This window comes from Symsagittifera roscoffensis, chromosome 3, assembly GCF_963678635.1.
Source record: "Symsagittifera roscoffensis chromosome 3, txSymRosc1.1, whole genome shotgun sequence".
Taxonomy (NCBI): Eukaryota; Metazoa; Xenacoelomorpha; order Acoela; family Convolutidae; genus Symsagittifera; species Symsagittifera roscoffensis.
Window position 1 is genome coordinate 4,711,542 of NC_087064.1, and position 144,179 is coordinate 4,855,720.

Genomic DNA, 144,179 nt, shown 5'->3' on the forward strand with positions numbered 1-144,179 from the left:
GGGAAGCCATTCAGGCGTTGTTTGCAGCGATGAATGAAGTGCAGGAGAATATTGTCTCGAGATTTGGATCCAAGACGAAGGTGGTGTTCACCACATCCCCTGGATACGCGAATATGCCACCTGCCCTACAATTCGTGTACGCGGTCTTGATCCTAATAGCAGAGGGGAACGAATGGCGTATTCTAATGGCAGCCCCCAATCGGGAGTTGGAGCCATCGAACCTGAGGCTTCGCAAGTCAGAATTGGCGGCGGCATGGGCGGACATATCTCATGCACTGAGGGGCTTTTATGGACAAGCCGACATCCTGATGGTATTAGACGAGGTGCTCTTGCTAGAGATATCGAACTTTGCCAGGCAACTTAAGTTCAGCCCAGTCATCGGGGATGATCACCCGGCGATAAGCCAATTGACGGCCAGCTTGTGGTTTCGGAGCATGGATGTGAAGATCACAAATTCCACCAGCAAGTCTAGAGGTCCTAGTAACGAGAGAAGAAATGTGGCTGAGACGGAAAAGCAATTAGAATCGATGAAATATCGCTTGACGCAAGAGAATGGCTGGTGGCCATTTTTGACACCAAGGCTGGAGAACGCCACGAATAAGACGAGGGAAGAAGCACCACCCCTCGTGAAACAAGTCTGGAGTTTTCTGGAGAAACAACTGGAGCTGGCCGAAGTAAGAGACATGACGGTGGCTAGATTTGTCTCGGCCGCCAATGAAGTGACGATTGGAGGGTTCTGGAGAGAGCACGCCAAGGGTGAGCTGAGGACTAGGAGGGATCATGAGATTCTCAAGTTCTTGAGTCCTTGCTGGGAAAAGGAATTCATGGCAGGAATGTTCGGCACCACGGCGACTATCTTTGGAGCCTTCGTGCAGGAGATACTGGGCATGCCCATCAGCCTGCTCTTGGCTTTGTACCTGGTCTACCCCAGATACTTGTTCAACATGGGCCCAGCATACATGTTTAGTCGAGGAGTAGAGACACTTCGAGTTGATGGGTATCTGGCTCTATTACTCTTGACTCATGGGGAATTGGTGTCGTTTCATCGATTGATGGAATATGGAGAACCTCTGTCTTTGGGGAGAGTCCATTCGAGCATTGAAACCTACTCCTACAAGTGTGCCGCAGGGTTGAAGACGTTGTTAGTGCAATACCTCATGATGCAGAATCGGCACATGACAGGTGAAGATGAGAATCCAACCTCGAAATAAGAATGGAAGAAGATGAATAGGGGGATGCCTCTGTTGACGGACCTATGCCTGGCAATGAGGTCGGACCCTATGGGGATAATCCGGGGTCTAGAGGAGGTGGTGACCTGCATTTATGGTCCAGCAGTGACGTACGCATTCCCAGATCCCCTGGTGACAACGTATCGTCACTCTGTGACGCACTTGAGTCTTATCAGCATACTGGATGGGACGGAGCTCAATTGGTGTCAGCAGGAGGTGCTCAGAGCGCGAATGAGCAACACGGTACTCTTTGGAAAAGTGAAAGATGCCGAGCTGATAGTGTACAACTTCAGGGGGCAAATGCAATGTAGAATGGGAGGCAAGCGAGAGGGCCCCATCGAAACGTATCCCAAGTTTTGGAACTTGAACCCATTGACGGCAGACGGACGAGAGATCTTGAGGATTCCTGCTTGGAAGGAATGCTTTGCGCTGGTCAAGAGGGAGCTGGAGGCCATAATGGAGAAAGAGATCCTCCCAGCCACCATGCCTGAGTTCCCGATAGTCAGGAGGATGACCTTGGGAATGAACAGCCCCTTGGTAGTTCCCTCCATAATGGCGAGGATGACGACGGAGGAAATGCAGAAGTATTTCATAGATGGCTGGGACCCCCTGTTCATCGGCTACACGGCGGCGGTCTACTTCCATACTAGCGAGGCGAAGGTAAATTCGTGGACGACGCAAGCGAAAAAGATGAGAGGTTCGCAGCCCCCCGGATATGAGGTGCGAAAGGTCTTGAGAGCTCTTGAGCAGGAGGGACTTGAGAACATGCTACCCATATGGGATGATGGCAGGATGATCATGATGGAGGGGCACGTCGCATTGGTGGACGACATGAAATTTGCAACGAGAAAATACAGGGCACCCTATGGCTTAGAACAGGTGGAAGTGAGACAGGAGGGAAAAGAACTAGATGCAGCAGGTCAACTGCACGTAGCCCTGACGGAATACAAGAAATTGGACCCTACGACACCATCACCACTGTCAGTGGACACGCCTGGAGACAAGAGGAGTGGACCCGTTGAGGACCGGTTTAAAAGAATTCTCGAGAGAGGGAGACATGAGTCAGAAGAAGAGAGTATGGATGAAACTCTCTGTGAAGCCGGTGAAGACATGGAAGGGGGGAACACGCCTGAACCAGGGCCATCAGGGGAGGAGCTCACCACTCAAGAGCTGTTGAAAGACTTGAGCGAGGAGAATTGGGCAGATACTGCCACCCCACCTCTGAATCCGTCCCCCCGGAAGAATCTGGAATTGCCATTGGCAAATGAGACCTTCAATATGGGGATGATACTCTTGAGCTCGGAGGAAAGGGAAAGGAACACTTTCGAAGGGAACAGGGACAGATTCCTGGGGTCCCTGAAGGACGATGCTTGGCAGGAGTTCTTGGAAGAATTCAATCAAGAAACGGGCAGCGAGACGACGCTGGACAAATTCAAGGAGGAACTGTGGGACACAGTCGTAAGATTTGGAGAACCGCTTCTGATAGGAACGGGCCTGGATGAGAAGGCGAGAAAAGAGCTGCTGAGCAAGCTGGTAGAGCTGATGAATTCACGATCGAAGACTAGAGAAGAAAAATGTGAGGACAGCTCTACTCTGAAACAAAAAACTGTAGATAAAATAGTTGATGATATAAAAAGGGATAAGGTTGGGACTAGTAATATGATTAAAAGTACTAATATCCTTAAGGCTCGAGCAGGGGGGAGGCAAGAGTTGGAAGGATTGGGGGTAGACAGAGAGGTCGAATCAGTGATGATAGCCACAACACCCTCAAGCAGAGATGTGAAGACCCGCAAGAGGAAGAGAGAAGTGGAGGGATTGGGTAGTCCTTCAGTGGATGCTGTTTCGGAAGGAAACTTGAGAGAGACGGCGCCCATGGTTTTGGCTCGATGCAAGACGGCGGCATACAAGAGCAGCTCGGAGCTCAGAAGACCACTTGAAGTAGAGAGGGAAAGAGAGGTTTCCACCAGTTCGACATCGGAGGAAGACTTCAAGCCTCAGAAGATAAACGTAAAGAGAGGTTCAACGAACGGACAGACATGGGAAGTGGATGTCGGCAAAGAATGGATCTCGAAGGCACACCAGGCCACGGGCAAGCAAGTGACGAGTGATCCATTGAAGAGGAACAAGACGAGGAACACCTCCCGGACGTGGTGGGTGGCCCTCGAGACATTGAAGGAAATGGAGGACTGCTTGAAGAAATTGGACAGTGGAGTAGCTCGCAAGCGACGCAATTGGGCCACCCAGCAAAAGGCCGAAGTTAATAAAATAGAAATGGCGAATCAGCTGAAGAGGTCCTGGCAGAACTTGTTGAAGGATCATTTTGAAGAAGCAATGAGGACATCCTCATCAGCACCACCATTAATGGCGAATCCCTTCGTAAGGACTGCAGGACAATTAATGTTCACCTGGAGTCTGGTGAGAATAGAGTTGGAGACATTGACCTCGTATGATAGGCTGAAGTTGGGAAGCAAAAAGCTAGATGTGTATCAAGCATTGATGCAACACGTGGCCAGGGACAATTCAGGCTTGAGCCTGGCTAGGAGGAAGGATGCCACATGTTTCTTGAGATGGATAATGTCAATGATGTCTGATAGTACCATCTTGGCATGCCACCAGAGAGCGAGCGGAAGTAAAACCGTGGAAAAAAGAGTCTCAACGATCATCTTAAACGTGTATCAGAGTACTGGTATAGAAAAAGAAGATGGTTCCAGACTATCCCTAGAGAACCACAGAAAGCTGGACGAGGTACGGAGATTTTATAATAAGAAGTTCGAAGAAGAGCATGATGTTCACCGTAACCTGGCCTCGTCAGAGCAGTACTCGAGACCCAGCGAGAAGGGGGAATACCAATACGTGTCAGGAGTGATGGGAATAGCCTACAACCCCTTCTTAGACTCAGAAACTGGAGGCGCTCACAGGAACCACGAGGTGGCGGAGCTACTGAAGTTTTGGACAGAAAGAACAATGGAAATAGAAACGGTAGAGAAAGAAGGGCCGAGCCTGGGCCTGATTCTTGAGAAAACACCAGAGGTGGTAAGCATACCGCGTTCGAACAAGAGAGTTGAAGTGAACATGGGCGATGGAAATGGCTTGTTAATCACGAACTTGGGAGTGGTATGGAAGCTATTAAGACCCTCCTGGTGTCCACATCCCCACGCGAGTCTGATCGAGGAAACCACCGAGCGAGTGAGGTTAGCACCAACGGAAGATGAAGATCTGGCAAAGTTGAGTGTGTTGCACAAGCTAATCTCACCTCAGACGCAGGAATCAGGCGAAAAGACGAGCAAGCTCGGGTCAGCAAAGAAGATGGAGCCGGGTAGCTGTCTGGATTCGACGTGTGGGAACGGAGAGCACACCTGCGATGGACGGTCATGTGTCAGGATACTGTCCATTCAAAAAGAAGACCTGGTCACTTGGTTTGAAGACATCACGGAAAGGGTGAAAAGTGAAGTGCAAATAGTAGCGGAGTGTTACGCGAGAACTACGGTGAACATAGCAACAGCTCTCGGATTCTTCTCGAGAATGTGTAGTCTGCAGTCACTGGAAAGACTAGAGTCTGAACACCATTTAGTGACGGCGTTGAGCGTAGAATCATGGCCTGGGGTGTTGCAGGTGACTCAAAAACACATCCGGAGCTGGAAGGTTGGTCTCGAGGCGGAAATGGGGTTTCCCATGAGCGAAGCTTATGGCCTGCCATTGAACGCAAAATCCTTGATAGGGTCAATGATGGCCAACTTGTGCGGAAGCCACTACCCACTGCACATAGCGATGGTGGAAGCATCCAGCCAGAGAGTACTGGTGGACAAGGCCTTCTCAGTACCCAAATGCGTGAGGCTGGCTCGGATATCGCATCACTCGCACAAGTTGTTGAGAAAGATCAGAGGGACAGTACCAAAAGAATTGAGAGATGACTTGAGTGAAATCTGGGGAGAAGAACTTTTGAAGTTGGAGAGTGAGAACACAAGCGATCACGAGAGACAAAACGTGATCGGAAAACCTGTGGGAGGTACTCCAAACATGGAAGATAATGACACGATGCATGAGAAACTGATAGAGCTTGAGCCTCTCTTGGAAGCCTCGGGGGAGCGTAACCTCAGGAGCATTAAGATCACCCATGGAGAATGCCCATGCCACTGTTTGGCACAAAGGGTGTGGTATCCAGATCACAAGAACCTTTGCCTGGTGTGGGATATGGAAGAAATTCGGTCGATCGGACTACCGGATCACCGGCAGAAGGTGATGCTCTTAGTAGTGAGTACGATGTTGGCTCTGAGATGGATAGAAGAGAATATAACGAAGTATCGGGAAGCAACGACGCCAACGGCTGAGTCAATATATGCGATAGACTACAGCAGGAGACTCGAGTTGTTTGAGACTGCGTGCAAAGTATTCGCCATACCGACGGAAGTCAGACACATATGGAGCCGTTTGAGGTACTTTCCATGGTTTCGGGCGACACTGACGTCTTGGTTGTACATGACAACGAAAGATCACATGAGAAAGCATCAAAAGGAGTATCGACAGTTCCAGGCCGAGATTGGGCCAGAAGCTTTCAAGAGACCCCTGTTGACCCACCGAAATGCGATCACGACAAGATGGAAGAGAGTGGGTAAAATGTCTAGAGACAATACCAAAGCGAGGGAATCGATACTAGAGGAGGACCTGGCGAAGAACGTGAGCTTGAGCCTGCACAACTCCTTTTGTTTGAACCGGGAATCTAGGGTGAAGGCACTACCCAACCAGGCAAAGAGGTTGCAGGAGCAAAGAGAATGGATGCGATCCTATGAACAGCTGAAGGCTTGGGAGGAAATCGTGATTAGCTCCGATGATGAAGAAGAACTGTTGAGACAGTTTGCCGTATCAAGTACTTCAGGGTGTGGCACCTCCAAGGCGAAGAGTGCGATATGAGTGGATGGTTCGAATGGATCTTGAGTCTTGAGAGGGAAGGGGGGCTTGAGTGTGGATCCGGGTGAAACTTGGATTCACGAAAAAGAAATTTTAACGAATCAAATATTGTTATTATTATACTATATTTACTATATAAATCAAAATGCTGCATGACAATTTCCTGATTGAATGGGACAAAAGAAATTTTAAATGATTGGCTTAAAAAGCAAGAATTCAAGGGTGCAGGTGTGTGCAGATTTTGATTGCTGTTTAGCGATAGTGTGAAAATTTTACATGGCCGTGAATTTTGGGGTGTAGATAAGCTTAAGTCTGCTGCGAACTTCTGTAAATGACCACTGGCATTGTACCTTGAGCAACACTTGATTTTCTGGGACTCACTGGCAGACGACAGCACGCGATGAGGACATCGATCTCGAGTCCGGGGAGTATGTGCCAGTCGGTCATATTTGGAAGTTTGACCTTGAGAGAAGCAAAAAACACTTAATTTTGGGGTAAAATTTATTTTTTCAAAAATTCGAATGGAGCCTGTCATGCACGATTTTCTCGCGATAACTGAAAGTCAAAAAAGAGAAGTCAGAACAATCGAGTGACAATCGCGGGAAAGTTGCAGGAGAAATCAGTAGGAAATTGCTATTCGCAATTTCCGTCACAGTAATAATCTAGAGTAGAGCTGTCCCATTCGAAACAGAGAGAAGCGTATTCCCACGAACTGGATTATTGTGACTTGACTGGAGTATTATTCTAAACTGGACTAGAGTGAACCTTCGGTGGAAAAGTGGACAGCTTCAGTGTCCCAATGGTTCACGAGAAACTACAGTCTAGAGTACAAACTTGTTCTTGTTGTTAAAACTGACAAATATTAAACTCATTTTAGTTATATTATTTAATTCTCGAGTTAATTACCGACTGAAGTACTTCCCTTTCTTGAGCGTGCTACAATGTGAGTACTAATTTAAATTTCTAGAGTGTGTTTTATAATTGTTATGTTGAGGTAAGGCGAGTTTTAGGTTGATCCATCTGAAATGGATCAAAGTTCCACTGTCTAATAAAAAAAAACTAAACGGATTGTTCCGACCCGGTTTTTAACGGCGTTCATGTGTTTTGGGTATCTAGAGACCTAAATATGGGGACGTTCTTAATTCTAGAGTGGGGGGATATTTTAGTAGTAGCCTTTAAGCTGTAACGGGTCGTAGTCTCATGTCACAAACGAACCGAATTGGCTCCGACTGATTTGAGGTAGAAAAACACAAGAGATAGTGTCCCTGACTCTTGAGCCAATAGTTATAGGGCCTATTTTTCTTAAGCCTCATGTGTGACTGCAGTAGACGAATGTTACAAACGTTTTTGTCGACCCGATGTTGGAAAGACCACCGAAAAGTACTGGCTTGGTAGAGACGGTGAAAAGCATGCAAAGCTCTGTTTAGACGTTAGCCAGTCGTCTTAAGACTTAGTTTTGTCTTCCGTCGATATGTATCTTCCGGGCGAATGTTACATAGATGTTTTTATGGCGCTCCTGGGTGTTATTCTTTTTAACATCTTGACCGGCAGAACCGTTAACGAGCACTCCGCGCCGAGCGGATGCTCACATTAACGCCCTTATTAGGCCTGAACCGCCGGGGCGGAGGGGTGGTTCGGACCGCGGAAGCCCTCCGGATTACCGTGAATAGCTTTTTAACTTAGTTAAGACCGAAAATTCACGAACCAGGAAGGGTGAGGGGATCGGCCACTCCCTCGTTCCCTGAGAGGTTTGTGACCAAAAACACTTAAAGATATAGATAAAACCAAACAAGAAGTAGTATAGTACCCAAGAAAACCAAAAAACATTAAAAAAAATAAACGAAAAAACCAAAAACAGTAAAAAAAAATTAAAAAATCAGTAGAAATCATCCCCCCAGACAAGATGTGATCCGACCCCCCGTTTGTTGTTGATAGATATATTGTTGTTACAGGCATTTATATCAGTCAGGATCGTTACGATCAGTTTTGTAGCCCGTTTGTGAGGCTTGCACTGTAGGGTTATTTGAGCATTTAAGCACGTTAATGATAAATTGCGCTCAATCCGGAAGGGTCAGCTGATTTGCGCTCAATTCGGAAGGGTCTTGGGAGAAGACTGATCCGGCAAGCAGTACAGGGAGCAACAAGAAGGCGCTCAACGACAACAACAATCCACTGTTGGGTATCGTTAACAAGTTTTGTATCCCTTTTGGTACAAAAAGTAAGATAGTAATCTGTGGGGGGCTCGACAGTGCTGCACTGTAGTGACCCTTCACCGAATTGCGAATATCCGAGTTAAGCACCTTAATTCGGATATTAAACAAACCCGGAGGTTAAGCGATTTTTTGATCCCCCCACAAGTCGCGATTTTTGAGATATCGATAATTTTTGAAATGGAAAAAAGCGCTAAAGTAGTGTGTTACATCGTAATTGCACTACCATAATAGATAGAACCGGTTAAGTTTAGTTCGGAAGTGGTTGGAACTATTTTGGAACCAAAAAACCAAATTTTTGATTTAGAACAGTAAAAATAGTTGTTCGGACAACGTCCACTAGTGAATCTACAAGTTTTAAAACCCGCTACCCGAAAGCCTTCCCGGTTGCAGAGAAATTGAACTTAACGTGTTTGATTTGGTGGATTCATCAACCCGGAGGGGTACAGGTAGCATAGTTTTTTAGAAAATTTTTTCAACTAAAGCGTTTTAGATCGGGTCTTTTGCATTGAACTAGAAGAGTATAGGCCTTCTGAGCTCGGATCAACAATTTTTAGGTCGAAAGGGCCAGATTTGCGGAAAACGTTAGGCGGAACCTATAAGAGAGAAATTTCTTGACTTTAGAAAAAAGACGTTTTGGTTAATAACTTTGGAATTACTGGGCATATCGAGTTGATCTTGGTACCAATAGATCAGGAATTAGCTGAGCTTACTGATAGGGACAAAAGTTTTGCAAAAAAGTAAGCGTGAAAATTGTTTGAGATTGTTTTTAGCAAATTCCTCAATTTGGAAGGGTACACCCTTCAACTAAAGCGTTTTAGATCGGGTCTTTTGCATTGAACTAGAAGAGTATAGGCCTTCTGAGCTCGGATCAACAATTTTTAGGTCGAAAGGGCCAGATTTGCGGAAAACGTTAGGCGGAACCTATAAGAGAGAAATTTCTTGACTTTAGAAAAAAGACGTTTTGGTTAATAACTTTGGAACTACTGGGCATATCGAGTTGATCTTGGTACCAATAGATCAGGAATTAGCTGAGCTTACTGATAGGGACAAAAGTTTTGCAAAAAAGTAAGCGTGAAAATTTTTTGAGATTGTTTTTAGCAAATTCCTCAATTTGGAAGGGTACACCCTTCACGTTTTACAAAAATTTTTTAGAAAAGCCCTTATACCCCTACCAAAAGGTAATAGCGGTTGAATAAAGTAACTTTAGGCTGTTCTAGACGAAAAGGGAAGGCTAAAGGCACAGCAAAAGCTTAAGCGAGCCGAAGTTAGGCGAGCGATAAGACCCTTCACCGTTAGTGTGAATTGTCAAATAAGAGGCTTAATTTCAGTCCGGAAGGGTCTAGGAAAGTAGTGCATACCCTTCCTAGTTAATTGAAAGAGCAAAATTGCATCGGAGAACGTATCCGGAGGGGTATAGGTTGAAAGAAGGAAATCTCCGAAAAGCTACTTTTCCCAATCCGGAGGGGTCAAATTTTTTTAAAGTTAGGAGGGGTCCGAATCCGGAGGGGTCTTATAGTTGCTAATTCGGAGGGGTCCGAAACCGGAGGGGTCTTATAGTTGCTAACTCGGAGGGGTCCAAATCCGGAGGGGTCTTATATTAACTAACTCAGAGGGGTCCCAATCCGGAGGGGTCCAGATTCTGCCAGTCCGGAAGGGTCCTATTTGTGCCAACCCGGAGGGGTATTATTTTATTAAAGGACTTAGGTAGGCGAAAGAAAGACTAAAGTGAGAGGTATTAGGTCATTAGCACATGGGCTAGGGATCAGTGACTGCACTTGTAACTTGCCTTTCAATAAGAACCAGACCAAAACAAAACAGGTCCGAACTCGGATATTCGCGACACTAAATCTAAATTAAAAAGAGCGTGATTCATTGGTGTGGATTGTAACATAATACGTTGTTGGGAAAAGTGACTGCCCGGAGGATTTTAGTAGGTCTAGCTCGGGCAGTCCGGAGGCAGATAGGTAACACAGTACTCGGTGGGTGCAATAGACGCCCACTTGAGAAGATTACTGCCTTCAAAGTTTTGTCTGCTTGGTGCAGCACCGAGCAGGGAAAGCTTTTTCTTTAAAAGACAGGTTCGACTATTGTACTGCGACCGACTAAGAATACATTACACATACGTTTTTTTTTTCATAGAAGTATTCATAGTTTGACATTAAATATATATATTTTGTTTTTTGATTTTAAATCAACATAAACTGTGCTTGATTGGGTAGTGAGTACACTATCTTTTAAATTGACTGATATTGTGCTAGTTTTCAAATCTTACCACCGATAATCGGTTAGTGTGAATAAATTGTATACAAACTGTACTCTGATAACATACAGGGATTCGTGGTCACTATTTAATAGAATCTTGTGAAAATTATTGTGTTGTGTCATTATTGTTGTTAATAAAACTATAAGGTCTCTAGCAATCGGGTTAAGTATAGGCATTAAAAAGTGACAAATAGAGAATGAGTCTAGACAAGTCAAGGATACCAAAACGAGGTAATAGCTCTAGGAAATTCATACCTGAGAAGCAAAGAAAAACGATGACCGATCCTTTTGTGGATTGGATCAAGCGATCCCGGTCCGATAAAGGGGAGACGATTTCAGGCAGAATGGTTGAAACGAGAAGTCAGAAGACCCCGGAAGAGCGGAAAAAACTGTTAGAAGCGGAGGTCAATACGGACCATACCATGAACGACAACCAGGAAGTAAATGGACTGGAAGGGAGAGGCAGAAGGCTGGCGAGTGAATCTACTCCGGTAGAACAAGGCCATGATTTTGCCACTTCCACCGGGACATTGGATCGAGAGGAGATGTCGGAACTGTCCGACATCTCAACTGAAGTAGCGGCAACTAGAAGATCTCCGACAGACAACACTATGATGGCAGGAGGAACTGGGAAACAAACAACGTCATCATCATTCTCAGAAAGAATGAAGAACACCTTCGGAAACATCTTTCCATTCAGCATGGGAGGAGGAGCAGGAAACGACGGTGAATCCCAGGAGGAAGAGGATGAAGAGGAGCAAGGGGACTTTGGATCTCAAGTCAGCCTCAATAGTTCGATCCAGGAAAATGAGGCACACGTCGGAAGAGAGACTGGAACCATGGACAAATTTGGTGTAGTGACAACGATAAGCAAAGAGGCAAACACACCGGGCCAGTCAAAAGACTTCGCGATTAGGGCAAGTTCAGAGCCACAAACTGGAGAGAATAGAACCAGAGGGCTAGGCAACGCGTTAGCGGATCCTGAAATAGATAATGAAAAGACGTCGAGGCAGAGAGTTAAGGCCCGGATCTCGACCAGCACGAAGCTACCTGGGACCGACAGGGTTACACCACCACTAGTGACGCCACTCGTGGATAACGGGGTACCACTAGAGGAAGCCTTAAACAACATAGTGGACAGTTTAGGAGAACAAAACGAGCAGATGTCAATAAGGATGAGTGAACTAGAAAGGGCAGTCCACATTGAAAGAGAGAGTCTGCGGGAAGAAATAAACCGCAACAGACAAGAAGTTGACAGGAGCGAAAAACGCTTGAAAGAAAGAACGGACGAACATATGGCGAGGAACTTGTCGCGAATGACAAGAGAGGCGGAACAGCGAGAGTTACGCTGAAGAGACGTAACTCTCGCTGGATTTCAACAAGGAGAAGTTAAGAATTCAACAAGAGCAGTCTCTTGGGACTCTTGACACAAAGATAGACGCGATGATGGAGAGGCGAACTCAGGCTATCATGGATAGGTTGGACGGGCTACTAAGCAGCAAGAGTGGACCAAAAGAAGGAGAACCGAACTCGGGAGGTCCCAGCAAGGAACCGAGGGTGAACTTCAATGAACATCAAAAGAGGAAGACGTATGGATCCACTAGAGGCAGGGGCAGTTCATCAGGCTATGCCACAAGGGGTAATGGAACATGGGGCCCGAACAGTAGAGCAAATTCAACGGGGAACAGACAAACCTCTAACGAACGACCAACGCAAGGCACACATGCGACTGGGAGAAGTGATTCCGGCAACAGGGGGCATGCAAGCCCGAAGAGGAGTCATGTGGGCCAAGCGGGAAGCACTCACGGTGATTCGGACTGCAGGGATGCACCGCACACAGAGCCTTCGACGAGGTGTGAGGACACTCAAGCAGGACACTCAAGGGATGCTACGGCAATGGCCACAGCATTTGAACCCCTAAACAGGTCTTTGGAGACATTCCTGACAAGGTTATCAAGAACCAATTAACGCAGTGAGAAGTCCAGAAGAGTCTGTAAGAAACCAAGATGCTACAAAGACGAATATGATGGCTGTATTGATACCTGGATAGAGGTAATGAAGCTGCATTTTGAGGAAGAGGACTTGTCGGAGAGACAGGAATGCAGTGCGCTCACCAGCAATTTAGAAGGGACAGCCCTGAACTGTGTCATGGCCAAGAAGCAATATCAACGTGACACTGCTGAGAAAATCTTCGAAATCTTGTTAAACCGTTTTGGATCAGGGGTGCAGGGGCACCAGGCGATGATGCGCTTCGAGAAACGGAGGCAACGAGAAGATGAAACGATAGACAAGTTTCTCGATGATTTGGAAATGCTGAGGAGACGCAGCCAACCGGACGAGTCAAACCGAAGGATGAACTTGGCCGTAGCCTCGAAATTTATCGATGGTGTGAAGAATGATGAACTTCGTACGATGCTAGCAACGCATTACACACCACTATCAACCAATGCGCCAACACTGGAAGAGTTGAGGCTCAAATCAAAAGAGTATCTTTTGTTGAAACCTCCTTCGAGATCTGGATATTACAAGAACAATTATGACAATTTTAACAACGGACCAGCAAACCAAGGGAATAATTGGTACAATCCGAGGGATGATATGGACAAGAGACGCTCTTGTGCTAATTGCAGTTCAACGGACCATCATGTGTCAGCATGCCCAGCTTACAAACAAGGCATGAAAGCAATAGGCTTTAGCCTCGAGGACGAAGATGCGTCAGAGTTGGACCATGAGGATTTCATGAGAGGAGTAATTGCGAAATTCGGCCCGAGGTGTTTCTTTTGCAACTTGGAAGGTCATTTTAAATCAGATTGTCCGCAATTCTGGGATGCAGTGGCAGACATTAAGCATCCAAGACATGAAGAAGCTTTGTCAGGAGTGAAAGCCAGCAAGGCTCGACTTTTGAGTGAAGCAGAGGCACGCAGAAAGGATAAACCTCAAGAGCTGGCGGTAAAGAAAATGCAAGCGGTAACAGAGGAGGTACGTGAGCCGGAACCAGCAACTGCGGCTCACGACTTCAAGATCGATTATAAGGCAGCCGCGAGGGATGCTCTAAATAGAGTGCAGCAGGAGCTAGTAACGAAAGAGATCGAACAAAAAGTGAAACTTGAACTGGAGAATGAAAAACTTCAGGAGCAACTGAATACCTTGGAAGCAACGGAGTTCGAGGAAACTAAAGCACCAAGCAGTTTGAGCATGAAGCTTAATGTGATCTCCGGTCAGAGGTTCGGCATGGTGCCGCAAGGAAGCAAGATACAGTCGATAATCTCAGTGGCTGGACATCAGGTGATCAGAAATCTGAGTGAACCATCCGAGTTCACTTTGATGCATTTGGACACATATGCAGATTATCTGAGGCAGGTGGAGCCACGCACCGAGTCGAGAGCTGTGCGAGCACTACTAACGACGGGTGGCCCTCGCATGAAGAAACTTCATGGACGCTACCTAGAGGTCTATGGGCCGTATCAAGTAATGCTGAACGTGGATGGAATCAGTATCTACACCAGGACTTATGTAACAACGGATGATGACCAAATGGGGCAGATCTATTTGGGAGAAGAGGAACTCAAGGTCCGCAGGATAGGCCATGACGCCATGATGGAACAAGACGCAGTACACATTGGGTATGAAGCAGATGTGACCGCACATCTGCTCGACACCAACGGAACAAAACTCGGAGTCACAGGGCTTCTGGACACAGGAGCGGTAGTGAGTGTGATGCCGATAAAAACTTAGGAAAGAATGGGCTTCACGCGGGAAGCTCTAATTCCAACGAATCTCCGACTGGCCGCCACCAATCGAGGAGCTATCTACGTGGCCGGAAGAACACCAATAACGGTCCTCCACATGGGAGGACGGGATCTTTGGATGAGCTTCCTGGTGGTAGAGAATCTGGACGACGCCGACCAATTCATCTTGGGCAGAGATTTTGTCAGGAATTTTGACGTGATGATTGACTTGAACAACGGTCTGATACGGATTAGAAACCCGGACCGAAAGTATGTTAAGAGACCAATTAATAGGATAATAACAGACGAAAACAAGGTACCAATTTTCTTGGATAGAAAAGTAAAATTACAACCAGGACAAGCTGTGGTAGCAATTTTTAGAATGAGAAATTTGAATTCGTTAAGTGATAGTAAACAGGTTTGCTTAGTACCGAATCCAAATAGTCAGAGTTCGGTGATTTTAGGCCGGAGCTTCTCAGTAACGCGAAACGGACTGTGTGTCAGTGTGTTGTTGAACACACTGGACACCACGGTTTCAATCCAGCGTGGAAAGAAGCTTGGCTACGCTTTGCCGATGAGGACCGACTACGAGGAGACACAAAACTTGAAGAAATATAGTGTGAAAGACTGTCCTTATCATGCCAATAAAGATAAAATTTTAAAGAGGATTAATGAATTAAAATCTATTCATAAATTGTTTTCAATGAAATTCGAAACGGACGACGGCTTATCAAAATGCTCGAATTTTCCGGAACGCCCCTCGTAATATGAACTAGAATCTGACAAACCGGTTTTGCCAGAGATAGAACATTTAAAAGGGAAAATAGGTGAGGGAGATTTCGAAAAATTGCGGGACCTCCTAAATCGGAACGCAGATGTATTTTCAAAACATAAGGCGGATATCGGTTGCTGTAATTTCGTCGAACACGAAATCGAACTAGAAGAGGGCGCCGTTCCCCATAGGGAAGGCGCAAGGCGAATGACGCCACACAAATCGGAAGCGTGCCGAGCGGAAATAGAAATGTTGCTTGAATACGACATGATAGAACCTTCGAAATCGCCATGGGCTTGCGGAGTAGTAATGGCGAAAAAGAAAGGGGGCAGGTTAGATTTTGTTGCGACTTTCGTAACTTGAACGCGGTAACGATAAAAGATGCGTACCCGATACCGCGAATAGACGAGAGCCTATCTAAGCTTGGTGATGCCAAGTTCTTCACCACATTGGACTTAGGTTCTACCTTCTGGCAGGTCCCTCTGCGAAAGAAGGACAGAGAGAAGACCGGATTCGCGTGCGAGTTGGGATTGTACCAGTGGAAGAGGATGCCCTTCGGCTTGTGCACTGCAACGGCCACTTTTCAAAGACTGATGGCTCAGGCTTTGACGAGAGTGACCAAGAAGTACGGGAATCTCGTGATGTGTTATGTGGATGACGTAGTCATAGCGACACCGACCCTGGAAGACCACATTGATAGGCTCGATGAGGTCTTTGGATGCATGAAAAGAGCAGGATTAAAGTGCAAACCATCGAAATGTGAAATCCTTAGGGACTCGATTAAGTACCTAGGAAGACTGGTGGATAGGCATGGTGTGAGGCCGGACCCGGAAGCAGTGGAAGCAGTGTTGACATGGAAAGCTCGCAGAACGGACACACAGCTCCTGAGCTTCCTAGGGTTTGCCAATTACTACCGAGAATTCATAAAAGGATATGCGGACAAGGTGTACCCGATGCAGAAGCTGATGCGCAACAAAGGGAAAAAGTTCGAATGGAACGATGAGGCACAGGTTGCTTTCGAGAACATAAAGCGGGAACTGTGCGAAGCGCCAGTGCTGGGCATGCCTACAGAAAGGGGCATGTATGTTCTCGACACAGACGCATCGGTGGTGGCCATCTCAGGAATCTTGCATCAAGAGCAAGAATGGAACGGAAGAACAGTTCTCCGTCCCATTGCATACGGCAGCAAAGTCTTGAGTGACACAGAGATGAAATATGGCGCACCAAAAGCAGAAATGTTTGCAGTAGTCACCTTCGTGGAGAAGTACCGTGCATACTTGGGGAGCGCTCCCTTCAAGTTACGCGTGGACAACAGAGCGTTATCCTGGTTGAAGACCTACTCGATGGATCGGAGTTATATTGGTAGATTGATAGTAAGACTGGATGGCTACCATATGATAATCGATCATAGGATGCGTGATAAACACCAGAATGCTGACAGCCTCAGCAAGAAAACTGAGTTCTATGAAAGAGGTTTACCAGGATCCTGACAGTGATCGCTACCTAATACCAAGCGAAAGAGTCTTTGACACCGCAGCGGATGACTTAGAAACGATAGCGGTATCGAAACGTTCGATAAGCCTGTTGCCGCAGAAAGAGGTAGTCAAGACTGATCTTCAGCCGTTTGAACAAGAAACACAACCGTTGGCGAAGATTTGGTGCGTTAAGATGGAAGAAGACACACATCAGCCCAACGAGCTGAATAGTCAGATGAGGGTCATGAAGACATACTTGAAGGCGAGATACAGACTCTCGGACCTTCTAAGAGCGCAGAGAAATGATCGCATGACAAGCAACCTGAAAAGGTGGATCGAGAATTGTTCTCCGGATAAAGGGGACCTCGAGGAGGATAATTGTCGCATCCTGAGACAATACTTCATGCAGAAGGAAGGGAGGTTATATTTGAACAAGGGCGGGATCGTGGCTTGCAAAAGAAGGAAGACAGAGTCCTATACAAGTATAACGCGATAGTGTTACCGCAACTCTATCAGACAGAACTATTATTCAGGTCACATGATCAGATGGGCCATCAGGGGATCGACAAAGTATATCAGAGGATCCTGAAGCGCTTTGAGTGGCCTGGGATGAAAAAGGCATGCGAGAAATGGGTAACAGCATGTCTGTCATGCCAACAGGTCAAGGATCCAAGGAAGTTGCGATTTCCTTTACAATCGATCGAGTCGTCTGAATTCAACGAGGTGGTGCAAATAGATCACCAAAAGATATGCATGACAGACAATGGTTATAATCAGGTGCTGGTCATGATAGATCATTTCACGAAGTATGCAGAGGCCGTGCCCTGCATAACTGCCTCGTCGGAAGAGACATGCGACCACCTGATCAATACGTGGATAGCAACACATGGTTGTCCGATGATGTTTCAATCGGATAATGGAACAGCTTTCGTAGGAGAGCTTACGAAAGAGCTTATGAGACGCTCACAGGTCGCTCAGGCTCACTCCACGACATACCACCCTCAGACGAATGGCTTAGTGGAAAGACAGAACAGGACGTTAGTGTCGATGCTGAGAGTATATTGTTCCAGGTACATGACCGATTGGGACAGATACCTTCCACAGGTGATGGGAGCATATAACAGCACGCAACACTCCACCACTGGAGTCAGTCCACACATGATGCTAACTGGACACGACAAGTCTTTACCCTTAACCTTCTTCTACCCAGAATATGAGGGAAAAAAAACGTCCCCACAGGTTTACGTGAGGGATGTGATCAGACGCCAACATGAGTTGAACGATTTGTGTAGACGAAATACTCAGCAGGCACAAGCAAGGCAGAGGAAAAAATTCGACCAAGAAAGCAGCTGGTGCAAAGGCTTACTCGGTGGGAGACTACGTATGGCTATTTCAGAACGTTATACCACCGAAAGGGACAAAGAAGCTCCTAAAAAAATGGAGGGGACCCTTCATGATTACAGAGGTGCACCAGGAGGGACGCTTTTATAGACTGAGTACTGGCCGAGCCGCCCACTACGAGAACATCAAGCCACACAATCCATCGACAGAAGACTGGTGTATACCTGCAGACATGGAAGAAGGGGATTATCTAATGATGGATCCTGCTTGTGAGGTCAATGAAAAAGGCACCAGGGAGAAGAACGATGGAAACGAAGTCGTAGAGGAAGGTAGGGATACACCGCTGGACCTGGATCCAAACGAACAGATCGAAGCGGACGATGAAACCTTACCCTACGCAGAGGAAGATTGGCAGGATCCCGAACAGATAGAGGTTCCCAAGAACTTGGAACCGGATCTTCCGTTCACCATACAGACTCGTCAGAAGGACGGGATGAGACCAAGAAAGAAATACAATCCTTACGGTGACGACTTTGTAGTGGATAGGATAGATCTAAAGAAGATAGTGGAGGAAGTAGTGGGTCTAGAGGAAATAACTGTGTCACAAGACATTGACATAGTCGATGATCACGACGATGAGTGGGTTGACGACTGGTCGACACCCGAGGTAGAATTCGACGACGAACAACAGCAGTCATATTAACAAGACTTGACGAACCTGCGTGTCTTAGAGTGGCTGAATGAAACGACCTCGAATCCAGAAGAGACCAGCGTCACGATTCAAGACATAGATCGTGAAAGGATGAAATACATCAAGAACGAACGAGATGATCCTTCCTGGGCTGCCCAGGAAGGACGACTACTCATCCCAGCTTCTAACCTTGACTTGATACCCGGTATGCGATCGACGGGGACGTCGATGGATGTTTTTGTCCGGGGAGTGGGGGTAGGACTTACCCACACTGAAAACTTGGCAATAAAAAAATTAAGAATAGCAAGAGAAACAGGAGACTTAGAAACAGAATCAGGCGAAGAGCATAAGAAACCTGACATAGGCAGGGTAGTTGAGTCATATTTTAACTTACCAAATGAATATTCGAGTAACATAATACTAACAGACAGTGATTTCATACTCACAAACAGAACATGTGCGATAGCAATCACCGCAGACATGAGTTTTAGGACAGCATTAGCGGCAGACTTTAAGAGAGAATACAAAAACGTGGAATTCCTTTGGAAGCAAAGACCAGGGATAGGGGGCGTAGCAGCCTTACCTCCGGCGGCGTCGCAGATACCGGGAAAATACTTGTGCTTCTTGGTAACGAGGGCGACGGAGAAGCAGCACGTGGACCCAGAGAACCTAGTCTTGTCTTTGACGAGGCTGAGGGACTTCCTTGTCGAAATGGACGTGAAGGAGCTCTCGCTTCCAGTGTACGATCCAAACAGAGGAAGACTGCATCCTCGGGAATTGTACGCGCTTGTACACGTGATATTCTCTGATACGAACATACAAGTATATCTACATAAGAAATATTACTTAAGTATAGGCTGAGTGATGTGCGAGAGAGTGTTAGGCCAAAGACTAAGTTGTATGTAATATGTGATATGTGTGTTATGTTATGTTATGTTATGTGTTAGGTTATTAAGATCATGGGTAAGTAGGGGTTAGTGACCATGAACAACTAAATGACGATCTTGGGAATAGATCCAAAGTTTGGACTGTCCAATCTTAGGTCGAATTCCAAAATTTTAGAAACCAATTGATTTTAATAAATTTAAGGATAAATATCTTTTTATCTAAACTGTTTTTAAGCAAATTTTAACAATATATGTTAAGGTGAAACAGACAAGTGTGATATTTGTGACTTCTTTTCTAGATCCTGATTGATCATTTAATAACTCACTTGAGTCAAATATCGAATCGAATCAAATCAAACTTGAAAGAATAGAATGGACAACTTCAACTTGGATGAATTGATGGACCTGGCAGAGGCATATGTAGGACCGATGATAGATGCGATCTATCGTCAGCTGATCGATCGAGACTTCGCTCTGGAGGACCCAGAGGTAGTCATGTTGCTGACCGCCCTGATCAACATCTTGGGGCACGACAACCGTGGGGACCGCCCCACGGAAGTCCTGTTGATGGCAGCATATGGAGAAAGAGGAGTACTAGACCGCCCGAACATGAGAGTGATGAGGTGGAGAAACGGGGCTCTCTCAGGGAGTGACTTGGCGAATGAGCCTGGATTGGGAAGTTCTAGGACTTACCAACCAGGTGAGATGCCAATGCCCTCCAAGCCCAAACCTGGGCTGACGAGAATGCATCGGGAGATGAACAGCGAGGCGACCTCGTCTGGTTCACCACTGAGAGCAGCTGTGCCACCAAAAAGGGCGAAAGTAGCACAGAAGGTTCAGACGAACCAAACCATGCAAGATCTGGATGAGATGAACGATGAGCTGAAAAGTACAAAGAAGGAGCTGGACGAGATGACCAGAAGCATGCTCCAGATGGAGGAAGATCGGGACATGTGGAGAAAGTTGTTTGAAGACTGCAACAAAAAGCAGGGTCAAGAGATTGAGCGCTTGAGGCAGGAATACAAAGAGCGATCGGAGCAGGTGGCGTTGACAACGGCCGTGGAGAAAGTGATACCTGCAAAGGATATTCCTCGTGGGCTGTCCCCGATGGAGCTCTTGACGCCTCGAGAAATGAGTCAAACAACGGAGACACGGCTCCCAGCAGAGACAAATCGAGTAACGATCCCGGATCCTAGCGACACCTTGGGTGATCCCGTCGTAGAACAGACGGTGAGGAAACTAATAGAGACAGCTTGACTGCACCCTATGGAACGATTGACGATACGGGCAGAGTACAACTCTCCCAGACCGTGATCAGAAAAGGGATAAGTAACGTGACACCACTCATGGGGAGCTCGAGAATCCCAGAGAGGAAAGTACGAAAGAGGCCAGCGAAGAAAGTGTCTCGCATAATAGACGTGCAGAAGAATAATCAATTGAAATATAATTTCACGCGAGTTCCGGAGACAGATCCGAGGGCCTGCTTCAATCGAGCTACCTGGAGCCCAGCTGTGAACCTGCAGCAACCACCACTCGGGACATCTCATCTGATACTGGGAGACAGCTTGGTCAGAGTGCTGTCAAATTTGAGGACCTCCTGGGTCACCACGGTGATGGCCTTTGGAGGCGCGACGATAGCCCAATTATATCGGATGGTGGAACTGATGAATCCAGGGAGGATTCCCAATGTGATGATCTTAGTTGGGACGAATGACATCTCCAGAGGTTCAGATGAGCAGGAAGCACTATGGGAGTCAATGATGGTGTGTTTGTTTACGACCCTCTGGCAGAAATTCAGTTGCGCGGTACTGACCATTTGCACTGTTCCAATGAATACGAGAAGCCTGACAGCATCAGGAAGAAGGCACAACGAGGGAGTCGTCAGGTGGAACAACATCTTGAGGAACCTAGAAAGTCGAAACGCCGGAAGAATGATCCTCATGGACATCGAACATGAGTTGAGAGCCATGGATCAGGCCAGACTGACCACGGACGGCATCCACTTCGACAGTATCGAAGGACAAGCTTGGTTGAATCGAGTCTTCCAAGAGCCGTTGGACGAGCTGGAAGCAGAACTCTTTGACACAGGAGTGCTGAAGGAAGAAGGAACAGTGAGTGACGCGGTGATTACCACCTTTGTGCCTCCCAGCTTGGAAACACGCTTGGGTACGGTCCCGGCCGTCACGAACTACAGGCAACAAAGCTCCAGCGAACCAGGTCGAAGAACAGACGTACAGGATCGATTGAGAGAAGCACCGATGAGGAGGACTATTCATCCTAGGAGAAGAATAGGACCTGTCAACCCAATCGAAGAGACAGCAGGCACATCTAGATCGGACACTAGATCGGAGACGACGAGTACCAGTCGAGAGGAGAGACCGAGCAGAGGCTCATTGATGTGGTCGAGACTCATACCGTCTCCCTGGCATATATACAAAGACGAACTAATGAAGCTGGATCTGCAGAGAGTAAGCTTCATCGAAGATGCAAGGAGGATGCTGAATGGAGCGATGCTATCCGTCAGCAGATTGTACTCGATAACCGGCGTAGACTGGTTGATAGCCGCTAGCATAAATTTCAGCTCCACGACGGCCTTAAGATTTGCTGACTTGGAGGGACTGCCCTCTAACAACACGATGGGACCAGTGAATGCGAGACCGTTGCAAGATGTGAGGTTGAACCATGATGAGGGGAATCGTGAAGAGAGACCAGGAAGATTCCTGACGACGAGAGCGCCGATTGGACAACACGTGAAGATATTCAGGCAGCTGACGACACCCCCTGGTCATGTGAAGGAAAGAGTGTACCCAAAACTAGTGAACCAAGATGGTGATGCCCAGAGATATGGCGTATTGACAGCGATAAAGAAAGATGAAACCATCTTCGCCGCCTATGACAAAGCAGAGATGAGGAAGGCCAAGATTATGGTAGTAGCGAATTCAGAGTTCGTGTACACTTCCAAGTCTTTGTTTTGGCCGGACGTCATAATGTTGGCAGCGGTCGACCTGGACCTACTGCAATCAGTATCTTTGGCTATAGGGGTACAAAGGCAGACGGACATGAATCCAATTACGATTGTGTTTGCTGGCATCAATGACCATCTACACAGTAGAGGTTTTCTGAGCAGACTCAGAGATCCTACAACAGCAGAGAACGCTGTATGGCCAGCGATAAAAGACATCCTTGAGTCGATGGGTGAAGTGGTCGATGCGACGAAGGAGGGGTCATTCAATAAAGTGGCATTGAGAGTAGTATTCGCGTTGTCTCCGGGATATGCACATCTCCAGGATGGACTGAAATTCGTGTATGCAATTATGGCCTTACTCTCGGAAGGAAAATATGATGTGATCATATCAGCCCCGAATCGCCTGATAGAAATGGAGAATCTGAGGCCACTTAAGTCTGAACTGCCTGCAGCATGGTCAGATATCTCAAACGCGATGAGAGGATTCAAGGACCACGCGCTACACATGTTAGTGTTGGACGAAGTGCTGGGGTTGGAACTGTCCAATTTCAGTCGACAACTCAAACTGAAACCAGGAATAGACGACGACCATCGAGTGATCACGGCAATGTCCAACGACTTATGGTTCCGAGCAATGGAAGTGGCAGGTGAAGACACAAGAAGGAAGAATTCACTGGAGACGAGAGCTCATCTGGAGGCGATGGTTCTGAGAACCAAGCCGGAAGCCAACCAGTGGCTACACCTGAACCCTAGAGTAGCGGCATTGGGTGCAGATGCTTTTGAGCAAGGCCCCGTGATGATCACGAAGATGCATGCCTACTTGTTGAAGGAGGTGAACCTGGCGGAAAATGCCGGAGAAAAGACTGCTGAGTTTGTAAACAGAATGTGTCAGATTACTCTGGAAACCTTCTGGACCCAGGAAATGAAAGGACAGGAGGGCTTTGAAAGGACAGACAGCATGCTAGAAGGGTTGGGAGCCGGATGGACCGCGTCCTTCTTGGCAAAAGTTTACCCGAAAGTCTCGCACTATTTGATAAAGGAGTTCCTCCAAGCAGTAGTGAGAGTATCGATAGTGGAATTAATAGCCTTATTCGTGACATTCGGAGCGGGGAGTTTCGTGAAAGGACCGGCGATGCTGCTCACCGATGGAATTCAGAACCTGCGGCTAGACGGACTTCTGACATTGATTGCAATTACCCATGGAAACTTGGGAGGACTAATGGAACTGGCACGTTGTCCAGAGCAGATGAAAGAGAGAGTGAGGAACTTGGATATGAAGAAATCCACGGACTCGTGGAACAAGATAAGAGACCTGAGACACACTCTTATCCAGTATCTCTTACAACAAAATCGCTTTGGAACGGGAGAAGACGAGACGATTGAAAGAGAGGAAGATGTTAGACGACATGTTGGAGGCATGCCACTGTTAACTGATCTGAGCTTGGCTATGAGAACCGATCCCTTGGCGCTGATCAGAGGAGTCACGGAATTCGTAACAGTGATCTATGGACCAGCAGTCACGTTTGCGTTCCCTGACGTTAAAGTGGAAGCATATAGGAGGTCGGTGCTGCACCTGAACCTCATATCGGCAGTGGACGGTAGTACACTGGACTGGTGTGAGCAGCACACATTACGGGAGCTCATGAGTGAAGATCTGTTATTTGCGAAAATATCGGAGCCAGAGATGACAGTCATCAATGTTGACGACCACTTCCGTGATCGCATGGGAGAAGTAGAAAGAGGACACATCGAGGTGTTTCCAAGGCTTTGGAATCTGAGACCCTATGATAAAACGAATGGCGAAATAACCAGAGTGCCTCGTCTCACTGCAGCATATCACAAAGTGAGAGAAGAGACGAAGGACTGGGCGATTACAAGAAGCTGCCGGAGGCAATCCCTGAATTCCCTCTGATAAGAAGGATGTTGCTCGGAGCAGTCTCCGTGGTACAGACTCCTAGATTGGGAGCATTCGAAGCCAATGAAAGGAGAGTAGGGAATTTCGTGGGAACGATGGATCCATACTTTGTAGGGAGAAATGCCGCCGTGTTACAGTACACACGATTTGCATACACGGATCAAGCGACGAGAAGGCGAATAAGCAACGCCGCGACTCCCAAGCCTGGAAGATTTGATGAGGAATGGAAGGAATTAGGCTTAGCTCCGATGAGGATGAGAGGCAAGACCGAATTGCCTGAAGCCTCATTAATCCTGACCAGTGTGAAAAAGGAGATGAAAGTGGGAGGAATATTGCAGACGAGAACTTTCCTAGCACCCTTCGGCTGCGAAGAAATCAAAGTGGTCCATGTAGAAGAGGAAGATAAATCGGCCGGTACATTGCTCATACCGAGATTCCAGGAAGAAGCCGACAATGACGAACAAGGACCATCGAGCTCGAACAAGGATAAGTCTGAAGGAAATGACGGACAGGGTGGAAGCCGTCAAACCGAAGAACCCATGCAACAAGATCAAGCTGGTGGGGAAGACGACAGGGCATCGACAGGAGGAACATCCAGCCTGGATTTCAATATCTTCAGTGATCTTGAGAACAATGCAGATACGTTGGAAATGACTGAGCCAGCGGATGAAGGCATCTCGACACTGGAGCCTCCGTCAGCCTTTATGGAAATGAAACGGAATACGCCGGAGAGCAGCTCTCCTGGCAATTCAAGAAATAACGACCAGAGAATCCTCATGGAATCAATTCGGAGGAGAAGAATAGAGGCCTCAGCCAGAGTACCTTTCTTGGGAACGCTGCCCGAAGAAGAATGGGAAGTACATCACCGAGACCACGAGAGTAGGACGGGATGCAAGCTGGACAGAGTGGCGTTTGTGGAAGAAGTCTGGACCGTGGTTCAAAGCTATGGGACCCAGTCTTTTCTAAAAACGGGTCTCAACCAACCCTTGATGAGAGAAGTGCTTGACAAGCTTGATGAGTGTGAAGGGAGACTGAGTGAGTTGTTGATCGACTCAGCCACTGATGAGAGTGAAGCGAATTCTCCCATCAAGATGACACCGCAGGACGATGAAGGAGAGGTGGTGTATCTGTCAAGAACCAGGAGAGGGACGATGCGATCAAAAATGGTGATTGATAAAATCAATGCGATGAAAATGAAGTTAGGCAGCAGAGTGATGCCGAGGAGAGTTGGAAAGACGAAGGTGGATTCAGAAGTATCGATGAAAGCTGGTAACTCAGCGAAAAGGAAACGAGTTGAGGAGGTCATGGATTTGGGGCAAGGTGATTATCAATTGTCTGGCACAGATAGAATATTAACTGATATAGCGATGGTGCCACCCATTCTCATGGCGGGGATAAAGTCAACCGGTTATAAACCCAAAAGGAGTGACCGCACTCTGACTGGAGCAACCTTAGAAATGGAAATACTCAGCCAATGTGGAGAGAGCAAAATGAAAGACTTCAAGCCATCTCCCATGAATCATGGAAAGGGAAGTGTCGCAGGACAACTAACACCAGTGGAATACAACCGACTGACAGTGTCGGAGACTGTGTCGATAGATGAACCCACCGGTGGATACATGGAGATGTTGGAATACCGAAACTCGGCTAGAGGGTATGTAATGGCTGGAAGACGAAAAGGCCATGGAGGGTTATCTGGAAACGATGTTGCAAGGCACCACCCTCAAGCAGAAGGCGTACGGGACTTTGGCGTCGTCTGACATACAGGCGGAAACGATCGAGCAGTTAGTGAGCCTTCCATGGAAAGCAGTAGTGTTGAGGTATTTCGAAGAAGAAATGAGGACTACGCCAAGAATACATGCTCTCGTGGCAGTACCTTACCTAAGAACAGAGTTACAACTCAGGTTCGCCTGGTGCATGATGGGACTGACTCGCGAAGAATATGATTCAGAAGAAAGGAAGAGATCAAAAGAGGAAAAGGTTTTCCTTATGACGAACCTGAGGGATCTGATAGTCCAGGAGTGAGCAGCATTAGCGTGTGCGAAGCGGAGAGACGCTCTCTGTTTCATTCGATTCCTGATAGAGCAGATTTCAGTACCTGCATTAAACACTTGTGTTAAAATGTTGAGGGAAGGCGATGAGCGAACGAAAGCCTTATTCTTGCTAGCACTGCTGGATATGCAGCAAGGTAAACCGATGAGGGTGAACATGAAAGAACCTGAGGAGTTGGAACCCGTGAAAAAGATAGACGAAATCAGGAGATTCTCAAACAAGGAGCTGAGACTCACTAAAGAATCTATGGGAGCATTGCCGAAATCCAGTGAATACTGTGGACCGATCAAGAAGAAATTGTATGGCTACGTATCCGGGATCATAGGGATCGCGTACAATCCTTTCCTGAGTGAAGACATACGCGATTGCTTCTTCGATTATGAGCAGGCGGTGTTGCTAAGATTCTGGACGTCCAGAATTGTAACGATTAGGAGCGTTAACAATCCACAGGCCAAATTGGGACTGATCTTGGAAGAAGAGGTGACTGCACCTTCAGTACCAAAATCCGACAAAAGAGTGGAGTTTGGGTTGGGATTCTCAGATGAATTACTGAGAACGAGCTTGATGACAGTGTGGGAATTGATGAGGCCATCATGGTGTCCTAGTCCCAACGCTGACTCAATAATACGGGCGACACAAGACGTACAGAGGGAACTGAATGCAGACTGTAACCTGCGTGACCTCAACATCATATATAATGTGATGATAACAGCCTCTAAGAGCAACGGAGAAGATAAAGTGGAGTTGCCTGGCTGGGGACCAGAAGACTGGGTCAAACCTGGTAGCTGTCTGGCGGAAGTCTGTGGACTGGAGGGTCACGTTTGTGGAGGTTTGGACTGTGTGAAGACTCTGGAGAAACAACACAAGCAATTGACGGTATTGTTTGGAAATGTAGTGATGAAAGCTAGAACAGAAACGGAACTGATAGCAGATTGCCATGGAGGAACCGATGTGAATCTAGTGACTGCACTAGGATTCTACAGCATGTTTGGTTCTTTAGAGTCACTATTGAATCTGGAACAGAAACATGAGGTGGTCACAGCCATCAGTGTAGAAGTATTCCCAGGAGTTCTGCAGACTGAACAGAAATACATAGGGAAATGGAGGGAAGCAATCGAGACAGAAATGAACATCAGACACAGCGAGACTTATTGTAGACCATCAGGAGCACGATATTTGGTAGGTTCAACATTGGCTCCAATGTGCAGGAGCAGATATCCTGTACATTTCGTGGCTGTGGACGTGAAGAGTACAAGAACGATCGTGGATCAAGCCTTCTCAGTGCCGAAGTGTGTGAGATTGGCGAGAATGTTTGAAAAGTCTTACGAGTTACTATGTAAGATGTTCTCAGCAGTTCCGGAGAGAACCAAAGAAGAATTGGAGTCAATACTAGGAAAGAAGTTCATGGGATATGTGAGTGGGAACTTCAGTGACTTTGAGAGACAGAAACAGAGAGGATCAACTGTCACAGATTACAATGCAGTAGATGAGAATGATGAAGTCCACCGAGTGATGATGGAAGTGGAACCATTGCTGGAAGCTTCGGGAAAACGTAATTGGAGGAGCATCATGTTGACGCATGACGAGTTTCCTTGCCACTGCTTGCTGCAGACCTGGTGGTATCCCAAGCGTAGTAATCTGATGTTGATCTGGGACTCTGGAGAGCTGCTCTCCATGGGTTTACCAGATTCATCACAGCCCGTAACGATAGTGATAGTGGGAGTTATGATGGCGATACGATGGCTGGAAGCTCATGTGAGAGAAAATAACAGACAGGAGGCACCGACGAGAGAACAGTTGCGGAAATTAGATTGTCTAAAAGATTTAGATCTTTTTCAGACAATGTGCAAAGTTCTAAACATTCCGATGGAAGTGAAGAAGATATGGGCAAGAAAACGATTGATGCCATGGTTCAGAGCTAACATGACTGCATGGTTGTACGAGTATGCGAAAAAGCATTTGTCGAAGCATGGCAGGGTGTACAGTGAATATCAGCTGGACATTGGAGCAGGAGCTTTGAAGCGAGCTCTCGTGACTCATCGGAATGCAGTGACCACCGCTGTGAAAAGAATTTCCAGGACGAGTGAACGTAGTGGAAAGGAGAAGGCAGAGATGCTGAAAGAAGATTTGGAGAGAAACGTGACGTTGTGTCTCCACAACAGCTTCTGCAGGAACAGAGAATCTGGATCCCCTACCTTGGATCCCCTACCTTGTTGTAAACAGAGGGTGGAAGAGCAGAAGTGTTGGAGGACGGCTTCCAGCAATGTCAGGATAGCTAACGACGCGTTACAAGATACGGAAACTGAGAGTGCAGAGTCAGTATCACAGGAGGAAGAAATGGAACATTGACGGATGACCGAAAGACAAGATGAAAAAAGAGATGAAATTAGAAGAATTTAGAAGTTTTAGAACTTCTAAACGACGAAAAAAGAAAAAAACAAAGGAGTGATGAAGAAAAGTTAAAACTCAGAATTGTTTATGTGTGTGAAAAACTCAAGTGAGAAACCAAGCAACCAAGTTGTAATTGAAAACTGAAACATTAAGTTGAGTTTTGAAATTGTTGCATTTATAAATTTGCATTTTGATTTTAGTTGAAGTGGCTTTAGAGACACTCACTTACTATTTATTTAGGAAGGCTTAAGTGAAGGAGTATATTTAAATATTCCAGCCTGCATGGTTGTTTTTAATCATCTAGGAGAACTGATCACTTTGTGGTGACATGGAAGGCTTGCGTAATCTCTCGCAGAGGGAGATTGTTGCATTGTTCTTTCTAACCACAGAGTTTCTTAGTTTTAATATTCAGGACAAAAACAAGCAAGATTTCCGAAGGGAAGAAGCGTAGTAGGATAATTTTAGCTTGTTGGTTGGCAGGAATGTCCTGCAAGCCAACACCTTTTAAATCTAAGAGAAAAAGTTTTAATCGGGACATTGACATTCGAAGTCAGAAAATATGTTTTATCTTAAGTCATATCCTCAATGTGCAGAATAATGAGAGAATTTGAAGGCTATAGTGATGTAGTATGATGCCATTTATATTCTGCAGTGAGTCGATGTGACGTGGATAAAAGTAATTTCGTGCATTTTGTAAATTCTGTTCGATGACACTGTAACCATTTTACGAACATTGCGTGATTCAATGAGGACATTGACCGGACTGTCCGGGGAGTATGTGACATTCGACCAGAATGTGAAAAATGCAATCTCTGCAGAATTCGAATTTTTAGCAGCGAGCCTTCCGGATTGGTGATTATTAAGAACGATATTGGAACGATTGGCCAAACGGTGAGGGCTGGAATATTCTGGTATTTTAAAATTTCAAAAATTCGAATTATGACGTCATATTTCTGAGAAACGTCAGAAAAGGCCATTTTGGCTAAAACAAGAAAGAAAGACAGAACAACATTAGCTGCGTTAACAACAACTACGAAATCGAGATTGGAAAACGACAACGAAATGCAGGAATAGCAGTGAACACTCCGAGTTGCAACTATTGTGCCGCTACAATAGTTGCAAGGCCGTTGCGAACAACGGTGAAGGGTGAAAGACGGCCTTCCGGATTAAGAAGAAATCAGGATTAACAAGCTTGATCCAGCAGATTTATCAATCCGGAGGGGTAAAGGAACTAAAACTTTTATCCTGTTACATAAACTTTTAGCTTCCTGTCATGTCCTGACTTGAATTTAATTAACATCTAGATTCATTTTGATAAGGATGAGAAGCTAGGAGTTGGGGGAAAGGGTTGATCCATCTTCGATGGAGATGATGATTTTTATCTACTGAACAGAAACAATAGTAATATAATAAATAGTAGTAGCCCTGTTTTTAGGAGTGACCTCGTGGTCTGGGGATACTGAGACCCAGCCATGAGCTCACTATTTCTGCATGTAATCTAGTTAATTTGAGTGTTTTGACCGAAAGCAGTAACGTTTTTGTCGACCCGATGTTGGAAAGACCACCGAAAAGTACTGGCTTGGTAGAGACGGTGAAAAGCATGCAAAGCTCTGTTTAGACGTTAGCCAGTCGTCTTAAGACTTAGTTTTGTCTTCCGTCGATATGTATCTTCCGGGCGAATGTTACAGTCCTTAGTTATCTTGCGGTGTTCAAGTCTAACCTGGCTGGGATGTATCTTATCGAGAAAACCTTGAACCACTATTTGATCCCGTATGTCCTGGGTTTTGTCCGGGTACAACTTTTGCGCCAATTGCTGTGATTCCCTAGGGAAATCTTTCAGATATTCACCTGTCTGCTGCGCGCGAAGCTTTAGCGGTCCGCTGAAAACCGTCGGTTTTTCACTGTAATGTCTTCGAAAAGCTTTAACGGTCTCATCATAGCTACTTCTAGTAGCCTCTGGGAGGGTACGGTAAAGTTCGATTGCAGATTTATGCAATCTTAACGCAAAATAATACGGCCGTTTATTAGTTTCGGATCCACTTATCCCTCTACAGTACGTTTCAATTTTTCATTTCGGCTTATAGCTCAAAGTTTGTTTAGTAGCTTTCAAAGACGTTAGAATCGTTGAATGCCTCCGGCAATAACATCTTGGATACCGAGATTGCCGTTGCCATACTCAACTCCCACCCTTCTTAATTATTTATCACTTTATCCCTGTAAGTGGAATTTTCTGGGACTTACTCGCTGGTTTCAGCTTGAAATAGAGTTTTATGTCCCTCCAACAACTGTTTATTTGCTTTTATTTCAGAAATTTTGTTTTTCAGTTCAATTTTCGTCAATTTATTGTTGAGTTTAGTCCAATTATTTTTGCATCAGAAGATTCAATGACAATTTACAAACCAAATCAGCAGAAAAAATTCATGATCGATCAATTTTTGTCCAGGGTTTCTGTTTTTTGAAACTTTTTTTAAAACTCACTTGTCCTTCCTGACTCGTTTTATTTTCTTTGTCGCCACTGTAAAATCAGCCCTACACGTGCTTTCTCGGTTGAGTTAAATTGAAAATTCGATTTATCTATAAATGCTTTAATATTTATACACAAAATTGAATATTCAATTATTATGATGTTCCCGGGTTGCCCCGTTTCTATCCATACTCTGGATAATTGTTGATTTTACCCAGATTACGGACTTTCGCACTATCTGACACTCTATGAAGTGAAGTTTTCTCCCGCCTGTCAAGGCCTTTGCATGATTGTCAAAATTATTTAATGCGTTTGTAGTTCTCAGACATCATAAGTTAGCAATGACCTTTGTCAATTTAGTTAGGGTATGATCTTTACAATTTACTAACAAGGAAACTTTCTTTCCCCTTCAGACTGAAAGCTCATTATCAAGAATAACTGCCAAGTCTTTTTCTTTCTCGGTGTTTTTCAGTTCTTCTCCTTAAAATTGCTGTAAGGTTGTCATTTGTTTTTCACTTGCAGTCCTCCATTGTAGAAAATTATCTTCATTGAAAAAAAAACTGTTTCTTGACCGATATTCTAACACTTCTTGATCATACCTTGCATTTTATAGCTCGCGGTATAAGTTCACAACGTCAGCAAAAAGTTATAATTTTGATACATTGAACCTGTCATTGAGTTGATGTGCATTAGAAATAACAGTGATCCGAGAACAGTACCTCGGGGAATTCCACTTTGGACATTCTTCCCTTTGTTGCATTCTACAAATGATCTCTTCTATCCAAATCAATGTTTTTCCGCTATTTCAACACATGTTGAACACCTAAGATTTTGTATGGCACCAAATCAAATGTTTTTTGATCTTTTTGCTTCAGAATTTTTTCGGTTTCAATGAATTGGCAGCGCCTTTTATATCAGCTTGATGGCCCTCTTGTTCTTACATTCCGAGCAAATTATGTTTTTTGAGGGTTAGGTGAACCCATATATTCTGGTGGATTTTGTCTGGTTCCGGTGGTTTTGAAGTATTGAACGTCTAACTGCTCTTTCATTGTTTGTTCAAAACCGACAAAAAAAAGTTTGATAGGAGCTCAACCTTCTCTGTCTCATTTGTTGTTAACGTTTTAACTGCTTTAAATTATGCTGGCATTGAATTTTACAGCAGTTTTTTGTCTCACGTAGCTTCAGAATTTTTTCTGTTTCAATGAATTGGTTTCGGCGTCTTATATCAGCTTGGTGGCCTCATGTTGTTTCACTCGACGATCAAATCAACTTTTTAAGGGTTAGGTGGGACTTAATAACTTGTTATAAGTCCTAACGACTTTGTTACCGTTGGGCAATTTATCCTGCGATGCTAATTTCACATTCTATTCTCTTGACTTGTTTTTATTTCGAAAAGAAATAGCCTTATCATTTTGATAGATCTATGAATTATTTCAGAAGGATTTTTCTTAGCTGGTGTTGAATAGCGTTCTTTCCTTCTCCGGTATAGCTCCGCAGTTCCATTTTTTGGCATCGTCATTTATTGGTTTTGGCTCATGGTTTGTGCAGTTGTTTTATCGGCTTCATTACTGTTGTTGAATTTTCCATTTCAAAAATATGCCTGGCTAATTTATAGCATGTATTTCTGGTTCTCTAGCCAACGTTTAAAATATAAGTTCCCGAACACTTTCTTTGTTCATCTTCAATTTTTTTGGTTCAAGGTTACAGCTTAAAATTTTGGCTGTGTTTACGAATATTTTCGATCTATTCCTTAATTTTATCTGATTATCTGCACTAAATTTTTGTTTGGTGTTTTTTATTTCTACCACTTGAAAAATCAGGTACCACAAAAACGCAAAATCAGGTCAATGTATCATGTACCACGAATAATCTACTATTCGGTCAAGCAATTTATCATATTAAAGCCCCTTAAGTCGTGATTCGTGTTGAGATAAAATTCTCACATAGTTGAGATAAATCAGTTTGAGTTTTTTGATTTTTGGTCTAAATTTGAGCGAATACAGGCGAGCGAACAGCTTTAAAATAGCTCATTTATGCTAATTTTTAGCCGCAAAACTTTGTTCGTCGAGAAAAAATTTTTTTTTTTTGGTTCAGCGAAAATTTGGGAATCAAAAAAATTCTGCAAAAAAACTTTTTTTTTGAATTTATTTTTAAAACTCTTATAACGATTGATTTTTCTAGTCATATTTCTAAAAATGTTGTCCAATGACTGTCGACTATGCCTAATTTTTTTTATAGTTTTTCGTTCAGATTCTTTTATCTCACCACCCAGAAAAAAAAATAATAATTTGAAAAACCTTTTTTTGTAGTTTTTAAGACTGGTCGAAAAATTCTGTGCTATATGCACCGTAACTGGCTGTCCTTGTTTCTTTTTGTGATGTTTCAAATTTTTCGAAATAAGTTTTAATCGTTTTGTGAAAACTGTTTCTCGGTTTTCGCGTTTTTGGCAGTTGGGTATTGCAATTAGTGGGAGGCGCATCGTTGCCTCTGAGTACCACTAACGCCATTTGTTTTTTGACTTAACGAGCTAAGAGCCTTTGCAAACGAAGAGTCCAAATAGTGACTGAGTTGCTGTGAATTTTTTCATGGACGACCATTGGGCAATTTGCTTAATGAACTGATTGCTTAAAGCTAACATGAAAATTAGTAAAATCTATTTGCTCTTGCTGGTTTCGTTATTTAATAGAGATAGTCCCTTTGTAAGCTAACGCAGTTACTAGCGTCAGTGAGTTCAGTATCAGGAAAAAGGGTTTCTTGGGTTAAATTTTGTCCGATTCGAAGCGAGTTTTGAATGTTTTCGAACCTTAGTGAGAAGAATTGAGAAAGTTCGATGACATTGATATGTCAAGCTTGTGTTCGTTCAAACTGTAGTTTAACGATCTTATTCGTTCAGCTTTGTTGATACAGTTATCTTGCCCGCTGGTGAATTTACTCATATACTTGATTTGAAATTCAATTTGATTGCCGAAAAATCAGTTCTTCTGATTTTATCTTAATTTTATTGCTCATTACTGTCCCTCTTTTCAGAAGAAAAATCGGTTCGTGAGTAATGTGCTTTCATAAAGTTAAATACGGTTTTTGTTTTCTTCATGTACGGAAAATTTGTGTGAGCGAAGCAGTACATTTAACAATTCAACGTGAAAGATAAAAAATCGTTTTTTCTTGCTCCAGCGATGTGCAGTTTTTTTTGAGTTTAGTAAACTGCTGAGATCTCGCCCATAGTTAAAAACCTGAGAGTACTTCAGTGTTCAAAGACATTTCATTCTTTTTTCTTAGTGGCATTTAAGGAAATAGAGATTCTCAAAGTCACTTGTAGATAAATGGTTTGTTTTGAAGACTCTTCAAACCTGCTTGTCACGTTCTGTTTTGGTTTTATTTGTGTCAACTATTGAGTCAGTTAATTTATTCGCTTTGATTGAGCGTGATTAAACGCTCTTGGTTATATATACATATAATATATATTTGTTTTTCAGAGCAGCTGCATTCAAAATGGCTATGCAAATCAACAAAATCAAGCGGAAGCTTGCGAAAAATAAGCATGGCGAGTCGGAACTTTTCGACGTTCATGATATTATGGAGTATGGATTCCCCTCGTCGCCTAGTGCAATAGCATATGATGAACATTTGGGACTCCTAGCTCTCGTTACTTCTAGTGGAGAGCTGAGAGTCTACGGCAGAACTGGAGTTTTAGTATCGACGACGCATAAAGACATCTCGGCCGTTTCTCAGCTTGTGTGGGTTCCAAACGAAGGCAGACTTATTAGTCTGGGTGAAAAGAAAGGACAGTCAACTTTGACTTTGTTCGAGTTGAATAAAAAATCTGGAGTAAAATCTGTCATTCTGGAGGCGGTGAAAGAGTTGGTCTTGGACACGAAAAAGGCGACAAAATGCAGTCTAGTGCCAGCAGAAGGCAAACTATTGATCGGAACTGAAGTCGGAGACACTTTAGTTATGGATGTTTCCTCGTTCGAACTCAAAGAAGAAACCATTCATGTAGACGTTGCAATGCAAAGTGTACCTGAAGATCTGAAGCTCACACCTGGATCCGTGCAGGTTGTAGAACCCCATCCATCCAACAAGGAACTTGTGCTGATTGGGTATCACAGTGGTCTCATGGTTGTCTGGAACCTGGAAGACAAACTGGCTCAAGGTACTTTCTTCATCTCGTGCAGTGCTTTGGAAAGTGCCTCGTGGATGGGAGAAGGTGATGGATTCGTGAGTGCTCATGCTGATGGCTCGTATTACAGGTGGACTCTAAATGCAGAGTGTCAGCCTGTACAATCATTCCCTTTTGCTGACCCCCTGGAACCTGCGCAGAGAATTACAAAACTGCAACTTTACCATTGCGAGAGAGGAGATTTCATGGTTTTCAGCGGAGGTCTTCCCAAAAACATGTATACGTCTACACATTCATTCACAGTACACCATGGCGAAGCCCAGATCAATTACGAAACGGCATCAAAAATTGTTGATTTCGAAGTCATTTACTCTTTGGAAACTCTTGCCACTGAACCAACTGAACAAACCACTGAGGGAGAAACAGAAGAAGCCGAAAAACCCGAGCCAACAGTCGTGAGGAAGGTATCGGCACTGGCTGTGTTGACTGAAGACGAGCTGATCATGATCGATTTGACAAGCACTGAAGGCGAAGATGAAAAAGAGCCTCAGTGGCCTGTGTTCCGAAAGCCCTATCTCAACTCCGCTTCCCCTAACGATATTACATGCTTGTACATCCATGAAGATTGTGGAGGTTTGCTTGAGAAGTTAGTCCAAATGGGAGATTCAATGTTCGCTGGAAAATCAAAGAGCGATTGGCCAATTTTTGGAGGATCAGTGGAATCGAAGGCTTCGGAGAAGCTAAACATTGCAGTTACCGGTCATTATGATGGAAGTGTACGATTCTATGATGTGAACGGGGGAAAGTTTGAGTTGCTGTATGTGCTGAATATGAACAATTATTTCCAACCGGAAGATATAGATGAGGAATCTGCAGCGAATGAAAGCTTAGGAGACGTAATTTTGAGAAAAGTTGGCGAAGAATTTGGATTGTGTGGAGATGATAACCGATTTGCAGTATGTAAATTGTACATCTGCCCTAAGACTGAGAAGCTGTTCATTGGAAGCCACAGCGGTCAAGTTGTCGTTTTTGAGCTGGGAGAAACAACACCTGCCAATATTGAAATCAATGAGGTCAAAATTGTGCCGGATGATGCCGGATTCCGATGGAAGGGAGCCCATCCGGCCAAGCTGAAGGATCTTTCTGCCGAGTCATTGCCGTCTGGTTATGTATTGAAGACTGTCGTTCAATGCGAACCCCCTGCTCCGATCACCAGCATGGCTGTTAATGAGAAGTATGGCCTCATTGCAGCTGGTACAAGTCACGGATTCGGAGTGTTTGATATGGTTCTTTCAAAAACTGCTTTGACCAGAAGCACCCTGGTTGAAAACGACGAAGTAGCGTCGGGCGCTAAATTGTCCAAATCGAAGTCGCTTCGAGAGGGTATTAGAAACTCGTTCCGAAAGCTGAAGCCGAAAAAGACAGAAGCGACTGCTGAACCGACGGCCTCTACGCCGAAAAGTGAAGCGTCGACTAGTAAGCCCACCGAAGTGAAGTCGGAGGATCCGAAACCGACTGAAGAAGAAAAACCAGCTGCAGATGCTGAAAAGAAAGAAGGTGAAGATAAATCAAAAGAAGGCGAAGTTGAAGAGAAGAAAGAGGAACCCGAAGCAAGTGCAGAGCCTTCTCCGGCCGAAGAAACGAAACCAGAGGAACCAGAAAAAACTGCAGAAGAGCCGAAAACTGTTGAGGAAGTTAAAGAACAAGAGAAAGCTCCAGTAGAGCCAGTGGTTGCTCCTGAACCAGCTCCAGCAGCTCCTTCTGTTACTATCATGGAAACTGAGGAGCAAAAGGAAGGTCAGATGGCTGCTAGAGTTGTGGAGGCGCGGGGAGAACGCCAGGATAAGACGATGATGTCGACTGTTCGGTACCTGTTCTTTGCCGATACCTTCCTCCGAAACAGCAAAGACAACTCTCCTAGTTTGTGGGTTGGAACCCACGCGGGAAGTGTGTACTCGTATCTCATCACCCTGCCAGAAGAACGAGAGAGTGAAGAGGCTAAATTGAGATTGGCTAAGGAGATCAAACTGCTCCATCGAGCACCTGTGGTTTACATGAACATTTTGGACCACAGTGGGTTCCCTCTTCCAGATGCGTCTGCTGTTGCAGCTCAAAAGGTGAGCTAGAATAACTAGATTGTTTTAAACAGCCTTGCCAACTGGTTCGAATAATATGAACTGGTTCTAATGGTTCATAATATGTTCATTTTTGAGACTGGGTTCATATTTTTGTCTCAGGGATTCGACCCCCTCACCAACCAAAGGGTCCCCCTTTGATATTATCAGGGGCGGATTTAGGGGAGGGATGGCGGACGTTCCCTTTCCTCGGGAATTCGACCCCCTGCCGACCCAAAGGGTCCCCCTTTGTACTATTTTGATATATCCATTTTTGGTGACGGACCCTAAAATTTTTTTAAAGGCGCCAATATATAATATTTTTAAGGGGGGAGCGCGCGCCGAAAACACGCGATTTTATTGTCAAAATTCCCCTGTTTTACCCAAAGTTTGCCTGCGGTGCAATTTTTTTTGTCAAAAATCAGCCTTGCCAACTGGTTCAAATAATATAAATTCATATAAGTTCATATGAGATTCATGAAACTTTTAAATGTAGCCAGGAATGGGTCTACTGTTTTTACAGGAAAGCCATTTCCAAGTTTCAATCCCATTTGATTTTGAAAGTTCAAAGCCATTGAAAACAAAGAACAAATAGAATTTGCTCGCTCTTTAAATCGCGCAACTTTCGGAAGGTTTTGACCATTTCTCTTTCAAATACGTGCTTTCGTGACGCACTCGCTTGTCACTAGAGCTTTTTTCATGTATAGCCCGCCAACTTTGCAACAACAAAAAAAAATTTAACAAAAAAGGGGGTGAGCGTGCTATAAGGCGCTGTGTGGTTATTTCGGCAGGTAAAGAGCCCTCAATAGCCCCTCCCTCTCTCGAATACTGTCTTATTGGAATACACACCGGATTCTAAAAGCAAGCGCGGGATCGATTTTGGAGAAGCAAGCGAGGGATTTGAACCTACGCCTTGGGGTTTGTAACCGAATTTTTACCCGCTAAACTAATTATGACAGCTGTTATCAACATAGAGAACTTAAGACGCTTTCTGTGTGTCTGCACCTCTGTTTTTATTAGGAACCACAGCGTTTTTGAGGGACCAAACAAGTACACTAGTACCAATTGTTCGAAAGTGGCAGATGAATATTGTCTTTTAAGCTCTCAACCCCCCCTCCCCCCTCCCCCACCTCGCAGGAGCATTAATTTTATCGTGTTTTTACAAGTGGTTTTTTAAGGTGAAGTATGAGGACCAAATATGTTTGACATGGCCTAGCTAGTCTCCATGTCAATTTTTAATAACAAGCGTAAAAATTTTTAAGGGGGGGGGGAGGAAGGAGGAAAAAGAGCCGCTTTTTTATTAATTTTGTATATTTTAACTTTTAGCAGTTTAGTCCCGGCAGCTTTGGTTAAAGAATTGACGTTTTTTTTACATTTTGGTTTACGCCACCGTAAGCAAAAATGGGAGGAGTAGTGTAATTGACAAGGCCTCGTAAATTGAAGGACCTTTTTAAAAGAGCGTTTTTAAACAAATATTATGTGCACTTCACTTCAAACTGTTCATGACAATAGATTGTGTATAAATCATGAAAAAAATGTTAGAGTGAGACAAAATGTTTTTACAAAAGCGAGTTGCAAGAGCAAGTATTTAAACATTCTAGGCACCGCGAAAAAAATAATGAATCGCATGCTTGCAAAGGTCAAACAAATGTGAATGCAATTCAGTTTTAAAATCTAATTTAATAATCCGGCTTTTTGCGCGCTTGTATTGCATCATGCGTGTTTTCGGGACATCTTTTTATCGAGATCGAAAATTGATGTTTTTGTCCTTAAACTTTAAGTTAGATTAAGTTAGTGTTGTTTTAACGCTTCAAAATACTCAATGTTCGTTGATATAAAAATGTTGTTGAGCTTTGCCTCGTGTTTGCTTTATAAGTTGTAATCGCTTAGAGTGTCACGGTCATCTAAATTTGGCCAGAAGACGCTGTAGATAAGCTAGTCGCCTTGAATTCAATTTCTTGTATCATACATTTACCTAATTTTCATTCATTATTGTAAGGTTTGAAGTGTCTTTAAGTTGCTTTGAATACGCCTTGGATAAGAGTGTTGAGTTGGCTTAAATTTATGTTATGTTAATGATGTTTATGTTAATGATGATGATGATAAGTTGACGAGTGATGTTTATAGGTGTCAGCTGCGGATATGAGTGGCCATCACCACCTGCTTGTTTGCTCAGAGGAACAAATGAAGTTGTTCACTCTGCCGGCTCTAAAGTCCAAATACAAGGAGAAGTTGACAGCTGTACATGGACTCAAAGTACGCAAGGTCGCACCTATTAAGCACAGATCAGAAGGAGCCTCCTCGAACTTTTTGGCTTGCATGCTGAATGATGGAAGCGTGTGTACCTTCTCGTTGCCAGCTTTGTATCGCCAGTACAATTACAATCTGGTCAATTCTGAGAACAAAATAGCATGCATGTTTACGGAGTTCGACAACGAAGGGTTTGCGTATGTGCTTCAACAGACCAACTTGGTCAGGCAATATGCCATGTTTAAAGATACAGAAAGTCCGATGGTCGTAACGGTAGCGCTTCCAGAAGGTTGCAGACCTCTTCCACCGGTTGAAGTGGAGCCAGAACCGACACCGGCTGCCGAAACTGAAAAGGAAGAGGAAAAGGCTGAAGCAGAAAATGCCGAAAACGTAGAATCTGCCGCCCCTGGTGGTGAGACTGAGGAAAAGGCCGAAGACGGGGAGCCGAAGGACCTCCCAACAGTCGAGGAGGAGGCGAAGAAAATGATCGATGATGCCGAAGATCTCAAGGACGCCGAGTTCCAAAAGCGTATCCAAGAAGAACTGACTCCAGACAACCCAGAACTGACTACAACCACTGTGACAACTTACAGAGCGATTGAAAGCCGAACGATTATATCTTCGGACGATGGAACTCAGTGTGCAAAGATCATCACCACTACTCGAGACACGACCTTGTCACTCGACGGTGATGTTATTACGCAGAAAACTCAGCAGAAGGAAGAGTTTGAAGTCTCGCCATCTGATGAGCAGCCTCCTTCTGAGGGAGCGCCGGTTGCTGATTCCGAAGGCCAGGACAAGCAGGCTGAGGAAGTGAACGTGGAGGGAGTCGAGGACGACGATAAAGATCGAGAGGAGGTCACAACAGTTGTTCAAACAGTCACTGTAGTTGGCGCTGACGGAGAAGAAAGGGAAATCGAACATCAAACGGTGGTCGAAAAGGATGCGGCAGATGAGCCTAAAGAGGAGGAGCCGCAGCAGAAATCAGGAAGTGCGACATCAGACGAGGAGTTGAACCAGGAATTGCATGCTGAGGTTGAATCACTGCCTGTCAGAACGGCAACTCTTACTGAGAACGAGACGGTCGAGCCTGCGCCTACCGAAGAAGAGTCCGCAGCTCCTGAAGACGTAGATCATGTGACTCATCACATTGGAGGTCACGAGGGCGAGGAACAAACTGAAGGCGCAGTAGATCCTAAAGCTGACGTTGCAGTTGAATCAGCGCCTGCGGAATCGGAGGCTCCAGAGGAGTCAAATGAAGCAGCAGCGGCAGAAGAAGTTAAAGAACCGGAAGCCGGGAAGGAACCCGAAGAGAAGCCAGCAGAAGAAAAGGAACCAGCTGACGGCGTAGACGGAGAGTGTTACGGCGGGTCACAAGGTCATCTGTACTCGCCGTTGGCGGCTGAGAACAGCGAGGAGCCTAGTGAATCGCCAGTTGCCGACGACGAGCCAGAAGATGGTGTCACTGGAGCATGTTACGGAGGCTCGAACGGTGCATTGTACTCGCCTATGGGCCGAGAGGGAACCGAAAATGAGCAGAATGGAGACATAATTTACAACGGTGAAACTGGAAATGAACAAACCGGAGAAAGCCAAGAAAATGGAGACATGAATGGCCACGAAGGAATAAACGGACACGAAAATGGTCACGTTGAAAATGGAAACGGAATCGAGGAAGCGCCTGAAAATGTCGCAGAAACAGGAGACGTTGCCGAGAATGGAGAGTCTGAAAATGCGGGAGCTGACGGCGAAGTTCTGAAGAAAGCTTCAATTGCTTCAGCTTCAGAACAGAACACTGCTTCAGAAGAATTGAACGTTGAAGCCGCGGAATCAAATGAGTAATGCGAACATTTCGCTGTGATTGGACAATCGAAACAACGATTTAAATTGCTTCATACATCTTGGACGCTCAATTTAATTTGATCTCATTAGTAGAAAAACTATTTATTGCAAGCATTCAGTTTTGAACTAGCCAGCGTGTACCAGAATTATTCAGTTGCTTAAGCAGAATTGATGCACAATTATTGAGTTTTGAATTAATTTATGTAATGTATGTTCAATGTGGGGATGCAAGTTGCTCTTCTGTTCTTTCTGCAATTTTTAAAAGGTACCTAGGCGTATTTAATAATTTATAGATTACCATTTTGCTATGCTGTGTAGTTCATATGTTGCAGTATCAGTTTCACCGGTATGTCCTACTGCAGTTATAATTGACACCTACGAAGTCAAATCCATTTTGTACTTCTAAACAATCAATATTTTCAGCCATAATATTTTCAGTCGTAATTTTTGTTTAAAATATGTCCCACTGAAATCTCAACTTCGTTTAATTTTCATACCAAATCTTTCGCTACATTTAACAAAAATTGAGATCTTTTCTCGACTTTTTTTCCCGTTTTTAAGTAATTTCACAAACATGTTTTTATCGTTCTTAATTCAAATGCTGATCGGTTTCCTTGAAAAGATCTCCGACTTCGTTGCTTCCCTGTTGCCTTCACAATGTCGCTTTCTTTCGCATTTCGTGCTTTCGTCTAGTTTTACCCACATTGCATTTAAAACACTGCAAATATTGGTCTGTTATGTAACACCACCCTGTATTGTGCTGCGCAGTTTGTGAAAGTAGCCTAGAAACAGAATTTAAGGTAGCTCTAATATTGATCGCCTGATAACAACTTGATAATGTGGTTTCACAAGTTATACTAGTTGTAGTACAACCTTGTATCGATTTGCAAAGTCAAGATTCAGCCTAAATTAGAATCGACAAAGCTTACCATTTTAGTTTGATCACATGGGCTGTATATTATATTTCACGATTCGAATAGATTGTTCATGCATAGTTTTTCATGTAAAATTCCATCCACCAAACACGTGTTATGTACTGTACAGTAGAGCACTATCAGATAATAGGCAACCACTTTACCCAATGTTTCGCCGGTAACTTAGATATGCACATTAGCTATTAAAACTGAAGAAATGTTTGGCTCATTCATGGTCTATGTATGGATAATTTATGTATGGATAATTCATGGTCTATGTATAGACCGAGTTTAAAAATCTTTGAGACGTTATTCAAACTTGGCAATGTTGCGTAACTTAAACTGATGTGATTTAAAGGACATCCAAAGTTCAAGGGGTCCAAAAGGCAAGAATGAGTCAAACTTCGGACGTTAAATAGTCGCAAGTAAACAAATTGTTTACTTATGATCTAGTCGATCATCTCTTCACGTTAGTTTTGCAAATACTACTTCTATCTACAGGAAAATCAGTTAAAAGTTCTATCTTGGATGAAATTTGAGCTGACTTGATGAACTTAAAAGATGGAGGAAGTTTTGAAACTGAACATTGAACCCTATTTTAAATGAAAGGAAAAAACGCAGAATGAATTTGACAATAATGGTGTTTGTTGAATTCTGAGAAGAGATGTTCGGCATGATCAAATTCTGCGTGACGTCATCGTCTCTCGTCTACATAATGCATAAATCATCATTGGTGCCTGGATTATCATTGGTGCCGAATCAGTTTCTTTATTTTTCAACGTACAGTTCCTTACTCTTATTTAATGATAAAAACCATCCATTTGAAATGTGAGAAGCACTATCGGAAGCAGTTTTGTTCGTGTCCGTACCAGGTGAACATGAACTACTTCTTTGTGTTAAGATTTTATATTGAGGTACCATAAATTGATTGAATTGTCTGCGAGCCCAAACCGATTGTTTTCAAACCCTAAGCTGTCCTAAAATTTAATTTAGTGCAGTTGACCGTAAACTCACTTTATAAGATTGTATTGAACAAATAAAATAAATTTCGATTTGGGGGTAGACATGTATATGTTGTCGTAGTGCAGTAAAGGCGTTCTTTTCATGATCAATTCTTTTATTATATCTCCGAGGCGTAAAACAGCAGCTAAATGGTTGTATTCAAATGCCGATTCTACTTGTTGGATAAAAATAACTCTCCATAAACCCAACTTAAGCCCCGAAGTCAGCCCAGTTTAAAGATCGTAAATGTGTGTTAGAATTTCCTTCCGCTTCATTAATTGCTGGCATTATAGCGCATAAATTCTATTCTCTGCAGCCAGCATGTTTTCAATACAATTCTTCATTCTGACAGATTATTCCACCACGTGAAGAACCCTTTTGATTACCTACGTCTAGAGAATTTTCATGACATGCCATAGCTGTAGCGCCGCGCTTGCGTCATTTTCATTCATTCTGTCTAGCATAACAAACAGTCTACTTTTGTGAAGGATGTCAGCTCAAAAAAGTTGCAAGACGTGAACTGAAAAATATATCATGCAAAAATATGGCACCAATTCTTTTTTGTCTTTCAACTATAGTATGCGAATTATTTTCAGACTTATGTAAAATATTTTCTCTATGTAATTTGGATGTGTTGCCTTTTATATGATTTGATTTGATTTAGTTTGTAATGTGGTAAATATGGAACGAAGTCGTCGCAACATGATATGGGAATATTGTAGTTTTATATATTTTTCCACGTCAAATATCAAAAAACGTTTGCAAAATGCTCCAATGTTTTCATGTTGAACGAGTTCACAGGAGCATAATTATTATCAAGTAACATTTAGTTTTCAGGGGATAAACACAAAATAAGTTTTATAGGTGCAACGAAGCGTCTTTTTTACTTGGTGCCAAAAGAACGGTTACGTAGCTTAGTCGCAGTTTTCAATTGCAGTAGTAGTTTCCAATTCTAGAAGCATTCTAGCAGCGGTAGCTCCGCATCCAAAGCGTATGAGCAAAAGGTTTTTCCTCTGTTTTGAGTAGGTAAATTCAAAGTTTAACAAGGATAGCCGTTTGCTGTGCAAGTAGCGCAGAAAGTTCCGACCACATTCGTAAAACACTACAAAAAAAACTTTTTTATCTTCAAATTAGCGTTGTATCTTCTATAGAACGAAGATAATAGAACTATTCAAAGGCGTAGATGGTTAGTGAATCAAGCTTAAAATTTTAAATTGGTATGAAAATTTTAAAGGGCCAAGAAAGCGCTGAATGAAGCTTCAAAACTGTTTTTTTTAAGTCTAAAACTCAAAAAATTTTAACCGGTTTTTCTCAACACTTGAATGTTCGTTCGACTCACTACTGAAAGGGCTTTTATATGAAATATCACTCGACCCCTTCGGATGATTATTTGTGGTACGTGATTCTGCGTGAAAAACAAAAAAGCACACCCGAATGCGAAATTCCTCAAATGGTCGGAACAATAAAACTTTATAAGATTTTCAATTGACTAAAGTTGCCTTGGAAAAATAAATAACAAAAATGAGCACAAATGAAGCGGTAAACTAAGCTTTAAAAACTAGTTTTTTGCAGCTTAAAAGTAAATGTTTTGAAATGTAAAAAACTGAATTGTAGTTTAATAAAGATTTTTTTTTTCATTTTGTCGCGTTTCTCGCTCGCCTTAATCACTCCAAATTAGACTGAAAACCAAGTTCTAAACCTATTTTTTGGCGCTGAGAAACCTATGTAATGTCAATTGATATAATACTTAAGGGTAGAATTGATATATCACTCGACTTCTTGTGATGATTAATTTTGGTGCCTCATTTTGAGTGGAAAAAGTAAACAGAAAAGAAAAGGAAGATAGCTAGTTGCTGTGTCACTACCACTGAATGTTCCGACTACATTCGTTAAAAAAATTGTTGAAGTTTTTTTTCTTCAAAATAGTGTCGTTTTTTTTCTGCGTGATGTAAGAAGAAAACTGCACGAGCGCGTAGAGCTTTAGTGATTTTGGCATGATCGACATCAATTGTCTTGGAAAATCATTGACACACAAAAAAAAACGAAAAAAAATTATTTACGAAAAAAGTTTCTGACAAATTTGTTTTTTGAAAATTTTATTGCCGAGAAGAAGCTTCCAAATATAAAATGCAGCTTCCAAAACTAAGTTTCTTGTAAACATCTAAGTATCTCATTAACTGAAAGTTTTTTGTTGTTAAATCATGCTCAAAAATAGACTAAATTTCAGAAAAAGCCATCCGATTTTTCTCGATGCTGAAATCTCTACTAAAAGGGTTTTTATGTGGTATATCACTCAACTATTCCAATGGTTTTTCGTGGTGCCTGATTTTGGGTGAAAAAATATTAAATCACCACCCGAAGACAAAAAGTGCTTCCCCACTTTCAGTGGTCGGAAGAAAAACTAAAACGCCCAAAGACGAAGGTCTTTTCCACGTTCAGTCGAAGGGAAAAAACTAAATATACCCAACGACAAAGTTGCTATCCATTTGCAGTGGTCGGAACAATGATAGCAGAAGACTTGCTTAGCCGACTGGAACTATTTTAGCTGTAGATTATTAGTATTTCCTTCCATCTAAGCTCGTTTGTTTTAGTCATTTCCTAATCGGACCTGGTTTTGCATAACCAGTCATTTTTTCCACAACCAAGCTGACCAAGTCGCACTTGTCGTATTTAAGGAGCATGAGCTGTAGCAATATCCGCTTAATTAAAGCACATTCACTGCTGCCTTACCAGTGAAGCTTCGTAAATGGAGTAGTGGTCGAATCTGACCAAGATCACTTTTTTCAAACGGTAAATAATCCGGTTCAAAAAAATTCGGCCTATTATTTGTCTGCTTATGATTTGTCGGCTTAGTTGCCTTATCTAACAATCGCTTATTTTAGCTGTAAACCATTTTACCTGTAGTTGTTTTATGCATTTTAAAAATCCGGCCGACTCAAAATTTGCTTTTCACATTGGTTGTAATTTAACCAGCTCGATTTGTTAAAATTTCATTTCGTCAATTTTATTGGCCTAATAAACGCTGGCCTAATTAAAATCGATTTAGTGGCCTCATATTGCGTCGATACGTCTGAACTTTGTTTGTTTTTTTTGTGCGTGTGTGTGTGCTCTGAGGGGAAATTTTTTTTTATTGACATGAAGGGTTTCTGCTCAGGTTTTTTCGGCTTTGTTACCGCTTGGTAATTTTAAATTGAAATCCAATCAAGCATCCGGTACATCTGTCGTAGAGAATAAACAACTGCTTGAGACGGCAAAGATGTGCGGTTTGAATCCGGTCGGGCCCTTTTTTGTAAACCAGAGTTTTTGTGCTTTTTCGGACTGTCGTCCGTCTGTTAATATTTGTCAGCTTAGTTTCCGTAGCTCAATGGTCTAGCTTTATTCCAAGTTGCTGTAATCCCCATGCTTGAGACGACAAAGCTCGGGAATTTGATTCCAGTTGAGACCTGTTTTTCTTGCAAATAGAGATTTTTGGCTAATTTAGATTGTCTGTCTGCTTAGTTCCGCAAAAAATACTTTTCTTGAAAACTTGGATTCTTTATAGCATTCCCAAAGCTCTTTGTAGAGTTTCTAATGGTGCAGGCAATTTTTTTCCGGATATTTTGGACTTTTCTTACAGTTTTTATTGACAAAAACGATTTTTTGAATTTTCTCATTTGATTTTCATAGTCATTCATATTTGTATCGCAAGTCGCGCGAAGCTCAGTTTCGCCTCTGTATTAGATTTTACGATGAAACAAAAAAGTTGTTTTTGATCCAGTTTTCTCAAACGGAAATGTCAACAATATATGATGATTGAAATTAAAAGAGTTTTTTGAAAAAATTACTCTCAGTTGTCGAATAACTCAGTAAGGAGCCAATTAATGTTATTGGTTATGTTGGGCACATTTTAAATAGATGTTTTCTGCAGCTAATTTAGTAATTAATTATGTCATATATACGGATAAAACTGCTTTTGTATGGCTTACAAGGTTTAGTTTTTGTACAGTTTCAGAAGTTTGTAAATGTTGCAACAAGGATAGCCGGTTGCTGTGCAAGTAGCACAGAATATTCAAACCATATTGGTAAAAAACTACTAACAAAATTTTTTCAAATTGATTCTTTTTTTTTGCGCGATGACAGAATCTAAATGAAAGCCTAGAAGTTGGATGCTAAAAGTAAATTAGGCAACATTTGTAACAATTTTCCATATTTAATAATTTTAAAATTGGGAAAACTCAAAAGTTTTTTTTCGTTCTTAAAATTTTGTAATATTTTTCGATTACTTATTTAAATTGAGTAAAATTAAGTAATATTGATTTGATAAAACGTTGACGAAAAGCTTTTCTTCGCTCGAATTTTGACGGAATAATAGTCGGAACAATAATTGAGTTCTCTACAGGTTGATTTTTCAGATTGTACCGATCCTGTGCTTGTTTTGAATTGGGATTCCAAAAAAGCTTAGAATTTCTCGATTTTGATTCAAACTGGCTCACAATTTAAAAGGTTTACAGTTTACACTATGGCGTTGGTGATATAAATGGATTTAAAGCAATAAATAGCATTGTGTTGATATTTCTTCATGTCTAGAATCATCAGAAAGATTTTTGCCAATAGTTTTTTTTGTTTTCAGGTGAGACCATGTTTTTCTTCGGCCATTGACCTTACTTGTTTAATGTTGACCTTTTCGTTCTCATCATTAGTCGGCTTAGAAATCAATTGATTTGTTCGATCTTGAATAGCTGTTTGGACAGTTGCGATGCCGATTCTAGAGGAGGAAGAGACAGTCAATGAGACTAGTGGTGTTGTCTTGGCAGCAGGAGGCGCGGAGGGGGTGGCGCTTCAGCAGCAGGGATGGGACTTCAACATGGGTGCGAATAACCCGTCTGTCCCCAAGAAGAAAAACGGACTAAAACACGATCACAGCACGCTTCCAAGAAATGCGGTAAGCGATTTTTTTGCAGACTCCCTAAGTACTTATTACGTGATAATCTGAACAACAGATTAGGGCGTAAATCAGTGGCTTGAAAGCAAAATTGTGTGTCTTTACATTCGTTAAACTTGAAATTTTTTGTTATTTTGGAGAAAAATTAATAAACTCTTCATAGACTGCTCAGAAAACCAATCACGTTTTTGTAGAGCTGATATCATTACATATGCAGAAACTGGAATCTACATTTTCATCCAGCTGACAAATTTTACGAATGTGTAAGAACGTATTTTGATGTAAATTGTTGATTCGGCCTTACGATTGAGCGGGAGGTCGGAGGATCAAATTTGTTTTTTTTTCTGGCAGGTTTTTCATCTATCGGGTTTCCCGTTTGATTTGGAATGATATATGTTGTTGCGTTTTCTCGTCTTTTTTTCTTCAAAATGATCTATGACGTCAACAGGGTCACCACAAATAAGTTTTATTACTTTTTAATTTTCCGAAGAACGTTTTCGGGCTTGTGATCTTTTTTGCAGATTTTTGTGGATCCTTCGTCGAAACGGCGTATGTGAGTTGATAAAATTTTCCTTATTTTGTATAGAAAAACTAATTATTTACTGGGTGTAAATAAGCAAATTATATTTTTTGGTGTTTGATTTTTCAGAGCATTTCCCCGTGGAATCACTATTCTTAGATTGCCTCTTGTAAGTATTTACACTTGCGGTTAGCAAGCGTTACAAATTGGAACATAGACTTTTCCACATAAATAACTTGTTTAACAGAATCATTGAGTGATTTCGTTGACTGGAAGATCTACAAGAGACTAATCGCAGACATATTTTGAGCATGTCTACTTTTTACGCTTGCGATAAGCAAGCGTTATCAAGTCGGAATACAGACTTTCTTCTTGTTAACAACTAGTTTAACGAAATCAGTTAAATCAATTGTTAAGATGCTCAATTTCATGAAAATTTCAATTTAGTTACCGGGTACCACTTATTTTTTGGTATGTTTTATTAAGTAGTTCTGCTGATGATTTTTCGGTTCCATGGTTGTTGACTTAAGCGCTGTCGGTTTAGTTTCCAAATTATCTAGTTCCTATTTGATAAAAACTGGTATTATGAAAATGTATGGTTCCGTGTTTTTTTTGGAGAGTTCTTCCCTTCCCCAGTATGCCCATATAATCCCCCAGTCTCTTTTTACCTTTACCCCACTGTGCGCGTCACTCTCCACACTTCGTAATAAAATCTGTTTTCAAACACTTGAATTAACGAGTATTTTATCGGAAAAATAACTCTGGAAATTTCGTAATATAATGATATTTTTAACAAACTTTTTTATTGTTAACATCGGTAACATCGGCCACACAAAACTGCATAACTCAAAGCAAGCTGCAAAAATGGCCAGTATTTGTCCTTGAGACAAATTGCTCTTTTTAAAGGTCAGCCTTAATTAAGGCTGAACCAAATTAGAGCGAAAAGACGGTTAAAATAGGTTTTGGGGGGGATCGAACCTGGTTACGGAGCATCCCATCAAGTTCGGTGCATATTTGAGTTCTAGAAAGGAAATGACTTAGTCGGGAATCGAACCGGCGCCGAACCCGCCGGGACGCACCATGTATACGCTTGGCTACTGTCCCTATATGCATTTATATTTTGGTTCAGTTTTATATGCATTTATACTCTTGCTTACATTTACATTTGCGCTGCAACATCCTCCACCCCTAAACAAGGAAGAACGGGAGCGAGCTTTACGGTCGGGCGGGTCAGTTCGCTCGTAACAGTCTTTATGTCGGCGGATCTCGCGCATCCGTCCTTGCCATAGTGCAATTTTAGGATACGTGCGAGTGGAAAATGTCCACGCGGAGTGTCAGGCTCTATGACCCAAACCAAGTCGCCGGCTTTCAACTTAACGTCTGACTGGTTGTGCCACTTTGCCCTCCTATTGAGGGAAGGAACGTGTTCCCGCATCCATCGTGTCCATATTGCGTTAGCGTATGATTGCGCTCTGGCGAACCGCTTCTTATGGTCGAAGTTTTCTTCGAAACTTAGCGACGGAAAACTCGCTGCGTGTTGACCAAGGATAAAATGATTCGGGGTCAACGCCTCTAGATCTAGCGGATCGAAACTAACGGCTGTTATCGTTCTAGCGTTAAGTGATTGCTCAACAAGGCACAGCGTGGTTCCTAGAACCTCCTCAGTTACTCTCCTGTTGCCTAGGATATCATACAAGACGCGCTTAACACTCCGAACTAATCGCTCCGAGGAGCCACCATGGTGCGGTGCGCTGGGTCGATTGAATTTCCACTTGATCCCTTTCTGAACAAAAACAGCGGGTGCTAGCTTGTTCCAACTCTCAATGCAAGCTAAGAGCTCTTTCTGAGCGCCAACAAAGTTCGTTCCGTTGTCGGACATGATGGTAGTCGGAGTACCGCGACGTGCAATAAACCTCTCTACGCCCATCACACAAGAGCTTGTGTCGAGCGAGGGGACCACTTCAATATGCACCGCTCTAGTGGTGAGACAGGTGAACAAAAAACCCCACCTCTTTTCCGTACTTCTGCGGATTGGAACTAGGAACGGCCCAAAGTAGTCGACACCTGTGTTAGTGAAAGGAGGTTGCTTGTAACCCAGCCTTTCAATGGGCAGATCAGCCATAATATGAGTTACTGTTTGCGCTTTGCGTTTTCGGCAAGCAACGCAAGTATTTTCAATGTTTCGCAGCAACCATCGCAAATTTAACACAACGTACTTCAAATTAACCACCGCACGCATGTAATCCAAGCCTTGATGGAAATTCCTAACGTGCAAGTGCTGAACCAATAACCGAACAACCGCGTGACGTGCATCAAGTATAATCGTATGCTTGCTATCGAAATCGGAATAAACCAAGCGGCTGATGCGCCCAGTCGAGCGAAGGATGCCAGCTGGTCCAATGAACGGCGAATACTTGGCGATCCGACTATTCCTAATGATAACTTTACCGGATCTTAGTAGTTTTAGCTCACTAGGGAATGTCTCACCCTGGGACAGGTAAATGAGCTTCTGTTCAGCAAAATCCATTTCAGACGGGTCTGTAATTTTTAATATACTCGACCGGAAATGTTTATGGGATGGCAGCCATCCTAACAAAAATGCTACTGCGCGTTTGTATTTTACAATTGAATTGAATCTCTCCCATTTTCCGAAGGGAAGATTTTCTTCTGTCAAAACATCGACGACGAAATTTGACGAATTTTCCAGACAAATGTCGATATCACATGATGGTCCTTTGAGTCTTATTTTATCGATAACCCTTGTATCGGGCTTGAACGGCCAATCAGTTGTTCTCAATATACTAGGGCCATTAACCCAGCTGCTTTCCTTGAGGGCTTCCGAAGAAATCCCTCGTGTACCGGTATCAGCTGGGTTATCACCGCTAAGTATGTGATGCCACTGATCAGTGCTGGTAGACTCCAGAATCTCACCAGTGCGATTACCAACAAAAACGGGTAGTTTACTACAAGAGTGAAGGCACTGAAGAACAGTGGTACTATCTGTCCACATGAAAATATCCGTAACTTTGAAAGTGAGACCTTTCAAAATTTCTTCTTTTAAGCGGGTTGCAAGAAGAGCCGCTTGAAGCTCTAACTTTGGAATAGAAAGCGCTTTCATAGGCGGGACGCGGGCTTTGCCAAACACAAAGGCTAATTCGGTCTGATGGGAGCTAACAAGTCGCGCACGAAGGAAAGCGACGGCACAGAAAACATCCTGCGAACTATCACCGAACATGTGAAGTTCTATTCGGTCGAAAGGATCAGTGAAATAGCTGCGAGGTATTGTCAGAGAACCTAACAAATGAAGACTTGAGTGCCACTCAAGGAATTGCTTTTTGATTTCCTCTGGCAGATCATCGTCCCATTTTTGACCGCTGATTCGCCAGATATCTTTTAATAGAAGGCGAGCCTTCACGGTATACGGAGCCACTAACCCAATCGGATCAAAAACAGAGGAAACAAAACTCAACACGGTACGCTGAGTGATTGCTTTGTCTAGTGGACGATCAACCCCTCTACTAACGATTAAGGTATCTTTTACGTGATCCCACTTAAGACCGAGAACATGCGACGACTGGTCTGGACTCGCACAAATATCTTTAACAGAGGAATTGGACTCACGGTTGTCCGGATCAAGAGCGGTTGTTACGTCGGGCACGTTGCTGACAAATTTTGTCAGACGAAACCCACCTAGTTTAAGCAACGAGATTAAATCCCTACCTAATTTCAAAGCGTCATCTCTGTTTTGAAAAGAATCCAGATAATCATCCATATAAAACTTCTGGACAACAGCCGAAGCAGCTTCGGGGTACTCAGCTTGGTTATCCGATGCAGTCTTCTGCAAAGCAAAATTCGCACAAGTCGGCGAGTCACGAGCACCAAAAATGTGACGCGTATATTGGTGAACTACCACACTTGATGTGGGGTCCTCCCGCCACAAAAAACGAAGAGAAGCTTGATCTTCTTCCCGGACTCCAACCTGTAAAAACATCCCTTCAATGTCAGCTGAAACGGCGTATTTATGCTGACGGAATCTTAAAAGTACAAAAATGAGGTTTTGAAGGAGATCCGGGCCAACCAACAGAGATTTGTTCAAGGAAGCGCCATGACACTTCGATGCCCCATTGAGGACTCGGCGCACCTTACCGGGTTTATTCGGGTTCAACACCGGGTGATGCGGGAGATACCACTCACGATCGGCTCGTGATTTGGGATCGTGTGCCTTAACGGTTATGACATATCCTTTTTGTATATCTTTTCTAATTGTTTCGGCGTATTTTTCACGGAGCGACGGATCCTTATCTAGCCTCTTTTCCAAAGACTTTAATTGAGCTAAGGAGGAAAAACAGTTATTCGGTAAACTACTTTCCTTATCGTTCCAAAGCATTGGTACAATGTACCTCTCACCATCGTGAAAGGTGTCATTTTTCAAAACGGACAAAGCTCGTTTGTCGGCGGCGGAACGGGCATCTACCTGCTTGAAGGCTCCATATGACACCAACTCGTACCAAGTTTTAATTTGGTCCGCAAGAGACATGTCTTCGACAACACACTTAAAGCAAGACGAGTTCGACTTAAAGGACGGAGGTAACGGACCACTTAAAACCCAACCTATCGGAAGGCGTACGGCGCACGGTGAAATAGAGTCCTCCCCCAGAAGGTACTCAACGGGTCTTATGGCATGGTAGAAATCCTGTCCAATAATTATTTCGACGTCCTCATACTTATAATGTATAGTTTTGATCGGAGCCAACTGCGGGTATTTTTCCTGTAATTCGGGAATGCTTATGCTATCCGATCCAATACGAATATGATCCTTAACATAAGCTCGAAAAGAAAACGAAAATTCACTATTATTCGTTTCGGCGGAAACTTGAAAACTTACTTGATGAGTTTTCATCAAGCTCGTGGAATTAAATCCATTTATGGTGAGGTTAACGGGAATGCCAACCAAATGGAGGCGTTTTACGAGATCGGCGGATACCCATGAGTGCGTGGAAGCACTATCGCAAAGAGCTAGGGCATTAGTAATCGTCGCATCCGAAGAGACGGCGAGTGATGCAACTGGCAGGAGGCCTTTAGTTGACTCCTGGCTATGAATATCGCCGACGGCAGCGTTAGTCGATACATGTTTAGAGTTTGCGTTACCTGACGCCGGGGAACTTTTAGTATCCTTAGGAGGAAAAATTTTCTCCGCTCCATGTAAGAGTACGTTGTGCGTGCTTTCACAATTTGGCTTGGGGCACTTTCTGGCCTTGCTACAATTACGAAAACTGTGATTGCTCTGTAAACATGCAAAGCAAAGTTTATGTTCGGCTACATGTTTCGCTCGCTGCGTAGCGTTTTTCTCTTTGAATACGGCGCAATTCAAAAGAGCGTGTTGACCTTTACATACAGAACATGGAGGGTACTTTGGTTTTTCCTTAGTCTTATTACTTACATTTGCGTTACTAGCAAACACTTTCGTACCTACTTTTTGCTTAACTGGTTCTTCAGACTTACCCTTAGAATTGATCGTTTTTAGCCTCTCATGACCCTCCGCCTTTTCTTTAAGCTAGCAGAAATCTAGCAGAGTTGGTCTATGCCATTGGCGTCTTACGGTTTGCATCGACCATGCCTCCTTAAGGTTCGGGGGAAGCTTACTCACAGCTTGATTCAGTAAGTTAGCACTTTTCAGGTCGTCGTTAAAAGACAGAGACTTGAATACGGCAACAAGTCCAGAAATTGCAGAGGAAAATCCAATTACATTTTCCGAGTTATGCATTTTCAGCGGCGGAAAATTACTCAATTTATCTAGATGAGCCCCTACTACAGCATGCGGCTGCCCGAACTTTCTTTGAAGAGTTGCTAATGCGTCTTTATATAGTACTCCGCTATAGCTATACTCAGCGATTGCGGATTTCGCTTTACCCACTACGAGCGTTTTCAGATAGGTAAGCTTTTCATCGTCACTGAGTATGGCAGAATCGACCGTCGATATGAACTCTCCAAACCACTCATGCCAATTAAGTGGGTTGCCATCGAACTGGGTCAGCTTCCACTCAGGGAGATGATATTTTCGGCTGTGCATGAGTATATGAACCAACTCTCGGGTCGAAAGTGGACGCTCGACGTCTGCACCAGGTGAATTACCGGGAGTTGGCGGTGTGTAACTCGAAGAATTACCGTGACAATCAGGAACGAACGGTTGATTAGCTTGTGAAGAAATTTCAGGCTGTGCAAAGAACACAGTCCCTCCACTTGTGTAAGGAACAAAATTATTCGTAGGAACAATCGGAGTTACTGCGGAAAAAACAGTTGTCGAAGGAACGTAGTGTTGTTGAGCTGACATTAAAGGGGCAGCAACAGCTGGTCTCCACAAATTACTATAAGGATTATAGTGGTCACTTGAAAAGTTATAACTACTAACGGGAACACCCATATGTTGTTGTGATGGGATTACAGGTGCTTGGTAGCCAGCTACTACTGATCCTGTAGTGTGATGATTTAAAGAAACCTGATTAACTGCTGTTGATGCAGGAACGAACGGTGCTACACCAGAACGAACTTCTGCAGATATTGGTGGAGCAAAATAGTTTTCAGAAGTTACCGGGACTACTGACCCTGAGTTTGAATTGCCTAGCACTGGATGAGGGGACAAAAAAGTTTGCTGAGGCAAATCATCAGAAACAGGTTGAATGACCTGCTGTAACCCTACTGGATTGTTAACGGAAACCTGCGATCGGACCAAATTCGACAAATTATGTTATTGTCCGTGAATGTGGTTACTGTAATACAATCCCGGATCACTAGAAGCTGCCTGGCCATCATTCACTCCTGTAAAACTTGATGAGGACAAGTAATTTGTTGATGCAGGATAAGTTGCCTCAGGAGCTGTTGAACGAACGTGCTGCTCTTGATTGGGAACTACAACAGCATCAGGCTGATTGTGGTCGACAGATTCGACCCAGTGACGCGTACGATCCTTTTCGTCTATTGTTAGTTGTGGAGAGGTTCGAGTTAAACCACTTTCCTCAGCATTCTCGCTGATTTCCGACAACTCATCTTCTAACTCAAGCCCTTTCAACTCAATTTCTGCCAGTTTTTTCCTGTGTTCTTCAGCCAATTCTTCCAACTCTAAACTGCTTTGTTGTTCTAAAATATATTGTTTCATCTTGTTTTGCTGCTCTTTCAGTCTTAATGATACCTTTGCCTGCCTCTCAAGTTCCTCTTGTTGTTTCTTTAAAATCATTAAGTCGCGCTTTTTCTCAGAAAGTGTTTTCGACGGAGCGGCGGTATAACGACTAGATTTCTGAGAACCCGATTGATGATGTCGGCTGCTTCGGTGTGACACCTTAGAGCGGGTATCTGTTTTATGCGACTGGGGTTTTTCACTTTTTTCAGAATGTTGAGAAACTTTTGAGCTGCTATCTTTGTTGTCCGGCTCTGTTACTGCCTCAAAACTTGTTTTATATGTGATAGCTTCCTGTAAAACTTTATCGTTGCTTTGAGTCAATTTATGAAGCCACATATCCTGTGCCGGTATCAATTCGTCGGGATTGGTTTTTTTTGCAGCCATATCAATCAACTAATTGTTTATCTCGACCGCTTGTTCTATGTAGTTCCTACATTTTTCAATTTAGGTATCAATTTTTGAGCAACGACTCTGACTCTCTTTGTATTCTAAAATTATTTCATGGCATTTATAAAGTTCGTTTTCGAGATTGCTACGTTTCTCAAACAACTTCTTAATTTTCTTCTGAAACTTAACTTCCATGCTTAATATTTTCAGAAATAAACGACTCTCAGAAAATACTTTATTTTCACTTAAGTAAATCCACAAAATACTCTAATACATCAATAACTTACAAGGGGGAGTAACTTGAAGTTTTAATGCTTTAAGTCTGTTGTGAATCGCTTTACGATTTTTAGGCGACAAACGGTTCCGCTTCTTCTTAGCTTTCAGTGTACTTAGGTCAGCACTGTATCGTCTAAGTAACAACAGAGTCTTCAACTCAAGGGAAGGGGGCTGGTGCAGCTCTTGATACTTTTCGATAAGTATTTGATCTTTGGCCTTTCGCTTTGAGATAAAATCCTCAACTATGCTAAGAACGAGAATACCTGTCTTTTTCACGTCTTTTTCTATATTGTCCGTACCGTTGCGGCGACAGTATACAATAGCGGTAATATTCTCCTTGTATCTCAAAAGAAGGCTCTTAAGTTGGTCAGTACTCAAACTACGGTTGTTGTTACTGCGATGCTTACTAATGGAGTTATTTATGGCGTCGTGCCAAATAACTAGATCTTTCCGATTCGACAAAAAGTGGTGCAGATAGTATTGGATAGTTTTCTGCGAATCCCTGGCGTTAAAGTTAAAGCTTAAACCGGGCTATGTGAAACAAGTCTCTTTCACGCGCTTTTGAGACGGTGCGGATAGTATACGGAGTGCGTGATCCAAGGAACTGGCTCCTAGAAGAATGAATACCATGCACTCAAGAGACCTATGCGACGGCTACGTTACGCTAAAGTACCAATGGGGTGGGGGAAGTTAAGTAGGTCGGTTGAACTCCAACAACGCACACGGAGTAAACCTGAGGATGAAAGAATTCAACTTAACTCACTTAATATCACCGTACCTGACCACTTAACATTAGTGTCGCGCAACGAAGTCAATAATCGGACGGGCTGAAACGGCTTAGATTTACTTGAAGCGTACTGGCTTTCCGTTTCACCAATGTGGGTGGGGGATCAGGCAAATTGGTTAAGTTCCAACAACACACGCGGAAAAAACCTGAGGATGAAAGAATTCAACTTAACTCACTTAATATCACCGTACCTGACCACTTAACATTAGTGTCGCGCAACGAAGTCAATAATCGGACGGGCTGAAACGGCTTAGATTTACTTGAACCAATGGGGTGGGGAAATTAAGTAGGTCGGTTGAACTCCAACAACGCACACGGAGTAAACCTGATGATGAAAGAATTCAACTTAACTCACTTAATATCACCGTACCACTTAACGTTAGTGTCGCGCAACGAAGTCAATAATCGGACGGGCTGAAACGGCTTAGATTTACTTGAAGCGTACTGGCTTTCCGTTTCACCAATGTGGGTGGGGGATCAGGCAAATTGGTTAAGTTCCAACAACACACGCGGAAAAAACCTGAGGCTGAAAAAACTCAACTTAATTTGCCTGATATTTCGCTACCAGACCACTTACCATAAGGTTGGTGTCATGTTACAGCACAGTTTCGCAGAATTATGGGGACGTTTTGACAATTTTTTGGAAATTTTTTACTTTCCCAAAATTTTTCGGAAAATGTTGGTCAGCAGGTTCGAGTCGTAAACCAATCCAAAAAACTAGTCCAGTACCTCTTGTCTATGTTACGTTTTTCTGGATTTTCAATCCGTTCACAATCACCCAAAATTTTTTGGTTTCGGGAAAATTACCACTTGTAGCTTGCTTTGAGTTGGGATACACAATAACACATCGTACGTAATTTTATTGCAAAGAATGGTTTGTAAAGATTAGACTAGTCTTACAGTTTTTGGAGATTGAGTGCACCGGTTTCGGGTTGTCAAGCCTTCGGTCAGTCACAGAGAAATTGTTCAGCAATCACTACTCTAACTTACACAAAACGTCTGCAGTTGACTTGTACTTGCACAATACGTCTGTTGTTGACAGTCAGGATACCTGTTTTAAGAATTCTTGCATCTGTTCTTCATCTTTACGCCTGAAGATTCTCCCCAGCTACAGATTCTTCTTGTTCTTTTGGAGCTTCTTCGTCGTCTCCGATAATAACAAGGCTCAGTGTTCGCTGCGTCACAAGAGGGGGAGGATTTTTCTTCGATTCCGGTTCAGACGAGTCGGACTCCTTCGTCTCCTTTTCTTCCTCTTCTTCATGCAAAAACGGCCGAATTTCAGCTCTAAGCAACGGAGCTTTTCTTCTTTGCTATCGATGACCTTTTGGAAGCTTTTCACAGCTTGGTTGCTTTTGGTAAGCTTCGAATGAGCTCTCGAATTTTCTTCTTCTTGTTGCTTTTGCGACTGCAGCCAAAACTGCTTCAGAGAACACGTCGATTCCTCGTGTCCCTTGTGGGGCGCCAAAATGTGCGCGTCAATCTCCACACTTAGTAATAAAATCTGTTTTCAAACACTTGAATTAACGAGTATTTTATCGGAAAAATAATTGTGGAAATTTCGTAATATAATGATATTTTCAACAAACTTTTTTATTGTTAACATCGGTAACATCGGCCACACAAAACTGCATAACTCAAAGCAAGCTGCAAAAATGGCCAGTATTTGTCCTTGAGACAAATTTCTCTTTTTAAAGGTCAACCTTAATCAAGGCTGAACCAAATTAGGGCGAAAAGTCGGTTAAAATAGGTTTTGGGGGGGATCGAACCTGGTTACGGAGCATCCCATCAAGTTCGGTGCATATTTGAGTTCTAGAAAGGAAATGACTTAGTCGGGAATCGAACCGGCGCCGAACCCGCCGGGTTGCACCATGTATACGCTTGGCTACTGTCCTTATATGCATTTATATTTTGGTTCAGTTTTATATGCATTTATACTCTCGCTTACATTTACATTTGCGCTGCAACCCAAATATTTCTGCAGACTTCGAAAAAATGTGTTGAGGGAGTTTTTGACTCATTTTTTAAAGCTTTTCATAAAAACTACCCCTTCAAAGTTTGATATTTTGGATTCAATAAGGAGCACGAGTTGCGAAAAGCTCTCCTATATCAGCAACTGTGCCCTATTTTTTTGACGCCCAAATATTATGGTCCTCGAAAGGTCAAAACTTTCGATTTTTTTTACCGGTTTTGAAACTTATTGACTTTTCTCGAAAACTACCCTCCCAAATCTGAACATTTTAGGTTCAATGGATGGAATAGTTTATTGACGCTCCTCTGCATAAGCGCTACTCCCAAAGTTATTAATACAAAAATAAATGGCCCTCGGGAAATGGAGATTTTGATTTTAAGACAGTTTTTTCAAACTACCCTTCGAAATCTGATTTCATGGGATCAATGGAGAGAGCAGGTTATGCGAAGTTTCGTTCCATAATGGGCTCTATCCAATTTGTTGACATAAATTGTTGTGGCATTCGGAAAAGTCAAACTTTTGAATTTATGACCGATTTTTGAAACTTTTTGACTTTTCTCGAAAACTAGCCTCCCGAATCTGTTTTTTAAAATCTATTAGTTCAATCGAAAGGACGGGTTGTGTGGAGCTCCCCTGCATTAGCAGATACGCCCAAATGGCTTTAAATCAGAAGTTATGGCCCTCAGAGAAGTCAAAGTTTCGATTTTTGACCGTTTTTTGACCGTTCTCGAAAACTACCCTCCCAAATCTGAGGCGGCGGGAATATAATATAATCGCACCTCGCTTAAATTTTGGTGTTTTTCCGCGATTTTTGGCTTCCAAAAATTTTTTCAGTTATTTTCAAAGTAATAATTTTTTGACCAGTTTTTCAGTTGAAATAAGCCATCAACTTGTGAATTATGCAATTTTTGCATATTTCGATTTCTTATATTGTCCGTTTTAGCGTCAGTTTGTATTCTTAGAAAATATCAAAAAGTTACTTCCAGCTTCAGCAGGTCTCTAATCTACTTTGCCTTAGCTACTGATATATCTGTCGTGGTTTTTTTTTACTAAAGTTTCAGCTTATTGGAAGTCGCCTTCAATTCTGTCGGCTTATTTACTGATTTTTTTTCTTAAAGTGTAGTAGTTTTGAGATCCATAAGACACTACACCATTTTTTGTCTTCCAAAATTCAAACGTCCTTAAGATCTCTTTGAAAAACTTAAATAAAAGCAAGCACAAAAAATGCTTTTTTGTTTTTTAATTTTTTTAAAATAGTTTTTCCACTTGCTTCTTCATTAGTAACCTTGTTTAAGGTCTGTTTGCTTATTTTTTACTGTCATGGTGCACTCATCTTATAAATGTTGTATCGCAAGTGGTGCGAAGCTCAGCTTCACCTCTATGTTTTTATTTTTTTTTTCGAAATTTGTTTTATATGCTGGTCGTATTTTTTTACCAACTCGAATTATGTTTTTTTTTCGCATTTTAAAATCCGTTGGGCGTGTATTATATTAGTTCAGTCACTTCATTTTGCATCGATGAAGGTAGATTTTGCGTGTGTAAGCTTTGGGAAAAACATAAATATAAAGTTTTGTCGGTCTAATTATAAAAAACTTTTGAACGTATAAAGTATTGTCGACCTAGTTACCGCTTCGTAAACTTTTTTCAGTGCTTAGTTAACGCTGAAAGTTTTTCCGCATGTTTTCATCGAATTGGGCTTCATTCGAGACAAACGTGTAAAAATTTGGTAGATCAGCTTTTTTCGAGTTTTTGTAATTTTTTTTGTCATGTCATAGGCTTTCGTCTCATTTAATGTCGGTATCGTATGTTGTGAGAAGCTCTGCTTCGTCTCTGTGTACTAAATTATTCTCGACAAAAATGATTGGGTGTATAAGAAAGCAAACTTTTTTTTTCTGAAGCTGGTTTATCTAATTTTGTATAGTGTTGCAGTTTAGAGGTCAAGTTTGCTGATTCTTTTTGCTTGTGTTCCCGAAGTGCCTCTGTGTAAAAGGTTCAAGTTTTATCCGAAAACTTCAGAGAAATTTTTTCGAGTTACTTATAAGTTCGAAGCTTCTCCTGGTGGAGCTTTCCTTAACTGCCCAATTTTGAAGCAAGATCGTGGCAAAGGTCGGGAGACGTGTTTTTGACTGCTTGATTTTAAACTATGCCTGATAAATGCAAACAAAATAATATGTGGAGAAGAAAAATTGTAAAAAAAACTACCAAAGTTTTTTTTGGTCATTTCAGATTCAGGCTTTTATGGGATTTTGAAATTTACGTTTTGAAATATGATTTGCTTCTTCGTAACCTTTTGAAATACGACGCCAAGCCAACCTTAAATAGCTACGCTAGTGTACATAGACATTATTTACAAAATATAAGCTGCGGTGTTCATCTATCTCCAAAATACGTTAAATTGGTTTTCTTCATGCTCTGTCTATTTGTTCATACCGTAACGACGTGTGTCACTTGAAAAATGTATTGTTTGTAAATTTGTTCTTCAACTTTTCATGCTGCTTTTCTCAACCTCCATATTTGTATTCTGCGGTCCCATTTGTTCACACAACGAGACTAATCTGGAAGCGAAATGTGAAGTAGTTAGTTGGCAATTTGCCACATGTGAATTCATTTTTCATAATTTTTTTTTCATTTTTCTTTCTCATTCTTTTATCCCCTGAAAAATGGTCGATTGGTTATAGAAGTGGAATTTGACTTAGACGTGAATTCTAAAATCATGCGAAAACTGAAATTAAAAGTTGCGGTAAAAACTTGCAAGTCATTTTTCGCCAAAACAAGTACATACATATATAAAGGCAGGAGGGAAATTTTGTTCTAAGCTACATTGAATTAAATTCAAATCTTACATGGAGTTATTAGCTTTGATGTATTACTAAAAGAGGTAGCAAAATGCCAGTTTTTGCGCCATGTAATGAGCTGTTATAATCCAGACTAAAATGAAGAAAATTTGAAAGTGAATGTGACAAATTAGGAGATTTACTTAGCCTCAGGGGAGTCGCGACGAAAATATTTCCCGATTTAAGATTCTCGGTACGATGCCAGTATTTTATATGCACATGGTGTGCGAGCCTTAAAAATCCAATCCCTCCTTCGTCCTTAGAAGAAATGAAAGACAAAAAGCTCGTCGATAGAAAAAAAATCGATATGGTTCAATTTCATTCTTTACTGATTCGCTTTAGATATGCTAGATCAGACTCTTCTTTGAAGTTTTTTTTTAGCGCGACGAATACTACTCTTGCGTTGCAGTAGCAGTTTTCATGTATTTTAAATATACATGTATTCAAAAATAAAAAGTAGGCCATTATTATTTTGAAATCGATGATTTAAAAAAGTTGCAGAAAAAATCGGATCAAAAGTATATTTTTAGGTTTGTAATAGCTATTAAGATGTAAATTACATAATGCGCAAGTCTAGTTGTGGTGAAACAAATAAAAGTTACGAAATAAATCAATTTGTTTATCAGTGAGACGGAAATAAACGTTAGATAATAAAATTGATAATAAACATTTTAGTCTGGCATGTTGATTTTTATTATGCGAAAATCATTCTAAGTATATATTCTAAATTGATCGGTTATCAGATTCTAAATTTTAATGGTGTCAGTGTTCAAGATGGTTATAATTTGAAAAATTTTATAGATTATAGCATAATATATTATATAGAATTACTAAATTAATAATATACTATAACGAGAGTACTGTGCTGGTTCAAATTAACCGGACAATACGAACATTATTGAAAACTTAACGTGTTCTACTCAAAATCTGTTAAGATAAGACAAAAATGAAAAGAGGAATTGTTGCTTAGAATTTGACCAGATATTTCATGGTGCATTTATTTTGCGGAATTCGGAACCAAAATTTCACCCAATAATAGGTCAGTTCGGCTTTTTTAAAATAATTAAGAATTACGCCAAGACTACCAAATTAAATGATGAGAAAATGATACCAAAAGTAGCCTCTTACTCGGTTCAACAATGTTCTGCAAGAGTAAGTTTTCCAAAAATTTGAGCGAAACCTTTTTTAAGCGAAGATTTTGAATGTTATTTACTAAAAATGACCGTTTTGGCTATCAACCAATAGTATATTCTCTTATACAGATTTAAAGAGTTTTCAACTTTCCAGAACGCGGTTGAGTAAGAAGCTTTTTTGGTATAAATTTCCCATTATTTAACTTGGTAGCCGTAGCTTAAATCTCGATTAACTAAAAAAATCCAACATGACCCATTTATGGTTAAATTTGGTTCCAAATTTTACGAAATAAATTGCATCACAGTAAACGCGTTTGAAATTTTTAATTTTGTTCGTTTTTTTCCGGATAATTCAAATCAGCACTATCTGGTTGCTGTCCAGTAAGCACTATGTTCCCTCTACATCTTAAATATTAAATGAAATTCAGAATGCGCTATATACGCCATGTTTTACCTTTCTATCGAGCGGGACGTTTCAGAAGAATTAGATAAAAATCTGAAGAATCATTCAGAGCAACAATCGAACTCAATGTTTATGAGGCTTTTAGTGGCAAAATTTTTCCAGAAGTTTCCAACATTTTAATGCCTGAATTTTTTAATAACTTTTTTGAGAAAATATGAACTCAATTCAACTTCAAGGCTAGACAAGGTTTTCCACAAAATTCTGCGTTTACAGATTCATTTCACTCTGAAACAACCAAGCTTTAACAGTTATTGTCTTGCTTAGAAAATCCACTTTTTTAAACCGATTCGCTGAGGTAACTTGAAATATCTTCATCACTTGATTAGCTTGCATAGAACACTTATTTTTTTTGCGAACCAATTCCCTATGATTAATAACAAGAATCAGTTCGAAGTCTCATCGTTTGAATAGCTTGCTGAGAAAATTTTTCGCAAACCGATTCGTTCTATGAACGAACTTGAAACTTTTCAAAGTTTCATCGCTTAATTAGCTTGCTTAAAAAAACTCAAATTTTTCGCGAAATGCGTCGAGCTACGGAATAACTTCAATTTTTCGTGGCTTGAATAGCTTGTTAAGAAAAACTGTTTTTTTTTCGCCAATCGATTTGGTCCACGAATTGTTTCAAAATTTTATAGGTTGCTTCAAAAAACTCAAAGATTTTCGCGAACCGATCAAGTCCACGAAATAACTTGCAATATTTCGAAGTTTTATAACTTGATTTGCTTGCTTCGAAAAAAATTTCGCTAACTGATTCGGTTTTTGGAATAACTTCAAATATTTCAAAGTTTTATAGCATTAAAAGATTGTTCAGAAAAACTGAAACTTTTCGCGAACCGATTCGATCCACGAAAGAAATTAAATTATTTCAAAGTCTTATAGGTTGCTTCAAAAAACTTAAAGGTTTTCGCGAATCGATTCAGTCTGAAATAATTTCATAGCTTGAACAATGTGCTTAGATTTATATGCACGGTTAAAGTACGCATGCGATTATTATGCTAGCGATTAGCAAGACTTATTATTTTGAAATAGAATTTTTCAACTGAATCACTGAATCAGTTTCGCAAGTCTGATTAATCCTCAGCCAACAGATAAATTTCGATCATTTCTGCATATCAAATGCTCGATCTACTGCATTTGGTTTTTTTCAATTTTACCATTTCCGGTTCGGGATAACTTCCTTCTCGTTTTTGGGTTTATAGGTAATCGGCTTAGTGGCCTCGTATTGTGCGGTTGGAATGAGCTAAACAAGTTCATAATGCGTGTGAGTCTTCTCAGGGGTTGGTTGTTTTCATTTTTTGAAAGAGTTTGTGCAAGTAATTTTTTTGGAATCAACGGGTGTTTGCTCAATTATAGTTGGCTTTGTTACCGCTTAGTAAAATTTGTTTTGATGCAAATTTAACTTTCAATATTCGTTTTTAGCATCTTTTTTTGTTCAAAACGAAGTTGAGACAAAGATATGAAATTTTTGTTAGATCTAGCTTATCTCTGCTTTTCAAATCTCTTTTTCGACTTAGCGTCTTTTGTCTTCTGCTAGTTTATTTCTGCTAGTTTGTCATGCTATGTTTTTGTGGTATAGCAAGTGGTGCGAAGCTCTGATTAGTCTCTGTTTCTGTGCCTGTTTATGATCTATTATGATTTTTGTATCACAGGTATGTTGTCAAAAATTCACTTTTGTTTTTAATTTGTCTTACGGTTCCTTCCATGTTTTGCATAAGACTCGATGATTGTAGTGACGACTAAGATATAGGTCGTGATGGTATTTTCTTTGTTTTTTTTTTCAGGAAAATTCTTAATGTATTTAAGCCTGAATGCTGATTTTTTGATGTTTGAAATTTAATTTTTTTTCTGGTTCAGTTCATTTTCTTTGTTGAAGGGATGGAAAACTCCACATTCGAACAGCAAAAGTGTAAAGGTCACAAAAAACATGATCGACTTCAAGTTTCCAACTTGGATTTTTTCAGATTTGCCAGATCAAAATTTTACCTAATGATCCTTTTTCTAAAATGGCTTATTTTTATCAAGTGTCCTTTCTAAGTTGTTTTTGGTAAAATTTAAAGAGCTTTAAGGCCATATATTTTTCTCTGAAATTTCAAATGACTTGTTTTTTCAAAAAAAAGCATGTCAGTTTTCTTTCTGTTTACTTGCTTTCATTGACTTTTTTTGCAATTATCTGTTGGCTTGTTTGTTTGTATGATCAAATTTGAAAATGTTTTTTTTGCCCCGTTTTAAGAGTCAAATTATAAATGCCAGGACCGGTAACCTAGAGTAACTCAGTCGGTCAAATACTGTTCATTTTTAGTTTAGTTTGATTCAAAGTGATGGAATGAGTTTAAAAAAATGATTTCTGACGTTAAAATGATTAATTCAAGGGTAATTGGCTTCTGTTTAGATTCGTTGATTGAAACGTTGATTCGTTTTTCCAACAATTTTGCACTAACTAATGTGTCAGGAACTTGGGTTCTTTTATGCCATAAAACCTGAAAAACTCATTTGCAAAACAACAGCTGAAAAAGCCCCGATTATTTGCAAAAGGATCAACAAATTTCTAAGTTATATTATACTAAATTATAGCTAAATTATTCAAATAGCTAAATTATACAAATTGCTAAATTATACAAATATATACTCAGTATTTGTAAATCAGAATTGTTTCACGCTTCCAAAAAATAGAAATTTTTATACGGACCGTAAAAAGACCGCATTAATAAGAATTTCAACCCAACAACAATTCTAATATTATAGCTTTAACATCAGGATAATAAAAACCTTATCATACTCTGTATTTGAATTTCGTTGTGTTGTTTTAGGAGCTGTACAGTCATTTGTACAAGTACTCGTTTGAGGAGACGCCGCTGCGTGTGGCCGTCATCACCTACATAGCCTATGCAATCCTGATAGTGTTCGGATACCTCAGAGATTTCCTCAGAAACTTCGGCTTCGAGAGTGTTCGAAAGGCAAAAGAGAACCCTAAGCTAAAGGTACTTACGTCAACCACATAAAAGATTGATTTCCCTTGTGTATTTAATGTTGATTTCTTGATTTAGGAGGGGGGGGGTTTGGGGAGGTGAGGAGCAGGCTATTTCACGACATCCATTTTTGACCAACCGAACCTTATTCTTTCTAAAGGCACTTTTTGAGCCATTGAATACGTTTTCTCTCGTTGAAGGGGAACGCGCGCGCGCAGAAACATGATTTCTGGTCAAAATCCTCCAAAAAGTTCAAAAAATGGATTTTCATCAATTTGGTTGACACTTGAAAAATTGTCTAAATTTTCTTAAGTTGATTTTGAAACTACCATCTTATATAGATTGACTTGTAATGATTTATTCTGAGCTCCTCCGGCACGCCTGGTCTAGAGGTAACTGTTAAAAGAAAATTTTTTATGACAGTAATTTTGCTTCAGGATCAACGAGTTACCAATTTTGTTTTGTTGCCGCCCGATAAATTACTCTGAAGACTTATTGAAAGCTGTTGATTGTTTATAAGAGTTGATGAACAAAGTTCGAACTCTTATATAGGTAGCGATGGTTTTCTCCAGGAAAAGTCTTAAAATTTGTTCAGGTTGATTTTTTGTTTTTTTTTTGAGAAAAGTCTTAAAATTTGTTCACAATCAAATTTGATTTTTTGCTGTTTGAATTTTGATTTATCTTCAAGTTCAATTCATTTCTTTTGTTAAAGGGATGGAAAAATCCACAGTCGAACAGCTAAAGTGTAAAGGTCATGAGAAATGTGATTGATTTCCAATTTCGAAAGTGGAATTTAATTTTCAGATTTCCCAGCGAAATATTAATCTTACTTGTTGATCCAGTTTTCTCTAATTGGGTTCATTTTATCAAAACTCTGCCAATCATAACTTTTTCCAGAAATTTAAAGATCTTAAAGGGCATCTATTTGTTCTATTTGAAATTCGAAAAACAAAAAAAAATCAAAAAAAAAAGAAGTCAATTTTTTTTTCTGTTTACTTGCGTTCATTAACTATTTTCTAACTGTCTGTCGGCCATGTTTTTTTGGCACCTAAGTTAGCAGTTTTTTGCAGTTAAAACGTCTCGAAAAGCTTAATTTGCAGCTAAATTTCAGCAGTAAAATAAATCCGATCAATAATTTCCTCGTGAAAGCGTATGCTGTCAGAGAAATGGAAATGAGAACCGCTGTTTTCGTTTCAACTTCATATCGATTTATTGTTTATTGATAGTTTTATGGTCTGCGGATTATGTAAACTCGATTTAAAATGGCACCAACTATGTTTCTTCTCTCCTTTTTACATGTTGACCTTTACATTTCATGCTGGAAAGTAGTATAAAATAAATCCACTGAGTCTGATCAAATTCTCCGTCCGACCTCAAGAAATGAACGAGTACAAATAGCTGTCTTTAAAAGATTATTGTAGTCTAAAAGCTTACCCGGAAGTTCGAAACTTCTTTCCGTAAATGTTTCGGTTTCGAACGTTTTGGGATCTCCGACGTCCCCCCCCCCCCCCCCCCCCACACACACACACACCCGTCTATGATACCTAGCAAAGAATAACCACCCCTGTATTGAACTAAATAAATGATTGGCTCTTTTCCCTTCCCTTCCCCCGCCTGAATTTTTTTCGCTTTATTCGATTAATATGAAAATGGCACACGAACTAATAAGGCCATGCCAAACGTATTTGGTTTTCATAATTAACTTTGTAAAACCACTCGTTACATCATAAAATTGATGCTCGTGTGAGGTGAGGGGATAAGGAAAAAGAGCCCAATGGTTTGTTTTGTACCTCTTTAACTTCCCCTTTTTGATAATAATAAAAAATATTTAATTGTTTTCAGGCGTACAATAAAAAAATACAATTTTTGTACACTTTATATCCCAGTCTCTTTCCTGAGAAAACGTCATGGAACTATATGGTCCGTTTTCAAACGTCTCTGTGCGGAAGTTTGTTTTTCCTCGTCTATAGTGCTTAAAAGGTCGAAAAATCTTGAGGCAAAACGTCAACATCAAAGAGAAGTAGATAAGTTTTACACTATTGACAAACAGTATAATTTTTAAGTTTAATTTTTTTTAGGAAACTACGTGTTTTGAGTTTTTACCAAAAATACTACCGACAAATCAATTGCATATGAGATTCGTCAAATCATGGTTTCCCATTATGAAGTTGTCCAAAAAACTGTGATATTTTGTTATTTTAAATGGCAAATGTCAATGACATAAGGGAGTCATTGGCATAGAGGTCAATGTCATAAATAGCAATCAATGTCATGTCATAAGTAGCAATATATGAGGTCAATATCATAAATAGCAATCTCGCATTTCGCGGCCTCTCAGGGCTTGTGGTAACAACCTAAAAATTGTTTTATATGAGACTGCTTCTCATCAGTTTTTGAGAACTTCATCTTGCTCAAACAACATGTGTCCATCTAACTTTTTTATAGTAGTTACAAGAGTTTTTAAGGAACTTTTATATAGGGACAAGCGTTTTTATAAAACTAGCTGTAGTTTATCAATATGTCAGCCTTTTTGCTTTAAGAATGAATGTGCTCTTTAAGTTTTTTCTTTTATCATCTGTTGAAATCTCATTGAAGTTTCCTGTTTCTTCCCCGAAATAATTTGAGTCACTGTTTCGTTGTGTGCCACTTTGACTGAGCTCTGTGGTATTGCTTGTTAGTTGTGCTAATTGTTTCTAAATCGATTTCGCTGCTGCTTTGTCCCCGTGGTCTGAGCCTGTTAGATTTTTTTTCAGCGAAATTAGTCATCAACAATAAGATTTGTCTTCACTATCGGTACTTGGTTTTCATAAGTGTTGTTTACCCTCTTCTGCGGTTGATCACCCTGTTTACTGTGTTCTGTGTATTGCTCCTTTGATCATGTTGCGTTGACATCTAACCAATCTGTGGTTTCAGTCGCTCGAGCTCTTGTTGTTGCTAACGTTCGTTCGTATTTGGTATGTGACCCTGCTGTGCTGTTTCAGTATGCTTGTTCCGGTCGGTGGTTGGGTTGTTGAGGTACCAACTATAGTTGCATTAATATCAGTTTCTGTTCTTACTGTAACTTGCTTGACTTTTCGTGTTGTTTGGCTTGTCTGGGACATTTTTTTTGTTCCTCTTTTTGTTACGCTCGCCGTTTTGGCGCCTGTTGGCATTGTCAATTAACTTCTTTTTTGTCACCTTTCTGGTATTTTTTTTTCAGTTCGGCTGATAAGAGAGACGAATAACCTCCGGCTAAAATGAGAGTTTTCTGTTCGCACTTTGCCCAGTGCGAACAGCGATTGTCTATATCACAATTGTTTCTTCAAAATCAATCTGATATGGGATTGAAGAAGCATTGGACTGTTTCCCAATTCAAACTGTTATTGATTTTCCAGTGTTGTGTGAGCACTTGTACTTAATTTTCTAGCTGCTCGTCATTTTTTTGTTCATTTTGACAAGATCATCGTGAGAAATTGTTTTTGTTAGTAGTTTAACAGAGTTTTCAGTTGGAGGGCATAAAGGGGAGGGCATTTGTTAAAGAGATCCATGTTTTGAAGTTTTATTATGATATCCAGTAAGACTACTTGTCGCTTCGGGCTTCTATGGCATGCAACAAGCACTTGTAGCATTAAACCGAAAAGTAAGTCATTTGAAAAAATTTGCGGCGTTAAACCCAGTTTCTACAAAAAATACTAGTCAATATATCATTTTCTGTACAAAGATTACGCCATGGTATCATAGCGTCTATTTATTGGTAGAAACATGGAAATGGTCAATTGAAAAGTTTCTCAATTTAAATCAAAATTGTTTAATTAGTTGGTGAACTGAGCCTAACCTATTTTTTGAAAAGTAAGAAGTTTTTGACTTAATGTACACAAAATGATTTTCTGCTGATTGCTGCATTGCTCTAGTATCGCTAACTATGCCGGCATATTTGTTTGGTTTTATGGAGTTTCAAATTGATTGGCATTTTTTTGGGCGGCTAAAATTGTACCGACTTAAAACTGATGAAAGCTCAAGTTGTTTTAGCCACACATGTGCAAAAGTATCGAGTCAAGATTTCTTTCAGACAGATTTGAATTAATGATATTCCTGCTTTTCATAGCTTCAACAGTGACATTTTAAATAAACTTCCAATTTTAGGAACTTTGTTTTTTAACTTTTGAGTAAATTAAGCATCATTTTTATTAGGCATAGTTATTTTTCTTTGAAACTTGTTGAATATGGACTTGTTCAGAACAATCATTTTTTTCTTCGGTATTATTGATTTTGATTCTGGAGCTCGTTACACATGTGAAAGCAAGTGCCGTTTGATCGGGAACTAGACTTTTTTCCACTTTAACAAATTTTCTTACAAATTTTCAATTTGATTCATTATTGAACCTTAACAACTTCGAGGTTCCTTCGCACTCGGCTTTGAGCTAAGCCCGGTCGGACAGTGTTCAAAGTCGATGAACTTAGTTCAGACTCTTATATGGGTCGCGATGATTTTTTTTCATTCTTTTTTTTCAGGCTCAAATGTACTTTTTCGCGGTTTGACTTTTGATTTTTTCAAATTATCTTTTTTTCCTTTGTTGAAAGGAAGGCAAACTACTCTATCTAAGAGCAAAATTGTAAAAGTCACAAAAGTTCGACTTCTAGTTTCGAGCGTGGAATTTCTTTTTCAGATTTCACAGCGGATTCTAGTGATTTTCAAAAAAGGAGTATCAATGGAAAGATCGTCTACTCCTTATATGCCTGTATACTCGCCTAGTCTTTTTGTATACAGTCTGGTCAAGTGTTCAACCGAGGAACTCGGTTTGGGTAATCTTTTCTGCTTTAGCGGCTAAGATGTGCTTTTTGCAAAAAAAAAAGTTTTGGATTTCGGAAAGTCAATTTTTGAACTTTTGAGCGTTTTAGAAGCTTTTTGAATTGTCTTGTAAACTACCCCAACAAATCTGAGACAGAAAGTTCAATCGAATGAACCGGTTGCGAGATTTTTTCCTGCAGAAGCGTTGCTTCCTTAGTTTTTTTGTGAAAAAATTTGTGTACTTCACTCTTACTAATTTAGTAGAGAAACAAACAACTAAGGTTTTGGGGTAGGTCCAATTTTTGAAATAACCCATTTCGTTCCGCATTAGTATATCGAATTCAGAAAGTTTCAAACACGTACCTCCAGCTTTAGCTGAGCCCTTAGTTGTCTTTTATTGAGAGTACGAAACTTTTGTTTAACCTAGCTTCTTAACAGTTTTCATTTTTTTTCGACTTTTGTTTTTTTGTTTGTGTTATATCGCAAGTGGTGCGAAACTCCGCTTCTCCGCTGTGTTGAAATTTCCAACTGCCTGTTGGCTATGTTTTGTGTGGTATTTAGGACTTTGTGCCGCTGTATGCTGACTTTGAGGCGTTCTTCACCCGCAACTTGTACAGGAGGATTAGAGATTGCTACAACAGACCCATCTGCAGTGTGCCAGGGGGAGAGATAGATGTGATGCTGCAGAAGAGCGACGACCACTTCTGGAACATCGAGTGAGTATTTCTCTCTTTTTTCGATTTAGTTTTCCCCTGCCCTACACTAAGGGGGGGGGGTTGTCAGTCATCCATTTCGCCTTAGCCGTTCCCACCTGGATGAGGTTGATGGTATTGAGAACCCTCCGACTGGGACCAAAGTGGAGTTTGATCCCACGAATCCTGTTAAGAGCCGCTATGAGTGATTATCTTAATGGCAGCAGCTACGGCCCCTAATTAATTGAGTTTTCTAAAAAAAATTATTCACACCACAATTTGCATGTAAAATTTGGATGTGTTGCTAGTCTTTTCGAGTGAGATTTTTAGGAAGTCCGGATCAAACTTCTGGATCAAATTGTTTCGACACCTTCGCTACGCTTTAAAAGAATCATATATTGCGCACATTGATTATCACAAATTGGTAATTGGATCTCTTTAACAATCCACATTATGCAAAAGGAGGTGGTGGTGGGGGGGGGGGGCGGAAGCAGTTTAAAGAGATCCGGGCAATTTTCACATCCCCACGTTTTTACAAAAACCTGATCGTGAGTGGAACCTCGTTTTAATTTAAGCTCAGGTATTGATATTTTTCAGTTAGTATAAAAAGACCGACAAAAACTGCTAAAGTTTGAAGAACAGCAACTAAAAAGGAAGCTGAACCGGAAGCTGAATTTTTTAACCATTCCGGAAGCTGAAATCCTTGAGCGCTTCGTATTAACATGGTGTATTTCAAGTTTTTTGCCTCCTAATTTATTATTTAAAATTCCTTCATCAATTTAATGTTTTAAAATTCCTTCATAAATCTCTGCTTTGGTGTTATTATCTTGAATTCACTTGTGAAATAATAGAAATTTTCTTTTAATCAAAAAAAGCCTTACTAAAATGGAATTTTCTGGTTTTCATTTTCGTAATCAACTACAGATTCAACCAATCGCAACATCGTACCGACGTATTTCCATTAAGATATAAAGTTCGGTGCTGAATTCGAATGGCAGTGTTGGTTGCGCAGACTTTCTAGCAGTGCTTTTACATGTAATGTATGCAGAAAGACTCAGGGGATTTGCTGGGCCATATAATAATTTTCCGCCGCCCAAAGTCGCCCCAGTTTGTACAAAATCTGCATTTAATTTATTTCATGCTTCTAATTATATTTACTTTACTGTTCATATCTGCATGTGAACAGATTTAGACTAGAAATGGTGTTAGCATAAGGTAATGGGTTTAGCATGTGAGCAGGCATTGTACAAATAAAGGGCGTCAAAGACAATGAATCCGTTGTTTTGCACAAAAGTAGCCGTTTGTCGAATTTTGTGTTAGTTCATAGAAAATGTTTAGTAGGACACCCGTCACATGAAACGAAAAAGTATTGCATAATTGTTCAAATCTGAACATAACAGACAGGGGAGGGTCTTGGATTTTCTCAAGGGGAGGCTTTAAAATGTTACCCCAACACCCCCTTTTTTCTGATATTGCGTAAATTAGTTTCGATGAAATTTTTTAGACTAATCAATTTGGTTGTATCTCCTTAGCCAAGCTTGCAATCTGTTATTGTTCAGGCCATTAATCCGCGAGGGAAATGAGCAACATGCGAGTTGTGTAGCCCTTGACGTAGCCGAACTTGCACTTCTGGTTTATAATTACATGCAATTTTGTGACCAAGTGAACAATCTCCACCCTAAATGACTCATGGGAGGAGAGAAGGAGAGAGTTCACCTGGTTTAAAGTAACATTTTTCAGCCAATCAGATTTGAGCCTAGTACATGCCGGCCAATACTGCTTGAAATTGCAATTTAACTTTAGGGGGGGGGGATTGTTTGCTCGGTCTCTTTAGAGGGGAGTTTATTCACATGGGTCTTTCGACTGGGAGGCGGAGAGCTTGCCATCGGTCGCTTATATATTTGTTCTGTTTCTATTCCTTTTGGCAAATTGCATTCTTTTTTTCATCAGGCTGACGGGAAAGACGAAAAGATGCATCAACATGGGTTCATACAACTACTTGGGTTTTGCAGAGGGCGAGAATGGACCCACCACTCCAGACGTGGAGCACAGCATACGCAAATGGGGAGTCGGTTGCGCATCCACTCGTCAGGAACTGGGTACGGATTTGATTCATGTTTTCCATGGTAAGCGTCAATCATTAAAAAATGATGTTCTCTTAGTTATTTTGGTACGGATTTGACTTGTGTTCATGTTAACGTGAATCATCTGAATATGATGCTCTCCTGGTTGTGTTGGGCGGCCATTTTTGTTGAAGATTCAAAACAATTGAAAGCGTACCGTTACATACATTTTCTATACTTAGTGTCCTTAGGGACTTATGTTTATCTTGGTAGCTGGTAATTTTGTGTTATTGCGAAAAAACCAATTTTCGGTTTAACAAACATTTAAGACGAACTGTGCGGCACAGCTAGTGTGATCTGGCGTGTACTTTGAACTTTTAAAAGCAGATATGGGCTAAACTTAAGGGTTATTGAAAGCAAGAATTACTGTTTGCAAGACTGGATTTGAGTTTTAATTAGAAGTGACGATTATACTGCAGGTTTGACTGAAAAAAAAATTAAAAAAATACTTTTGATTTGTTTTTAAGTTCTATTCATTTCCTTTGTTAGAAGGAAGACAAACTCCACTATCGAAAAGCGAAAGTGTAGAAGTCACAAAAAGTTTCGAGAGTGGGTTTATATGTTCAGATTTTCCAGCGAAATAAAAATTTTACCTATTGATTCAGTTCTCTCAAATTGGCTTCCTTTTATCAAAACAGTGTCAATCATAAATTGTTCCAGACAGTAGCGGATTTAGGGGGGGGGGGGGTGGACGCCCCCCCTCAGGAATTTGACCTCCTGCCGACCCAAAGGGTCCCCACTTTGTACTTATTTGAGATATCAATTTTTTGTGACGGACTCAAAATTTTTCTTAAGGCGCCAAAATATACTAATTTTTTTGGTCAAAGTTTTTCAAAAATTGCCTAAAAATGCCTTTTTGGCTTGTTTTTTTTTCGGCTCCAAATTTTGCCTGCGGTGCAGAAAATTTTTCCAAAAAGGGGTCTGTTTAGTGCTTTAGGAGAGCTCAGAAAATCTATTGGTCGACCTATAAAAAAAGGTCGACAAACTTTTCATTTTTTAAAAAATTCGCCCCCCCGCTCGAGAAATTCCTAGATCCGCGCCTGGTTCCAGAAATTCAAAGATCTTTAAGGGCATCAATTTTTTTCTTTGAAGTTAGAAAGTTCAAAAAAAGAAGCCAGTATTTTTTTTTCTGTTTACATGCGTTCATTGACTTTTTCCAACTGTCTGTTGGCAATGTTCCTACTGAAAATAGAAACATTGATTATTAAATGAAACTCAAAATCGTTCCTCGAAGCATATCTTTTCCATCTTTTTCAAAATTGCTGTTGAATAATTTTTTGACTGTTGGCTATGTTTTTCAATCAATTTTACCTAAAAAAGTGTGTGGAATCGGTTCTCTAATCGATTTTTTTGCCAAGCATCTTGGAAAAACCAAAAGAAGTGTTATAAAAATTATTGAAATGAAGGGTATGAACGGAAACAATTGATCACCTTTCAGTTTTGGTTTAGAACCTTCATACAAAAGTCCAGTTTAACAAAACTGGCGGATGAAAGTTGGCTTATAATTGGCGGGAAAAACACGCCACTAACTGAGATTTTGGATTTTCACACCTTTGAATTAAATCGAACAAAATCTCTGATTAAAATCAAGATTAAAATCGGATTTAAATCAATGATTCAAGTCAATCGATTTAAATCAATGATTCAAGTCAATCGATTTAAATCAAGCAACCGTGGTTCTATGATTCACCAGGCACCTCTTCGCTGAACAGCGAGCTAGAGAGTGTGGTGGCCGAGTACTTGGGAGTTGAGAGTGCGATGGTGTTCGGCATGGGCTTCGCCACCAACTCCATGAACATGGCAGTGTTCGCCACCAGAGGATGTCTCATCATCTCAGACCAACTCAACCACTCCTCGCTCATCGTCGGAGCCAGACTCACAGGCGCCACCATTCGCACTTTCAAACACAACGGTTAGTGTCCTTCAGAACCTTCTTCCAACTTCTACTTGTAATTTTTTTTTTACTTAAATGTAAAACTCTATTCACCATGTCTGATTTAAGAGGTTGGCATAGTAGCCAATTAAGCTATTGTAAAAATATTTAGTCTTCGTATTTTACCATAAAAAATTACTCGTTACGTCATGAAACTGATTCGGGAACGACCAATAAAGAGCTGGCGGATCTTTTTAACTATATCTCCCCCTTCCCCTCGGGTACCTTGAAACTAATATCCCCCCTATAAATAAATAAATCAACGATTAAGCATATCAGAATTTTATACCTAGTAACGAATCTCCCCATTTGCGAAAGAGGGGATATAGTTAAAGTGATCCGAGCTGTCTGTAGTTTGTTATGCTTTAATTTGAGGTCTGGGCCATGAGAACAGATTGCTCTCAAACTAAAGAAATTAACGATCAGTTAATAATGTTGTTTCTCAGAAGTCGGATGGCTTGTTTCTGAATCGAGAAATCTGTTTAGATATTCAATGGATTCCTTATTTTGTTTAAGTGTCAATGATGAACTGAGGACTTTATTTAGGTCGTGCAATTTTTTCTCGAAAGCCTTAAACTTTTTCAGACTTAAAGTTTTTTTTTTGCGGTTTGACTAATATATTTTTAGTAGTTCATTTCAAATTTCTTTGCCTAAAGGAATGTTAAGTAAGTTCTGCAATAACGAAGAAACAGGTGATTGAATTCAAATTTTGTGTGTTTCAAGTGTATATATTTTTTAGGTTTCCCAGCGGATTAAAAAACCTAATAATCCATTTTATTCAAATCGGAGAAAAAATGCCAGCCATAAAAGAGGAGTTGAAATGAAAGAGTTTCAAATTGTTGATACGCTTTTTCTTGGAAATTCAAATAATTGCCAAACTGTCTGGTCGCTATTTGAGACTGTTAGTTTCAGAAAGTGATTTTAATTTTTAAGTCAGAACGAACGAAGTGTTTTAAGTCGTGTTTGTTTTTACTTTTTTCCAGGAAAGACTTGAAAGTTGTTTGATTTGTCAGTGCAATTTAAATTTTTTTGCTAAAAAGAAAGCTAATTACGCTCACCAATTACGGCAGTGCAGATGATGAGGTCGTGAAGCAAGACTTTCATCGGAATAAAAAAAGTTAACTGTGGATCCAGTTTTCTTTCATTGGGTTTAACTCGTCAAAAAAGCTAACAAAACTACGTAAAATCAAAATAATTTCGAACACAGTGACATCAAAGGTTTTGACAGAAAAGTGGAAAGAGCTTCTTCAAGGCTGTATCTTAAAAGGCTATTAAGGCTGTAATCTGTTTAATTTTCAATGAATGTAGTGAAGACACTTCTTTTGCGGGTTTGACTTTAATTTCTTCAAGTTCTATTAATTGCCCTTGCGAAAAGCAAGGGTATTGCAATCTGGTACTAGACAATCGGTTATTGCAATCGGGTACCGTAAACAACTTTGTTCACAGGACTCATCGACACGTGGTGGTACCTAGTTTCATGACCAATTCAATTTTCTTACTTTCTCCTACACACTTATCCTGGAGGTAAGAAATACGCCTGGGAAGGCAAAGTTCCTGGATTCAAATCTGACCAGGACCTGTTTTTTTTTTCAAACGGTAAAAGTTCCGAACAATTTTGGTTGATTTTAAAGGACTTGGATGTCGGCTTTAATTCTGTCGGCTTATGTAACTAATATGTTCTTTCCTTTCCAATATTATTTATGAACTTGTTAAGACTGAAGCACCAAATGTTTATTTTCGATTGCTCAAATTCAACCCCACTGGTTGCTCTTTAAAAATTTAACAGTTTTTCGTATCTAGTTGTTTCTTCTGCACTTACAACTTTCGAAGTCCTCTTTGATAGTTCTTGAGTGTATTGCTGTTTTAATCCTATAATTGCTGTATCGCAATCGGTGCGAAGCTCAGGTTCACCTCTGTGTTTAATTTGCCGAAAAAAGCAAAATACAGTCACCATTTACGAAAGCGTAAATCGCGAAAAACGTGATCGATTTTAAGTGTTTAGATTTCCCAGAGGAATAGAAAGAATAATACTTGATCTAGTTTTCTCAAATTGATGATTTTAAAATCAATCATCAATTGATCTTGAAAGTCAACGAGTTTAAAAGCGACATGTTTCTTCGAAATTTTTTGAAAAACAAGTCTGTTTTCTTTCGGTTTCCTTGTGCTCATTGACTTATTTCCTACTGTATTATGGCTTTTCCACTGTTTAAGAATCGATGAACGTAGTGAAGACTCTTATATACGTCGTGATAATTTTTTTAGGAAGCGAATAATTTTCTCAAGCTCAAATTTGATTTTTCGCTGTTTGAAATTTGTGGTTTCATTTTCTGTGGTGAAATGAACACAAACTTATTTATCGATCAGCAAAAGTGTCAAGGTCAAGAAAAACAAAAAATGACTACTAGTTTTGAAAGTGGTATTTGTTTTACAGAGTTCGTAGCGGAACAAAAAATTTACCCATTGATCCAGTTCTCAAATTGGATTATTAAAATAAAAAAAGTGTCTGTCATGAAATGTTTTAGAAATTCCTAGAGCTGTAAGGGCATCTTTTTTTCTTTGAAATTCGAAAATTGAGAATTTTTCAAAAAAAAAAATCAGTGTTTTCTTTTTCCTGTTAACTTGCGTTCATTGACCTTTTTTACAATTGTCTGTTGGCTATGTTTTTTCAATCCATTAAGCTTTTCCAAGTCTTTTAGGTTCAAAAGTTTCAAATTGTTTCTGTTCATTAAGTCTTTCCAACAGTGTTGGCTGTGCTTCTTCAGGAATATGGTGTACTACAGCTTGTATATAGCCTCGAAGTATAGCAAAACTACCTTTTGGGAATTGACTCTACTGTGGGTTCAGTGCTTTATAGTTAGATTGATTAAAAGTGATGAAACCTTGCCTTAAAGTGATGAAACCTTGCCTTAAAGTGATGAAGATATAAATAGTGAATAGAAATGGTAAAAGTAGTGAATAGAACTGGTAAAGTTAACCTTTTTTTAGACATGGCTAGCCTGGAAGCGAAGTTGAAGAATGCAGTGATATGTGGGCAGCCGAGGACACACAGGCCGTGGAAGAAGATCCTGGTGGTGGTTGAGGGCATCTACTCTATGGAGGGATCCATTGTGAAACTGCCAGATGTTGTGAGACTGAAGAAGAAGTACAAGGCCTATCTCTGGCTGGACGAGGCACACTCAATTGGTGCCATCGGGCCCCAGGGTTAGCATGGAGATTCTTGAAGGGAAATATTTCACTCCGTTTCGCTTTGCATGTTTACAAGAAAGCCGTGTACGAAAATGTTTGTTTCCATTTTGCTTTGTTTTTTTTTGATAGGAACATTTTGCTTGAGCATAGTGAATGTCATAATTTGATACGGCAATAAAACGATCGAAATTTTAAGGAACAGAATTGAATGCATTTAACTAAAATTGTGGATGTTGGTTTTGCATATCACGGAAGGGCGAAAAATGATTTGAAGTTGTCAGTGGATCGTTAACGCTTACGATTAGCAAGTGTAATCAAATCAGAACAAAAACAACGTGGAAAACATGTTGAAAAAACAACAATAGTCGAACTACCGCTTATGTGCGTACATTTTGTCTACTTAGTGGCCAAAGCACGGAGTTCTCGGCTCTTTTTCCTTTTCCCCCACCTGCATCTTATTACAAATAAAATCACTGTTCACCTTGTCATTGTTATGAAAATTGACATGCTAACTAATTAGGTCATGGCAATCATATTTGTTATAATAGTCAACCTTGTAAAACCACTCGTTACACCATAAAAATGATGCTTGTGTGCAGTGTGTGTGTGTGTGGGGGGGGATGGGGGTTCGGAAAAAGAGCCGACTTTTCTTACGTACACTTGCGAGCGTAGTGTATTAGTACGAACCTTCATTTTTCTCCAACCTAAGTCGGAAGTAAAAGTGCTACTTTTGGTGGCACTTTTAAATCGGTAGTCTGCGGTAGCAGTATAATATCGTATGTGCTTTGACATTTGATTAGTAAAAAGTTAACAGCGGATGCATTATTAATTCATCAAATGAACCGGAAAACGTTATTTGTTTCAAACAGCAGTGCAATGAGAAAAAGCTCGATTTCAGAAATTTTCCAACTCAATGTATCTTCAATTTTTTTGAAATGCACAATTTATACATAATTTGGCTTTATGTTTTCCAATTTAGTCCATGCAAAATTGTGTCTTTTTGTATTTGGTGCTACTTTGCTGCATCGAATTGGCAATTTATTACATATGTAGCTGCGTTACTGGTGGCTAGTTTTTGGGGATTTTAAGCATCCGTGGCTGAGTGATTAGTGTGTTAGATTCAACTTTGCTAGGTCGCAAATTTAAACCGAAACTTATCCGAGTTTTGGCTAATTCGAGGCTTATTTCTGCTTTTTTTATTTCATTTGATAGAGCTGCTTTTTGGTCGCGTTCTGGCAAGTGTTTATTTTTCGTTCGTGGTTGAGTGTTTAGTGCGCGAGACGCATAATCTCTGGGTCGCAAATCCAATCCGAGACGTAGCCGAATTTTTACTAATTCGAGGCGTAATTCTATTTTTTCTCGTGTTTCGCCTCTGTGTTCAAAATACTTGAAATGTTTTTGTAATTCTGCTGGTGTAGTTCCAAGATTTTTTTTTGAAATAAAAAAAACGTTCGATGGAAGATTTTTTGTGTTGTACGGTTTTTTAAGTGTCAATGAACGTAGTAGTGAACATCATTTTATAGGTCGTGATGATTTTCTTTCAGAACGTCTTGAAATGTTTTCACATTGAATTTAGATTTTTCTCGTTCTGCTTGTGATTTCAGTTTATTTCCTTTGATAAAGGAAAATAATTCCAGAATCGAACACAAAAGTTTAAAAGTCTTCTAAGTCTAAACTTGATTGTCTTCTAGTTTCGAAGGCGGATTTACCTTCTCTGGTTTCCCAGCGGAATAAAAAAACTTGCTTATTGTTCCAGCTTTTTTTTTAAAATGGCTTAATTTAATCAAAAAAGTATGTGGGCAATGGTTTCTTTTCATTCCTATCTTAGTCGCAGTAAAGAAATGGAGTCTTGATTGACTTGTTTGAAATCATGGTTTTATCTGATTGCCAAAATTTTTAAAAAAAAATCCGTCCTTTCCCATTTTTCACCAATGACTTCTGGATGAGTTTGCCACCTGAGCTCTTAGAAATCATCAGTGTCCTACAGAATGGCTTGGTAATGCTTAATCTTGAAATACTTCGGAAAAATTAAATATGTGCTTTTCTTGCGATCATAGTTTTCCGCCGGAACACTGGCACATGTTTTGTATCGCAAATGGTGCGAAGCTCAGCTTCGCAACCTGTGTAATAATAAAACCAGCGTTTCGCTTGATCAAGATATATATCGATATACGTCAAGAGCAAAAAGTTGACTTCATGCCAACCTTCGGATTTTGAAATGTTAAACAGTGCATGACTTTCGCTCACAGAAAAGAAGACCGATTTTTCTCTCTTTTTCGCTTGGTCGCTTTCTTCAGTTAAATGTGAAATCTATTCGACGTAGAAGGACAAATGTTTTATTGTCTTTTAGGAAGGGGCGTGGTCGACTATTATGGCCTGAACCCACGTGACATTGACATCATGATGGGCACATTCACGAAGAGCTTCGGATCGTGCGGAGGATACATGGGGGGATCGAAGGCTCTGATTGGCTACCTCAGAACAAACTCACAGAGTGGAAACTATGCCAACAGCATGAGTCCCCCAGTTGCCCAGCAAATCATATCTGCCATGCGAATCATTATGGGCAAAGACGGAACCAACAATGGTAAGCGTAGCACTAGGAAATCGGGAGCTCTTTAACTATTCCCCCTCTTGCAAAAGGAGGATATTCGGTAATATGTAGAACATTCATATATGCTTAACCGTTCAATTAGTTCATTATAGGGGTGGTAATTAGTTGCTAGCTACAAGGGGGGGGTTGAAGAAATCCGGAAACCGAATTTTTCTAACTTTTCCTACTTTTGATAGATTTTGATATTTGTCTACTAGATTTTGATAGTTTCTACTAAATTTTGATATTTGTCGATTAAGATAGAAATATTTATATTGTAAAATTGGTTTCTTTCAGGCGCGGATAGGCTGCAGCAGCTGCACAGAAATACGCTCTACTTCCGCAGACGTCTCAAACAGATGGGACTGATTGTCTACGGCAGCGATGACTCACCAGTGGTGCCTAGCATGCTCTTCATGCCAGCAAAGATCGGTGCCTTCTCCCGGGAGTGTCTAAAGCGGAGCATTGCGGTGGTAGTTGTCGGCTTTCCCGCCACACCCATTATCGAGTCCAGAGTCAGATTCTGCCTCTCCTCTGGACACTCGAAGGAAATGCTGGACAAGGTGAGAATTTAGGGAGGATTTGATTTTCATTCAACCGGGACTAGGCTCTCTAGGATCAGTTGCTGTTCTGCTTACCGACAAAAACCGAATTGCCTACTGATACGTTGTTAAGGGTTCATGAACGTAGGTTTGACTCTTATATAGGTCGTTATGATTTTTTGTTAGTTTTTGTGTCAGGAAAAGTCTTAAAATGCTCTAATAACTACAGAAATGTATGCATACATATTAATGCATATATGAATACCCTTATGTACATGTGAACTTTTTGAGTTCAATTCGGAGTAACGTGATGGTACGATGCAATTTTTTTCCAACCTAAGTCGCAAACAAAAGTGCAACTTTTGATGGCCTACTGAATCAGTAGGCGGCTCTTTTTCCTTCTCCCCTCCATTTGCCGTTTTTTATTAGAAAAGTTACTGTTCACATTGTCTGATCGTTATGAAAACTGACATGCTGACTAATTAGGCTGCCCGAAACATATTTAGTCTTGATAATTAACCTTGTAAAAGCACTCGTTGCACCATAAAATGTGTGAGGTGTGGGGGGGGGGGGGGGTTGTGTGGAGGAAAAAGAGCCCAGTAGGCTGCATTAGCATTATAATACCATGCGCTTTGACATTTAATATGTCTCGCATGATTTTTGGAATGAATGATTTATAGACAATTTTGTGTACTACTTTCTAATTTATTACATGCAAAGTGAGTGCGGTTGCCTTTAGTTTATTACTTTTCAGGTATTACATGTAAAATTTGTGCATTTCAAAGCTCCTGAATCTTTGCCGTTCTCTCGCTCGAGTTTGCGAAATTTCAGGTTCGAACCTGTGTCAAAAAAGTACCACCCATAAATTGTTTTTAAATTTCAAAGAGTTTTGAGGCTATATGTTTTTCTTGAACTTCTAAAGTTGAAGTTTTTGGACAAAAACAAGTCAGTTATTCCAGTCAGTCAGTTAACAGCAACTTGTTTTGACCAGTATGTGCATTGATTAAAGGACTATCGAGTGTGGTTAAAATGACATGATGGTTAAACAATCGGGGCGTAGTGTAATACTACGAAGCATTTTTCAACCTAAGTAATCTAGAACATTGAAATAGCTTCAAACTTTTATTTGGCGGCACTTTAGCTGAGTAGCATAGGCAATTTAATAACAATTGTAGTTGATTCATTGGTAACTAGTGTAAGAATCTTTTTTGGCGCAGATGCGTGGACGCGAGACTGCTAAGCTCCAGGTCCGAATTTTGATTCCAGCACCTAGTAAAAGTTTTATTTTTCAAGCTCATTTTTACTTTTTTCTTATTTCGCCTTGTTTTTCCTTATTTCGCCTGTTTTTGCTTATTTTGTCTTGTTTTTGCTTATTTCGCTTTTAGTTCCTTCTTGGCGTTATCTCACTTGTATTTGCGAAGTGCAGCTTCGCTTCAGTGTGAATTTGTGAATTTTCGTGAAAGTTTTTTAGATGTTTTGAGAAACCCGAACCGTCTGTCTAGTCGGTATCTGCCAATTTTTGATTGCATCTTGGTCGATTCTGTTTTAAAAACAAAGGAAATTTTAGCAATGGCTGCCCTTTTTTTGAATGGCTGCGTATGCGAATCAAAACAAGAATTCAAAAAACAATGTTGAAAATTTCGAAGTTTTGATCACTTGAATTGGTTGTTCGAAAAAATTTATTTTGCGCATCAATTAAAGTCTTCAAAAACAGCGCCCTCTGCAAAAACTAGAGTTTATTTTTGAGTAGTCTTTAATTCCTGTAACAATGCCTTGATGATTTTTTTGTTCGTTTTTTTCCAGGAAATTTGTTCACGCTCAATTTTGATTTTTCGCGCCTAAATGGACCTAAATTTTCTGTGTTCCCCGCGGAATAAATGATATACCTGTTGATCCAGTTTATTTCTAAATGGGATGACTTAACATAAATCATCAACAGCATTTGAAATTCGAAGAGCTTCAACGTGATATATTTTTTTCCGAATATATTTCGCAACTTTTTGAAATTCACAATTTATACATAATGTGGTTTTATGCTTTCCAATTTAATACATGCAAAGATAGTGTGGATGCTTTCAGTTTGTTATATTCCAATTTATTACTTGCAAACTTGCGTCAATTTGTATTCGGTGCCACTTTTGCTGCCTAGCTTGGCAATTTGTTAGCGTATGTAGCTGCTTTATTTGCGACTAGTGTTTGCCGGTTGTTAAACTTTCCTGACCGAGAGGGCAGGGTGTGAGACTCCAATTGTCCTGATTGCAGGTGCGAAGCCCATAAGTAGCAAAGTTTGACTAATACAAGGCTGTTTTCTATCTTTTCATTTTCCCTTCATGAAGCTGCTTTTTTGTCGTGTTCTAGCTAGTGCTTGCGAAGCGTAGCTTCGTCTCTGTATTTGAATTTCTCCAACTGTATGTTGGCTATGTTCATTTTCAAACAACTAAAAAAATCGCTAGCTGATAATATGCTGCGAGTTAGTCAGATAATTGGTCAAAAATTTGGAATTTGGCCATTTTGATAGGAAATTGAAAAGTATTTTGATCAGTCTGAGTTGGCGGATTCATGCACCTGCGCTTGTTGTGATGGTTATAGTTCGAAAAAGTGTATGAAATCATAATTAACAGCTTTTTTCTTATTGTCTTAACATCGAGAGGTATGTTTTTACGATATTGTGAAGCAGGTATTTTAGTTTGTGAAACTGTAAAAAGCAGATGCTTGTTAGCCGTAAAATAAAGTCAATAGCATGAAGGGTAGCAGTACAATTTATCCTATGCCAATGTAACCTGCTCCAATCTACCATTACACTTAGTTTAAGGCGGAAAATAGTTATTGCCGCGCCTAGGTGCTGCGAGCTTGCCAACAGAGGCTAGGAGTCTATACGCAAATAAGAGCCGGTTATGCCACCGGCGACCTTAAATCGAGATAGTTAGCTCAATTTTTTTTGAAAATGTGAACTGTTTATAGAACAGGGTAGCTTGTTATATAGGGTAGAATGGCATAGGGTAGATTAGAAAAGGGTAGATTGTCATGGAACCTTTTTGCTTTCTAGTTTTTGAAAAGATCTTATTTTAATTGCAAGGAAAGTGAATTGAATCCCATTCATTTCAATGTGGAGTGACCGGCAGTATGCTGCGAAATTATCTCCTTTAACATAAAACATCGGTGCTTACCAAAGGGTGTTTTTTATTTCTGGAATTTGAACTGAAATTGAATGATTGGATAAATCATAAGATTTAAAATATTTCACTATTACCAAGTTTTTGATTATTCACTTATGGTGATCTTATAGCACTACTATTAGAAAGACATTTTAGTAGCTTCACAGCCTATTGATTAAGAGTCATGAACGAAGTGAATACTCTTATATGGGTCTTCGTTTTTTTTTTCACGGAAAGTCTTAAAATTTGTTCAGTCTGATATCTGATGTTTCGCGGTTCGCCATGTGATTTCTTTTTGTGTTCAGTTCTTCTTCTTAGTTAATTTTTCAATATTTGTTCAAGCCAAAATTTGATTTTCGTGGTTTGATTTTTGATTTGGTTTTAAATTCAGATCGTTTCCTTGGTTCAAAGGAAGGTAAACTCTCCACTATCGAACAGCAAAGTTGTAGAGGTCACGAAAAAAGTGTTTGAGTTCTAGTTTTGGAAGTGGATTTGAATTTTCAGGTTTCCCAGCGGCATTAAATTTTACATTTGATCCAGTTTTCTCAAATTGGGTTATTTTTAACATTAACTTGTCCATCATAAATTGTTCCACAATTTCAAAGAGCTTTAAGGCCATCTATTTTTTCTTCGAAATTCAAAAGTTGAAAGTTTTTGATAAACAAGTCCGTTTTTTTTTTACAATTTCCTTGCGGTCATTGCTCTTTTCCGACTGTCAGTTGGCTATGTTAAATTGTTTTGGTGATATTTTTTCTCTGAATTGCGAAATATAAGTTTTTTTCAAAAAAAGTTCATTTTTTCCGGTTTACTTGCGTTCATTGACTCAGCTGTCTGTTGGCTTATGTTTGTTTAACGTTGGCTAATGTTTATTGATTTTATCAACGAAAGTTTTTGTTTTATTACCGTTTTTTTTAAATCTATTTCGTATTTCAGTGATCTGTTTTTTATTCACATTCTGCGCTGTATCACGCATTTAGCCATAATGACTCTTAAAACAACTACGAAAACGGAAAGTTTGAAATTGGGCTGAGAAAAATCAATAAATGTTTATTTTTTCTCTGAAGGCTCAAAAAATTTAATTAGGAAAATAAGAGTGCTATTTATGAGTGCGAAGGTTTGCTACGCTGCGCTTACATTGAGTGCACTGAATCAGTTTTTGCTGCTTAAGTTTGCAATCTACACATATCAAAAATTATTCAATCTTTTCATTTTCAAATTCGGTTGAATTGTCTGTGGCTGTCTGGGTATTTTTGGCTGAGTGGTCAGAATTTAAAAATGGCTCAAATGTTTTTGGGTGATATAATACAATAGGCGGTAATTTTAAGTATAGTGCATGTATTCAATTTGAGAACTATTATGCATAATATAGTCATTTCATTTTCAATCAATTGTACATCCTGCTAAGATAGTTTTTGTAAATACATTACTCTGCCAGATAAAATGTTATTCAAAACTCAAATTTTACACTTTTTTGCACTTATTTTTGAAATAAATTATAAATACTGTGCGAAGTATAACAAAAAGCGCTCCAGCTATTTTTCTTAAAACTACCACCTATTGTAATATATCACCTGTTTTCGGCCGAATCTTTTAAACAAGTATATTCATCGCAACATAAAATAACTGAATGTCTTTTTTATTTTAATTAATTGAATAATAGCAGTTTTCTTTGTTTTTAAGGTTCTCAATGTGGTGGACGAAGTCTCAACGGGTATGGGACTAAAGTACTCTCAGTTGCCAGCCAGCACAGAGCGAATAGAGTACTAACGATGCTGAAAGAAAACGTCCAAGCTGAACTTACATACAATGCACTACACAAAGCAAGGCGACACAAACTGCTCGAACTTGCTCAATTTTCATAGTTTGAAATAATCGCAATGAAAGTAGTTTTTTTCCAACAGCATATCGTGAATTATTTTTTTATTTCGTCAAAGTATTTTAACCCCCTCGACAAATGAATTTTGCGTTCAATCAAACAAAGACTACCCAGGTAAACCAGCTCAGCGTCAGTGTGTTTTATCAAAAAAGTAAAGCTTCAGTGACGCATCTGTTTGTATATTGTAAAAAAGAAAATATAATTTTGAAATGGTTTACAGTAGACAAAGAAAACAGTTTCTCAATTATTGTTTTGTTAGTAAATGACGTTGTAATTATTGAATCTTCTTTTGAAGTTAATTTTTCTGCGGATAATTTTTTATCTCGAAGAACAGTTTTAGGCAGGATGCAGGAATCATAGTTTTTGGCTCAACCAAAAAGTTCTGAAAGGGTACCAGAAAGTTCTGAAAGGGTATCCCAAAGTTTTTAAAAAGTCAGGCTAAAGGGGAGGACCCTTTCAATATATTTTCGGATCTTTTGGAAATTTCGTCGGCTCAGTTATTGCTTGTTAACTGTTTTTGGATTTTCGATTGTTTCTGGACATGCTTTCCGTAAATAGAAAAAGATTCCAGACAGCATTTTGAATTTTTTCAAGTTGTTTTTTGAAGTGTTTTTGTTCGATTCTTTTTGGACTTATTGGTTTCATTTTCCTGTCTGCTAGCTTGCTCTGTTATTTTATGTTGTATCCAAAGTGGTGTGAAGCTCCGCTTCGCCTTTGTGTTGAAATGTTAAAATAAAGCAGGGATTTTTCAAAGTAATTTTTGATCAGAACTTAGATTAATATTGGTTATATCTGGCTAGAAAAAATCTCCCGTTGGATCATGAACCCCGATCTCACGATAGCTATACGTTAATGTTAACCGCTGAGTCTCATGTATGAGAAATTGTAATAGTTGTGACAATCTAACGCACTTGCTATGACAATGTTAATTTGCATTGAATCGCTACGACTATTGTGTATACTCAAAGCATGTAGAGTCAACGCTTATCTCGTTGCGGTTAAGCAGTAAATTGATTTAAGCTTTTTCTTTCTAAAATTAGTATATTTCTAATGTTAGATTTCAAATAAATAGTTTCTATACAGAAAGCGCAAAAAATTAGGTAAGAATATCAATCTAACTTATCAATATATCTTAGAATTTCAATATTTAAAAAAATTCTTTGATTATTATAAGTTGTTGTTGGGTTCGGGAGGTAAATAAATAGTATTCAGTGGAAAGTTTGCATTGATGCAGAGTTGTCACAATTTTTTTTAGCAATTGGCCTAAGTATTTGAAATATGTTTTTTCATACAAGTATAAAATCATTCCACTGTTTCCAAAAAAATATATTTTGTTTAAGTTCAAATTTTGGGTTATTATTACTCCTCTGAGCGTAGTGTATTAGTATATAACTGCTTTTTTTCAACTTAACTGCTAATTTGGTTGCACTTTTGCTTCAATCGCTGTTTCATTGGAATTTTCAAAGCATCTGTTCTCTGCTTTAGTTGTGGCAAATGTTCGACGATCGTTAAGCGAACGTGGCACAAATTGCAAGGACACTACTAATATAATGGTCAGAGGTTCAACGCCACATTAGCGATAGTTTCATCTATAATTAGGGGCATTTTTGCTGCATAAAATTGGCAATTGATTAGTATGTTTAGTTGCATCATCGATGGCTAGTGTTAGCGAATTTTCAGGAGCCCATGGAACAGATGCGAGAACGTAAAACTTCATAAACGAGGTCGCAGCTTCGAATCTGTCACATACCAAACGCTTTACTAATTCGAGGCTTATTTCTACTTTTTCTTATTTCACTTCATAGAGCTGCTTTTTGTCGTTTTCTCGCCATTGTTTGCGAAGCAGAGTTTCGCCACTGTTTTAAATTCTGTGTGCAGTTCCTTTTAGAGAATAAATGGTACGGAAAAATTAATAGCATTAACGTTTCCGTACCACTGGACTGTCGAAGTATTTATGATGCGGTAGAAAGTGAGATAGAGACCCCGTGGTTTCAAGGTTTTTGCGGGCCTTTTTTTGATTTTCATAGAATTTTTGAGCCTTTTTGAAATTTCAGTTTATGGCGTGTGTTTAGGTTGTCGACTTTAGCGGGAAAATACTTTTGAAAGCTGCTTACGCTGAAAAATAATTCTTATATCAATTGGCAGTCAAAATACACAACAATTACAACAAAGTAAAATCGCGAAAAAAATGCTGACCTAGTTTTACATTTGGTTTATCACAAGAGAGGTGGTAATGTCAGTGTTATGTTGCCGTTCTACTTTTTTTTTCTAAACTAAGTTGCTCATTTTAATTTCACAGCATATGATGCAGCTATTCTAATTGTTCTCCTGCATCTAAAAATAAAGTTTTGGCAGCATGGCTCAGTGGTTTAACCATGTTAAGTTAGCTCCTGAGGTCTGGATGTGAATTTCAATACAGCAGGTTCTTGAAAGTCGACGAATGAAGTGAAGACATTTAGTTTGGTCCTTTTTTGAAAAACCCTCGATGTTTGCTGATTGACTTAGAATTCTTTTAAGCTAGATTAAAATTCATTAAAGGATGGCAAGTTACGCTCTGTAGTAACGAAAATGTGAAAGGTTCAAAACTTGACTGACTTTTAGATTCGGAAATGTATTTAACTTGATTTTCTGTACTTGAAGTTTTTTGGCGATACTTTTTTTAATTAAGATTTTAGTCGGTCTAGCATCGATGCTTAATATCTTGTCTGTGTGTAGGCTATTTTTTTATCTGATTTTAGATAAGTTTTAGTTTTTTGTCTTAGCGCCTTTTTGGACCTCATTTTTGCTGTTTTTGCTGGCGTCTGCAAATGCGACGCTGTTTTTTTCATAATTCTCAGTGGAATTAATAATTGCAATTTGACTATTTAGTTTGAAAGTTATTTATCTAAGTGTCAATCATAATTTTTCTTAAAATTGAAAGAGCTTAAAAGTGTGATATCAAATTTTTCTTTAGAAGTAAGGAATTGAAGACTGTTAACAAGAAAAACACATTGTTTGGCTTCTTTGATTTCGCGGACTATTTTGTTGTTTGTGTTTGCGAAAAGCAGCCGTGCCTTAAAACTTAATGTTTATTGTGAGCGTCAGTTTCATAAGCCCATGATTGTGTAGTTTCAGGCATGAAAAAAAAATAATTTCAGCTGAAATGTAAAATCGCTTTGTTATGCGTTAATGAGCAAAATAAATTTTTATTTATTTAGGTCGTGTGATTTTTCTCAGAAGAAAAAGTTTTCACTTTGAGTTTGCCTTTGCTTTCTATATGTTGTTTTTCAACTCATTTGCTTTATCGACACGTAATTACGATCTTCAATAACCGAAGTGGAATTGACAAGAAAAACGTAAATGACTTTCAGTTGCGAACGTCAGTTTAAGTTTAAAGATTGCCGTGCGGAAAAAAAAATTTTTTGATCAAGTTTTCTTAAATAAGGTTTTTTATCAGAAAAGTTACAATCGAAATTTGCAATCCAAAGAGGTAAGTGGGTGATTTTTTTAAGTAAAATGGGTGATTAGTAGTAACTTTTCTGTTAAGTTTTAGTCTTTACTCTTTGCTTTTGAAAGTTATGACTTGTATGCGTCGCAATATCTGGTTCTATTTTGACTTTCTAAACCAAATTTGATTTATACACATAGTGATCACATAGTGATGTTCTCTGTTAAGAGTGTGGTGGATGAGTCGCTAAAACTTCCACTTTTTACACGACAGGTTGGTGGTTCGAGACCGACTTATATCCATGCTTGTTACAAGGCTACGAATCACAAGGCTAGGGGGGGGGGGGGCGTTAACCGCAGACGCAATTGCGCTACTGGTAGTGGTGGAATCAATTTGAAGTCTGAATTGTCCAACAATTTGCATTTTTAATGAAGCGAAGCTAGGTTAAAGCGTCTATTTAGAACGAAAAAATAATATCCTCGGATGAAAGTGGTAATGATGATATGCACATCAATTTAATTTTGAAATGAAAACCCTAAATGAACAAGACTTCTCCTATCAGGGCGACTAAATGTCCCGACTGACTAAATGTTCCGACTGACCTTCAATTTTCGAAAGTAATATTTCTAACTCAGTAACTGATTATAAATTCAATTGCGTCTGCGGTTACTATTTGATTATCTCAGTAGAATGAAATTATTGGTTAAGTTTTTTATTTTTCAAGTAACATTTGGGTTCTAGTTTGAAAATTGTGCAATTACTTATGTACACATTTTTGTAACTATCCAAAAATAAGATTAAAATGATTTGCTTCTGAAATAAAAAAATTTTGGCCGATTGATAAAGAATTTTAATAAGTAGTATTAATATTAATGAAAACTCTTTGGATTTTCTTTGGATTGAACATTCAAGCAATATTTTTTTATATAAGCTTTTTTATATTACTTTTTTCAACACAAGTCTCAAAGTTGTCTATGGGTTATCAACATAGCATGAGCTGGCGTTAAATTAGCAGTCCAGTATTGGGTGCAAGTCTCTAAATTGTCTAAAGGTTATCAACACAGCGTGAGCTGGTATCATATTAGCCATTACGAGGCCAAACTGTGCACTGGATAGGCGCACGATTTTGTGTCTGTATGTGTCTGTATGAAAACTCTTTGGATTTTCTTTGGATTGAACATTCAAGCAATATTTTTTTTTATATAAGCTTTTTTATATTACTTTTTTCAACACAAGTCTCAAAGTTGTCTATGGGTTATCAACATAGCATGAGCTGGCGTTAAATTAGCAGTCCAGTATTGGGTGCAAGTCTCTAAATTGTCTAAAAGTTATCAACACAGCGTGAGCTGGTATCATTTAGCCAATACGAGGCCAAACTGTGCACTGGATAGGCGCACGATTTTGTGTCTGTATGTTCCACTTAGGACAAATCTTTAATCATGTTGAAACTTTGTCGGAACGATCCAAGAAAATTTGAGACCGAAAGAAGAACAAAAGAGCGCGTCCTTGTTGCGGAATTCGCTTACAGTGCACAAAATACACAGTTTGGCCTCGTAATGGCAGTCTACTTTTTGCAACCTAGATCTGAAAGTTGTCCATGGGTTGCCTAAAGCGTGAGCTGTTGTTAAAGTCCCTTTTTTCCAACGTAAGTCACAAAATTGTTTCTAGGTTATCAACGAACTTTTTCCTGCATAGGTTGCAGAGTCGTCTCTGGGTTATCAACACAGCGCGAGGTGGCGATATATTAGCAGTACACTTTTTTAAGTTAAATATCAAAGTTGTTTGTGGGTTGTCGACACAGGGTGAGCTATAAGTTTAGCGTGAGCCATCGCTTTTGCTTAGTTTTCAGGCCGCTGAAAAGTACGAGTCGTGAAATGGGATTATTTATCAGCCGTTCATCTAGTTATATGAGATGATAGGAAAAGTAGGCAATGAACAACGATAATTCATCACAGGCGATTGCTGTTTTTTCACTTTTTATCGCTAATTTTCAATGTGAGATTAACCCGGGACTCCAAAAACCGCTCTAATTTTGGTGTGTTTTGATCATTTTTAGCTCAATTGGAAAGCAAGATAGAGACAACTTTTGATAGAGGCGGTTTTTCGCAATGGCATATTGGTACAGTTTTTTTTCAAAAAATCGTTCATTTTGAAATCAGAAGCCACTTTTGCACTAACATGAAATCATTCTTAACAATTCTCAAGATTTTGGGCTCATTGTTTAGAAACTGGTGACTATCTTTGTCAGAAAATAATATTTTAATGTGCGCTTACTTTGGGAATTTGCAAGGCGTTGCTAAAGTTTCTGGTACGGCAAAAACAGAAAAATTTTACACAAAGCCCCCGGTTCAGAACTTTTTCATAAACTGACAAACTGAGATTAATGTGATATCAAACAAAAGTAATTCAGCAAAATTTTGAAATGATGTTTGGCAGGTGGTTGCTGACTCAAAGAGTTAAAAATAACTGAAACCAAATCCAAGTCAATTTATTGTTTCGATAAAACATATTCGATCTCTCGATTTTAACCACTTGGAACAACACCCATGAACTCATTGAAGCCAATAAATTAACTGAGTTTTTCTGAAAAAAGTTAAATTTTTGGTTTTGAACTAAAGATACATATGTACATTCATTTGGCTACCTTGAGTTCATTGATCTTTTTTACAAAAGGCTAAAACCCAAACAACGAACATGTTTTATCGAACAAATTGACTTAAATTTTGTTTCAGATGTTTTTAAATCAGTGGATTTGCAACCACTTGCCAAACATATTTTCCGAAGTAAGCGCACAACAAATTGCTAATTTCTGTCAAAAGTAGTCTAACTAATGCGCTTTAAATCTTGTGACTGATTGACAGTGCTTTCATATTAGTGAAAATTGGGCTTCTGAATTCAAAGTGGGCGGTTTTATGAAAAACTGTACCAATATGCCATTGCAAAAAAACCACCATTGAAAAGTTGTCTCTATCTTGCTTTGCAATTGCGCCAAAACCGATCAAAATAGATTAAGATTAGAGCGGTTTTTGGACAGACGAAATTTGTTTTCCTTACCAAAATCACACTTATTTTGCTACCAAATTGTGACAAAAATTCGACTCCGGAAACAAGTTTGCTCACATTGTTTGATCGAAGGAGAAATTACAAGCTATTTGTATGGCTAGAGAAAACATGCACTTTTGTCGTCTTTGTCGTTTCTAGCCATATACAAAAATTTGCAGTTTTTATTCATAGTTTTGAGAGATCTGTGAAAAATTATCTCATTCAAACAATACTCAAATGCTGAGAATCTGCGAGACTTCTTCCCTACAACTAAAAAAATTTTTGTCTTAGAAACTTTGTGGTTATTTTGTTTTCGGACAAAAAAATACCAAGTTGTTTAGCATAACTCGAAAAACAATATTTTTTTTTTGAGTTATGGAAAAATGCTTGTCATATAGTTTTCATGAATGAAAATGTTGTTTACGTTAAGTGTTCTCACATTGTTTGTAGCTATGGAATTGTACGAAATTGTATCATAAGTTTTTTTTTCCGTATCTGAAAATTGTATTACAAGAATTTTTGGTAACCGTGGTCGACTGCAGCTTTTACTAAATAAAAAATGGACTGCAGCTTTTCCTAATTTATTCTCAATTCTAAATTGGCTTTGAGAAAAACCAGAACAACTACTTTTGTGCGATTCCTCCCGGTTATAGGTACTCTAAAGAAAGGTCATACGAAACCAAGTGTGGTAGCACAAAAAAACTTTGAAATGTTTCAAAAAAATTGTAAAGAAAAACTCGTCTAAAGTTAGCTGCTATTCAGACTCTAATTTAGCAAAGAGCGCACTCTTCATTCTACAACGGTGAACGAATATACACTTTTAAACATGAGCGTTTGTTTTGCATGTTGTTTTTCAAGGCACTTTTTGCACAACAAACAACAACCAATACTCTTTTTTTGTAATAAGTTTTAATGTCCTAATATCTCTTGAACTATTGAACTATCCTCCCTTTGTTACCTTGTAACGAATTTCCACCCCTATAAGGAAATAATTCAACGGTTAAGCATATGTTATTTTGCACCTTCTAACGAATCTACCCCCCCCCCCCCCCCCCCCCCTTCCCTTCGGGAAATAAAGAGATCCAAAAAGTTGTATTACTTCTAAGTCTTCGTATGATGCCTTGGTTTTACACCCAAAACCTTCCTGACGTCTTCCTCATTTGTGATGTCCCATGTGTATGTGTATATTTGCATTTAGTTAGAGACAGGGGCGGATCTAGGATTTTCTCTGGGGGGCGGATTTTCAAAAAAATTTAGGTCGACCAAATTGATTTTCTGAGCTCTCCCAAAGCACTAACAAAAATCCTAACAAAAATTTATGCGCCGCAGTCAAAACTTTGGAAAAACAGGCAAAAAAGGCGTTTTTAGACACTTATAGAAAATTTTTAGGGCCATTCAGCCAAAAATGGATATCTCAAAATAGTACAAAGCGTGGGACCCTTTGGATCGGCAGGGGGTCGAATCCCTGAGAAAAGGGGGCGTCTGCCCCCCTCCTAAATCAGCCTCTGGTTATAGATGTACCATTTTCATGTAGATGCTACACTCAGTGTTCTTCACGCATCCTCTTCCACTTCATCCTACAAGAACAGAACACAGTCACAGTTACAAGCGACAATATATATGAATTTTAACGCGCCAAATATACTAATTTTAACGGGGAAGCGTGCGCCGAAAAACGCAATTTTTTGGTCAAAAGCTTCCAAAAAGTGCCCAAAACGGCGCTTTTGACCATTTTTTGTTCAGAAATTGATTAGCAAAAAATTCCTAGATAAAAAAATTTAAAAAAAATAAATTTTCAAATAAAAAATCCGCACCTTGAATATTAAAAATTTTTTGTTTTTTAAAAAGTGACCAAAAACGGAATTTTTTACCTATTTTTCAACATTACGAGGCCAAACTGTGCACTGAATAGGCGCAGAATTTTGGGTCTGTATGTTCCTGGATTCCAGAGACAAGTCTTTAAGCATGTTCCAAAGTGTGAGTGGATTCCGCGTACAAATAGCTGTAACGTAAATTTTGTCGGCACTTTTGTTTTTTTTTTGCGGATTCCGTAACGAGCGAATATAGGTAGTTGATCCAGATTACGCAAATATAAGCGGAATCCGCAAATGTAAGTGGATTCAGCAAATATATGTAGATTTCGCTTACAGTTTGCGGATTCAGCTTACAATTTGCGGAATCCGACTACAGTTTGCGGATTCCGCTTAAAATTTGCGGACTTCACTTACAGTTGTGGATTCCGCGACAGCTTTAGTTTACTAAACACATATATTATGATTTTTTCCTGGATTCCACAAATTGATTCCGGATTCCACACATTTTGTTGCGGATTCCGCAAAGTTGCCTGTTTTTGGAGCGATTTTGAGCAACACAGTGTTTTAGCTAATTGTCCGTGGAATTCAAAACAGCAGAGAAGATAAAAAAAATAAGAATATTGCGGACTCTGCGACAAATCTGAATTTGCCTGTTGATGAATCCGCTTACAATTCACAAAATGCACAGTTTGTTATGAAAAGTTTGCCTGCTGCCCAAATTTTCATTTTCAAAATGGGGTCTTTATAGTGTTTTTTTTGGGGACGCTTTGGAAAGTAATTTTGGCCGATATAATAGTAGTAAAAAAAATCGGAAAATCCGCTATAACTCCCAGCCCCCGTCCTCTAATACGGGTGTCGATACGGGTAAAAATCTACTGTAGTAAGATAAGATGCTGTACTGGTCGTATGAGGGTGAGTCGCCGCAGTCGCCCCAACGTGTTGCGAGCTTGGCAACACAGGGCAGGACTCAATATGAAAATTAGAGCCGGTTATTGTTTCATCGGTGAACTTGAACTGAGAATTGGCTAACTTATAAATGGATAAATAAAATATATCTTGCTTTTGAAATTCTAAAGTCACATTATTACATAATTAATATACAATTTCGGTTAATTGTTATTGCGAATGTTTGACATATCGGATGTTTGCCGTAGACCCATACTTTGTACAATACTGGATTTTATGTGTTATGCTGGCGAGAAAACTAGCTGGCAGTGTGATTGCTTTATAAACTTTACCGCATTTTTCCAATTGTTGTCTTTATTTCAAGAAGTTCAGGTAACCCAGTTTAACTAGCAAGTAATTAATGTTAAGAGTGGCATGGCAAAGTGCCAAATGGTAAAATTGTCAGAAACTAAAGCATTCTTTGACATGATTGATTGCATCCTTTCAGTCGCTGAGGGACTGGAGTTCTTAAAGAAGTTTAGAACTCCGATAAAAACATCTAAAACCTTGCCTTTTTTTCAATCCCTTATTTAGTATGTAATTGTTAAGGTAATTGTTTTTTTTTCTGCGCACCATTTCGGGTACCACAAACACTTAACAGAATAGGTTGGATGATATTACTTAAAAAAGCATTTTCAGTCTTGACTTTATTGGCACTACAAATTTTCCTCTAGTATCGAGAAAAAACGGGTTTGTAAAATTTGCACGTAAGTCTTTTTTCGAGTTTAATTTTGATTTTTACTTGAGTTATTATAACTGTTGTAAGAACTCAAAACGCATTTACTTATGTTATATGCCTATTTGACAATTGACAACCATCTTAGATGACTTCAACTTTTCATATGCAATCAAAAAAACGCCGGAAAAGAAATTGAAAACTAGAACACAGCAAAAACAAATTAGGGAAAAATGCAAAACTGAGTTCATAAACATGTGCAACCAACTAATTTACAATTAAATCATTGTTAAAAGCAAGAAAGAGCTCAAATGCACTTAAAAATATTTAAAAAATCGAGTTTACAATTCGGAACCCCATAGCCTAACTTTGGTGAAGGGGCGTAAAGCTTACGTTTGATTTATATTTTTTTCCGCTTGCTTAAGTATCGAAACGAACTACTATCCAGCATTTGTAATTTCAATTTATCATTTTTTTCCCTTATACTTATTTGAAAATATATTTCCGGCATCATTATTTGTTTCGCTTTGTTCTTTTTGAGTTTAGATCTAGCTACTTAGGACAAAAATTATTAAAGTAGGTCTAAACTACAATGAACACCACATTTACGACAGCTGCAACGACAACAACGATCAGCTACGAGAAGGTAGTCATGCCCAACAAAACCACTCCCCGTCAGATAAATCTTCTCATCGCCCAACTAGGGCGCCTCTTGAGACGAGTACGAAAAGCCATCAATGACATCAATATGAAATACAACATAGCTGACACTGAGACCGAGATGAAGAAAATTCTCAGCAATTTGGACGCCACTACCTACCTTCTAGTCCACCCGACTGAACACGCCATATCGGAGGATCTCATCAACCGCTTCACTGATGTACAAGATTAACACGACTACATTCAAGATTAACACGACGAATGTTCTAATCAAAGAGCACATCAACCTGAATGCAGCGGAGCCAGAAAAGTTCGGACTTTGTCATCAGACAAAATGCTTCCGAGACTTCAATAACAGAAACGACGCCGATGTGATTGAAATGGACAATATCGACATCATCAGCCCAAAGACCATCATAAAAAAAATCGAAAATGTTCCTCGAGCAGTCAAGTCCGTACAGCCCTAGGATGACAATAGCAGGACCGATCAACCACATTGTATACTTCTCAAGCCATCAAGCATCAGCAATCCCAAAACAAGTATCAACTGAAGACACACAAATCTCGGATGAACTCACTTCATTCTGGCGAATGGAAACCTACGCCACATCGCTTAAAACAACAATGTAACCAGACGAAAGACACGCTATGCAAACACTTCAGAAAATAAATAGGTGGAAACCATTCGGACTTCTGTGGAAACCAAATGCGAATAATCCCAAAAACTATAAAGCAGTAATTGCCCAATAGTATCGAATGGAAATACAACTTTGGCAAGAGTTCGGAGGAGCTCGCCCTCAACCAGGATACAATTGACAAGGATCTCAGCCAGCACTAAGTAAGGAAATTAAAGCAAGACGAAATACCTTCGCCAGGATGTATTTCAGCTGAACATGGCGTAATAAACCTAAACAAGCCAGAAAAACTTCGCCGGGTTGCCAAACTCCAAAGCAAAATCCAAACTTAAAGAAGTTTGCCTAAATGACATGCTTCTCACTGGACCAGACTTGCTATGCTGCTTTTTAGGAGTAAATACCCGTTTTCACGAAAAAAGCACCCCATCACTGCCGCCCTTGAAGAGATGTACATGCAGGTTTCTGTTAACCCCGAAGACAGAAAAACTCTTCGTGTCCTCTGGGAAGCTGAAGAGTCCGAACTTCCCAAGTACATTCGATTCGTCTTCGGAGCCAAATTTTCTCCTACTTGGGCAATTTACCCATTAAGAACCTGCGCAGGGAAAATGCTGAAAACTATCCGCCCATCCGCGAAAACTTGTCAACGAGAACGGCGATACGGACGAATTCTTCGAAGTCACCGACGACATCGACACCGCAGTGAAAGTCGTAGAAGGCCTTCGACAAGTACTACAGCAAAAAAGCTTCAACCTGACGAGGTGGATAAATACGGATCATAGGAATCACAAAGGATCAAGGACCTCAAACTCTTCAAGCGATTTATCCGAATACGGTGGAAAGTAAAAAAAGATACACTCAGCTTCAATATTGACAAACTACACAATCTTGTCCAGAAGAAATCGACACAAGGGAACCTACTTCAATTCTTGACCCAATTGGAATAACATCACCTATTTTTATTCGACTTTGCGTATTACAGCAAGCATTTTGTAGAAAAGCAATGAAGTGAGACGACCAAATTACACGAGACTTGATACCTGAACTTTCTGAGTTTCTGAGCTTCTCGACGAGAAAAAGGACCTGCAGGCATTTGAAATACCTCGAAACTACTTTGAATACAGCTGTGACAACATCGCTCGTAATATTTTGTCTGATGAGTCCTCCAGTGCCCTAGCAGAGGTCGCTTATTTTGTGTACAGCAACAGCGCCACTCGAAAATTCAGCAGCGCATTTGAACTAGGAAAAACTCGAGTGGTTGCCCCAAAACAGCACACAATGCCTAAATTGGAACTACAAGCCGCAATTTTTGATGGTCGCCTCGCAAAGTTCATTCGAAAAGAACAATGGCTTGATATCAGCGCTTCAGTGGATACAGGGAAATTTTTAGAAATTTTAGAAAGCACCCAATCGAGTCAATGGAAACAATGCCCAGGACTCCTAAACCCAGCAGAAGACGGAACCCGTGTAATACTCATATCTGAAATCAGTAACAAATGAAGATGGTTTACCGGACCAGAATTCACATTTGAACCAGAATTCAACTGGCTGAAACTACAATTAAAAGACGCCAACACGAATACTTCGATACTCAACGATCGAATCGGAAACATGGATGAAATAGAAACAACCCCATTGCTAGCTTTTAAAGCTTCTATCAGAACGACAGTAGAAAGTTTCATAGACAACAGCAGACTACCCAAATGGACAAGAATTTTCCAAACAACCGCGTACATGACCAGGGTTTTCAAAAATAAAGAACTACACTACCACAACGAAAACCCGACCACCGAAATAACAAGAAACAACAAAGTTGCCGCAAGAAATTTATATTCAAGCAGACAACGAGACAGCTTCGTCAACGATTGACGCGAAACAAACCAATAAACACTACTAGCAGAAATCGAAATTTGTCTCCATCTTTAGACTAAGACATATTCTTGGACGTCTCGCGAGCACATGGACGCCTCGAGAAACCAACATTGGACCATTGCATGAAAGACACAAATTTTCGTGATTGAAACCAACCAGCAGTTCATCTCCACAATCGACAAACCCACAAAGACAAACAGCATTCGCCACGCCAGCACACAAGAAGTATTCTACAAAACGAATTATCGATACTGTGTTCGCGCACATATTGACAGGATCATAAAAACTGTTACGACTGCTGACGACAACAAGCCACTGGACTACATTCGGAATTTGTGCCCTGCCCGCCTTTGGATTTCCAGAAGATAAAACTTTCCCGTTTCAACAAACATGGCTAGATATCTTTGGACCGTTCGCTTCGAAAACTGCAGGAAATTACAACAAACGCTACAGCGTTATAATGACACCCCTAACAAGATGAGCCGTACATCTCGAGATGTGCCAGGACCAATCAGTCGCCGCCTTCATCAAAACTTTAAGACGATTTTTTGCAGGTAAAAGGAGAACCAGTGAAAGTTGTTTCTGACAACGGTACAAGTTTCATCGCAGCCGAAAAAGAACTCAACAGACACTTCGAAGCCGATGTTACACGGCAATTATACGCCAACCATCGGACTGAATGAACCTTCAACCCTGCCCAAGCTCCTCATTTTGGAGGTGTATGGGAGTGACTCATAAGATCAGTAAAAGACTAGTTCATTGCCATCATAGTAAGCCAGATTCTACTAGACGACACATTCAACACCGTTCTTTGCAAAGTTGAACACTTCATGAACGCGAGACCCATCACGACAGTGTCAACATCGCTCGATGATATTGAAATCCTCGCCTCAAATCTTTTTTTTATGGAGAACGCATGCTAGCCTGCTACTTCTGCAAATCCAACAGCACTCAACACTCAGTCGACAATAGAAATTTGCCAAGCAAACCGAAACCATAACTGGAATTGCCTGATCAAGGAGTTTACCCCAAATTTACTGGCACGACAACGATAGACACGGAAGACGCCGCCTTTTTAAAATGGGAGACGTTATTTGGATTCTTCAGGATATGAAGCCACAAGGAATGGCCAATTGGACGGATCACAGTAAGCAAATCAACCGATGATGACCAGACCCGCGTTTACAACGTCAAAAGAAGAAACAAGCTAGGGTCAATGCCAGCCATTAGACTAACGCCTGTTAGTCAGGACTATTGCATTGAACCACAATCGAAGTTTCACGACATTGAGAGACTCATCTTAAGCCAGCCTTGCCGCCGACAGCTATAGCCGATAACGTTAACCGACACTTAGACGACCATTAAAACAGCGCCTTATGTTTTATAAAGAAGAACCATTCCATCACTTTTGCTTATCTTATTTTGAGGCAACTGCAAAATGAGGCCGAGTGTTATGTGCCAATTTGATAATTGACAACCATCTGAGATGACTTCGACTTTTCATATGCAATCAAGAAAACTCCGAGAAAGAAATGGAAAACCAGAACAAGTCAATTACAGATCTGTGAAAAATGCAAAACTGAATTCACAAACACGTGCAAACAACTAGTTTTTATTCAAATCAACAATAAAAGCAAGAAAAAGCTCAAATACAGCCTGTAAACTTGAAACCAGTACATGTTCGTCTTCTATCTATAACCCAAGCCATGAAAAAAGAAAGAAATAGCAATTTTTTTAGAGAGCAGGTTTTTAAGCGATGTGAAAGAGGGTATGAACTGAACTGTCTTTCAGAATGAGACGTTTATCATTTGAAAATTCAAATTAGCTGCGATCGTTTTCTATCAGATGAAGAAATTTCACTTTTTTCCGACTTGTCCGTATCCTTATTCCTGGCACGATGATTATCTAGAAAATCAGGATATCCGAGGAGGTAAAGCCTTTCGTGATCAGTTTAGAAACCGAAACGAGAAAAACTAAAATTAGCGAACCAGAACTCAATTTAAAAATGTGGAAAACTTCGCAAAAACTTTTTTTTTGGGAGAAAGTTTTTCTAACACGGAAACAATTTAATTAAGTTAGCCGAGTCGGTCGAACTATATGTGGCCGAGTCGGTGGAATCATAGCTATTGTTTTCCGAGTCGTTCAAAACAAAATCCGAAAAACTCACTTCAGGTGGTGAACCGTTTGCTTCTTTCCATCCATTACGCGGCCAAACTGTGCCCTGTAAAGGCGTCTAATTTGTCGTGAGTCTAATCAAGAATCAGTTCTTTGAACGGCGCAGAGACAATTCAGATACAGACCTTTCAGACTCTTTCAAATTCAGAAAACTTAATGTAAGACCCTTTGTGTAAAATGGATTAAAGAGACTAGATCTATATGGAAAATCAGTTTTCACTAATTTGACTAGAGTCAGAAGGTTTTCCACTTTTAAATGGAATCTTGTATGATATAAACCTTGTTGGTTTTTAATAAAATCTTGTATGATATAAACCTGGTGAGAAACGTCTGGTGAAAACGTTCCATGACAATGCAGATGTCGGACTGGCAAAGCAAATTAAGTGCAGGTAATGTTGCGAAGTGTACAAATCGACTATCTGACTTACTAGAGTCAATGTATAGGAACGTGTTTCCGCCATTTGATTTTCAGAGATTCTAAAAATTTTTCGAGGCTCTCAAAATTTTTGGTTACGACATTGCTTTCAAAGCTGGCTGCCTTAGAGTATTTCGGCCTTGATGGGGCTGCCAAAAAAGTCAATTCAATTTTTGCGCCAGGGAGCAACACAGGTCTTTGAGGCTTTTTCTGAAAATTGTTGGCAAATTTTGTAGCAAATTTCTTAACTTGGTATTGGCAGGTTTGCTCAAATATACAAAGTAGTTTGTGAGCTGCAGATAATCTGTAGGGTAGCCTTACCGGAAGTTTTTTCAAATTTCGTTGACAAATTCTTTAGCTTTAATTTTTTGATGGTGTCGGTAAGCGAGCAAGCTCGGGTTTTAAGGTGAGTTTTACTATTCGTCATGATAACCCACTGTTCTGCAACTTTTGAATGTTACATAACAAGGTCGTTTTTATTTTTTTAAGAGATAATAACCATCAAGACAAAGATTTTTTTCAGATAATACGAATTCCATTAGATTTGTGAAAAAATGGCAACCGTGAATTTTTGAGAAGGATTCAGTTGATGTCAAACGCAGCTATTATAGTAATTCTAGTTACTAATGGGGACGAATCAAGTTTCATTCTGTTAATGATTCAGCCTTTTGTAGAAAATACTTGCAAAACTCAGTATTAGTTGAGCAATGATTTAATTGCAATTAGTTTAACTTCTAAAGAAGCTTAATTTTCAATTTAGATTTTCATTCAATTACTCAAATTGTCTGATAGGCAGTTGCACCAACTTTCGCTTAAAGCATGATAAAATTATCAGCGTAAACCGTTTTTGAAATGTTTTAGTGCACACGCTTAAAACTTTAAAGCTTTCTCAAGAATCTTTGGCCGAATTGTCTCATTCATTTTGGCTGAATTGTCTGATTTTGAAAAAGGCTGAATTGTCTGTGACCGAATTGTCTGTCCGAGCGTTTTTTTCAACTTATTAAAAATGGAACGATCAAAAAATTTATCAGAGGAAACATAGGAACAAAGAAAGATCAAAGAGACCGGTCTTATCGTGGAATCAGTTTACATTTCACTAAATGTGCTGAGCTCAGTTAATTTTAATATAACTCGGTAATTTTCGATAGCAGCTGTGAGCTTACAAAATTTTTTTTTGTGGTAGTCGAGCTATAAGTTTTTGGTTTTATTATTTTTTAAATGATGTTCCCAGTTGGTTGCCTTTTTTAGGATTTTTTTTGGTATGAAATCATTCATGCGCTTGCGTCTGATTACATTTATACAATTATTGGTGGCTTCAACTTCTCAAACTTGCGAGAATGGCTTCACCGAAGTAGAAAGCGAGTGCTATATTGAAACAGAAAAGCAATACCGATACTTTGAAGATGCTGTGGAAGCTTGTGCTCAAATGTGAGTTATATAGCAAAAATAATCAATATTATAATCACGATAAATTTGTCTTCGAAACCAGTTAAACCATAATATCATATAAATGAACCCACACACACACATATATATATATATATATATATATATATATATATATATATATATATATATATATATATATATATATATATATAGAGAGAGATCTCGAGAGGTCATCAGTTAGGTAATTGGAGTTATTAGTCCACCAATAAGAGCGCTGTCTTCAATAGGCGCTCGAACAGTAACTGGCTCTTCAGCAACTATTTGTTCCTGAGCTTAAATTTACGAAAGTCGACTTAAAATAACTTATCACGATAAAAACTGCATTACAACGTGTCAGCGTGATAAGGTAAACAAATTCTTACAACATGTCTTACATACAAAACGCCATGTGAACAATTTTTGAATATCGATTTTTTTGTAATTTTGCGAGGGGATGAGAAACTGGAAAAGAGCTCAATTCATTTCGACTCCAAAATATTGTAAATGACGCCTCAAGTTTTCTTATTTTTTAAGGTGGGGGGATTTCAAAATGGTTGTTCAAAAAACTTGTTGGTCGTACTAAACAAGACCAAAAATTTTTTCAAATAATTTAGAAAAAACTTTTCCCACCTCGCCCTTTCCCCCAGGTTGAAAACCCACGGTTAATTTTTTTTGCATAGCTGAACCGGAGATGTTTCAGAGCTATTTCAATAAAGATTTCGTAGAAAATCATCATTACGAGACCAATTTAAGCATATTATGAATTGTATGCGGATAACGCAAAAAGGACGCTCCATTTGTTCTTTTTTTGTTCTTTCATTTCCTTTAATTGTTTATACAAAATTTAACATGTCTTAAGACCTGTTTCTGGAATCCAGGAAAATACAGACACAAATTGTGCGCCTATCCAGTGCACAGTTTGGCCTCGTAACGATCGCTAAAGCTTAAGAAATTTTAACTATTTTTAGTAGCTTTCAAGTTAGAAATTTAGTTGCGATAAGTCCTTTAATTTGAGTTCCGCTAATGATTGATAGCGCATAGGTAGCATAAAAGTCTACAAAGGTGATGGATGGGCGATTGAACCCTGTTACAGCGCTTTTTTGCTCATTTTGATGGGTTCTTTTTATCGCTGAAAATAAGCCAAATTAGCAAAAGTTTATCGATAAACCTTGCTTTTGTTGCTTTGAACATCGATAATTCATCGACGGCGATTGTTGTTTTTTTTCACTCTTTTTGCCAATTTTAAATGTCAGTTCAACCCGAAATCCTCTCGCCCGAGCCTTGAGAAAATTCTAGATCCACCCCTGGGATAATGGAACCAGATCTAAACTACATTTTATTATTGGTTATAAATTAGATATTTTATCACTATAAAATATTTAATATTAACCAATCATGATCCATCTAACTAACAACCCACTTATTTGTAAGTGCTGAAATTACTTGTAATTTCAGCACCAGAGAGATTTGAGTTTAACTTAGAAATTAGTTACCTCTCCAAGAGACCTTTTAGCAATCGCAATAAGCCAGTATACTCTAGATCTATTGAGCCTAGCAGAGACTAGTTAAATATCCTGAGACTAGTTCATATAAAAATAAGGTTAGGATCGGTATTAGACTAAGAAGTTGCACGAATCTATCCGTCCGAAAATAAGATAGCGTGACGAGCAGACGGTGTACCCTATCCGATATTACTCTATGAGTTACACCTCAAACATAACTCAATAAATAAGGAAAATTAAACACAAATCGTAGGTGGGAACGGAGAAGACTCTTGGTGCTCAACAACCATTAAGCAATCATAACGTATTCAATTGTAATGCACGACTATGTGTACACCCCCTCTATAGACCTATAAACTATAGACTAATAGAGAAAACTATATCCACCACAAAGCTCTAAAACTCACACTTTCTAAAACCTAATTTTCGTTTAAAATACTAAAATCGATGAAAAGAAAAATATGTTTTGATAAACCACTGTATAAACGGTTCTAGTTGCTGGAAAAAATTGTACGTTTTAAAGCTAATCAGAAACCATTTTACAACCAATCAGAAACCACTCAATAGTCAATTGCTTACAGAAAAAACTGTCCATTTTGGAGAGCAGATAATTCACTTATTCTTTTGACATAGAAAAAAGCGGGTTTTTCTATTCAGTCAGTTTTTGACATTTAACTAATCATTTTGACATAAATTAACTAAAATTAACTCAAAAAATTTTGTTGACTGGTGCACGAATATCTGAAACATATGCTGGTAATATTTTTGCAAAGATGCGTGGGTTTGAAATTCGCTAAAATGGCGTTATTGGGATAATTGACGCGCGATATATTGCAGTCTTATAACACACGTAAGCAGCCGATTATTGCGTTCCAAATTGATTGTCAATTGGTCCTACTAATAGGATCCCAGACGCTAAATTTTTTCCTCTGTAGTTGTCATTAGCGTATAGAGAGAAAACAAGAAGAAAAAATGAGGCATGTCAAAAATAGAAGGGGCATGTCAATTGGTCTTATTGATAGGATCCCAGACGCTAAATTTTTTCCTCGGTAGTTTTCATTAGCGTACAGAGAGAAAACAAGGAGGAAAAAACTACAAACAGTCAATAATTTCGGGTTTCAACTTTTAATTATTCTAGGCATTCGAAAAATTTAGACAGAAAAAACAGTTACAACTGCCGCAAACTTTGCAACTACATTGCCATATTAATGCCGAATTAAGTAACAGAAAAGGGTTGACCATGAGGTGTTTTGTGATTTTTACAACGAAATATCATTGGGTACACGCAGTTAATTTGAAAGTAACTCAATATCAAACCAATTCACAACAGACTAAATTTTATATTTTATGTTATAGGTGATTCTCAAATAAACCCAATTAGGTAAAAATCAAAACCACACCGAACTTTCCGGAACGCACAATGTAACCTCTAGGCTTTATTGTTTGCTGTGACAAATAACTATAAAGCCTTTATATAATTTTTTGTTGTTATTTTTCTATAACGCTAAGTATCATTAGCATCTTCCGCGCCCAAGAAAAAAGAAATCGAACGAGCTTGACAAACGCTCGCTTGTAGTTTCCAAGTTGTAGTCATAGGGGGTTCAAGGAAAGGACGACATTGTACTTCACTGACGTTACACGTGCATGTGGTTAGTAGCCAGTAGGACTTGTCAATTCAACTAACGCTACTAGATCCAGTAGCTAATTTAGACTGTGCTGATCTAGAAAAAAACTTCTCGGTGTCGAAGCCTATCGACGGTTGGGGTCGTTGGCAACGGAATTGAGCGAACGGGCGTTAAGTGATCTTTCATCTAGACACTTGATCGTGTTCAAAATCTTATCAGTCAATTTTCTTGTCCTTGAGATTGCGTAGAATACGCTCTTACAACTGCGCACTAATCTTTTTTATGCTCCACCTTGAAGGGGTGAACTGGGCGGACTATTTTAGCCTTTAATGGTTTTGTGCACGAGCGTTAATGGAACTTCCGCGTTCACTTTTTTGAACAAAAAAGTCCTGTCATCTTCCATAAAGCTGGAGTCATTGTTCCATCAAATTAACGAGGGTGTTCCTAGAGATAAAGCGCTTGCTAGCCATCACACTTAAATTTGTGCCCATCGACGGAACCAAGTCAATGTGAATTGAGCGGGTTGTTAAACTCAAATGTATGACGGATGATTAAGTGAAACGGTCTCAAGAAGTCAATACCGCAGTTGAAGATCAGCAGCTGACTGTAACCTGAGCGCTCTTCTGAAAAATTGTACAGCAATAGCGCAATGGTTTTGATTTTCGTTTTCAACAGCATGCGATTTCCGTTCCACTAGCACTAAAATTTCAACCGTAGTACAACAAATTAATGATGAAAGAAGGAAAACAGTTAGTCGACGCATTGATGATCACGTTTAAAAGCAAACAAAACGGAGAAACAACCGAATCAATTGATGTCGGCTATAATGGTTGCTAAAAGACATGGATACGGCCGTTAGTTCTGACAAAATTGTTCAGTTCGATAATAGACAAAAACGATGAAATCCTAATAGAAATATTTGTTTTTTTTTTCAACTAGTTGGGTAAAATTGGCTGGTAATTACTCCAACTGCAAAACTTGAATGATTTTGCTCTGCAATGACAAGTAGCGGTGGATCATTTTTAGCTTTATTTGGTGTTCTGGAGTGTCTGTTTTTAGAGTCTAAACTTGAAGGCGATCAACCACTTTATCTTAAAAGAAAATAACCCTCAATCAACAACACGCATCTCTTTTCAAGACAATCCAAATACATTTCAAGAAAGACACGCACGATTGTCCGAACCACTAGAGCCAGTAAATCGCCAAGCATCGCTGAGCAAACCACAATACGAACTAGTATATAATATATACCCCCTCTCTACCAAGACCTGAATAGAGCAATACACCGAAGTCAAAACCAAAACACACTCGATATAAACCGACAAATTATTCATCCAAGATGAAATGGAATTTGCAAAACCCCAAAGTTCAATTCAACATACTTCATTCACCAACAACAAATCCTGTAAACCTTTCTAGCAGTACAATTCGAAGTACCCCACAGACTCCATTACAACAAAATACATCATACATCACCTCAGATTATTTAGGTTCAACCCCTACATCTAAAAAAAAATCAGATAAAACCCTTTTAATCCCCCAACCACTACAGAACACCTCCCATTTTGGATGACACAAGCTTTCGCTCAAGACGAACCAAATTTAGTAAATAATCCAATAGACGTTTCATCTGACACATTTTTGTCACGATCTGACCCTCTTTCACTTCCTTCAACCACTTCTTTAAGTCAAACTTCACAAACACCATTTCCTCCAAATTTTCCTACAAATCTCGACGCCAGATATAGAGAAAATTCAACAACGATTAGATTGGAATACATTTGTAGCACCCCCTCGATCATTTGGACAACATCACGAAAGTAACAGATTACACAACTGGGCACTAAACAGATTACAATATCGACAAGACTTCCACAAAAATATTCAAGACCATAGTATACAAATACTTACTCAAAACAACTTGACTCTAAAATTTGAAATCACAGTTAGACTAAATAAATCATAATCCCTTACTCCTAGCCTCCCCCGAAAATAACAGCTCAATTTTCACCTCCCCCATTTATAACCACAGAAATAACCTACAAATACGATAGATACACAAAAAAGCCATTTGGATATATCACCTTTTGTAATCCATTCAGGACTATTGTACACATGTATCTTCTAAAGATACTAATTTTTCAGATTCTTCTACTTTTCAATTTTTCAAAACCTGATCACAACAACCCTTTCCCTCGAACAGGACCCCAGGATTTACTAGTCACACACTATGACTGTAAAGTAAATGAACAAAAAACATTACACAAATATGCAAAAAACCAAGTCACTTAATGTGAATCCGAACCAATATCAATCGAAAGAACAAATGTAAAACCAACAATTTACTCAAAAGCACGAGCTACAACACTAACAGGATAAAAAAAATTCACAGTAACATTTTCCGAAAAGAAAGTACATTGTCCCAAACTACGCTGAAAATATAATATGATATTACTCTTGTATCAAAAAAGTATCACCTCTATATATTTTTGAAGACAAAAGATGCTATAAAAGAATCCCATTATTCTACAAAAATAAAGTACATATTGTTGATACACTCTCCCACAGAACTTATTTTTGGGATACAGCAGTCCCATGTGGATCAAAAAAGAGCCACAATGTAGTACAATTAAACCCTGATGAAGATAAATACTATCTTCTCACACTATATCCTACACTTATGCAACCACTCAAAAAGTTTTCACTAGAAAGCATTAGAGCTATTGCCCGCAATCCCAATATTGATTTACAATCAATCGGCATATATTCTAAATCAGACATCCAACATCACATTCGAAAACAACAATTTCAAGAATTACTCACAAAAATGGACACAATACAACGACAATCCATAGATCAAAACCTACGCAAACTTGCAGAAATAGCAGGCTTTTCAGACATATACGCACAAGACTATAGCGGGTATTTTAAAGATATAAAAGATTACATTAACTTAAATGGCGAAAAATACAGACCACAAGATATATCACCGATAAACCTTTTTAGTTTTTTGGTAAATTTGAAAAACGAGTTTCTTGCCTTTCTAAATGGCCCTACTACATCTTAGAAAGATTGACTATATAAACGCAACGTTTAATTTTCTTGGATTTTTTTTCTCTCTCAGATTAGATTAGATTGGAATACATTCCTAGCACCCCCTCCCTTGTTTGGATAACATCACGAAAGTAATAGATTACCCAACTGGGCACTAAACAGATTACAATATCGACAAGACTTATACAAAGATATTCAAGACCATAGTATACAAATAATTACTGAAGACAACTTGACACTAAAATTTGAAATCCCAGTAAGACTAAATAAATAATCATCCCTTACTCCTAGCCCCCCCCACCCCCGATTATAGCAGCTCAATTTTTACCTCCACCATTTATAACCACAGAAATAATCTACAAATACGATAGATACACAAAAAAGCCATTTGGAAATATCACCTTTTATAATCCATATTCAGGACTATCGTACACATGTATCTTTTAAAGATACTAATTTTTCAGATTCTTCTATTTTTCAATTTTTCAAAACCTGATCACAACAACCCTTTCCCTCGAACAGGACCCCAGGATTTACTAGTCACACACTATGACTGTAAAGAAAATGAACAAAAAACATTACACAAATGTGCAATAAACCAAGTCACTCAATGAGAATCCGAACCACAATCAATCGAAAGAACAAATGTAAAACCAACACTTTACTCAAAAGCCCGAGCTACAACAATAACAGGATATAAAATCACAGCAACATTTTCCGAAAAGAAAATACATTATTTCAAAGTTTCAAACGGAAACAAAAACAGATTAGATCATGAATTTTTCCTTCAGATTAACATCGAAAGAATATTGCACCTCAACCCTGATGATTGCAAAAACAAACTTGAAAGATTAAAAATCACTTCTAATAAAGGCAAAAAGAGAAAACTAGTAATCTTTCAACTTTTTCCAGACTAAGCATATCAAGCTGAACTTGAAAAATAGCAAGGTCATTTAAAACTAGATAACAAATTTCCATTTCACGGAGCACATGGAAGATTAACTTACGATCTCCATGATAAAAATTGGATACCACACATTGGAATAAACAGCCCCTCATTTTGTAAAGCAGATTCAAAATGTAAAAGATACCAGGAAATAATGTTTTTTGATTGGAAAAAACAACTTGAAAAAGTGAAACTACCACGTGATTTAAAAGATGACACTATGATTTATCAATTAATCAGACTCTTTTGCAAAAACGACCAAAGATATTGCAATCCTACTACAAGCACAAAAGCAACAATCGTTTGGTTCCCCGAAGACACCTATACCGCAAGTAGCAAAAATACACGCAAGAATGATAAAATTTCACCAATAAATTTTTATTGAATCAATCCCGTTTGAAGATGTTAAACCTGATCAACTTAGACATAACAATTATAGATTTAGAAACATCCATAATATAGAAAATAAATTGACACGTTTCCAAATATACCCAGAAACAAAACTTGCATGTAAATACTACAAACCACTTTACAAAACACAATATTCAGAAATTCTTTTCAAATACGAAGACGGTTTCGACATGAATACAGGAAAATTAATTATAAATGAAATGGCTACATCTCGTTCAACCACTGATGAAAAATCCTATGTCCCAGTAAAATTTCAAAAGAATACAGGAAGAATTGGTGGAAAATTGAAACCACAAGACAAAGACAGTACACGTTTACAAGAATTACCATTCAAGAGCAACACTCATTTTGGCGCAATCCACTATGACATACACTTAGACAAGAAATTAGACTACACAATAAAAAGAATTTTTCAAGAAATGTCTTTGACAGAACTTGAAACACTTCATCAATTACGCGAACTGGAACGCAAGCAAATTTTACAATCACTTGCACTAGCATTACTTAAAATCCCTTATGAAGGATATTTTTTGTCAGGTAACAGATCAAATTTTTTTGACTACGATGAAAACATAATATGGTATTACACTTGTATCAAAAAAGTATCACCTCTATATAATTTTGAAGACAAAAGATGCTATAAAAGAATCCCATTATTCTACAAAAATAAAGTACATATTGTTGATACACTCTCCCGCAGAACTTATTTTTGGTACTATTGTTGGTATTATTTTTGGTATTATTGTTGATCAAAAAAGAGCCACAATGTAGTACAATTAAACCCTGATGAAGATAAATACTATCTTCTCACACTATATCCTACACTTATGCAACCACTCAAAAAGTTTTCACTAGAAAGCATTAGAGCTATTGCCCGCAATCCCAATATTGATTTACAATCAATCGGCATATATTCTAAATCAGACATCCAACATCACATTCGAAAACAACAATTTCAAGAATTACTCACAAAAATGGACACAATACAACGACAATCCATAGATCAAAACCTACGCAAACTTGCAGAAATAGCAGGCTTTTCAGACATATACGCACAAGACTATAGCGGGTATTTTAAAGATATAAAAGATTACATTAACTTAAATGGCGAAAAATACAGACCACAAGATATATCACCGATAAACCTTTTTAGTTTTTTGGTAAATTTGAAAAACGAGTTTCTTGCCTTTCTAAATGGCCCTACTACATCTTAGAAAGATTGACTATATAAACGCAACGTTTAATTTTCTTGGATTTCTTTTCTCTCTCATAAGAGAAACCTACAATACATGCGCAAAACACACACTAGTAAACAAACAAGCAAGCGTAGCACGCATACCTTTTTGCAATATTTTTTGAAATGTTCTCAACTTCAATCAATAGAATTCTTTCAGACGCTCAAATAAAGGAAAACAGTTCCAAGCTATCACAAACACCAAACACATATGACGAATCACAAAACGATACACGAATACAATGCCTACAGAACCACAATTGCAAAACCTCAGCCATAACCACCCCCTATCATTGGTCATTAGAACCACAAAATTTCAGAAATATCGCCCTAATAGACCTTATAACTTCGAGATCTAATTATCCACAAAGCACCATTCAACACATAATAACCCAACAACGCAGCATAGACGACACATACGAGCAAATTATAGAACAACCACATACCACTAATTTTCATTCTCAGAAAAACCATCTTTTTAGCCCACGATGAGCCGCCAAGTTGGATCCCTCCATCGATCAATTTCCCACCCAGCCAACCTCCCCATCATACCGCTTTTTGCTCTCCCCCCACCTCAATCACCTCATCATAACATTTCATCCAGCATGGAACCAGACACTAATTCAAACACAACAGTATATAACACTATCTCCCAATTCAACAACTCCGATATCGAAACACCCGACGCATTTGCCAACTCTGAACCCAGCCCATCTTCATTTTCGCAACCCCCCTTTCAACCTATCCAATCCCAAGTCAAAATTGAACCCCCTTCCCCTCACTTTCCCATTTCATATGTTACACCAATATATTCCCCTCTAACCAGTGAACCATCCCATAACAACCACCAAGATCACACACAAATATCACAAGAACTTGATAAATTCATAAAACTACAACAACAATTACAACACCCTCAAACACTATCTATTCACCAACTCTCACGATCTATAACATCATCTAACTCATCAATCCCTACCCCCTCTTCAAATTATACACAATCCCAAAACCTGACTTCCTCATCAACCCCATCCTCTAGTGCAAAATGCGCTTACCGAAACTTTAAAAGAAAACTCCCAAATATTCCATTCCCAAATAACCCAGGAACATCCACCACATTTGTCAATCATCCACTTCACATTAATACCAAAGAATTTCTAGAAACATGTCTACCCTTTTTCCACAATACACATACTTCCATTCAGACCCCAATGATGAGAAACCCCATTATTTAAACGAGCATGTAGTATACCCTACACTTTCATAGACATCTAATTACCACTTTACTTATCAACTATCACTGCCATTATATAACACCTCTCATGACAATGAAGTGTGCAGCACCCAACTCTATCTTCTAACAACAGCACTAAACCCAAAACAATTCACACACATAGGATACAGAAAATCACTAACCAAATTCACTGCACCTAAAGCTAATGATTACTCTATCGATTATTACGATCATAACATCATTCGACCTAACGAAGACATCTTTCTAAACAACGACCCATTTGCTCGCCCCCAACTAACAGAAAAATTTTTCATCAAAACCGCATCCACATTAAACCTCATCATCTTAAATAAAAAATATGACAACGTCATCTCAGCAGAACTACGTAATATTCATGCTTATGATTCATACTTTAACAAGTTTAACCACTTTTCACAAGCCTTTTATTTCCTCACACCCAAAGAACGTGATTTGCTCTGTTCACACGAATTCATGTTACGAACTAAACAAACACACACGTACATTTTTTAAAGTTCATTCAACACCATTACACTCTGAATACACCAGCACGACAACCTCACCATAGATATCAAAATATTAACTCTAAATAAACATCACCATTTTTCTTAACTTCAGCTATTGTATTAAAGACACTAACTTACAAGGCACCCTCCGAAATTGCGATCTCATAACCCAGATGTATATCTTGTGTCCCCTAACCAAACTCCTAAAAATAGACGAATCCAGCCCACTAATTGTCCCTCATGAGTTCCTCCAGCCCTTTGAAGTCCCAATCCTAGAATTCATATATAACACTTTTGCAAACTAAACACATCATTCGTTTGCTAGCTAAACTACTAACCTCATCTGATATTATCCACGATGTTTTTCCCCATGGCGATTAGGTAACATGATGTTTTTCTTCACCGACGATTAGGTAATATGAATTCAATATTTCACTAAAAAATTCAAACAACACTAATCATTCTTATTCAATGCTTTCTTTTTTTTCTTCATAGGCACAACCATCAATCATCTACAAAACAAAAAACAAAATAAAAAACAGAAACTTTTTATCAAATCATCAATTTCTATTAACAAATTCAATAAATGAAGCAAAAAAATTATCCCATACAAAGCATTAAATTGATATATAAATTCTTTTCCCCCAAAGCAGTAAATAATCAGACAATTGAAAAAAAAATTATCAATTTCAACCCCCAAATCAAGCAGTAAACTTCATAATTTTCAAGTAGTAAATTAATAAAATTTGTTCATTAATTGCAGATAGCAGTACTAACTTTTTTACAGACGCTTCTTTATATTCTCTCGCCCATAATTTATCTCAAAATTTGCATTGCTCGCCCACACAGAATTGTTTAAAATAGTGAATTTAAGTTTTAACTTTCACTGATAACAACTCTAACAAGCTTTAATACGTTTCAAACTTTCCTTTAACCCGGTTGGAAAGGAATTATATAAAAATCCAAACTAACCAACGCAAGCTTACTAAGCACCATAAACCTCAACCTAACAGCATGACTAAGAAAAAAACCAACGGTACCGAAACTGGATTAAACCAGCTTAGAACTGGATAAATTATTCTTTTGAAGACTAGTTTTAAGTCTAAACACAAAAAAACAAAACACCCAAAAGTCGAAAGAAAAACCCAAAACGAACAATTTGATTTTTGAGAAAAACACATAACTAAGACAACAAAAAAACACTAGTAATAAAAAATATTATGGAAGGTTGAACTAAAACAGGACCCTCCAAAAAGAGAGCATGAAATTATACCCTCACTTCTGGCCTAACCCACCAGAAGAAGACATCCTGAGCATGATCTTTAGCCGACCTCACCCACCGTGCTACAACCACGCTTTGTGACGCCCACGACACTATTTTGAAGTAAATTACTCAAGTGTGATTAGCTCTTAAAAATAATCGAACTAAATAATAACGCTTTTGCGATAAAAACTAATACAAGATCATGACAAAAAAACAAGATTAACAAAAATTTATACATGTAAACAATACAATGCAATATATAGATAATATACAGCCCAAAGACGAGCAGCAAGGAACTTGACAACCCAATCACACTCCAACTACGGAATGGCAAAACCCCATTGACATGCGGCCAACAATCAATACACTCCACCGCAGCAAAGGAAACCCATTGCAACAGAACAATGGCCATCTCGATGTTCAAGTATACGTACAAATCAAAGTCACCAGGCACTGCATCCAGAGTCGAACTACATGCCGTTCCTAGACGAGATTGAGAATAGAAATGTTCCTATCAACCAAATTAACACTCATCGCAATCGATCAGAACCTATAACACGATCTCCCGAAACTATCGTGATACATCTCTTCTTCCAAACCAGAATAGCTCGCAACCTCTAGAGAAAAACACCATCATCCATCCTACACTACAATAAGAACATTGGAAAACTAAAACTCTCTAAACCCCGGATGGGTTGAGCCAGATCTAAACTAGTATTTATCATTGGTTATTATTATGATATTTTATCTCTATAAAATATCAAATACTAACCAATCAAACTCCATTAAACTAACAACCCACTTATTTGTAAAGTGTTGAAACTACTTGTAGTTTCAACAGTAGAACAATTTGAATTAAACTTAGAAAACAGTTGTTCTCATTCTGGAACTAATTACCGCAAACCGGTTTACACTAGATCTATTGAGACTAGGAGATATAAGAGTAAAATTAAGATCGGTATTAGACTAAGAAGTTGCACGAATCTATCCGGCCGAAAATAAGATAGCCTGACGAGCAGACGGTGTGACCTATCTGAAATTCTTCTATGAGTATAAAACAAGATGCATAACTCACAACCGACAAAAACAAAGCTGAAACAGGGTTAGCTGGTTACTGTGCAAGTAGCACAGAATGTTCCGACCACTCTTACAAAGTTACAACGAAAATATTTTTCCAATTAGTGTCGTTTTTCCGGCTTGGTGTGATAAAAGAGTCTGAGCGAAACAATAGAGCTAAGGCAATTTTGTCATTCATTGTAAAATATGCTAATTGGAAAACAATGTGGGCGTGAGTTGAAACAGGGTTAATCCGCGAAGCACTTAGCACCCGACCGCCACTTTCCCAGTGTCAAGAAAAACAAAAAGAAAAAATAATTTTTTTAAAAATAGTTTTTTAAAATTTTTTCCCAAATTTTTGAAATTTTTGATTCCTATGATGAAGCTAAAAACTCCAAAAAATAAAATTAATTTGAGTAAAACTAAATGTTCAATGCTTAAACTAAGCATAAACAAGCTATTGTAAGCTCACTGGCTCAAAATTAGACCGGTTTTTTTATAACTTTCATAAAAGTCAAACCGGTTCATAAATTTCAAACCGGTTCATAACTTTCAGAAATCATAATTTTCAGACCTTTTTTTCTCGCCATCGGGAGAAATTTTTTAAAATTTTTTGATTTTGTTCAAATCACAACTGAGAGAACTTTTATATGATACATCTTTCAACCCAGTCTGATTTTTATATGTGGTAGCCGATTTTGCGTGAAAACTAAAAAAAAGCCTGCTGGCTTGCTTCATTCGTTCGAATTAAGAAAAAAAATCAAAAGTTTCAAACCTGTTTTTCTCGACACTGGGAAATTTTTTTAAAATTTTCTAAATATGGTTTGAATTACGACTGAAAGGGCTTCAATATGACAGACATATCACTCGAACCAGTCTGATCATATTTTTGTGGTATCTGATTTTGCGTGGGAAACAAAAAGCATCAGAAAAAACTAAAAGACATTCGCATACAAAGTTACTCTCCATTTTTAATGGTCGGAACAAAAAAATAGAAGCCTTCATTCTGTTATTGCGAAACAGACAAAGGAGATTATAGGCCGACTTGGTCTTTGTCAGACCTTTAACAAGTTTAACAAGGCCGAAAGTTCTGACGTCGTTTCTATTTTCAAATTGGGTTATCTTTACTTCAAAGTGAATTTCAATACCGAACATTTGTTGTCCTTTGGCTTTCCTCATATATTCTGCTCCTCGTTTTTTTCGTCCTTGGTTTGATATAACAAATATTCAAAAAACTTACGAGTACCGTAAAATTACAAGATCAAACCCAGTACCCCAGCAGAGTGTCGAACCAATAATTTTGACAAAGAAATATACCAAAAGTTCCCAAAAAAAATTGCCGGAAAAGAAGGTTAAGCCAAAAAGGTATCGCCTGCTCAAGAGTTAGTTCCTTCAATTGTGTCTAACAAGTTATTTCTTTGAAATCCTACCTCGGCTTTTCCCAATTGTTGGGTAATCTTAAAAAAAATTGCTTAGCTAGCCTCGTTTTTGGCCGCATAACAAAACGCCGAACAGTTTCACCGAAAAACTGTAACACTCAATTATTATAGTACGAAATGGAATCAATACTGGAAACTTACTAACTCTCAGGTAAAGATTATGAAGTTAACTTCGCCCAAAAAAATTATTCCTATGTATGATGACTCTACAATAAAATTACCCTTTATTGGCCACCGGTCTTCATTGCTAATGTTAATTATTTTTGCCTCCAGTTCACTCTATCAGTTTTACCATTTACTGTAGTAAAATGCGCCTATGACACTTTAAAAGCAATCTCCTCGTTCATTTTTGAATTGAAAGCAATTATTAGACAAACAATTTATATATTTTTTAACAACTTCCAGAAATGTTGCAGGCAGAGAAAAGGTAGCCTTTTGGCACGAATTAAAAATAACTCCTTCAGCAAGTAGAAAAGGCAGCTTACACTAAAACATTTAAGTGCAACCAAACATCGAAGCTGTGAAAGAAACTGAAACCATGAAGAACTTGCCTGTAAACTTGAAAGAAGTCATCTCCGGCATTTATAGAAATGAAAAATTTAAGAAAACTTTGCCCTCTTTTTCCAATTTAATTGATCTTGTCGATAGAGTTAAGGCTCATCAACTACAAATAAGATATTGAAAATGAGATTAAGCTGGCTAGAATGACCACAATCAAGAAATATTTGCAAATAGCAAGAAATTATACCTCCTAATTTTATTAATTGAGCTTGACTTCACATTTTAGTTTGAAAGTTTGTAGCCCTTTTGTTCCCTAGGTCGAAAAAAACGCTGCGTATCAATTTGCAGAGCCTTTCTTTCATTTGACAGAAGCCTCTTTTAGACTTAAATTTAACCTGAATTTCCCAATTAAATTGATTTTTTTCTTTTTATAGAAAAAAATATTAAGAATGGTCTAAAAATTTACAATTGATAGAAAAGGATTAGGGTAGATTCTTTTTTGAATTCCATGCCCTAAGTAGTAATTTTATGTGTGCACAAGATATCTTAATGAATCAAAAATTCAAGGGAATTTTTCCAAGGCAACATAAACGCAAAAAAAAACGATACATTTTTGGCTAGAAATGGCTTACAGACTAGGCAGGAAAATGATACGATAAAAACCTAGCGCGCAAACTCTGACTGAATCTGTTAGGTCTAAGAAGCGACTCTCGCATAGATCGAAAGATTTGTCTCATTGAGTTTAATTGAACGCCGAAAGGCAAGCAACTCTGACTGAAGCCACATGTGAAGAAGTCAAATACCAGACAAAGCCAACAGTCCGTTTGATAAGAAACTCCAAATTCAAAGTTCAAAATGCACTCGATGTTGTTGTGGAAGAACACCGTCAAAAATTTGCAGGGACAGCTTTTAGGGAAGCTGATAGTCTTGAAAACTGATGCCTTGCCACAAGTTCCCGGAAGCCAGTTTAGACCCTGCATCCGAGTTTCTATGAATGATTCATATGATTCAATGGATCTGACAATGATTCATAACTCTCATCTAAATATCAATTTTTTTCCAAAACAATTATCTAAACTCAGAGAGTGTTGACGCCCATCATCCGACAACTACCAGTATCTGCCTGCTAAATCTATTTGTAAAGAGTATATATGAGCATCAGTTGCAGCTAAAACTGACCAATTTATGCAGCTGAAACCCTTTGACGCAGAGTAGTTTCCGTCAGTCAAACTTCTCAAAGAGCTGAACGCAAATCATTCAACAACTGTCGTTCCCTATAACGTCTGCAAATTTTGTTTGCAAGCCTTTTGAAATTACTTACGTCGCTCCTCTTAACCACTCAACAAACACTTTCCCTCCTACCGTCAGGCTACAATCGGCTAAACTTTTTTTCTCAACAAGAAAAAAGTTATCAACGCTCTATACGTCACTACTAGTTCAAGTGTATAAACACGAACAGGTTTTCCAACCTGATACCCGGGCAGAAAACCAATCAATAATCAAGATCTAACTGAAATTTTGACACTAAGTAAGAAAAGTCCATGGTCTGCGTTGGTCAGTTCAAGAGCGCAAACGATTGAAAACTCATCAGTGTTGAGATCAAACTGCCATATCTCGAAACCCTCTTCTCATACAAAACGAAGAATGCAGTTGCCGAGTTTTCATTCAGGGGAATGTTGTTGAAAGGCGCTTTGATAACATTGCAGAGGAAACTCGGACAACCTCCAATAAATGTCAGTGCTCATCCATATAAAAAGTGCTCATCCATTTTCCTCCGCTCAAAATGCACAATTCAGAAAGCATCATCAGTTTAGCTTCAAGTATGTCCAGTGTCTTTGTCGTTTCGAAACCGCTAGGTTATGAAAAAGACTTGAGGAGTACTTCAGTCTTAAATCAAATTTTTTCAAAAAAGCCTGCAATTCTTAGGGTAAACCTTGTTTTTCCACTCTGTATAGAGGTATTGGAAATATCGAACAATTTTGGTTTTCAATGACTGTCTCTGCGACAAAGCTGATGCACAGGAACTATTGCGTAATTTTAAGATTCGACCGAGACCTGAAAAGACATAAAAATGGTTGCAACAAACCACCCACAAAATTTTTTGCTGCAGAATCAAAAAAAAATAAACCAACATTTACTCTGTTTCTAATTGCAAATGTGGGGAGTTAGGGAGTTGTGCTGTGTTTTTAAAAAAAATGACCGCAACTCAACGGGTTCAGTTCGCCCTTTAAAACAATCTGTGTTTGTTGCCTTGCAACCGGATCACTTTTTTTGGAAACAACCTTAGGCAGATTCAGTAAGCCTGTTTGTAAAAACACACATAATAACCTGTGTCATTGTGCTCAGAACATTTTCAAGGCAAAGCCTCCGATATTGAGGGCAACAGCAACAATAAAATAAATTCAAAACAAACCGCCCGCCATCCAACGTAGCTAGTTCGATATTCTACCAAAGTCAAAGGACTTCTTACTGTCATTCAATCGACTGGAGATTTTTCTAGGCACAAATTTGAATGCTGCTATCTTAATATATCAGTCATGTTTTACTCTCTCATGAGTCTCGACAAGCCTCGCAAAATTTTGAAAATTAAATTTCTAACGTGCAGATGCTTTAGTAAAGGGCTTCAATTTGACAGAAACCGGCCCCACTAACAGGTCGAATTGAGCGTTTTTGCTAATTTTGGCCGCCTTTCTAACGTTTTGTCATACTTAGAAGAAAAATTGAGCGTTTGCTGCGAAACAGTAAATGCTTTATTTCAAAAATATTGTTACGCATCTGTAGCCAACAAACCCTATTTTCTATCGAAATTCCGCTTTTCAGGGGATATTTGAAGAAGATATTTTTAACGCTATCAACCCTCTCGAACTTTCAAAGCAGAAAATCAAAATAATCCTGTGCCTGCCTATCCACTGGGTTCTCACTTGCACTTGCAGACCAATGTAGCACTATCAGACGTGAAAAGGTGGTACTAGCTGGAATCGTAAGGGACATTTGAACATGCTGCTCCTTGTTCGTCAGCAGATGAACAGGTCGGAAAACTCTTGATTCTACCAAGTTTCAAGATGGCAGTCGCTATGCTGTCAAAATGATCTGGGTTGAGAGATCAGACTCTTCTCCGGGATATTTTTACGTCTCATTTGTTATACTTAGGTCCCATGAACAGCGACTCGATTGCGATTTGACTCTCAATGAGCAAAACGTTTTGGAGATTCTTCGCAATTGGAAAAAATTTATGCAAATGTGTTTAGTCCTCACGACCCGAAAAACCGCTTAGACTTAGAAGGGTACGTTCGGCACTACCGCAATAAACCTAGCAGGTCTCGGCGCGTTTTGAACACTGCATCCAATTGTTTCATCAAACTCCTTCTTTTTTGTCGGCCCAATCTGCTGCAAAACCTTTTACTTGTCTTAGTTCGCTTCCGAGAGCACAAATTCGCAGTATCCGCCATCGACGAGAGGTTTTTTTCAGGTCAGGTTACTGGATTGTGATCAACTTTCCTGTGTTTTTTTGTGGCAGGATGACTTTAAATCAGATGTAAATGTATTTAAATACACTACGCATGATTTTCCGACTTGTGTTATCTAGGCTCTTTGCTCAAGAGCCATCGGCTAGCAAAAACATTACATCAAAGCCGCAAACGTTTTGCTGAACACTTTTCATACGGAAGGTTACTTCTGTTCCGTTACAAATCCAGGAACGGCTTCAACTTGAAGATTGTTTGAGCCACTGAAAGTAGGAGGGTTCAAAATAAAGTAGGAAGGTTTCTTGCTGATTTCCAATAACAGTGATTATAGTCTTATCTCAACAAACACTCCATGAATAGCTCAGCACATTCGCGATATCAGATGATACCACGTCACCAACTCGTTGGTTGAGAGCAAAAGAACTAATTTTGAACTCAAAGAATGTTACAAGGCGATTGGTTTTTAGTTTTGTTTTTTCCGTAATCGATTCAGTCTGTCTTATCACTCCACTTACCGTGCAATGGTATAATCCACTACCAAATAAGTTGCGCCACAACTTCATTGAATGACACACAGACTTGCCAAGTTTGGATCAGCTCACAATCCCTGGTTGCTACTTTGATTGTTCAATTGATGTTGAACTGCAAATGTACGGCGATAGCTGGCTGGTGTTTTTTGTTCCGTCGCTTTCCTTCGCGCTTCGAAAAACTTCACCTCGAATGTCAACTTGCGCTAAATTAGCGATTATCAAAATTCGCGCTATTGAAGATCAAAGATTTCCAGTTACGCTTCTTGCTACTCAAAAGAAGATGTCATCGAGAAATTCCAGACAGAGCATTTCGAATGTCTGAGCGCCAATCAGTTAGACAAAACTCTGGAGCCGGCATTAGTTGACCATTGGTTCCAAGTCTTGAGCGGTGGTTAGTCCACTGACTCAGAAACTAGAAAAAGTACTACTGACTCCCTTAAGCAAGGCAGCTGGATAACGGCCTTTCAATTTTTAAAGCTACTGCCTGGCTTTTCAAAAAAAAATTGAAAATTTTATGAGAAATCCGCTCAATGGTCCGTTTTACGATCTGTAGGAAGGTTTAAGATCTCTTCGAGTTTCCGTGCATTGCAGTTTCGACTGACTTTGGCTTTCATTGGGAAAAACATAGCTCGCTCTCAAAGATAAAGCGCCTGGTCACTTTTAAGTTGAGACCTTCATCTGAATACAGGGAATCCAAAGCACCAAATAAGGCCATAATTGATCCTCCTGTACTTTTGGTCTTTTATGACTGGTTCCACAACAAGGCTGATGCACAGGAACTGATCAAGTAGGTCGAGACCTGAGGAGAACTTAAAAGTTCCAAGAAACTATCCACGAAAAATGTTGCAGCTGCATCACTAGTTGATAAACCGACCTATGCTCTCTTTCTGAATGTACACATCTATTGCCAATTTGTGCTGTTTTTAAGGAAATGGTTGCAATTTGACTGGTTCAGTTTGTTCTTCAAAACAATCTGTGTTTGCTGGCTTGCAACAGGATCGCATGTTTTGGAAGTGTCCTACGGCACGCACATGCAGTAACTCTGGTTTGAAAGCTCACATAATGTCTTATTAGGTTGTCCCAAGAACGTTTTCACGGCAAAGCTTCCGAAAAGTGAGGATAATATTAACGTTTTTACAAACCGAATAATTTCAAGTAAAACCGTCCGTCAACCAAATTAGTTGAATTGTGTTCTAATTTTCGCAGGACTATAAAAAAAGTCGCAAGAACGGTTCTAGGCGCAAACTTAAATACTGCTATCATAATATGCGATTATTTCTTGTACTCACTCACGGGTCTCAAGAAGTCTCACAAAACGTTGAGATTGATAATTTGGTGAACGGCTTCGATTTGACAAAATCGACCCCACTAAATGGGTCGAATTGAGCGTTTTTGCTAAGCTCGTTCGCTATCAACTTTTTTCTAGCGTTTCGCCACTTGTCATAGAATGTTTGAGCTTCGGCTCCGAAACAACAGACGTCCGTGTCTTTAAAGTAACGTGCATATAAAACCTGTCATCTTCAATCTTTCCGCATTTCAGTGCATTTTGAAACAAGATGTTCTCAACGCTATCAAGTCTCTCGGATTTTCTCAAAGTCTCTCAAATCAAAATCTTTTTGTGACGCTCCGTATGGCCCTTCACTGGGTCCTTAGTGGCCTGTTTCCGTGGCCAATTAGCGTTGAAGCCATTACCCTCAAAAGCAATGTTGAAGATGTAGCAATTGCAGACCAAGTGCATGTTTGGTACCCGGTAGAATCGTATGGGACGTCTAAACAAACTGCTCCCCGTTCGGCAGCTGATAAACAAGCTCAAAAACTTTCTACAAAGTTTCTATACCTTTTAATAATTTTAGTTTTCGTTAGTTCCTTTTAAGTACCATGAAAAACTAGATAACCTTTCAACTAACAAAGATCAAAACACTTTGGAGATCCGCGGCCAATTAGAGAGGTTTCACTGCCTTTCTTGTGGTGTGATGACCCCACATCAGATAAAAATGTAATTCAAATACTGCGCATAACTACGGAGCGAAAGGTTCACCGACTTGTGCTAGCTGCGCCCTTTGCTGAACAGCCAGCGACAACCCGAAACATTATCTCAAAGCCGCAAACGCCTTGATGAACAATTTTTTCACAGAAGACTACAACTGCTCCTTTAAAAATCAAGAAACGGTTAAGTTTGTGTCGGAGTTTGATTAAGCTACTTAAAAGAGCAGAGTTCAATTTAATTTTTTGTACAGATTTTGCGCTGGAATTAGATCCCACTAAAACCATTCCTAGAATTAGTGAAGAAACTTCCTATTCTTCCGAAAACTCCGGAAACATCTTACTACATTTGCAATCTCAAATGGTACCACGTCAAAAGTACGTTGATTGTGAGAAGAGGAGTTAATTTCGAGCTCAAAGTCTCTGTTACACAGCGGTTGGTTCTTATTTTTGTGTCGTCCGTAGACAATTTAGTAGTTCTTCTCAACCCGATACTGAACGCACGTATGTGCTACTTAAATACATCTAGAGGTTGACTGGACACAGCCAAAGAAGTACACGCAAATTCTTGCCAATTTTGGGTCAATTCATAAACCCCGGTTGCTACCTTGACTTGTCGATTGATGTAGTTGAGCTGCAATGATTCGGCGATAGCTCATTGGATGTTTTCTTCGTCGCATTCTTTCGCGTTCAGAAAAATTCCGCCTCCGAACGTCAATTTGCGTTTGTTTTCGGCAAAGGCAAAATAGCGTTGTTGAAGAATTGAAGATTCAAATTACGCTTCATGCTACTCAATTGGAGGACGACATCGAGAAAGCGCTGACACTGAGCATTTCGAGTGTCTGGATGCCATTCAGTTAGCGAAAAATCTGGAACCGACATAAGTTGAGCAATGGTTCCATGTCTTAAGCGATGACAACTCCGCTGACAGAGAAACTAGAAAAACTACTAATGAGTCACTCAAGCAAAGCAGCTGTATTAACGGTCTTTCATGTTTTTAAAGCTCCTGATTGGCTTTCGATGCAAATTGGAAAGTTCTTGAGAAAATCAGTTAAAGGGTCTGAATGAGCGTTTAGGGATCTTTTCAAGTTTTCCTAGCACTACTGGTTCGACTGGCTTTGCTTCCATTGAAAATAACATAACTCTTTTTTTAAGATAAAGTGGTTGATCGCCTTCAAGTTTAGACTCTAAAAACAGACACTCCAGAACACCAAAGAAAGCTAAAAATGATCCACCGCTACTTGTCATTGCAGAGCAAAATCATTCAAGTTTTGCAGTTGGAGTAATTACCAGCCAATTTTACCCAACTAGTTGAAAAAAAACAAGCAAATATTTCTATTAGGATTTCATCGTTTTTGTCTATTATCGAACTGAACAATTTTGTCAGAACTAACGGCCGTATCCATGTCTTTTAGCAACCATTATAGCCGACATCAATTGATTCGGTTGTTTCTCCGTTTTGTTTGCTTTTAAACGTGATCATCAATGCGTCGACTAACTGTTTTCCTTCTTTCATCATTAATTTGTTGTACTACGGTTAAAATTTGAGTGCTAGTGGAACGGAAATCGCATGCTGTTGAAAACGAAAATCAAAACCATTGCGCTATTGCTGTACAATTTTTCAGAAGAGCGCTCAGGTTACAGTCAGCTGCTTATCTTCAACTGCGGTATTGACTTCTTGAGACCGTTTCACTTAATTATCCGTCATACATTTGAGTTTAACAACCCGCTAAATTCACATTGACTTGGTTCCGTCGATGGGCACAAATTTAAGTGTGATGGCTAGCAAGCGCTTTATCTCTAGGAACACCCTCGTTAATTTGATGGAACAATGACTCCAGCTTTATGGAAGATGACAGGACTTTTTTGTTCAAAAAAAAAGTGAACGCGGAAGTTCCATTAACGCTCGTGCACAAAACCATTAAAGGGTAAAATAGTCCACCCAGTTCACCCCTTCAAGGTGGAGCATAAAAAAGATTAGTGCGCAGTTGTAAGAGCGTATTCTACGCAATCTCAAGGACAAGAAAATTGACTGACAAGATTTTGAACACTATCAAGTGTCTAGATGAAAGATCACTTAACGCCCGTTCGCTCAATTCCGTTGCCAACGACCCCAACCGTCGATAGGCTTCGACACCGAGTAAGTATTTGTATACTATGGTCTTGAATATCTTTGTGGAAGTCTTGTCGATATTGTAATCTGTTTAGTGCCCAGTTGTGTAATCTGTTACTTTCGTGATGTTGTCCAAATGATTGAGGGGGTGCTACGAATGTATTCCAATCTAATCGTTGTTGAATTTTCTCTATATCTGGCGTCGAGATATGTAGGAAAATTTGGAGGAAATGGTGTTTGTGAAGTTTGAGTTAAAGAAGTGGTTGAAGGAAGTGAAAGAGGGTCAGATCGTGACAAAAATGTGTCAGATGAAACGTCTATTGGATTATTTACTAAATTTTGTTCGCCTTGAGCGAAAGCTTGTGTCATCCAAAATGGGAGGTGTTCTGTAGTGGTTGGGGGATTAAAAGGGTTTTATCTGATTTTTTTTTAGATGTAGGGGTTGAACCTAAATAATCTGAGGGGATGTATGATGTATTTTGTTGTAATGGAGTCTGTGGGGTACTTCGAATTGTACTGCTAGAAAGGTTTACAGGATTTGTTGTTGGTGAATGAAGTATGTTGAATTGAACTTTGGGGTTTTGCTAATTCCATTTCGTCTTGGATGAATAATTTGTCGGTTTATATCGGGTGTGTTTTCGTTTTGACTTCGGTACCTTGCTCTCTTCAGGTCTTGGTAGAGAGGGGGTATATATTATATACTAGTTCGTATTGTGGTTTGCTCAGCGATGCTTGGCGAATTACTGGCTCTAGTGGTTCGGACAATCGTGCGTGTCTTTCTTGAAATGTATTTGGATTGTCTTGAAAAGAGATGCGTGTTGATGATTGAGGGTTATTTTTTTGTGTATTTGCTGGTGTTGTTGGAGGTTCTTGAGACGTTGTTATTGAGGATTGATGTGGGGGTTATTGATTAGCAACTTTGAAAAAATTTTTGAAAAATTATTTATTCAAGAAGAAATTTTTTGTTTACTGTAATATTCTTCAATGAAAAGGATTAAAAGTATCGTTGCTAATGCGAAGGTTACGATAGCCTTCTGTACACATTTGCACACTGTCCTTATCAGGGATGTCAAAAAAGTGAGAGATTTTATAAAAAGAAGAAAAACATCTGTTCTACTGAACAGATGTTGGAACATTTAGATAGTTATTTGAAATATCGTACCTGAAGAGGTGGTCAATGATTTTGGAGAAACTTACGTAGGTTTGGGCTAGGGAAGAAATTGATGAAAAAGTTGCAAAAAAAATCATCAGGGTGAAGATGAATATTTCTAAAATGTCGGATATGAAAATTATATAAGATTTGAAAAAAATGGAAAGAATTGAACAAAGATTTGAAAGTATACAACAAAATTTTTGAACTGTTTGAGAAAAGAGCATTTGAAGAAGTGATTTCTTCGTCGAAATATATTTTTTATTTTTTGTGGCAAAATTCAAGTGTGGTCCGAATTTTTATTGATTTTTTGACAAGTGGGTTGGATTTCGGCAGTTTTTGAGAAGGAAAAGTTTGGAGGGCTCTTAAGTGTTTTCTTGGTTTTATTGTTATTTATTGGATTATTGAGGGTATCTGAGAGATATTCGTGCTTAAGGCTAAATGATCATGTCTATTTTGTTCTTTAGGCTAATTTAATATTTTTGGCTGAGGGCTTTTTGAGCTCTAAGTTTGGACAAAATTGTTGATCTTTGTACTGCTTGATAGAGGAGGGTTGTATTAGTGAAACTGTGTTTGTTTCAGGTGTCAATGTTTAGCCGTTTGCTAATCTTTGACATGGAGGTTTTTTTGTTATACTTAGAGATTAGCTTGATGGTGGTGGTTTGTCGGCTAGAGAGGTCGTGTTAGAAATGAGGTGATGATTCGGAAAAGCTTCTTATTGGCTGAATTTGAACTAGTTTGTTCAAGTGCTTTTCAGCATGAATTTTGAGAAAATGTTCGGTCCATGAAAATATCTTCAAGAGGTGAAAATGTTAATTAATTCAAAATGTTTTTTAAAATTCAACTTGCTTTAATAATTTAGATTGTGGGATGAATGTTCTGTAATTTTTTCGTGGCGGATTACGAAGTCGCGAGGATTGTCTATGTAGAGATTTTTCTTTTTGTTCTGGTGGTATATTTTTTTCTTCTAATTTTCATATTTTTATTCCTGTCTGAGGTATCTTTTGTTGTCCATGTTTTTTGATGTTTGTTTGGGAAGTTTTTTGTTCTTTTCATCTTATTGTTTTTGGATGGGGTGCATATCAGTGCTTTGATTTTGATTTTGTTCTGAGCTATTTTTATAGTTTTAGGTCCTGTAAAAGATTATAATTGAGTAAGTTCTCGAAGTGCGTACTCTTTTAAATAATAAGGTAAAAGGTTGTTTCGATGTTGAACGATTTCCCCTTTTCTGTTTAAGTGTGTATGTTACATCAGTGGGTTTATCAATTATTTGATATGGTCCTTTTCGGAGTGGTTGTAATTTTTTAGAAATTCTTTTTTGTGTTGTAAAATTTGGAATAAAAACATATCTTCCAATTTTTAAATTTGTAGCTGGTGTAAATCGGGAATTTGTTTGGGAATTATTATTTTGTCTTTGTAATAATTTTTTTGTTACTTTCTGGTAAATTTTGTTGTGTTTTTTGTCTCTGTTTAAAATCCATTCGATGTGTGTACCGGAAGCTTATTTTAAAGTTTGAGGATGATGAAAATGATCTTCATCGTGGGTATGTAGTGGTAGATTGTAACATATTGATTCTTTAGAGGGTTGGCAATAACCTTGTGCATTTTTTGCTGTGAACATTATCGGTTTCCGGGGTTTTTGGTCGAAAACCATTTCATAAGGTGAGATACCTAGGGTTGTTGTGATTTGTGAGTTATAAGATAGTGGGAATATTTTTACATCTCTCGACCATTCAGTATATCGTGTGTCGTTTCCGTTAAGGATGCATCTAAGACATTCTTGTAGTGAACAGTTCATGCCTTCGACTAAACCATTAGTCCAAGGTGCATGAGATGTACGTGGTTTGTGTTTAATGTTATATAAGTGGCTTAGTGTGATAGTTTCGTTGTTTATAAATTCAGTGCCATTGTCTGTAACGAGGATTTCGGGTAAACCGAATTTTGCTATCCAGTGTTCATGAAGTGTTGTATATGCATAATAAGCATTACAATGAGGTACTGGGTTAAGTGCTACGTAATGTGTGAATGCATCTACTTTTACCATTATATATGGTAAAATTTTTATATCCTGTTAGTGTTGTAGCTCGTGCTTTTGAGTAAAGTGTTGGTTTTACATTTGTTCTTTCGATTGATATTGGTTCGGATTCACATTGAGTGACTTGGTTTTTTGCATATTTGTGTAATGTTTTTTGTTCATTTACTTTACAGTCATAGTGTGTGACTAGTAAATCCTGGGGTCCTGTTCGAGGGAAAGGGTTGTTGTGATCAGGTTTTGAAAAATTGAAAAGTAGAAGAATCTGAAAAATTAGTATCTTTAGAAGATACATGTGTACAATAGTCCTGAATTTGGATTATAAAATGTGATATATGCGATTGGCTTTTTTGTGTATCTATCGTATTTGTAGGTTATTTCTGTGGTTATAAATGGGGGAGGTGAAATTGGAGCTGTTATATTCGGGGGAGGCTATGAGTAAGGGATTATGATTTATTTAGTCTAACTGTGATTTCAAATTTTAGTGTCAAGTTGTCTTGAGTAAGGACAAGAAAATTGACTGACAAGATTTTGAACACTATCAAGTGTCTAGATGAAAGATCACTTAACGCCCGTTCGGTCAATTCCGTTGCCAACGACCCCAACCGTCGATAGGCTTCGACACCGAGTAAGTATTTGTATACTATGGTCTTGAATATCTTTGTGGAAGTCTTGTCGATATTGTAATCTGTTTAGTGCCCAGTTGTGTAATCTGATACTTTCGTGATGTTGTCCAAATGATCGAGGGGGTGCTACGAATGTATTCCAATCTAATCGTTGTTGAATTTTCTCTATATCTGGAGTCGAGATTTGTAGGAAAATTTGGAGGAAATGGTGTTTGTGAAGTTCGAGTTAAAGAAGGGGTTGAAGGAAGTGAAAGAGGGTCAGATCGTGACAAAAATGTGTCAGATGAAACGTCTATTGGATCATTTACTAAATTTGGTTCGCATTGAGCGAAAGCTTGTGTCATCCAAAATGGGAGGTGTTCTGTAGTGGTTGGGGGATTAAAAGGGTTTTATCTGATTTTTTTTTAGATGTAGGGGTTGAACCTAAATAATCTGAGGGGATGTATGATGTATTTTGTTGTAATGGAGTCTGTGGGGTACTTCGAATTGTACTGCTAGAAAGGTTTACAGGATTTGTTGTTGGTGAATGAAGTATGTTGAATTGAACTTTGGGGTTTTGCTAATTCCATTTCGTCTTGGATGAATAATTTGTCGGTTTATATCGGGTGTGTTTTCGTTTTGACTTCGGTACCTTGCTCTCTTCAGGTCTTGGTAGAGAGGGGGTATATATTATATACTAGTTCGTATTGTGGTTTGCTCAGCGATGCTTGGCGAATTACTGGCTCTAGTGGTTCGGACAATCGTGCGTGTCTTTCTTGAAATGTATTTGGATTGTCTTGAAAAGAGATGCGTGTTGATGATTGAGGGTTATTTTTTTGTGTAATTGCTGGTGTTGTTGGAGGTTCTTGAGACGTTGTTATTGAGGATTGATGTGGGGATTATTGATTAGCAATTTATTGATTATTGAAAAAATTTTTGAAAAATTATTTATTCAAGAAGAAATTTTCTGTTTACTGTAATATTCTTCAATGAAAAGGATTAAAAGTATCGTTGCTAATGCGAAGGTTACGATAGCCTTCTTTACACATTTGCACACTGTCCTTATCAGGGATGTCAAAAAAGTGAGAGATTTTATAAAAAGAAGAAAAACATCTGTTCTACTGAACAGATGTTGGAACACTTAGATAGTTATTTGAAATATCGTACCTGAAGAGGTGGTCAATGATTTTGGAGAAACTTACGTAGGTTTAGGCTAGGAAAAAGTGATGAAAAAATTGCAAAAAAAAATCATCAGGGTGAAGATGAATATTTCTAAAATGTCGGATATGAAAATTATATAAGATTTGAAAAAATGGAAAGAATTGAACAAAGATTTGAAAGTATACAACAAATATTTTGAATTGTTTGAGAAAAGAGCATTTGAAGAAGTGATTTCTTCGTCGAAATATATTTTTTATTTTTTGTGGCAAAATTCAAGTGTGGTCCGAATTTTTATTGATTTTTTGACAAGTGGGTTGGATTTCGGCAGTTTTTGAGAAGGAAAAGTTTGGAGGGCTCTTAAGTGTTTTCTTGGTTTTTTTGTTATTTATTGGATTATTGAGGGTATCTGAGAGATATTCGTGCTTAAGGCTAAATGATCATGTCTATTTTGTTCTTTAGGCTAATTTAATATTTTTGGCTGAGGGCTTTTTGAGCTCTAAGTTTGGACAAAATTGTTGATCTTTGTACTGCTTGATAGAGGAGGGTTGTATTAGTGAAACTGTGTTTGTTTCAGGTGTCAATGTTTAGCCGTTTGCTAATCTTTGACATGGAGGTTTTTTTGTTATACTTAGAGATTAGCTTGATGGTGGTGGTTTGTCGGCTAGAGAGGTCGTGTTAGAAATGAGGTGATGATTCGGAAAAGCTTCTTATTGGCTGAATTTGAACTAGTTTGTTCAAGTGCTTTTCAGCATGAATTTTGAGAAAATGTTCGGTGCATGAAAATATCTTCAAGAGGTGAAAATGTTAATTAATTCAAAGTGTTTTTTGAAATTCAACTTGCTTTAATAATTTAGATTGTGGGATGAATGTTCTGTAATTTTTTCGTGGCGGATTACGAAGTCGCGAGGATTGTCTATGTAGAGATTTTTCTTTTTGATCTGGTGATATATTTTTTTCTTCTAATTTTCATATTTTTATTCCTGTCTGAGGTATCTTTTTGTTGTCCATGTTTTTTGATGTTTGTTTGGGAAGTTTTTTGTTCTTTTTATCTTATTGTTTTTGGATGGGGTGCATATCAGTGCTTTGATTTTGATTTTGTTCTGAGCTGTTTTTATAGTTTTAGGTCCTGTAAAAGATTAAAATTGAGTAAGTTCTCGAAGTGCGTAATCTTTTAAATTATAAGGTAAAAGATTGTTTCGATGTTGAACGATTTCCCCTTTTCTGTTTAAGTGTGTATGTTACATCAGTGGGTTTATCAATTATTTGATATGGTCCTTTTCGGAGTGGTTGTAATATTTTAGAAATTCTTTTTTGTGTTGTAAAATTTGGAATTAAAACATATCTTCCAATTTTTAAATTTGTAGCTGGGGTAAATCGGGAATTTGTTTGGGAATTAATATTTTGTCTTTGTAATAACTTTTTTGTTACTTTCTGGTAACTTTTGTTGTGTTTTTGTCTCTGTTTAAAATCCATTCGATGTGTGTACCGGAAGCTTATTTTAAAGTTTGAGGATGATGAAAATGATCTTCATCGTGGGTATGAAGTGGTAGATTGTAACATATTGATTCTTTAGAGGGTTGGCAATAACCTTGTGCATTTTTTGTTGTGAACATTAACGGTTTCCGGGGTTTTTGGTTGAAAACCATTTCATAAGGTGAGATACCTAGGGTTGTTGTGATTTGTGAGTTATAAGATAGTGGGAATAGTTTTACATCTCTTGACCATTCAGTATATCGTGTGTCGTTTCCGTTAAGGATGCATCTAAGACATTCTTGTAGTGAACAGTTCATGCCTTCGACTAAACCATTAGTCCATGGTGCATGAGATGTACGTGGTTTGTGTTTAATGTTATATAAGTGGCTTAGTGTGATAGTTTCGTTGTTTATAAATTCAGTGCCATTGTCTGAAACGAGGATTTCGGGTAAACCGAATTTTGCTATCCAGTGTTCATGAAGTGTTGTATATGCATAATAAGCATTACAATGAGGTACTGGGTTAAGTGCTACGTAATGTGTGAATGCATCTACTTTTACCATTATATATGGTAAAATTTTTATATCCTGTTAGTGTTGTAGCTCGTGCTTTTGAGTAAAGTGTTGGTTTTACATTTGTTCTTTCGATTGATATTGGTTCGGATTCACATTGAGTGACTTGGTTTTTTGCATATTTGTGTAATGTTTTTTGTTCATTTACTTTACAGTCATAGTGTGTGACTAGTAAATCCTGGGGTCCTGTTCGAGGGAAAGGGTTGTTGTGATCAGGTTTTGAAAAATTGAAAAGTAGAAGAATCTGAAAAATTAGTATGTTTAGAAGATACATGTGTACAATAGTCCTGAATGGATTATAAAAGGTGATATATCCAAATGGCTTTTTTGTGTATCTATCGTATTTGTAGGTTATTTCTGTGGTTATAAATGGGGGAGGTGAAAATTGAGCTGTTATTTTCGGGGGAGGCTAGGAGTAAGGGATTATGATTTATTTAGTCTAACTGTGATTTCAAATTTTAGTGTCAAGTTGTTTTGAGTAAGTATTTGTATAATATGTTCTTGAATATTTTTGTGGAAGTCTTGTCGATATTGTAATCTGTTTAGTGCCCAGTTGTGTAATCTGAGAGGTATGAAAAGCTATAAGCATCATACTTAAAGGTAAGCAGGATACTTTGATATCAGATGTTTGGTAATTTAAGATATCTGTGTTTTCATTGATGGAGGTGTTGTTAAATTTTCTGAAATATCTAAGAAGGGTTTTGTTTCTTAGTATGGTGGTATCGGCTTTAAGTGGCTTGGTTTTATATTCGTGCCAAGATTTTAATTGTCCGAAGACTGGGTCAAGGTTTTGATGTTTTTGTAACAATTCGAGCGTTATTTTTTCTGTTATTGGGAGGAAAATTTTTTCAATTTCTACTTTTGATAGAGGTATTGTATCTAGATTTTATCTAGTGGGTCATGAAGGTTAAAAACATGGTTGATTGTGTATTTTGAATCATTATTTGGTGGACCTTATAAATTTAAATCATTAGTGAGATTTTCTTTTTCTATTAAAGGGAATAGATCTTTTTTATACAATTTTTGTTTGACTGGTTTTTGCTGTGTTTTGTTTTTTATCCATGAAGAGCATAGTATCGGTTTAAATGTAGATTTTCTAAATCTACTTCGTAGTGATTGTTTTGACAATATAGATATAGTGGAAAAAGTTGTAGAATATTTATTTGTGATTGGTCTATGTCAGTTTTTACTGCATATTTGCATCGTATTCTTGGTGATGTTTCATCTTTTGCAAGGAAAATTTTTATATTTTGTGGTATTTCAACTGTTGTTTTTTGATTTAATATTTCAGGTGGTGTATTTTTACTGAGAGTATTGGGTAGTGCGAGGTTTTTTCCTGCTGTCCAAACTATATGTAAGTTTGGAAATTTAATTAAAATTAGTTGAAACCTGTAAACTCTATGGTTTGGGTTTGATTTTTGTGTAAAAAGAAGATTATTGGTTTATAGTCTGTAAATAAAACTGTTGGATGTTTAGATCCAAGTATTAAAAATTCATATTCTGTAAATGTATATATTATGGCTGTGCATTCTCTCATAAGAGTAGAGAGTCTAAGTTCAGCTGGTGTGAATAGCCTAGAGTTTGCTGAAAAGAGGTTCTTTTTATTTTTTCCATTGTGAGGTTGTAATATTGCTGCGCCGATGCCAAAATTTGAGATGTCGCACATGTCATAAAATGGTTGATCGGGATCTGGAATAGTGTTTGATAATTGTTCAGTGAGAAGAGTTTCTATCTCTTCAATTCGTTTCTGATGTTCTGTTGTCCATTCGAAATTATTTTGCTGTCTAAGGCTGTTGTAGAATGGTCTTAAGTATTACTGCATTTTGTATAAGTATTTGCTTAAGAAGTTTAACATTCCGAGAAATTTTTGTATTTTTGTTCTTATTTGAAGGTGGTTGGAGTTTTTGGATTGCATCTATGCGAGATTTTAATGGAGTTATAGTGTTTCTTTCTATAATATGTCCAAAGAATTTTACTTGTGTTAGAAAAAAGTTTGATTTATCTGGCGCTGCTTTCATGTTTTCTTGTAGTAAAGTTTGATGATATTTTCCTAGGACAATGAACATTTCGTCTTTTGTTTTTGTTTGTGATTGCATAAAAACTTCGTCTAAATATGTGACTGCATTTTTATTGAGTATTAGTGGTCTGAAAATTTTACTCATAAATGCTGAAAATGCTGCTGGTCCTATGGAAATTCCATTAAAAAATTTGTTGAATTCGTATTATTCGTATTGTTGATTTCCAATAACGAATTGTGTTAATCGTCTGGATTGTTCGTCTAACGGCATTTGATTATATGCACTATTCATATCTGCTGTTGTGAAATATTTACCGTTTATTTTTGTGAGAATTACTTGAATTGGTTCGATAGGCCAATTACATATATATTCATCAATTAGTGAATTGAGATATCTTGCATCTAGAACAATTTTTAATGACTCTCCTTTTGCTAAAATGATAACTGGGTTAATGAATGTGTTACCTTTTGGCCGTTCCTCTTCATTTACTGGAGAGATGATTTCATATTGTTCTAGTATTTCAAGTAATCGGTTAACTTAGTCTTTCAAGTGAATTGGAACTTTACTTGCTCGTTGTTTTTTGAAAACTTCGTCAGGCTTTAGGGGTGAATGTAATGGTGAATTTATTTTTCCAACATCAAATTTTGATGTTGCGTAAACTTTTGGGTGTTTTAGTAATAAGTCAGCTAATTGTTCAAATTCTTTTTGTGTTATCTGAGAGTGTTGAAAATTAAACATTGTTAGAAGTTTTTGTTGTTCTCCCGTGTATTTTGATATTTGAAATGCTGGTTTAAATTAGGGTGTTTTCGTGAAATAATCTGTTTTTCGTTTTTCATTTCTTAAAATTTTATTCATTGGCAATTCTTCGTCAAGAATTGTTGATTGACATATATCTATTAGTTGTAAAATATTATTTACTCTATACGCTATTTCTTTTGTGTGAGAAAGTGTTGCTTTGTTTCACAATAATCTAACAGTCCTAGAGATAGGGTTATTTTTTATGGAGAATTGTTATAGATGTGTAAAGAAATCATATCTGAGTTTGAGTCTTTCATGTATTTGATAGATGGAATTATTACTCGGAAAAATTTATGAATTGGTTTGAATTCAAGGCCAGACATAAAGAGATGTTGTCTATTTTGTTTTTTTTTTCATATTGGTGAACATGTTTGATTGAGAAGTTATACACATTTCCTGATAGTTGTTTCAGGTGTTTCCGTTCCTGATTGTTTATAGGGTAAAATTTAGAGAAAAATGATGATTGTTTGTTTATTCTTTGAAAAAATCTCAAAGCTGTGTTTTTCATTCTTGTGTATTCATCTTTTATATGAATTCTACTATTTCAGATATTTATTGTTGGTATATATTTAGTAATAAAGGGTATTCCAATGATATTATGTTTTATATCAGTGATGTGGAAGGTTTGTCTAAATGGTTTGCTCATGAGTTTATTTCGTTCCATTGTTCGAGTGGGAACAAAGAAAAGTTGAATTTTTCTATAATTTGTCAAGGTTGAACCTTGTGCGGTTGCTAGTCTGCTTGTTGTTTTGAAGGGTATTAGTTTTGGATGGAGAATTTTTATTTCATTCCAAGTGTTAATGTTGATAATATTGGATTCTGCGCCGGAATCTATTAAAAAATCTTTTTCAAGATCTGGTGTTTGCAATTGTTTGGATTTTGGACTTTCTAAAAGAAATGGGATTGTCCATATTTTTTCCTTTTGTACCTGTGGTTCTTTAGTTATGTTTTGATAAATGTTATTTGTGCTTGAGCATTCTGTGGGTTTTTCTTCTGTTATTTCTTCTACTATTTTTTTCCTTTGTTGTATTATTGGATAGAGGTCTTGTATAATTATTTTGAAAAAATAGATCATGGTTTTGATATATGTGAGAGTATATCGGTTGTTCATATATAATAGCTTCATAGTCATTTTCAACATTTATCAAATTAATTGAAATTGTGTTTTCTGTGTCAATTTCGCTATCTGTGGATTCGCAAACGATGTGATTTAATTGCAATTCTGGGCTTTCGTTGTTCTCAATAGCAGGGAGGGTCTGGTTGAGTTTCTTCAGTTGATTGTACCTGGTTTATTTGCCTTTGATGTTTAGGTGTACTACTCCTATAATTTTGTTGTGAATTTGGATAACGTGTGTTATTCCTATGTGTTGATTGAGAGTAGCTCCTTTGTCTGTTGTTATAACTTGAATTTTTATTGTGTGAATTGTCGCGTGATCTATTTTGATAATTGTTATAGTTAGATCTATTGTTAGAATAATCACGTGATCGATTATTTCGATATCTAGGTTTCCGATTGTTTGAATAGTTTCTATTCCTCTCCTTGGAATAATTTCTTTAACGATTGTATGAAGAGTTTCTAGATCGATTGTTTGAATAATTTCTGTTTCTAGAATTTGATTGGGAACTGGCATCAAACGAAAATTCAGGTTGTTTTGAATTTGATCGTGAATAGTCATTTCGATATTGACTATTTCGACTATGTGATCGACTATATCTGTTTTGTGAAAAGTTTCGTGAATTTTTTTGGTATGGTGATCGTCCTCTATAAATTGTATTATAGGGTGATTGTTGTCTAGAGTAATTGGAGTTGTTTGGAAGTGGTTTTCCTAATTTTTTTTTTACTATAAATGTTTTTGTTGGGTAAGTTTTGATCTTTCTTCGTGTATTGATGAAATGATTTGTAGGGTTCTCTATATTTTTTGGTTTATTTTGGTTATCTTGTTGTCTTTGTCTGCATTCAGCAATGCTGTGTCCGTATCGTCGACAATAATTACATCATTTTTTGAATGATGGTTTGCCTTTAAAATTTGAGTTTTTCTCGTTGATGATCAAAATGTTAGAGATTTTTTTGGATAAATCTGTATCAGAGTCGTTGATATTGTTTATCTGTGAAGTAGTAGTTTGGATTTTGTTTACATATTGTAGTTTTAGGTTTTCTGTTTCTTCTAGTTTCATAGTGATTTCTGCTTGCTCTAGTTTATCTACTAGTTTCCTAAAGTCTAATCCTGGTTCTCGGATTGAGGAAGGATGTGACGCTCTCTTTTTTATTGCTATTTTTCGCAATTGAGGTGTTTGAGTCATCATCAGGATTTCTGTCATCTTTGTATTTTTATAATCATGAGTATTGAGTGAGTATGCTTTTCGAACTAGTGTTTCTAGTCTTACTGCAAGTTGTTTAATCGTTTCATTTGGTAGTCTACGAATCCCATTGCTTGAAACTCTTTGGTTTGGTTTGTTTCTTTCTGAATCAAACATTTTTTAGAATTCTTGTGTAAATTTTTTCCAATCTGATTTTATTTCTATAGGTAAAACTGAAAACTATTTTTGGGCTGCGCCGTCAAGGGTAAATTAGATTAAAACTGTGCGTCTATGTATCCAATTTAGATGAAGTGGCGTGTTTACTGGTTCAAGTCCTATGTTTAAATTTAAGTTTGCTGTGACTGCATTTAGATAATCTTCTACAGAGTATTCAGGATCTGTGCCTGTGAGTACCATTAGTGGTCTATTTGATAATATAGATGATTCACCCATTAGGTATGGATTCATAGTCATTTGTAGTGATTCTACAGCATGTGGCTTTTGAGAAAAATTTGTTAGTTGTATTTTTGTTATTTCATGTTGTTGTAAATAATATGGCAGTGGAATTTCGTTATGCGTTTTTTGAGTTAGTTGGTATGACTGTGTGTTAACTGGATTTTGTTGTAGATAATTTTTGCTATGAGATGTTGGATTATTTCTAGGTTGTCGTGTTTGTTCGTTTCGTGTGTATGATTCGAAAATATCTGGTTGGTCAATACTGTAAGAGCGAGGTCTGATGGGAACTGACTTTGTGCATAATAATGAGGTTGATTTTTGGTATGATATTTATTTGTTTGATTTTTATTTTGTTGGAAAAATGGGTAATTTCCACTTTGTTCTTGTGAGGATCGTGGTTGATCACGAAAATTCACTGAATTTGAACTTGTTTGCGGTATATTTTGACTTTGTGAAAAAAGTTTTGAGTATTGGTTTAAGGTTTGGTTATTTTTGGTCCATTTACATAATTGTAATTATGTTCTGCAAAATTATTTCTATGTGATGTTTGTTGTTTGTATGATAGTTTTGTTACTGGTCGAGATGTTTGGTAACCCATTTGTGAATATTTTTGTGCAACAGAGGGTTTTACTGTGGATTGTATGATTGTTTTTTGTAGCGCTGAATTTTTTTTTTGCAGTTGTAAAATTGGTTTAAATTGGTGAAATGCTTCGTTGTGCTTCTGTTGTTGTTATTTTTTCAATAATTTTTTCGCTTACAAAATGTGATGGGGTTTGTATATCTTGTTGTGTAAGATTTCTTGTTCCATTTAAGTTATCATTATTTATAAATGTAGAATTTAAGCTATTTTTTCCTGTTCTTTCAGAGAAGAATGAGTTATAGTTTTTAGAGGTGTTGCGTCAACTTTAAGTGGGTATACTCTGATATAATCTTTATGAATAGAGACAGTGTTATTTCAGAGAAGAATGAGTTATAGTTTTTAGAGGTGTTGCGTCAACTTTAAGTGGGTATACTCTGATATCATCTTTATGAATAGAGACAGTGTTATTTGCTTGACTTAATATTTCTGTTGGTATATTAATAAATAATTCATGAGACCATTCAGGGTCCCAAATATAGTCTGATTGTTCTGCTTGTACAGTTTCGTCATCTGTATTTTGTGGTCGAAAATGTTTTCTTGCTTTTTCAATAAATTCAAGATTGTGACAAAAATAATCGATTAAGAACTATGCTAAATTTTTTTGTAAATCGTGTTTAACATGTTGTGTTGTTTCATTTTTTGTTAGATCTTCTCGGATTACATTTTAAAACTTTGAAAATATGTGTATATCCTGTCGTACAATTGTATGTTGAGATGTTTGAGTTGGTGAGTCGCCTTGAGATTCGTTCAATTCTAATATAGATAAATAGCTATAGATAAGTGAAAATACATCATTGGTAAATATTGAGTTTGCTCTTTGTTTTGGTGTTGTATGCTTTTGATGTATTGTGTAAAAACTTTTGAAAATTCAAATCTACATCATCAAATTGAATGAGATATCTGTCATGAAATGCATTTGTTGATCAAAAAGTTGTCTTTTGATTTTTACATCGGGAAATTTTTTTGTGCATGGGCTTTCTCCTTTTTCGAATAAGTTTATAATAAGGTTTTGACAAAATTTTATCTGTCCTCGAGGTTCAGTTAATGGGGATATTAACAATAGAAGTACTGAATTTTCTGGCTTATCTTCATTTCGAATCATTTTTGTGTTGTATTACTGTTAATGTGTAATTTTCAATGTGCCTTATTGGTTGATTCCAGTTGTACAAACGTATTGGTTTGTTTGTGTAGCAATTTTTTATTTTTTGTTTACCTTTTACTGATGCTGGTGACGTGGTTTCTGAGTCAGTGAAATATAGTTGGTCGTCAAGTTAGCGATTTTTGTTTTTTGAGTCTTCTAAATTGTGAAGTTCTTGTATTGCGATTGTTTCTGATTCTGAGACTGCGTTTCTTCGTTCTGAAAAACTTTTCCTAATAATTTGTTTTTGTTTGTTAGTTATTTTCCATCTTGGTGTTTTTCTTTTTGTTCTTATATATCCTACTGATTGTTTGTGTGGTGTGATTACGAGGCCGTATTTTTCATCGTTAATTTAACAATTGTGTATTATGATTGTTTGTTTGTTTCCTAAATTGTCTCTTGACATAAGGCTTAGGATGATGGATGCAAAATCTGGATTAGTGATTCTAATGTCTTAAACTGATAGTTCTTACAATTTTTTGTGGTCAGCTTAACTTGGGTCGTATATTTGGGTTGGAGAGAAAAGCGTATATCGATTCTGAAGAATGATTTGTTTTTTCTCGTGACTAATTCTAAGCTAAGATTGCCCTACCTAATCTTACTTAAGGGTTGTGATTTGTGATCAAGGTTTGGAGAATAGTAAATCAATCCACAAGGTTCAGGTATAATTAGAACGCAAGTAGTTCGTTAGATACTAATTTATGACTAAGTTTGAGTGTTTTAGCCTGGGTCATCTAAGAGGAGGGGGATCAAGTGAAGGGCAAGTAACCGAAGTTCTTCACTGCTTAGCTTAATTAAAATGGTTACTTTTTTTTGAAAAATTTCTGTTAATTCTGGGTCTTTGATAAGGGTTGGGTAGTGAATCGACGTTTGAGGTCGTTAGACACTAATTAAACTGGGAGGGGGAGAACAAAATTGTTCTACTTGATCCAAGGATAGGCCTTGATGATAAGAGATTTAGTTATTTAGAAATTTAAGAATTTAGATATAGTTCAATTTAAAGATCCAAGGAAAGCCTTGATGATCTGTTATTTAAATGAAACTATTTTAAGTGAAAGCAAGGATAGGCCTTCATAGTTTAAAATTAGAGAGTTAAGGTTAAGTTTTAGTTTTGATGATTGTTAGTTTTTGAAATTCGCTGTTATGTTTTAGGCGATGAAGCTGGGATGATGAAATGGTTTATATGAACTAACATTTTTATACTAACTAATTTTTGTATTTTTGTTTTCAATAAATATTGTTTCAAGATGTTATTTAGTTTACAGCTGATTTAAGGAAAACGACAAAAGTTGTATTTATCAGTCGTTATTGTACAATTATTAGATTTAGCGCCATGAAAGGTTATTGAAGATGGTTCTTCAAAATTTATATCAGTAAACGAAAATTTAAATTTACTGTTGATAATACTCTAAATACAAAGTTTGATCTTGTTTTTGTCGTACTATCATGAAATCGATTATTAGATTTCTTCCTAATCGTATGTCGTTTCTTGTTCGACGTCTTCTGCCAATACCGGGTAGTTCTCGTATTGTTCGGTTTATTGGATCTGATCTACTGAAACGTAGAGACATATCTATTAAGTTCTTATCATATAACCTTTTTTTATGAAATGTTGTATTTGTCTAATTCTAATCTAATTTTTGTCTAATTCTAGGTTAGTTAAGATCTGTTGGAGAATTTTGCTCGCACCAGATGAGTTATGTATCTTGTACTATACTCATAGAGTAATTTCAGATACGGTACACCGTCTGCTCGTCACGCTATCTTTTTTTCGGCCGGATAGATTCGTGCAACTTCTTAGTCTAATACCGATCTTAATCTTACTCTTATATCTCCTAGTCTCAATAGATCTAGTGTACACCGGTTTGCGCGAGTTAGTTCCAGAATGAGAACAACTGTATTCTAAGTTTAATTCAAATTGTTTTGGTGTTGAAACTACAAGTAGTTTCAACACTTTACAAATAAGTGGGTTGTTAGTTTGATGGAGTACGATTGGTTAGTATTTAAATTTTTATAGAGATAAAATATCATAATAATAACCAATG

General features: G+C 38.7%; 2 protein-coding genes across 2 annotated transcripts; both read left to right on the forward strand.

The window, feature by feature from the left end:
• Positions 1–34,019: 34,019 nt before the first annotated feature.
• LOC134842864 (LLGL scribble cell polarity complex component 2-like) lies at positions 34,020–44,299 on the forward strand. Its single transcript, XM_063859367.1, has 3 exons — positions 34,020–34,328; positions 34,764–37,524; positions 39,649–44,299. Exons 2-3 carry the CDS (start codon positions 34,780–34,782, stop codon positions 41,611–41,613), a joined length of 4,710 nt encoding a protein of 1,569 aa, XP_063715437.1. The 5' UTR covers positions 34,020–34,328; positions 34,764–34,779; the 3' UTR covers positions 41,614–44,299.
• A 3,824-nt stretch (positions 44,300–48,123) lies between these two features.
• On the forward strand, positions 48,124–88,139 carry LOC134841967 (serine palmitoyltransferase 2-like). Its single transcript, XM_063858078.1, has 9 exons — positions 48,124–48,450; positions 66,801–66,971; positions 72,289–72,443; positions 74,370–74,518; positions 76,236–76,454; positions 79,461–79,676; positions 82,012–82,248; positions 82,552–82,817; positions 87,632–88,139. The coding sequence occupies exons 1-9, from the start codon at positions 48,265–48,267 to the stop codon at positions 87,716–87,718; spliced, it is 1,686 nt and encodes a 561-aa protein (XP_063714148.1). The 5' UTR covers positions 48,124–48,264; the 3' UTR covers positions 87,719–88,139.
• Positions 88,140–144,179: the final 56,040 nt, after the last annotated feature.

Coding starts and splice junctions, on each gene's coding strand:
- LOC134842864 (XM_063859367.1), top strand. CDS start 34,780: ATGGCTATGCAAATCAACAAAATCAAGCGGAAGCTTGCGAAAAATAAG. Junction 37,525..39,648: donor CTGCTGTTGCAGCTCAAAAG/GTGAGCTAGAAT, acceptor TGATGTTTATAG/GTGTCAGCTGCGGATATGAG.
- LOC134841967 (XM_063858078.1), top strand. CDS start 48,265: ATGCCGATTCTAGAGGAGGAAGAGACAGTCAATGAGACTAGTGGTGTT. Junction 48,451..66,800: donor GCACGCTTCCAAGAAATGCG/GTAAGCGATTTT, acceptor GTGTTGTTTTAG/GAGCTGTACAGTCATTTGTA. Junction 72,444..74,369: donor GACCACTTCTGGAACATCGA/GTGAGTATTTCT, acceptor TTTTTTCATCAG/GCTGACGGGAAAGACGAAAA.